At 33.6% G+C, this 118,775-nt stretch overlaps 6 protein-coding genes and 4 long non-coding RNA genes across 17 annotated transcripts in view; all 10 read left to right on the top strand.

The window, feature by feature from the left end:
• Positions 1-14,178: 14,178 nt before the first annotated feature.
• LOC124448964 (leucine-rich repeat-containing protein 18-like) lies at positions 14,179-16,453 on the top strand (the record flags this gene model as incomplete). The annotated part of the gene is made up of 5 exons (XM_046999908.1): positions 14,179-14,442; positions 14,577-14,870; positions 15,195-15,512; positions 15,606-15,958; positions 16,140-16,453. Coding segments are annotated over 3 exons (834 nt in total), but the record flags the coding sequence as incomplete, so codon positions are not given.
• Positions 16,454-17,745: 1,292 nt separating this feature from the next.
• Positions 17,746-18,675, top strand: LOC124448739. Its single transcript, XR_006949225.1, has 2 exons — positions 17,746-17,947; positions 18,437-18,675. It is a non-coding gene; the product is annotated as an uncharacterized LOC124448739 (long non-coding RNA).
• Positions 18,676-18,834: 159 nt separating this feature from the next.
• LOC124448726 (serine/threonine-protein kinase/endoribonuclease IRE1-like) lies at positions 18,835-20,438 on the top strand. Its single transcript, XM_046999692.1, has 2 exons — positions 18,835-19,135; positions 19,215-20,438. The coding sequence occupies exons 1-2, from the start codon at positions 19,001-19,003 to the stop codon at positions 19,872-19,874; spliced, it is 795 nt and encodes a 264-aa protein (XP_046855648.1). The 5' UTR covers positions 18,835-19,000; the 3' UTR covers positions 19,875-20,438.
• A 7,889-nt stretch (positions 20,439-28,327) lies between these two features.
• LOC124448722 (TNF receptor-associated factor 3-like) lies at positions 28,328-92,844 on the top strand. Of its 7 annotated transcripts, none has more exons than XM_046999685.1 (8): positions 75,216-75,926; positions 84,184-84,359; positions 84,792-84,843; positions 85,240-85,338; positions 85,407-85,571; positions 85,671-85,825; positions 86,395-87,070; positions 91,821-92,844. In XM_046999685.1, exons 7-8 carry the CDS (start codon positions 86,425-86,427, stop codon positions 92,063-92,065), a joined length of 891 nt encoding a protein of 296 aa, XP_046855641.1. In that variant the 5' UTR covers positions 75,216-75,926; positions 84,184-84,359; positions 84,792-84,843; positions 85,240-85,338; positions 85,407-85,571; positions 85,671-85,825; positions 86,395-86,424; the 3' UTR covers positions 92,066-92,844. The 7 variants fall into 7 exon arrangements, 6 of the variants coding, with proteins under 6 accessions (XP_046855639.1, XP_046855643.1, XP_046855641.1 ...); XM_046999684.1 differs by having other exon boundaries at positions 75,217-75,926; positions 84,179-84,359; XM_046999687.1 differs by lacking the exons at positions 75,216-75,926; positions 91,821-92,844 and adding an exon at positions 67,375-67,381 and having other exon boundaries at positions 84,176-84,359; positions 86,395-86,644.
• LOC124448740 lies at positions 46,252-47,756 on the top strand. 2 transcript variants are annotated; one of them, XR_006949226.1, is made up of 3 exons: positions 46,252-46,464; positions 46,540-46,752; positions 47,445-47,756. It is a non-coding gene; the product is annotated as an uncharacterized LOC124448740 (long non-coding RNA). The 2 variants fall into 2 exon arrangements; XR_006949227.1 differs by having other exon boundaries at positions 47,401-47,756.
• LOC124448719 (TNF receptor-associated factor 3-like) lies at positions 60,738-74,020 on the top strand. Its single transcript, XM_046999680.1, has 8 exons — positions 60,738-60,807; positions 65,619-65,800; positions 66,260-66,311; positions 66,745-66,843; positions 66,913-67,077; positions 67,177-67,332; positions 67,902-68,577; positions 71,269-74,020. Exons 2-8 carry the CDS (start codon positions 65,655-65,657, stop codon positions 71,511-71,513), a joined length of 1,539 nt encoding a protein of 512 aa, XP_046855636.1. The 5' UTR covers positions 60,738-60,807; positions 65,619-65,654; the 3' UTR covers positions 71,514-74,020.
• Positions 92,845-97,031: 4,187 nt separating the features above from the next.
• Positions 97,032-106,315, top strand: LOC124448721 (TNF receptor-associated factor 3-like). Its single transcript, XM_046999682.1, has 7 exons — positions 97,032-97,119; positions 98,043-98,202; positions 99,244-99,295; positions 100,737-100,835; positions 100,963-101,115; positions 103,512-104,187; positions 105,185-106,315. Exons 2-7 carry the CDS (start codon positions 98,057-98,059, stop codon positions 105,427-105,429), a joined length of 1,371 nt encoding a protein of 456 aa, XP_046855638.1. The 5' UTR covers positions 97,032-97,119; positions 98,043-98,056; the 3' UTR covers positions 105,430-106,315.
• A 3,965-nt stretch (positions 106,316-110,280) lies between these two features.
• LOC124448742 lies at positions 110,281-112,401 on the top strand. The gene is made up of 2 exons (XR_006949228.1): positions 110,281-111,522; positions 111,669-112,401. It is a non-coding gene; the product is annotated as an uncharacterized LOC124448742 (long non-coding RNA).
• Positions 112,402-112,540: 139 nt separating this feature from the next.
• LOC124448745 lies at positions 112,541-114,140 on the top strand. The gene is made up of 2 exons (XR_006949231.1): positions 112,541-112,597; positions 112,875-114,140. It is a non-coding gene; the product is annotated as an uncharacterized LOC124448745 (long non-coding RNA).
• A 1,977-nt stretch (positions 114,141-116,117) lies between these two features.
• The window catches only part of LOC124448720 (TNF receptor-associated factor 3-like), a 7,866-nt gene continuing 5,208 nt past the window's right edge, over positions 116,118-118,775 (top strand). Inside the window, exons 1-6 of the mRNA XM_046999681.1 lie at positions 116,118-116,193; positions 117,075-117,246; positions 117,708-117,759; positions 117,961-118,059; positions 118,126-118,290; positions 118,678-118,775. The exon at positions 118,678-118,775 is cut by the window's right edge and continues 58 nt beyond it. Coding sequence (XP_046855637.1) covers positions 117,101-117,246; positions 117,708-117,759; positions 117,961-118,059; positions 118,126-118,290; positions 118,678-118,775 — 560 coding nt within the window. The 5' untranslated portion in view covers positions 116,118-116,193; positions 117,075-117,100. The remainder of the gene's footprint in view (positions 116,194-117,074; positions 117,247-117,707; positions 117,760-117,960; positions 118,060-118,125; positions 118,291-118,677) is intronic.

The following is a 118,775-nucleotide window of genomic DNA, read 5'->3' as shown; positions in this document are numbered from 1 at the left end:
GTTCTTATATCAATGAATTCAATGTAGGGCAGTTTTCGTTTTCGTCGGGCAAGAATGTGTCAGCACCCCCAATTATTATTATGCCCATAATAGTAAGACTGAAGAGGGCATGTCATCGAACTAACAAATAAATAAAATTTAACCGTTGTCTATACAGTAATAGATACACGGGTATGACGTCATACGTGATAAAAACTAAAAGGTGGCCACAATCCGCCGGGGAGAGCGATCACTCTTTGTTTTTATCACAAATGACGTCTTATCCCTCTATCTATAACTCTAAAGACAACGATTAAATGTTATATATTTGTTTTGTATAATAAAATCAAAAAAATTCCCAAATTAAACGGTCAAACAGTTTGTTTTCTTGTACCCCAACACTTCGAACATTAAAAAGTCTTGATTTTTCACTTATGCTTACGTAATGTATAAGATTGAGAAATGCCATTGGCTAGATTAATCACGTTATAAAATGTAATTGGCTGACAAAATAAACAAGCAATGGCTTATCAATGTCGTTTAATTTTGTTATCGAAGTCGAAGTACAAATGAATGCTTGAAAACCGTGTTTTTTCTTGTTTTGCTCAAATACGTCCACTGTTTCAACTAGGCATTCTTAATTTCTTTGTTTTTCCATTCTCGGATAAATTCAGGTAAATATTCAAATAAGTTCGCCGCTCGTTTATCATTTGAAAACAAAAAATTTCCTGTGACGTCAATTTTGTGTGTCTGTCCTCTTACAGATCACAGCTATCGACCAATGAAATTGCTCAAATTCTTCAGGTTATTTTATAAATTACTATAAATTATTAGCGCGCGTGGTCGGCAAAGTCAGCATGATTTGACCACCACGATTGCAAAATAGAAAATATCAAAACTATTTATCCAAAAAAAATACTTTTTTAAAATTTTGCTTATTAAACCATCTGCACACTTCCGTGGTATGCGAATGCCAAAATAGCGACAGAAAAAGAAAACATTTCATGACTCCGTTAAGAAGCATAGCATTTTTTATCATTTAAAGTGTTCAGTAGTATGACTATTTTGTTTTCAACACAATACTTGAGTAGTGTTTCTACTACTAAGTTAAAATTTAAGTTATGTTTGTCCAGTCTTGTTTGTTCTTTAATTTATCGCTTACCAGACGAGGCAAAGAAGCCAATTCTTATCGAGTTTCACATCAATCTTGCATTATCATCAAGCTATACTCTCTTGATGTAAATTGAGTTTACCTCCGAAATTTGTTCGTATTGTTTTTGGAAAATCTGAAGGAAAAGTTAAAAACCGAACTGTGTTGAAATTGAATGCAGTGTCATGCAAAATTAATGAACATTGTGGTATATGCCTTATAATAAATATAGTTGAATTAAACTGCTTGCCTGCTCAAATTAGTTGACTGTGGACGATCATATTAATGAGATGCAAAGTTGGATTTATGCAAACAGTTTTATTAGTACCACTTTCTGTAAATGAAGTATTTATTGCTATAGTAAACAGAAAATAACGGTCCGGCAAAAAAATTTTCTGTGCCAATCAAATCACGCCATTTATCCGGAAGTCACTATGGTACACAAGTTTTTGCTTTGCATTCTGAAAGTATGATTTAGAATTAATAGAGCGATTGAAACGAGAAATTGCTGGCAAAACAACCTTCGATATTTTCTAAGAAAGCGACGGGTGCAATGAACGGTATTCTTCATTATGTCCGACTAACGCTGAGGATTGCGACTGACGCTCCGATTGACGGACAGGAAAGTAATTTAGCAAATGTCATCAAATTTTCGTAAAGGTCTTGGGTCTAGGACAACAGTATGTCGTAAAATATTTTTAAGTTGTCAGACCTTTTAGGACTTTATCGAAGAATTGTATGAAACAAGTTTTATTTATTTCTATATTTTCCTCCTGGATAATTTTTTCTATCATTTTAAATTATTTTTTGATACTAAAAATATACTGCAATGTATTTATTTAAATAAAAAATATAAATAAAAGAAAAAATATCCGTGGCGTTGTGACTAAAATTTTTTTGACTCTTAGTAACCCCCCAAATTAGAGTCGACCCCGCGTTGATTGTTTTTTGTTTTTGTTCACGCTTTAGGAAATTTTTTGTTTTTTTTCACCGTAAAATTGGAATTTAACTACAGGAGGATTCCCAAGTGCCGTCAAATATTGTTAAATTCCGCCAGCTGCTACAGCCAATCAGATTGCAATAAAAAGAGATTTTGCGTATCGTATAATTTTACTTGCTTGTCATATCTTTTTGTACAGATGGAATCAAGAGAAAAAAGAAATCTGTCTTACATTCGTTCAATATTTATTGTGGTTCAAAAGGAACTTGCTCACTTCTTAATCAAAAAGTGGAACTTTCGTTACAAATCACACCATGGAGAATGGGATGACACATGTAGAAGTGGCAAAAAATTTTTCAATTTAGAAGGTACAAGACGTACAAGGCTTTCTGAAAGAATAGCAATGAATTATCGCGATGGAAACACCAGTAAGTGGGACATTACAATATTGTTTGATGCCATACTTTTTTCAAATTCAATGGGAAAGCATCTTGATAAGAAAAACAAGGAATGCTTTAGATGAACGTCGTAGTGAAAGAAACAATTACATACATTCGAGTAAAGCGAATGCTCAGATGATGATTTTGATAAAATAGTCTGTATCGTTGAAAACTCGATTAAGCAATTGCGATTTCCTCTTGATGAAATCATTGAAATAAAGGCTGATTGAAGCAGTTTTAATTCATTTCAAGTTCTTCCTTCAAAATCTAATCATTTTTTCGTTGAACGCATTGAATTACGAAATAAAGTCATAAAAGATCTTGAAAAATTAACGAATTTTTACAATAATAAACTGACATATTTCTACATTTCTGGTAATCCTGGCAGTGGTAAATCTCAACTTGCAAGACAGGTTTGTGAAAAAATATCGTGTGATTGGAAAAATAGAACTACGTTTGTAATGACTCTCGATGGAAAGAATGAGGAATCTCTTTTAAAAACTCACTGTGAACTGTTAGGAATGACGATACATTATATGTATATTACACTAAGTATAAGATATCTGATCATAGTACTAGTCACATGATCTGGTAAGCACAACTTATTGTATGCTAATTTTACACTTACACACTCTTTATCTTCTGTTCTGCTCGACACCGCATGGTTTAGAACAACGCTATTTATGTAACTTAAACTATTAAATACATGTCGTTTTGTATCTGCTTCAACAATAAATTAACAGGTTATGGGCCCAGAACACTAGAACGTCTGGGTAGTATCGAAGATTTGGGTTTAAAGCAATGAAATTTTTCATATAAAACAAAGTGAGACTGAAGCGTGCAACAATATGGCGATGTCACCCGACTTTGTATTGAAAATGACAAAGCTGAATGGGACAAACTATCGCGACTGGGCATTTAACATGGGATAACACCTCGAAAGTTTAGATCTATTTGAAAACACCAATGGATCTGCAAAAAATCCTGCTGATGATGCTCCTGAAGCGGTGAAAAAGAAGTTCATATCTTCCGCGAAAAAGGCGTGGACTTACATTTGTTTGGCCGTCGAGCCTGAACAACAAATTCATGTCCGGGAAACGAAAACAGCCAAAGAGGCGTGGGATGCCCTAAAAGCCCAATTTGCACGAGAGTCAATTTTGCTGAAAATCAAGTTAAGGCAGCAATACTTTTTCTGCAAACTCCAGTCTGGAAGTAATATGTTCCAAAATATTAATCACATGCGTTCACTTCATGATCAAATGCAAGAGATGGGGATAAACATTAATGACAAGGAATTGGCGATGACCTTGTTGGCAAGTCTGCCTGATGAGTACAAACCTCTGATTACCGCATTAGATGCTGTTGGGGAGGATAGCTTAACGTTTGAAAAAGTCAAAGGCATGTTGTTGAATGATGTGGACAGAATTGGTGATGAAAAGAAGTATGAGGATGCCTATTCCGTTCAAAGAGATAGATTCAACAATGACAAGTCAATTCATGGAGAAGGGAAAGAACGAAGGGATTATAAGAAACAATTTCAAGGAGTTTGTCACAATTGCAAGAAAAAGGGACACTTTGCTAGAGACTGTCCAGAACGTTATAAAAGAGGGAATAAGCAACAACATGGTGATCAAGATAAGGGATCCGTCCATTGTGCAGAGAAAGACGAATCTGATCTTGATCAAGAAGCTTTAATTACATCCGACTATGGAGATAATGTCCACTGGATTGTAGACTCTGGTGCTACTCAGCACATGACATAACAAAAGAACTGTCTATATGATTATGTGGATTTCAAGAAACCATGCATTGTAAACCTAGGTGATGATCGAACCATATCAGCGAATGGAAAAGGATTATACAATATTTCGGCAGATAGCAATGATCGTACTGAAAATATTAGTCTTCGTGAGGTACTGTATCTTCCAGAATTAGGAAAAAATGATGATCGTCCAGGTTAATAAAGTCCTGAGAAGGACTGTTTTTGATGTTGTTGACTGACGTTTCGACAACCTTAGCGGTAGTCATCTTCAGAGTCAAATGAGGAGTAAACGTCAGGTTAGCCGTATTTGTTGTCTGGTTCTTACGTCATTGTATTGTGTGTACAGGAAATGTGCAGGAAATGTGTATTGTCCTTGTGGATTAGTGTGAAGTGAAATATTTTATTTTTAGTTGTGATGTGTGATTTAGGTGTGACGTTTTTAGTTGTAGTGTGTGGGTGTCAATTGTGTATTGTCATTGTGAATTAGTTTGAAGTGTAATGTTTTTAGTTGATCGTTTGTATTGTGAATAAGTCGTTTGTAAGGTGCCGGTAATTGCTGTGATCTGTTCAGGGGGGTTTGTTCCAAGTTGGTATACCAACTTTCTAATGTAAGCCGTTGTCTATAGTCAGTACTGTAAGTGATGCATTTTGCCGAGTCCCAGTCAATGTTGTGCTTTGTGATTCGGTGATGTTCGGCAATGTGATTAGTTTTGTCTTGTTTCTTAGTAGCTCGTTTGTGCTCAGTAAGTCTTATGTTTAAGTTCCTGCCAGTTTCCCGATATAGAGGCGTGGCAGTCGGAGCAGTTTATTTTGTAAACTGCACCTTGTCGTTCGTTGGGTTGTTCTTTGTCCTTTATGTTCGTTAGTACTTGTCGTAATGTTGTGATTGGTTTATGTGCGACACGTATGTTGTATGGTCGTAAGATACGCGAGATAGTCTCAGACGTACCTTTGATGTATGGTATCGTTGCTGTTGTCACTGAGTTGTTCGTTTCGTTGGGTTCGTTGGGTTTGTAAGTGTTGCGTTTGATAAAGTCAGAGTTATAGTTGTTTTGTCAAAACACGTTTGAGATAGTTGTTTTCGTTTCGTAGAGCGTGGTGAATCACATGATTTGTGCACGTCTTGTTAATGTTCTGATTGTGGTGGCTTTGTGTGATGTAGGGTTGTAAGATGATTGGTCTAGTAGTCGGTCAGTATGTGTTGGCTTGCGATAAACTGTTGTTCCTAGTTTTTGATTGTCATGTTTTACCAAACAGTCGAGAAAAGGAAGAGTTCCGTTTTCTTCGACATCTTTGCTAAATTGTATGTGGCTGTTCTATTTGTTGATGTGAGTATGGAAGTCATCAATCTCGTCTGCATGTAGTGCTGTGATTGTGTCATCTACGTAGCGAAACCAAAAAGGTAGTGCATGTTTGTAAGTCATGAGTGCCCGTTCCTCTATAGATATGCAATCTATACCTAACCCTAACCCTAACCCTAACCCTAACCCTAACCCTAACCCTAACCCTACACAGATCACAGCAATTACCGGCACCTTACAAACGACTTATTCACAATACAAACGATCAACTAAAAACATTACACTTCAAACTAATTCACAATGACAATACACAATTGACACCCACACACTACAACTAAAAACGTCACACCTAAATCACACATCACAACTAAAAATAAAATATTTCACTTCACACTAATCCACAAGGACAATACACATTTCCTGCACATTTCCTGTACACACAATACAATGACGTAAGAACCAGACAACAAATACGGCTAACCTGACGTTTACTCCTCATTTGACTCTGAAGATGACTACCGCTAAGGTTGTCGAGCGTCAGTCAACATCAAAACAGTCCTTCTCAGGACTTTATTAACCTGGACGATCATCATTTACAAACATATAACGATACTCCCGGGTTCAAACCATTTACTTTATTAGGAAAAAAGTTGTTATCTGTAAGAGCAATGACAAGATTGGGCGCCTTAGTAAAGTTTCAAGGAGATGAATGCTTAATCTCAAGAAATGGAAAGTTATTGGCAAAAGGTGAGATATATGGAAAATTATTTGTGTTAAAAACTATCGGTGATGAGCAAGTCAATGTTGCGAAGAAAATGTCTCAGGGAGAATTATTGTTTGGGCATTTGGGACATGATAACATTTCGAAACTTGCTAAAGGTAATATGGTTAAAGGAATGAATAATTTTCAAGAAGATGAAATCAAGTCTATGTGTGAATCATGTATTATGGGGAAACAACATAGGACTCCCTATCCAAAGGACGTCCCTCACCGAGCAGAGAAGTCATTCGAAATTGTTCACAGTGATGTGTGTGGTCCAATGGAGATACCATCTCGTGGAAAATTTTTATATTTTGTCACATTTATTGATGACCTTTCCAGATATACACAAGTATATTTCATCAAACAGAAAAACCAAGTCCTGGAAAAGTTCAAGGAATTTGTAAACTATGCTGAGAATTCTGGAAAGAAGGTGAATATCTTGCGCACTGACAATGGAGGTGAATACTGTTCTAAAGAATTCAATTCGTACTTGAAAGAAAAAGGCATAACACATCAAACCACTGTCCCCCACAATCCAGCACAAAACGGGGTGGCTGAACGGATGAACTGGACACTATTAGAAACCGCTCGATCGATGATAGCTCATGCAGACATTCCCACTGAGTTCTGGGCTGAGGCTGTGAGTACAGCAATCTATATATGAAACCGAAGTCCTACTACTGCTGTGAAAGAGGTAACACCATTTGAATGTTTCTTTGGTTATAAGCCAGATGTGTCAAGCATGAAGGTATTTGGTTGCTTAGCTTATGCCCATATTCCTAATATCAAACGGAAGAAATTAGACGCTAAATCGTCGAAATGCATATTTGTGGGTTACCCTGAAGGTACAAAAGGATTCAAATTGTACAATCCAGAAACAAAGTCATTCATCAAGGGCCGAGATGTAATTTTTGATGAATGGAAGTTTTACAACTTTGACAATAAAAATTCAAACACTGCTAATACATTTGATATACAGACACCATTTATGCAAAATGATGATGATAACGTGGAAAATGATGATCTTGCTGTAAGAGAAGATAATATTTTTCATCCTGAACCTAATAATCCAGTGGGAGAAACTTATGAAGAAACTTTTATGCAACAAGTTAAAAATCTGAATTCGCGAAGAGACCGAAGACCCCCTGTTAGATATCCCGATGAAGAGGTATATGTTGCAGATGATCTCACTGCAGATATTAATGAAACCAGGAACATTAATGAAGCATGGTCATATGATCAGAAAAAGGAAAGGATTGAAGCAACTGATGCTGAGTATATTTCACTGATGGAGAATAAAACGTGGGAGCTGGTAGCTTTACCCAGTGGAAAGAATGTAGTTGGAAGTAAATGGATTTTCAAAGTCAAGCGGAATGCTGATGGATCGATTGAGAAATTCAAAGCACGTCTGGTAGACCAAGGATACTCGCAAGCTGAGGGAGTTGATTTCCAGGAGGTATTCTCGCCTGTGATGCGCAACACTTCAATGAAGTCTTTACTTGCTCTGGCTAACTCTCTGGATTGGGAAGTTCTTCAGATGGACGTAAAGTCAGCGTTTCTACAAGGAGATCTTAATGAAGAGATTTACATGCGTCAGCCAGATGGGTATGTTGATAAAGGTAATCCTAATCATGTATGCAAACTGAGAAAGAGCTTGTATGGCATAAAACAAGCGGCTCGATGCTGGATTTCCTCAATAGACCATTACTTGAAGACAAGTGGGTACAAACAAGCCGATTCAGACCATTGTTTGTATATCAAATCGATCAAAGCAAAGGATGGAAGAATCAATTTTGTCATCCTGTCTATTCATGTAGATGATATTTTACTTTTCTCTAACAATATCGATATGTTAAATAAGGAAAAGTTATTAATTGGCAAACGATTTAAAGTTCAAGACTTGGGTGAAGTGAACTATGTTCTTGGCATGGTAGTTAAACGTGACCGAAAGTCAAGAAAGCTGACTATTAGCCAACCAAAATATCTTGAGGATATTCTCAATAGATTTCAAATGGAAAATTGTAAACCTGTCAGTACACAAATGGAAGCAGGAAAACAGTTTTGTGCATTACCCGAAGCTGAAAAATCCATTAATGTTCAAGAGTACCAAAAGATGATTGGATGCCTTACATATTTTTCTACTGCAACACGTCCCGATTTAGCAAGTGCAGTTGGAATTCTGGCAAGATACACGTCTAGACCTGGAATGGAACATTTCAAAAGAGTAAAAAGAGCTTCAAGATATATTAAAGGGACTATTAATCATGGTCTAGTATTTAAAGCTAATGAAAAAAAGCAAATGATCATTGGATATTATGATGCTGATTGGGAAAACGATTTGGATACCAGAAGATCAATATCTTGGTATGTGTTTCAAGTCAAAGGAAGCACCGTAAGTTGGTGTAGCAAATGGCAAACATGTATTGCAAGGTCCTCAACCGAAGCTGAATACGTCGCACTAAGTTTAGCTAAACAAGAAGTTGTATGGTTGAAGAAGCTCCTATAAGATGTGAATGTAAGATCAGAAAAATCATTGGTTATTTATTAAGATAACGAAGGAGCTATCGAACTATCAAAGAATGCCAAGTTTCATAATCGCACCAAACATATTGACATTGCATTTCACTTTATTTGAGAGAAAGTTGGGAATGGGTCAATTGATGTGAAGTACTGCCCTACAGATCAAATGTTAGCCGACATCATGAGCAAGAGTCTATCCAAGGAAAAATTTATAAAATTCAGAGAACAATTGGGAGTTTCTGAAATCAATTAACTTTAGTCTTGTTTAATAATGATATCCTCAAGTGGGAGTGTTAGGAATGACGATACATTATATGTATATTAAACTAAGTATAAGATATCTGATCATAGTACTAGTCACATGATCTGGTAAGCACTACTTATTGTATGCTAATTTTACACTTACACACACTTTATCTTCTGTTCTGCTCGACACCGCATGGTTTAGAACAACGCTATTTATGTAACTTAAACTATTAAATATATGTCGTTTTGTTTCTGCTTTAACAATAAAGTAACATGAACTTTGATACCGTTTATACTGTGACAAATTATGATTACAAAAATTAAACGTGAAAATTATTCCATCATAGACAAAGTGAAGAATTTGCAATCATTACTTTCCACTCGAATAACATTGTGGCAAAATTTGTTGATCATTGTAGACAACGTGGCACAGCTCAGCAAAATTTCTTCGTTAATTCCCCAAGTAGGTGATCCCATGTGGATAAACAGACAAATCATAGTAACCATCCAGAACACAGATACCGTACCTCAAGAAGATGAGTTTAACAAACATGTTTCTATCAAAAGTGGAATCAATGATAAGGAATGTTTTCAACTGTTGAAGCATTACACTATTGAAAATGCTGATGATCAATTGTTGAATGAAGTATCGCAAGCATTAGATATTCAACCGCTGGCATTGGCTGCTGCTTGTTATTATGCCAGTCGTGTAAACAGAGTAAACGCTTCATTTACTTGGAGTCAATATTTAGTGAAATTATCTTTGGGAGAACAAGAAGACATGGACGCAGGTTTTGTTGAGTTAAACACGGTATATTCCAAAAATATGTTAGAAGCTACACTTTCAGCTGTTAGACGAAATTCTAAAATATCTCCAATCTTTGCCAAGGTTATTAGCTTTTTCTCCATGATATCGTTTGGTCCTATACCACGTAATATCATTGGTCTTTTGTTAAGAATATTGATCCCAGCTTTTCTTTCAATGATATTTGTCTGCACTTACGTTTGTTGTGGTAAAAATTTTCACGATTATTATTGTACAGTTGCATAAGCAATTGCTTCTCGAAGTCGTTAAGACTTAGTTAAACTTTGCGATTATATTTTACCAATTTTGCTTCCCCAACTTTTTCAATCTTGTGTTTTTGCGCTTACCACAAGTGGAAATGTGTTGTTGAGAAAAAAATATGCTGTAGTTAAATGCCCTGGTTTATAACCACTGCAAAATTCACCTTCGTGCGGTGGGAAATAAGAGGTATAGTTTCCTGCGGTATTATGATATACAACTCCCTCTCTTATGTATATTGGGCAGTGAATGCCATGAGCCATACTCAGAGTATCAAAACAACCCTCTCCATGTTCACTTATGTGTCGTTTTTGTTTGTATCTGTGATTTTGAAACCAAATTTTCACTTGTGTTGGAGTCAGGCAAATCATTCTGGCAAGGTGTTTTCGTTCGGGCGCTGATAAATATCTTTGCTGACAAAATCTTCTTTCGAGTTCAAACGTCTGAGCCTTCGTGAAAAGGACGCGTCGTTTTCGTTTCTTCTGTTTTGCTTTTATGCTTTTGCGCCGGGTTTCTGAGTCAGAGTTTGACAATGTTCTGATGGCTTGTTGAGCATCTGCTGTAGCAAAGATATATGATTCCTTAATTTACAAAAGAAGTGAACAAATTATTTTAACTTCTTCTCGCTATCACATGAAAATCCATGCCTTCCTTTCAAAAGCTCATCAAATGTAATTACATTATAAGAATACTTTCTTTGCCAAAACTACATATGAGTACTCGAGTGGCTTATCACAAGGGCAAAAATTATTATTTCAACTTATTAACTTCCAAAAACTCGTTATGCTTAGCATTTATAAGTGACTAGAGGAATTTAATTGAGCAGTAAATTTGTAACCGCTTAGCTGTAGTCATTGATAATGACTTGTTTAAAGTCGTATCTCAAAACCCATTTCTGATGTCTGGCCTTACCTTTAAGGTTCGACTCCTTTCTGTAAAGGTCATTGTTCACCGAAGTTGTAGATTGTCTTGCTCCTAGTTTATCCAGCGAAGATCCTTTCGAAAGGGACTCCTTTGTGCGTTTTACATCGACTTTGGATTGGTCTTCCTTTCTTTGAGGCATGTTCAATATGTCTCGCACAGAGTAGGCTGTCTTTCCTGCAGATGCTTCCATTATTTGATTGATTAAAGTACAGATAAGTGATGTCTTTTTTCTTTTGAATGCTCTATATTCTTCAGTCGAAGATCTATATAGCTCCTTCCTGATTGAACGCCTAACGACACTGCATGAGACAAGTCTTGAAAACACAACACTTTATTTTTAAGCTGAGAAGATAAGGTAATTATTTAAAGAAGTAGTGGGACTTTGAGGCGTGTGTCATTTTGACACCTCGATAACTGACAATAAACATTTCATTGTCGACAACAGCAAATATGTCTTCTTTATAGTGTGCTCATTACAGCCACTCGGAAGTGCGAATTGATGGCTTTTAACAAACATGAAATGACTTAAAACCTGTGCCAATTTGAGTAGCTAAAAGGGTTCGTACTTGTCTTAATCTATGTGAAATTCTTTATTTGTCTTCCGGCTAGAAATCGGAGTGCCCCATTTACTAAATCATTAGGAATCGTTATTTTTAACGTGTTTTTTGTTTAAAATACATTACTGCAATAAGCAGTTTAATTAATTAAAGTTTAAAAATAAACAAGCCTTTCTATTAGCGTATAGTAAAAACAAATTTTCTGATTAAACGACAGTTTGTGGAGGATTTTACTGCCGGTCCTTGTACGTGTAACTTTTAAATCATTTTTGTGTCGTTAACTGGCGTTATTCATTTTTTGTTTAAATCTTCTTCATATCTTACCAGAATTCTTGCATTTATAATAGCAGACTTGTGAACCCACAAAGAGAGTGTAAATACCGGATGTATATGAATATGGTATTTGAAAAGGGTTTCTTTTAAAACCACCAGAGCTAATCCTGGATTAGTTTTGAGCTTTCAAAATACTTTCAAAGTGAAGTAATCCTTTGTGTAAGACGAATATTTTGCATAGTGTTGTGGCGTCAACGCGACGAAACTCTGGAAAAACTCTCAGATAGAAGACCTCAACATCTCTGAACTAAAATAGAAGTTCTCGTTGTTCTCTGTGTTAATGAAGAATCGTGCTATCTTAAACTGTATCCGCATTATCAGCAGAGTACTAACTTTTTTGTGTCTGTAAACTTGTCAACGTAGTTAGTGTCGATTTAAACTAACTTAAAATTTTATTTAGTTTTGCCCTAAGCTATTCTTTATGATAACATTTCATTTTTTAAATGCAAATTATGTTAAGCTTATTTTATGTAAGACATCGAAAGACGTGAGCGCATTATTAATGGTCAAAATGATATATTTGTGGTGTCAACCATTTGAATGGTGACAATCGTTTCTATGGTGACAATCTTACCAATAGAGACCACCGTTATCTGTGGTGACAATCATGTTATGGTTTAATGACAACCTGACTTATCTATGGTGACAACTACCATATTATTGACCTATTTAATCAATATTTCCAAATGGTTGTTAAGCTTAGTATTTAGATGGCAGTTTTGAATCTATTTCCACAAAATTTACGACTGCATAAATTTTATTGATTGTTTGATTGATTGATATTATTGATTAGAATCGAGATTACTCATCGGAACCCTACGTTGGGTGCCGTGTGTGTCCGGTCTGCCAGGCAGCGGATGTAAAATAGTGGCATAGGAAATGCGGAAGACTTCACGAAAATTACATAGTAATCATCTTTGTGTTTTGTACTTGTGTTTATTCCTAATGATATAAATCATTAAATAATATGATTAAATGTTATTTTGACGTGAATGGATCAGTTGATGTACGGTATCTTGTTTAAATTGATTTGTAATTAGTTTTAGTGTCTAAAGTATTATGTATTCTCGAAAGCACCTGTTCTGTTATCTGCGGCATTTAGTTACGATTTAACTTGAATACTGCCAAACTGTTGAAAAGAAACTATTTTTCAGGTACATATTGAAGCCATATCATTATTTTCCACACAGTGAAGATATTTTCTCATTTTAGTGACTTTAACATTATTAAAGTTCAAGTACAAAAAGTTCAAGTATAAAAAAGTATAAAAAAGTATAAAAAAGTATAAAAGTAATATAAAAGTAAAAAGTATAAAAAAGTTCAAGTACAACAGACCCTGCTGAAAAACCTTTACAGGTATTTGACCTCTTCAATAAGCTACAAAATTGCATCAAATATCAATAATAATGGTGTTGATTTCAAGGCTAGTGTCAGTATATTTGTAACCATTCCTAAGAGTAAGTCATTCTTCATTAAGAAATCATTACACCATCATTCATTTCATTGTAAAGCTATTTTTTCTACTTAAAACTTGCAAATATTTGGTTTTGCTTTGTATTGTAGTTAAGTTTATTGTTTGAGTAAAATTGTAGGTTAATTAACCCCCATATTTAGTGTATAAATGTATATGTGTTTACCTTAAATTACTTAGAAAATGAGAGTTTATTTGATGAATTGTTTAAAATGATACTAAAAACTAACGTATGTAAGTCTTATTATTAAAAACTGTATTTGCTATTCATCATGGTTCAAATTAACCTTTTGTATTTGTCTTATTCTTCTTCATCACAGATCTTATTACCAGTCAATTTTTTTGTACAACATTAACTACTCCATTATTGTTTTTCATATTTTCCCTAGAAGCAAACGGTTGTCATCAGTAAGGTGTCTTCAATATGGATGACTTTGAAGAAGACTTTCAATTCATCGATTATAATTTCCCACCAACATCCCCTACCATCAATAATATCGATGGTAAGGTGACATGTGACTTGACCAGCTATGATCCTTCTCCAGATTTTCCTGTGAACATTTATTCTCATCCTCAGTTGCAAGTTTTCAAGATTTTTACCAACTACATTACGATCCCCCATGAATTGGGCAAAATGGAAAACTTGGAACATTTGGTATTGTGTCGTTGTGAAAATGAAAATGAGGAAAGTCCTCCATATATCATTTCGAAATCTTTAGGTAATCTTAGCCAACTCAAGGTGTTGGATTTGCGCGAAACAATAATTTGGGAACTTTTCCTGCGCATTTAACCAGGTTGATTAATCTCGAGGAGCTGTGTATCAGTAATTGTCAACTTACTGGCCTTCCTGAGCTTTTTGCTTATTTACAAAATCTGGAAATTCTTGATATAAGTAATAATTTATTGAAACATCTACCATCATGCGTTACAAGACTTTCAAATCTACATAAACTTTATGTAAGCGACAGTAACTACAGGATATCTCAGAAGATATCAAGAAATTGAAAAAATTAGAGCAATTACAGCTTACAAAGAACAAACTTTCCACTCTTCCCAATGAACTTTTTGAGTTGATCAATTTGAAGAAGTTACATTTGAACAGCAATCTGTTGATGGCTTAACACGAGAATTTATTCAACCTTGTCAATTTGAGGCACTTGGTTCTTAATCAGAATAAATTAAAAACTCTACCAAGATCTATTGGCCAGTTAAAGGAGTTGCGATATCTTAATCTTCATGAGAATCTCTTGTCTTCCCTACCTCGAAACATAAAACACCTTAGACAAATGGAGACACTTTTATGTGACAATAATCCTTTACAAGTTCCACCAGTTGGTGTATGTAATCAAGGAATACAAAGTATCCGTAGTTATTATCACGCTATGGATAAAACTAAAGATATTCATTCAAAACGACTAAAGGTTAGTACATCATATAGCTACAGAGGATTGTGCCTTTTCGGCCATGTATTTTAATAGCTATCTATACCATGCATTTAAGTCTCTGGCAGCCAGCTCGCACATTCGGTCATGTTATGTATATTTCAGATCATTAACATTGTTCATTTGTTAAGAAATGTATTGTTTTTACTGTGAGTGAATATTTCCGTTGCACGACCAAACTCGCGGCCTGGCTACGTCACTTGTCTACGTCACTCTTGTATGAACTGGTGTCCAGATTGTGCTGTTTGACTGAAGTTTTCAAGTTCCAGTACATAATAACGTTTTTTATGTAACTGTATTTAGGTACTTATATTGGGACAGTCTATGGCGGGAAAAACATGTCTTGTAAAAATGTTGATGGAGGGTGAATCGACGCAGATAAATGAAGATGACAGAACATTTGGTGTCGTGTTTTACAATTGGAAACCTGAACCACTTGTGGACGAGTTGGAGTTGATGGTTATTGATTGCGCAGGACAGAAAGCTTATCAAATGACTCCTCAACTTTTACTCTCCGAAGATAAATTTAGATACGTTTATGAAACTCGTGAGAACTTTACCGTCATGGCTCATTTGTGAATATGAATTGCAGTTCATCTATAAAAATTCCGTCAGTAACAGGTTAAAGAAACCGAATGTGTATACGTACCTAGTCATCGCTACTATCCTCTCGACATAGTACGTTACTAATGTACATGTTGTTTTCAAATTTAGGAGCGTTATTTATCTTGGTGGTGAATTTATTTCGTTACGTTTTTGAAAATTCTGCAAATTATCACGAAGAAGTTGCACAATGGATATCTCTAGTTGCATCACGTGTTCCTAAAGCTAAAATCCTATTGGTTCCTACACACGTTGACCTATGTCGTAATGAAGAAGAGATCGATCTGAAATGTCGAAATATTGTGAAAAATTTGAAGAAACAACGCAAGGAAATGTTACGTGAAATAATAGAAAACGTTAAACGTAAACTGGAACATTGTGTTTCTTCTGATGAAGAGTCAAAAATTATGGAGCAACTTCAAGAGCAGAAAGATAAACTGCCTGTTTTGTCTTTACATTATAAGGTAAATATTTTATTTTACATTTTGCATGTTTTTGTTCTTACCGTTCAATTTGATATCATAGTTTAAACAGACAGAAAGAACGTAAACATTTTTTATTTGTCTTTTGCATCCTGGTAACTACTAACTAACACACACATAGTTTATTTCTTATGATGATTAAATTTCAAAGCATTTCTTCCAGGAAGAGCACGAGAACTTAGACGGCAATTTAGCCTTGGATGCCATTGCCATTAGCAACAAATCGCTGGCAGGCACCTTAAGGTTACGGCGTGAACTCGTGAGGATCGCTAGGGATAAAAATCTGTTCCCATATGTTGACATAACTCTTCCAGAATCATGGATGAACGTCGAGAAAGAGATCAAAGCCCTTCGCAGCACCCTTAAAGTGCCGTGTTTATCTTTTTCCGAGCTTCACGAGTTGTTAATCATTCGGAAAATTGAAGTTACAGAGTGTGAATTGCGATCCTGTGTTTCGTATTTTGACACCATTGGTGAGCTACAGTATTTTAAGGTGAGCTTAATATCTTGTATGTACAATGGTGTAGGAAAGAAGTAATTTTTGCCAGTACAACTGTGTATCAAAGGTGGTAAAGAGGAGCAATTATACATAGTAAATATAATAAAAAAGTCACTACTTTTACAACTGTAATTGATCCCTGACTATCTCCCACATCAACTGACGATCTATAAAAAAATATATTAATTTGCATGTTTTTTCCCCAATTTTCTTACGCTAGGACATCCAAGGTATGCAAAAAAATATTGTTTTGAATCCGTATTGGCTTGGATCCTTGCTCAAGAAAATATTTCGGCGCGATTTTAGTCTTAAGTACAACGAAAGCATTAGAATGATTGGTATTGTAAAGTTTATGTTTGATCACGACAAAATTGAATTGCTTCAAAATGCTGTTATGTCTTAGAAAATTTTAAGGTTTGTATCATGTTAACATCTATCTTGGTTTGTTGTTGTTTGTAATTTTATTAGTCTTACATAACACGTAATCAGTACCTACAATAGTTAATTATTAGTCGTAAATTAGTCTTTTTAATATAGTAACCTGGTATGAAAGAATTTTATATGCAGTGCGGTGTTTGAAATTAAATGAAGATATGATCTTCGCACTTGCTGGACAATTTAATCAATTGTCTCATCAATCTGAAAAATTCAGGTGACTCAACGGGATTTGAACCCATGACCTTTGCGGTGCCGGTGCAGTGCTCTGCCCAACTGAGCTATGAAGTCACACAGTGGAGAGCAGGTCTATTTTGTTGGGCTCATGTTTTCTCGTGAAAGGAGACTCTCCACTGTGTGTCTTCATAGCTCAGTTTATCAGAGCACTGCACCGTCACCGCAGAGGTCATGGGTTCGAGTCCCGTTGAGTCACCTGAATTTTTCAGGCTCATGAGACAATTGCTTAAATTGTCCAGGAAAGTGCGAAGATCATATCTTCATTTGATTTCAAACACCGCACTGCATATAACATTCTTTCATATGACGTTCCTTTCACGAGAAAACAAGAGCCCAACAAAATTGACGTGCTCTACTTTGTGTGACTTCATAGCTCAGTTGGTCAGAGCACTGCACCGGCACCGCAGAGGTCATGGGTTCGAATCCCGTTGAGTCACCTGAATTTTTCAGGTTCATGAGACAATTGCTTAAATTGTCCAGCAAAGTGCGAAGATTATATCTTCATTTAATAGTAACCTGGTCTTTACTAACAAAGTTTCCTGGTCTTTACTAACACTGTAACCTGATTTGTTTAGATGTTTGTGGTTGGAATTTTTGACGATGAAGATATCTTCAGTGAACTTTTGAAGTAATTAACATACTTTGGCTTTGCCTGCAAGATACCTACACCTGTCTACCATCTTTCGGATGCTCCCGAAGATGGACCATCTGGAGCATGTTATTTACTTCCGTGGTTCTTCAAAACAGAACGCAGAGGATCGTTTTATAAAATATGGCCACCAAAGCTCAAATCCTCGCAGGTAGGAAATTTACCTTCGTGTTTAACTAAATTACATTCACTTGAACTTTGTTATATCTCTAGTGGAAGTTCCAAGTAGTGGCTATGTGGCTATGCCACAAGCTCCAGTCATTGGCTCCAGTTTTATATAAACTGATGACCAGGTTTCTTTTATGACGCGGAAATGTGATAATGTTGCAAAACAATTATGTTAGGTTACAGGAACAATTTCCATGTTTTTAAAAGTGTTTTTATATGAACGAACTATCAAAGGAAATTAGTAATCTTTCTTTGAATGTAGATTTAAATTAGTTTTGATTGGCTAATTGCCTACAATGGATTGTTTGTACAATTAAAGAACTTATGATTTGTGTAATGGTTGTTGATAAGTTTTTCAAAAATGAGCCGGAGCTAATAATATCTTTTCCTGAATGGGAAAGTTTAAGCTATTTTGACGTATTTATTTCGTTTCTTTCACCTTTGAATGTAATATTTTATCTAATTTTTTTAGAATTAGTGTTACAAGAGTGGAAATACATTGATGAGTCAACGAAACATAGAGAATTGTTTTTAAAATTGATTGAATATGGACGCAATTCCAGTGACAAGGTTAAAGTGGTGGGCAATTTTCTCAAAAGAATTTTGCATTGGCAAAGGAAGTGATGCAACCCGTGTTTTTCTTGGACTGGGTAAGGATGGTTACGGTAAAGCAGTAAAACGAATACATCGAGATAGCTACAACCAGCTTGCGCTGCACGAAAAGAAAATTTTGAATGAATTCAACGCAAGAAAGTCGAAATATGTTGTGAATTATTCTTTCCTAGAGGAAGAGACTGGAACAGAATATGTATATTTGAAGTTAGACTTATGTGAAGAGTCATTGGAGAGTTTTGTCAAGTCTTCTACTTCACACGATCTTCAAAAAGCTCTTCCCGAAATTCTCTGACAAATTTTGCAAGGATTAGCTGATCTTCATAGCGGCCCAAATCCTATTCTTCATCGTGATTTAAAGCCCACCAATGTTCTTCGAGATTCACAAGGCAAATTTTTGATAGCTGATTTTGGCATTAGTCGAATGTTGAATAATGATTGTACGACATATGAAAGCAAGCCTAACACGGGAACTGAGTATTGGATTGCTCCTGAATCATATTGTGAAGATAAAGATACAGTCGATAAAGGACGGTACAAGAAAGAGTCTGATGTAATGGTAGGTGCAGGAATATAACCATTTGCACGACATGCATGTATAAAGTCAATTTGTAACATTACATTGTTATTCTTTTTAGAATGCAGGAATGGTAGCTTATTATATTGCAACAAAAGGAAAACACCCTTTTGGAACGAAACGGCTTAGATTGGACAATATGTTAAAAGGAAACCCTGTTGGTTTGGATGAAATCGAGGATGAAACACTAAAGGACCTTCTGTCGTGGATGTTAAATCGACAACCAGAAGACAGACCATCGGCTACCGTGGCGTTAAAACACCCATTTCTTATGTCGGATGACGAGAAATTTGACTTATTATGTAAAGTTGGAAATCTTCAGCAGATTAAGACAAATGATCCCCTGTGTAGTGTCGTTCAACAATTGAATAGTGAATCCGCAGATTGGAAAAGTAAAATAGACAGTGATGTTTATGATTATTTTAGAACGGACGTGGTGACTGAAAAAATATTTATATATGGCTCTTCATGGACAGAATGTTTAAGACTTATTCGAAATATTAACCAACATTGGAACGATCGACCACGGCCAAGACCACAACTAGAACAATTTTATAAGATTGGCGATCACAAGGCGTATATTCTCAAAAAATTCCCTAATCTCCCTGTTCGAGTGCATGCTATTGTGAGGTCCAATGAAGAAGAAGTGAAAAACAATCCAGATCTCAAGAACTTTTTCAATTTCAGTGAAAAGAAACCACATAAAATAAACAGTTTTTAAACAGTAAAAACAGTTTGTGAAAAGGCAAGTGAACAGGAAAGATACCGTGTAAAATAGAATTTACTCAAATTGGAAAAGACAAATTAATTTTTCACGTATATGATTATTTTGATTGTTGGCTTTCATTGACAGGTCGATTGATTGCGACCAGCACTCAAACCATCCATTTTATAAAGTTAATGATCCTAAGGAGTTCTTTTTGAAATCATAGTTTGGGTGCGTGTGGCTGTCTGATGTAATGACGAATTAAAAACAACCCAGAACTTAAGAGCTTGTTCAGTTTTTAATGAAAGCGAACTACAATGAAAAGTTTACTGACAGGAAAACAAGTAAGAAATCGACGATACGGTAGTTAAAGGTTTTATTTTATAGATGTAAAGTAGCAAAACACTTTTCACGACGTATTTGGATGATGCATAATCACATTTCTGCATCTAGCTCACATTATTGAATGATACAATATCTGATTATTTAAATTTTATTCTCAATTGCTTTTGTTTAAGACGTATGACATTTAAAGTCAACTTTATAAAATACATAATAAAACTCTTATACGATAGTAAATGGTATTTCTGTAGTTACAATATTACCAAGGTCCCGTTTATTAAAGTATTAAAAGGCAGTGATAATGGCCTATGCCAGAAGCACAATTAATTAGACTTAAGCTCTGAATTTAATAAACATTTATTGTCTGAAGAGACAGAACAAAGGCAATTAAAAAAACAAATGAAGCCTTTACAGCAAATGAAGATGTCGTGATGAGTGAATCTGGTATAGAACGCAGCTTAAAAGTCTGGTCCTGATGTTATGGGCTCTTGGGGGTTGCTTTTGCTGTAAACCTAAGAATCGTCTGTTGAGCAACTCCATAGGTAGAATTTAGGAGTGCTTTTTTGTTTTACTATTTCAAATTAATTACGTAGCTAATCAATACAAATTAGTTGAATTAAATAACATTTTTCATGTGATCAACAGAATTTCTTATAATGAACTCTTTAATATTTTAATTAGTTTTAATTTGATTTATTTAATGAATATTGAATATACAGGTAAGGTTAACTACCTCTCTCTGTATCACCTGTTTTCTAAAAACTCTCACACACCCACATTCATTGAATAAAGTTTAAAAATAGTCTTATAACTGCTGGAAGACCTTGTATTCACTCCACTGATTGCTTGATTTGAAGTATTTTACCAAAAATCTTATATCATAGATTGATGGGGAAATGAGTTTGCATTGACTAGTAAGATCAAGACTTTTGTGTTGCACACATTGAGGGTTAGAGTTTTTGTGAGTTTTTAGAATACTGGTGTATAACTTTCTCGACAACTTCACGAACATATAGTGGATGGTGAATTGAAAGAATAACTTAATGCCTAAGGTTTACGGGAGGCCACGGCGTTTCAGCACTTATTTGGCATCTGTTTCAACTTTGTCTATTCCCGAGGCAAAATATAACCTGTAAGAATTTGTAAATTTCGAGTTTATAACATTTTCATTCGTAAAATTTCATAAATACAAAAACTCCAACGTATTTGAATTAGGCCATCTATTAAAATAATATTGGGCCATCCAAAGACGGAATTCATTAAAGTTTATATGACCAATTACCATATTCTCACCAAAGATAGGGCGTGAAAAAAACAAATCAAATGATGTAGTATCAATGGAAAATTTTTGAAATTTAAGAAATAATTGGGTCCAAACATGCAAAAAGTGAAGAATTTTTGAAATCATCAGTTTTTAAGACAGCAATTCCAACATCACTATTTTATAAAACATTACGACTTTTTTCGTTAACTACAATGAACGCTTGTGTAGCCGATTGGTAATTGTTAGAGTCAAGACAACGCAATCTATGATGTGGGATCGACGCTTGACCCTGTCATCGATATTCAAGTTCTACAAACTTTGTCATATTCTTTTCTTGTACGATATATTTATGATTATTATAGACAACAAATACATTAAAGACCATTACGTCATACGTGTATGGTTATGAAACCTTACGCGCGCTTTTTCATAGTGTAATGTTGATTCCATAGAATTTTTTCTAACAAAAGAACATATGATTGCGTTATCTAATTTGAAGAAGAATAGAGATATTTATCAAAAATTTTGCTCCATGGAATGGTTTCCCACGTTCGCTTACAAACAAATTGATCAACATCTACACAAAACTTCTTAAACTACCGTGAACACATCATACGACCTGTTTTTTGCATCCATCTTTTTTAATCGATGATAAAGGTTGTAGAATTGTTGAAAGTTGCATGCGCAAGATTTATATGTTAATTTTATCATCTTAGATCCCAGATCATTTGCTAGGTATCCGCACATTAATGTCACATGAAAGCACTCAGTAATAATTGTGTGACAGTTTTAGTTTAAAGTTTTGTACGAATAGCATCATTTAGCTTTTGTTAACTTTTTTAACTTTGCAGACAGCACATACTACAATAACAAAGGAACGTAGTAAACTACTAAGTAATAAAGAACAAGCTACAGCTTTCACCAGCAATTTAAACATAACGTTACTAACATTAAAAACAACATGATTCATGTAATTCATAATAGTGCAAGAGATTTTTCATGAAGGCAGACATTTTTGCCTCCTAATCTAGAGTCTCCTGCTTTTATTTAAGTATGCTTTTAGAAATGTTCTTGTTTTACAGTAAGTTGCAACATATGATTGCACAACCGTGTTTTACTATTGCTGCAAGGATTGGTTGGCAATGGTAACAAGTCTTCATCAATTTTCACAAGACTATGAATTATTTTGTACTCGTTTACATAACACACGGCATTCTTTTTTAAATGTCATACAGTCGCACAGCAAGTATAAATCGGACTGAATCGGAGACGTGTGAACTTAGTTTGTAAGCATTTATAACTCATGCAACGGTACACAAACCACCTGCTGGACCACTAAAGGACCACTGGGAAAGAAACAAACGTACATCATAATCCCATTTACTCCCAAAATCGAAGAGAAGTGTCAATAAACAAATATGAACATTTTCAGAGCAAAATTTAATTAAATTAAATTGAACATACTTATCTTAAACATAAGAATAAGCCATAAATGCCTTTTCTATTACAATGTACAATTGAGATGCTTACGTCAGAACTTACTTAAAAACTTCAACTATAATATGGGCATTTTTGACTCAAGAACAGTGTTGGAAAACGAACCCAAAGACTAAATTGAATCGCTCCTAAAAGATGTGTTTGACATTTTTGGTAAATTATAGCTGTTTGAAATAAATTAAACAGATCAAAGATTTATTAAATTATTTAAAAAAATTTATCTTCCAAAGATTGTCAAACGGTCAAAAAGGGTTCATGGTCACGTCGTTCACTTTATCGGGAGCACGTACTCTAAACAACTTCTTTTACAAAATGAATTCTGTCTTTAGTTTATATGATTGTATATAACATGAAGTACAACTTTAGTCCCTTACCAAGGACACTGTTTTTTTAGACTTTACCGAAAAAAATCCCTAATGACAAAACCTAAATGGTATAAACCAAGACCGAACATAATCTCACGAGAACTTGGAGAATACTAAACAGGAAAAAAACACTAGGGATTTTAGCCGTAATTTCGCGCCCCGGAGGAACCCTTATAAACAATTAACTTTACATACCTTTAAAGCGATTCAAAGAGCCAAAAAAAGTAAAATAGAAAGATTAAAATGCACTTTCAAGGTTGAAAATATGGTCTTGAAGGTATATCGACATTTTTGTAAAATTCTCCATTTTTTACCGAACATGGAATTTGCTACTGTTTACCTACACACAAATCTATCATCGAACTTAACAATTTTCTACTTTGATCGAGAAAATTGTTTTTGATAGGAATTTCGTAAAACCTGTGCTTTTTAACATCTAATCCATACCCAAGTCGTATCTAGCGCAACTCAAGCGTCCCTATTTTGCATCATTTCATTCAGTGCTTTGCGCAATGGTGTCACTAACACTTAAAATTTTAGAACCAGCGCTTGCTTCATGACATGGATTAGATGAAAGTACTTCAAGTATTTTATAGAGCCGAACGACGTTCTCTTGTGCAAACACTCATTTTAGAAAAATAAAGTCAATATCAAAAAACAATATCAACAGTGATCACCTGAAGAAGCACACATTGAGTTTGGTTACCGAGGGACTGGGGATAGTTTAACCAAACAAATGCTGGCGCTTGATTTACGTTATGCTTTATTTTGACGTTTATCACATACTTGACTTTGACAGCAACTGGATTGGTGAACATGGAAACCTTAGTTACTATTAAGTAAAATATGTGACAACGTCTGCGACCTGTCTTCATACTACCATTAAAGAAAACAAACAAGGTACTTTTATTAAAACTATGTTTTTTTTTAGGTTTTTATGAAGACATTCCACACACCTTTACCTGGTGTACTAATCGTTTATGCTCGCTTGCACTGTGGCAAAAAGTATTGAAATTCCAAGGAATGAAATCTTCTTTAAAAGTAGACAACATACCACTTTTCACATTTACAGTACTTACTGAAACGCCGCCTCTAATCTGTAAATGTCTTAACAAACAAAATACTTTTAAGTTTCAATTTGTCGAAATAAAATTTACCGACAGAAGAATTGGAAGTTTCTTCAGAAAATTTTTATTTAGTCATTTCTCTCCAAAGTAGGGTTTGTCCTTTAAATTAATAAAGGTGGCTAACTACTAGGACTGCATGCTTTTACCGTACTAAGGGAGAGATATTTTTTCTATCCAGAAAAACCACCATCTTTCCTTTGTCTTTAAAAGTTCTTGCTCGCTAGATCCAGTCTTCTAGGGTCTTCCTACAGATGCTATTTCCATCCTCTACGCTAAGGTACCATTTGTACCCATTAACCCCAAGTAGAAGTTTCTTTCCTTTGGGCAAACTTTATCCGTCTACATGTGATGTAGACGGATTGATGGACAAAACATGTCTCGTCTTTTCTAACGTCATATACTGTCCCATCCTTGATCATTGGTCGAGGATATTATTCAAGTATATACTGTCCATTCTTGATAAGACTTTCTATACAATAAGATAATAGAAGATAATGTCAGTTCACAATGTACTACCAGTAAAATTAATGACAAAAACTACTAACGTAAAAAGTACTTACATTTAGGATTTTTCAAGCTTCACGCAGCTCCTGAAATGTAAAATTTCTACCAAAAGTACAGAATCTACAGCTGCATAGCACAAATTGTTAATTTTTATGTGTAACTCAGCCTAAAAGGAATGATGAACAAAAGACACATCGATGCATATCCACCGTCGACAATAATCACTTTCTTTATAGTTATGCAAGTCTATCATCGTGGTGAATATAAACCACAAACATCGTTGTTTGACAACCTTATTTGATGACGATTTTGTCTTTAACAGAGAAATGTTCATGTCTAAAATCAAGAATGGAACGAAAATTAGTTTCTAAATCTAAGATCTCATACTTTACATGAATAAAGATCACAGTGTCGCTCACATTTACCACTTCAATGGAAGAAAGATACTCTGTTAAAACCAACATTTATCACACACAACTCAATGAAATTGGTTTCCATAAACTCAAGGAGATATTTCACAAAAAATGGTTTTGACTTCTTTTATCTTTTCTTTCTGCACGTACGGTTGAACAGACTCTGTGAAATTTCAATACATGACCACCATTTAAATCCTGCTGGTGCCTAAATACTGTTCCTGTTCAAGAAGTTAAATTAAATTTCAAGGACAGAAAAGCTTTCATGTTCATAACTTAGATATGCAATATATGAACGTATAGCATGCAATACTTTATGCACCCATGGGCTTAGCAATAGCATATAATGATTGGTATTGAAATAATCACAAAAGGTCAATTTATAAAGGTCTTATTTTTTTCTACATCCTGTAAAATTAGCTTTATAATTAGCATTCATTGTATTATAAATATTTCAGTGCTACTTCTCATTTTCGTATATTCTGTCCTGAGGGGTATTTTGTATATTCAGGAGGATAGATCTGTTGGTATTCTGGCCCTTCCTATCATCTGTCACAACAGTATGAGCTGGGAGTGGAGGACTGGCAGTACTAATGGAACTGAGTTAAATAGGGAATCGGTTAAAATAGCTCTTCTCCCTGAGACTTCGTGCATCACCAACATCCCAAAGAATATCATCTCAGGCAACATCTTAGCGCTATTATAGACTACACCAAGTACATTTCAATGAAAAAACTTATAATGATCACTGGTTATGTTATGAGATCACTAGGTAATCTAGTAAATCTACGAAAGAGATCAAGAAGAATATATGACTTAATTTTGAATGAGATCTTGACGGTCGGCAAATACAAGTTGCATTGACGTATGGGTAAAGCATAAACAAAGTCTACGACGGAAAAAGTCAAAATTCGGTAACCTTCACACCTCGTTAAAGCTGTCTGAAGACAAGAACATCACGGTTTTGAGTTTACATTTGGGAATTTTACCTGCAAAATATTGGCTTATAAAGGGAGGAAGAGAATAAAAGAGAATATACGGAAGTGCGTCGTGTCCAAAAGATGCCAGGAATAACGTTACGTAATCCAGAGACTCCTGATTTACCAGAATGCAGACTGAGAGTGATAGACAAAGCAGTACCACTTGACGTGAAGATGAAGAGAAAATCCTTGACAAATCACTTTCAAAAAAGTCAGTCGGGCACAACTGACTACAGTCCTGGACTACGATCAAGTTATGTTATTCAAGCGATACTTTTATATCATCTGCGTCTCGCGGGCAAAACTAGAACGTTGAGTGGGGTGTGTGTCAGTGTAAATATTCAAGTATTCAGCTCTGCCCAACCGATTTCTTCTGAAAGCAATTGTACTTTTGCTACATGGGAGGCTGTTACTTTCAGCCCTGCTTGCAATAAAATGGTAAGTGGAAAATATGGGGATGGTGCAGAACCCAAACCAGGGGAATCTGGCTTACTGTCAGCTAACAAATCCAGACGATTAAAGCGCGTGAAAGTTTGATACTAAACTCCCAATGATTTATCTGATTTTCTAGTCGATGTATAGAAAACTTAGATGTCAATGATATCTTATAAACCCCGATGATAATATCGACATTTTATATATGATGACTTTTTGAGGAAAATGGTGATCTGGCAAGCAAGTTCAGTCTGTAAAACTCATTCACTGCATCCACGATGTACATAAATGTATTAATATACCCACACAATAGTTTGTATTCAGTCAGAATTATTTTATTTGGATAAGAATAAAACTCGTCTCTGATAAATATCTAGCCGATGTAAGCTTGGACGTTTATCAAAATATCTTTAAAAATTGAGATAAATCTTCAGGCTTTCTTAATTCTTCACAGAAATATTTGAATTTACCATATAAATATAATATTTTTATTCCAAGAAATTGCCCGTACGGTATCAATTTTTGAAATTAGACCTTGTTATTCACTAAAGTTACTCTTATATAAAGTTGTGCTAATCTAATGTATTAGGTATGTCAAAAACCATGCGTTGTTCATGTGTTCTTCACATGGTTGTTCATATGCTTGTTCACGTGCCGAAAATCATATGACATTTAAAATACCATTCGTTCATACGTTTACATCATTCATTCATACGCTCGTGGTGGGAGCGTTGTTGGTGAGTATGAAAATACAAATGAGAGCAGCAAGGATTGCGTTTGTTTTTTTAAAGGCTTCTCTCAACGATCTTTTACAGTCAGTTAAATGATCTCGTGTCATTACAAAGTGGTCGACTGAACAAACGAGGATATAAACATTATTTAAACGACGTCAAAATATAAACAATATATAAACCACTTGCCTTGAAGGTGAGAAATGTTTTTATCTTCAGTTATGCTTACTTTGCTTGAATTATATAATGATTACAATCTCAAATTCGATAAAGTTGGAATAGCATCAGTATTACCACTGCAAAAAAGTATTTTACACTCCGTATAAAGTAAACATTCTAAACGTTTTGTCTAGTCTTACATACTACCACATATTCTACTGATTATGATATATGTAATATATAACACTCGTTGAAATGCTCAGAATAAAATGCTGTTTACTTTATACGGAGTGTCAATATTTGTGCTTTACCAAAATATCAGGGCTTTTTTATGAGTCTATTCTCTGAAACACGATAAACTTCACGAACGATTATTCATGAATACGAGCATGGCTTATATAGTATAAAATACGCAATGGTTAGGGATCCGATCCGACATCTGATGTTTATTTTTCACTGTTATACTTCCGACAATCCTTCATGTACAATCTTGTAAAAATTACAATTTGTAGAGCTTATGAAGACGAATGCCAAAATCATGTCAAATGTGAGGGCTAACCGGGTTCGAATTACGGCCAGCCATGTCATTTATATAATCTGTCGAATGAGATAAATATGTTTTCTTTCTTATAATGATTTAATTTTTCATCTTTTTACAAACCAAAGCAACAACAGCGTTCTCACGCTATGGATTCAAAATTTATATGTAGTCATTGTCATCACCTCCTTGTCAATCCTTTACAGACCTCGTGTGGACACTTGTTTTGTAAATCTTGTATCGACATCTTGCTTGGGTTAGATAAGCATAAATTCTTAAGTTAACTTTTTCTCCAAATCATCTTTGAAAAGATATGAGATTTAAAGATGGTACTTGTCATATTTACACTTTCAAAGATACCATGATTGCAATATCCTATCACTTATCTCAATGTTGTATAATATATCTGAATGTTGTATCCTGTTTGGGCTCTATGGGAACATTTATTGAACATAATTCCTGAAGAAATGCTGTTAGAATATTATTGAAATAAATAGAGATTCCCATATATGTATCTCTCTGTTGTATCTTATATTTCAATGTTGTATCACATATCCCAATGTTGTATCAAATATCTCAATGTTGTATCAAATATCTCAATGTAATGTAATATTAATCCTGACACAGTTTATATGCGCATGAAAAACATGTGACTTGGATGAGATTTGAACTCGCACCTTCTGGATACTAGATATAGCTATGTTATTCTCTGATGATGGCTTTGGAATAAATATCTCAATACTGTAACACATTTCTTATTGTTGTAACACATATGTCAATGCAAGAAGATAATTTTTAACCCTTAAGAGGTTGTAGCATATCTTGTACCAAATTAAACTAAAACCAGCTAAGGAGAAAGTTTGCTACATTAAGGGTTTTTATCCTAAATTTCTTCCTGTTTTATTGTGCATAACTACATTTCAATTTCTATATAATATTTTGCAAATCATATGCTGCAAAATTCTTGATATCATTTTAGTTTAAGTAGTGCCTCAAAATTGTTATTTGGGTTTTTTGATGTGATAGTTAGAAAGTAAAAACAGTTGCCTAATCTTGCTCAAAATAACAACTGATTTTAAAGGGAGGTAAATTTGTCAGACATGCATGAATGAATTTTTCTCCCTTTTCCTCTAGGCACCAACTGTGGAACAGGTTACCCCATTGTTTGTAATTCACCATTTTTTTAACAGTTTTTATATTCCTTTGATCTGTAGTGGTCCTGATCCAAAATGTCCCGAAGATCAGGAAAAGGTGAGCAAGAATGAGGTAGGTGGAAATATTTCAAAGTTTTAACAGTTCAATCTACTAGGTGGCTGAAATTCACCATTTTTCCTGTTGCTTGTAAATACATATTTCAAATGGAATTTAATAGTTACAGTTGATTATAACATATTGAGGATTAATTTCGTGCACAAAGATGTAATTCATTACTATGAAATGTACTCTTTTCAATGTAGTTTTTCTTGCATGTTTTTTTTTAAGAAAAATAAGTAAGATTTGTACCAAATTTACATTGATGATTTATTGTTTTATTGAACTTCTTATTCAAACTTAAATTGTGGTGAAGTAACTTTATCTTGTTGCATTCTTGTGACCTAAAAAATAAATTTCTTCAAACTTAAATAGGTTTTCCCAGATGCTTTCACCAAGCGTGAAATGAAAAAGATTCAATTACATTGTCTCTCTGAACAGTGTAAATGGTTTGGTACCTACGAAGAGTTGGAAGTGAGTTGAATTGAGAAATTTATTTAAAAAAGTTTGGCATTTTTACTTATTAAGTTTCTTTTTTGTCAGGGTCATTCTCAAGTTTGTGAGCATGCGCTCATCAGCTGCGTACATAAACAGTGTAACATTCAGTTAACTCGCTCTCTCCTTGGTGAACATTTGAAGAATGAATGTGAATATTGAAAAATAAAATGTGAATATTGTGGTAAAGATGTCCCGTATGCTTCACTTAAGGTATGTAGAATATTTGTCCATTGATCACGGGAACACAGCAAGATGAGATAAATAGTTTGTGTCTTAATGTGTATCTTATTATACATCTGTATACTGATTATTGTTGTTACTTGACAAAAAGAATCAACTCCTTTTTACCGCCTTTTAAGAAATTAGATTGAACTTTATATCCACCAAACAGTCGTTACCTTGTATTATTTTTTTGCCATGTAGGATCATAAAGAAAATGTGTGTGAAAATGCACTCGTCACTTGTAAATATTGCAATCAAATGATACCCAGGAAGAATATTGAGCACCATGAAAGTACAATTTGTGATGAAGTGCCCACTGAATGTGAATTTCAAGCTATTGGATGCAGTCATGACAAAGTAAGAATATTTGAACTATTTTACAATTTCATGTCTGCAACGATGAAACGTACCTGCAAAATTCTTTGACCAAAATTTAAATTTTATTGAAAGTTCCAAAGAATATAACATTAACATTTCATGAAATTGACATTGTTTTTAACAAATCATTTATGTTTGCTCAATATATTAAAACGTTTTCTATTGAAGCCTGACCCTCTTCCGTTTTTCGAGGTTGAAATTTCTGTTTGTTTTTTTTTTCTGCGATACTTTGTGCTGCAAAGCTATATTAGCAATAACCCCCGAGATGTTTAACTAAATTTATAGTCTACTACAAACAGTTCAAAATTGTCCACTTTTCCTCATACAACTTTTATATAACCATCTGATCATAATGGCGTCCAAAAGCTTTACGTGTCAGAAAGTAGGTTAGTATCGGTTCATTAGGTTGTCCATTTGGAAGCAGTGTTTTTTCGTGTATTCTCCACCTATTTTGATGATTAAACGTTTTGAAGGAAATGGTACTTGACATCGTTATCGTGTTTAGATTGAAGTAACTGGCAGCTAAATATTTTGTTAAAAGAATATGTTTTCATTGCTATTTTTATTTTTCCTTCGCAGACATTAAAACGAAAGGAGATCCAACAACATATGAAGGACAATCTAATTGATCACGTGTTCGCCTTGTTACGATATGTTAAAGCATTTCTTACCTTGTTAAGTAACTATGTACCACGCCCAGAGTTTACCACTGCTGTTCAAGACTTGGGTGACCGAATCACAGCTGTTCGTTCTAATCTCTCAGAAAAATTTTTTATGCTAGTAGGAAAACTTACCGGCCTGGAAAGGAAGATCGAGAGTCTAGAAAGGAGAATTGAGAGTCTTGAGAATCGTGGTGAGCAAAATCGAATAGCTTCCCTTGAGAGTCAAGTTACTACAATTTCCGCAATTATACAATGGATGTGGGAGCGTTTGGATGAGAGGGGTGACTTACCGGAAGAACTCCATGATGCGCGCGCACTTTGATCTATTGGCCCAAGCTCTTCTACAATTAGTCCAGTAAACGAAGGATGTTTTGTATGGTGAAGTTAGACAAAAATAATAGACAAAATAGTTTCTCGCCTAAAATAAGGCTGACAAAGAATTTTTTCGCGTGAAATCTCTTTATTTTTGTCAGTTTAGTGTACACATTCACTTAAACTTCTTAAATTTTATCAAAACTTTTCTTATAATTTGACCTTAGGAAAATCCAAGATCGCTGCCATCGAACAAATCAAAGATGGTCCTCGTTCAATATTTGTAAGCTAAGAAACTGTAAGGAAGTACAATTTTTGTTTTGAAACTGCCTTCACAGTTCTATCTGATTATTTGAAAAGGCTCGAAGGAGTGGTAACCTTACTCATTCTTACGGGACAAAGACCAGAATTGGACTTCTGCTATTCTGTTTCATTGCGAGAAAGATCCACACAGCACCATGCTTGCACTTGATGTTAGGTGCGTTGACAATGGAACCTAGCAGAATTTGAAGTTGGCGGAAGTTTCTCCGGAAGTAAAAACCCCGTGTAAAATGCGACTTTAGTCTGGAACTTCTGTACACATGCGGATGCTAAACTTGATAATGGTGTACAACCATACATATCAAGTAGGGATTTCTCGTCATGAACACTGTACAAGAATTTTTAAGGGTTGCAAACTTCTTCAGCACAGCCACCTCAACAATGCCATGTGGTGGGGACGTAGTGTCAAAGCAACTGATGGCAAGTTGGGTAGTTATGCATGCAGTTTTTCTCGTCATTTTCACGTTATCTCGCTAAATGTGAGACAACTTTAAGACATCTGTATCTTTGGATAATTAGAGGTATGGCAGGCCATTCAGTTAGTGAGTACAAATTTTTTCAAAAACCTAAGACGAAAGTCAAAACTAAGTCAACAAAGCTATTAAGTCAAAACCCTAGCGTCTGCAGTTGATATAAAAACTGCTACTGGAAGCTTCAATATGTACTTGCGGCCAATTAGTGTCAGAGAGAACTCTCTCTTCCTGAACTATTGGAGCATGAGTTGTGTCCTTTTCCTACATCCTTATATATAAACAGCTTGCGTATGCTGTTGAAGATGCAGATTATACAATTTGCCTTGAAGCGTCTCACTTTGCATTGCATAATTAACCAACAGCTGTCGTAGCCAAAGATACTTATGTCTTCCTGTTGTTGGTTCAACATTGGGATCTCTCTAGTAGTGACCTCTAAATGAAAAGGGAAAGGACGAGACTGACTGTATGTACATCTCCCCTAAAGAAGAAACTTGATCTAATCCATTCAAAAAAGTTTTCTTTTCTTACATGCCATCAGTTGCTGTGATACTACTTCTCCACCATTTCACATTGTCAATGCGACTGTGCTGAAGAAGTTTGCAACCCTTAAAGATTCTTGCACAGTATTCATGAGTGCTTCTTCTTCATAACCAGAAATCGCTAAAGCCTAAGACAAGTCCTACTTGATATGTATGGTTGTAGCTACAACATTATCAAGTCTATCAGCACGTGTACAGAAGCTCCAGATTAAAGTCACAACTTCTATAGGGTTTATGCCCCTGGAGAAGCTTCTGTCAACCTCCGATGCCGCTAGGTTCTATTGCTACCGCACCTACCATCAAGTGCAAGCTTGGCAGAAGTTGGATCTTCCTCTCAATGCATGGGGATGGCAGAAGTCTAATTTTGGTCTTTTTCTTATAAGAATGAGCAAGGAGACCGCTACATCAGGCATTTTCAATATAATCAGATAGAAGTGTGATGGCAGTTTCATAGCAAAAGGTGTTGTACTTGCTGCAAGAATGAGTTGAACTGTACAACTGCCTGTGGGCAGCTCAAAAGAATCATGTGTCTAAATAACCTGCAAGAGGAACAAAGGAAAGAAAATGGCGATGACGACATAGTTTTCTTAGTTTACAACACTTACACATAGTGAACGCGGACCATCAATGACTTGTCCAACGGCAGCCATCTCAGTCGTCAATATTCCTACGGTCATCATTTTATAGGGTTCCCATGGATAGAATCAGGGGGGGGGTTATAAATGCTTTGACTATCGCTAATAAACATATTCTGGGTGAGAAAACTTCGATATCATTTTTGTCTAACCTCTGTCATTTGTTTACTGGACTAAATAGCGCGGTAACTAAGACCTGTATATAATCACTTTGGCAAATTTCAATTCAATCACAACGGTACGACTTTTCACTATATTCAGTCGGTAGTTTTGAAGAGTGTTCATATTTCTTAAGGATTTACTTAGCGAAAATCCTTTATGTCATCAGGTCTTTGAGATAGATAGTAACAGATGACGTATTGCGTATGGTTCCAAAATGAACATTCGTGAAATATTATTTTCGTAAAATACTCTGACTAATGAACATATTATCACTGAATTGGAGCTGGACAAATTTGTACATATCATAATTGATTTTGTTGTGTCAAAAATTGTAAATACGCAAGAATATTAAATATACTTGCGTAACTAAACCATAAGCCTTGAAGCCTAGTTCTCATTCATCGCAAAACGTCTGCGATATAAAGCTTTTACGACGTCAACGAGCGCTTACGATTAACGAGAACAGATTAAAAAGTGTGTTCCCGATTTTTTGTGTTAGTCGCCGAATATCGGAGCTGCCATCGCAAAAAACAAAACAGTTTGTTTCTTGCGATCGTCGCCGATCAATGCCGAGTATTTCTTGCTTAAAGAATCTTTTAGAACAAGAATCTGTTGAGTTGGGCGACTTTGGCGACAACTATTATTATAAAAAATTGAATCTGCACAGAAATTATCAACTGTAGATTGAAATGAGCCATTTTTTCTTTTGTATGAATCATTGAACTAAAATACATGGAACGCTACCTGAAGCAAATATTTGAAGCCAAGTCTTACACCCAGACACGCGTGCTTAGTGTTTCGAGATTCTGTCGCGGAGTGAAAATTATTTGGCTACACACGCGTGTCTCGGTGTAAAATTTGACTTCAAAAAATTATTAGGCTTTTCTATTGCAGGTAGCGCTCCATGTATTTTAGTTCAATGGGATGAATATCAAAGTGCGTTGACTAATATATCATCGCCCGATTGAGAACGTCTAGTGAACTGGCCATTACCGACAATCGGCGATAAAAATCGCCGATACTAGCGACGCTTTTCGATAAATGAGAACTAGGTCTTACCATGCAGTCAATACTTCAGTGTATTTCGTAATTTTCATTGACAAATTAGCGAATCCTCATTCGGTGGCTATTTGTTATTGTGCGATGATCGATGATGGTTGAATATCTTTGTAAATTAGTAATACAATGCTTTGTAATGATATTTTATTTTGTATTTTTGCATATTTCATTTTGTAAGATAAAATAATAAAAAAGCCTCTTAAAAACACTAGAACCGGTTGCTTTTATTAATCTTTAGAAAGCGGTGGATCCAGGAAGAATTTTTTCGGTGGGTGCTTGTCTTAGTGATTACCTAAAGTTCAGTTGTTCAATTATTTATCAATTTATTCATTTTTGTAAACGCCTACCATAGTTTTTAAATTAAAAATAACTATCATTTACTTTAAATAAAGTATAACGATATACAGTCTATGTAAAGGCTTTTTCCATGAAAAGTAGAATAAAATTTAACTTATTTTTGCAATTTGCACCCCTCTATGCACCCCTGTTGACCATTACCTACAGGGGTGAGTACCGCTGTGAAGGCCTTTCCTATAGATCCATCACTGTTATAAAGATGGAAAATGTTTTCAATTTCCTAATTATTGTAGATTGTACTGTTGCTAGTTAATAATTCATAATCGTTTATAACTCAGGGTTTATGACCAAAAAACAATCCTTGCATGCTCTATGGAATTGCTGCCCAATTGGAATTGGAACTGTAATTTTTTAAAAATCGATAAGGTGGGGAGCAATGCTATCTCTACCATATACACCGTGATTAATGTTTTGTAGCTATATTCGTTGTTATTCAGGGTCAGGATTTATGAGTGAGGCTACTCTTGTATTATCAACCGTGAACTTTCCACAAGTACGACTTGTGCTTGGGAAATCTAGAAAATTTGACATGAATTCATGAAACTTCCAGCAGAATCAATGTCATTTAAAGTGTGTAAATGTTGTAAAAGCGAATAATTTGTATTTATCGCTATCGCCATTCTTATTTGATAGATACTTGTGATATCTAGGTTAAAAGCAAACACGACACAATAAAACACAACAAATGTTGATTCCATTGTTAGCTACATAAAATTATTCACCTTTCTTACCTGCTCCCATTTCATTTGTTTCCTTAATGGTATTCATCAGTGACTCTCAAAACCGCCTCTCACCGTAGATTACCTCTAAGAGTAAATGTGCGATCAGTGGCTTTCTTGTATCGGAAGATGTGTGGTGTATACGGTTTTGACCATGTCTTGTTAAAACGATCGTACTTCATGACGTCACCCCAACATGGACGCTTGACTTTAAATTTTACCACGACATTTATTGTACTTGCAGGAATATTTACCCTCTTTCCATCACCACTTACTTCTTCTGTGACTTTTTGTCCCTTTAAATAATAGGTTACGATCATCTTTGAGATCCAGGCTCCTTCGGAGTAATATTTAATGGTTTTTCTGGGCAATTGTTCTTTGCTTTCATCACCGATAACTGCTTGTTTTTCACTTTGATGTAGTGTACTCAATAATATGTTCGCATCTCTATTCTTTACATGCTTTGCCAGTTTTTCGAAAATGTGCATGGAAGGTTTTTTAATGGCGGCTTGCACCCACTAATGGCAAGATGTTTACCGATGAAGCAATAATTTATTTAGTTTTTATAGAGCCAAAAAGAATAATAATAGTTCGGATGCGTCGCCTTCAATCGTTGGTGATGTTGCCGATGAATCACCATTGACTAAAGCTTTAGTGGCCGCACATCGCCACCTCCTACTATTCTTAATACTGCTCTTATCAAACCAAGGAATAGGGCATGGAAGGCGAAATCCTTTAGAGTGATTCTTTTCCTAGTCAACTATTTTTCTTGTGAGATCAGCGCACAAAGACCATATTGCTCCAACAGCAACTCCTTGTTCCATTCCCATTCCAATATATTGACTAAAGGAAACTGCATCTGACAAAGCTGCTTTTCCACTGCTGACTATTCCTGCTGCGATGCCAATTGACGCACCCCCAATCATCAGGCGTCCAATGCCACCTACTTCGGATTTTTTAAATTATTTCTTCACGTCAATTTGAAAGATAACTGATTTTTTACTTGTGGTTTCATCCCAAGATTGCGAGCCAGCATTTGTAAAAAGTCCCCCGAAAATTGCTCCAAATGCTACAAAACCTGGTGCTTCAAGATCACCTGTTAAAACAGGACAAGTAAACCATGCCAGCGATGATCAATTTACATGCTTCATTGATCATACCATGCTTTAGTTATGTCTATAGATTTTTTACGGATTCGGCATTCGGACGCCGATAAAATACATACGCCATCATGTAAGGTAGTGACATTCGTTACCGTTCTTATCGCGATATTGTAAGTACAGTGCAAATAACTATGTTATCAACTATCTGAAGCTGATAAAGGAATACAAGCCTAATTTGAGTTTGAGCTTGAAATACGGTTGTAAAAGGTCTTAACAGACAAATTAACTCTAGTGAAGATCGTTGGAAATGATATAATCGTGTTTCCATACTCAATGTATATTATAGGGTGGGGTGATTTGCTGTCAAGGCCCGTTTACACGATCCAAGCAACAAACAGTTTATTGGTGGTTTGTGCTGCTATATTACAGACATTCCTCAGGGCTGATTGAATGGCACTCAATTGTAGATCAGCCTTCTAGCTGCACTGTTTAATTTCCCCCAAATTTTGGTGATTACTAATTGCTCATCCCAGCTTGTTCAGACAACGTTGATTGATAATTGAGGCCAGCTTCTTGTTGACGATTGGTGAAGTTTTTTCCGTTTCGTCAAGTGTTTGCGAATACTCTTCCTGTAGCTGTTTTACTGCTAGTTGTTCTGTTTCAGAAATGCACTTGGTCGCAGTTTCTTCGTTTTTTGCCAACAAGACTTCGCAATCTGAGTCATGCCCTGATTCTGAGATCAGTGGCGGATCAAGGGTTACTCAAAATAACTTATTGCAGCACATTTTGGCATATATTTACATTTCTAAGCCATTTGAACTATCCATTGGTGACATTATATTCTTTAGAAATTCAAAACCAATAGTGTTTTTCTAAAAGTACTTTGAATTTAAAATTAAGGAGCTGTAATTTATTTTGACTAACGCTGGATCCACTACTGCAAGACTAAAGCACCTGCTTTACTCTTACGAGTAGATTCTACTGTGCGATTGTGATGTTTGCTGCATTAACCTGAGTGATTCACTCATTGCTGTCATTGCTTCCCTCATCCTACAAAGGTGGTTGCTATAGCTACATTCAAATGCCATCAATTGATGTGACTTGCAATTCTTCGCTTTCTTCAATGATATTATTTGTTCATGGTGTTCAGTGCTGCTTCATCTCCGACATCATCTTTTGTCGTATACTCTATACTTGTAGAAACCATAATTCAAAAATTTTTAAGATGTAAAGGCAGGGCTGTGGAAGCAGCGGGTGTACAAAACTATACCGTTTCCGTTACGTGTGAACACCTAATCTAAGAGTTTCATTACAGTTAGGCAAACCTTTTCCCAGCTAGAAATGAGTCGTGACCGTGGTAAATATGGTCATCCAAAATTTGTAAAGCTCAGGTAAATATAACTCAAATAAATTGAAAGCCGCCATACAGTTCGAAACGGTATATAACTCTACTGGTAGAGTTTTGTACCGATATCATGTGAACATAGTCTAAATATTGATGAGGGATGTTTAGTCTAAACGCCCCTAATGAATATATTGATGAGGTATATTTAGAACTAAATATCTCTCATCCCTATGATTCAACAGTAAACGTCCCAGAGATAACAAATGATCCCGAGGCAACCATGTTATTATTATAGATAGCATTTGTCTGAAATATAATCGCAAATATTTGTGATGGCTGTTTTGAATTGTTTTCTTGTGTGCGGAGTGAACTCTCGCTGAAAAAACTAAACATGAGATATATTGAGTAAGCTCAAAATGATATTATTTATATTGAAAAAAACATCTGATCGAAGTTCGACTTCAGGAATAATAGCAGTTTACTTGGTAAACTGTGGCGGGTATAACTCAAAATATTTTATAGGAGCAGAATTATTGGAAATTACCATGAAATTAGTGTATTGAAAAATTCTATATATTTTGTTTAAAATCCTAACCAGTGGATTTGATTTGAAATAGTTTGAAATAAAAAATTCTCCAATACTTCGTGAGTAAAGACATGTAACTTTGATAGTTATATCCATAAAATTAACAATATAAACTCTACTCTTCGAGTCTTCGTATCGTTAATTGGCTGTTGTTTAAGAGTAAACTCACCCCCAATCGTCGCATTTACTGTTGAAACGTCAATAATTTTAGGAATTTGCAACCTCCAAATAGACAAGCATGAGTTTTAAAAGAATTAGAGTCTTCTTAGGTATAAAAATCTTTATAAATTGAAAATTTAAATTGCATAGCCTGCATTACTATTAGATAGCTATATTTGTTTATGAAAAAGACAAAGGACCGGTTGCACGAAGCATGGATAGCGTTGCCCGTTGATAGCAAAGGGTTAAAAAACTTCTTGTAAAGGAAAAATATAAGATTTGAACTAAGCAATTACTGTAATCTCAAAAATTGCTTCTAAGATTCCAAGTTTAAAAAGTTTACCATCCAATGAATAACGCTTATCAAGCTTCGTGCAACTGGCCCCAGAACTCCACGAGCGCTCAAGCCTATTTGTGACGATGAATTGAAGGTTAAAATCATGTTTTCTATTTTATACCTTCTTATTTTGATAGTGCTTGCTCACGTTATATCACCAAATGCATTAATCACAGTACGAGGTTTGGAAGTAATATTTCGTTTGTTTTTAATACATGAACTGTGTTCTTCATAAAACTTTTCATGTGGTAATCAGCGGGTAGTATGAAATGCTATTGAAAGAATAATAGCAACATGATCCAAAACCGTTGAGAAACTACCAAAATGTACTCTTTGCATACCTATTTCGAAGGGAAAAAGCCATATAAGCTAGTTACAGTATCGCGTCGCGCGTGTAGGTGCACGTACCACGAGTGTAGATCCTACGCAAATACTTGATGTATCCTCTCGATTTCTCGAAATAATGCTTTATATACACGACATTTGATGGCATTTGATAAAGGTAAGCCCAAGCTTTTGAAATTTAATCGTAGAAACAACAGACACGATAACTTCCTACATTTTGCTTGAATTCTGCATGCCTATCACACGTATTCTGAATTCGCCCTTAACTATGCTCATTTCAAACGATTCTGAGCGAGTACGTGCTTAACTATTTAAAAATGTCAGTTATGGAATTATGTGGTGATATGGTGATTTGAAAGTGAAATTTCGCGAAAGTCTTGGGAGAATGATAAGCAAAGCTCAATATAAATTAATCTACAATTTGTAGCCGTTTTATGGTAAACACGTGCATTGCTATAAAAAGTGAGACTCCTACGTGCTTGGGCAGATTTTTCATACTTGTGTTGCGTATTCATCAGAGCATTTTTGGATTATTTGACATTTCACTTTATTTCGTAAAGGTACAGTCTAAATTTTGAAGCAATACTATGACTACCAGTGATAATGGTTACATAGGCAGTGTAATAATCACTAGCAAGAGATTTGGCAAAGCATGGTTTCTAAAAAAGGCAACTGTAATAGTCATTTTTAAATAACATTTGAGAAAAACGACGAGTTTTTTAAGAGCAAACATGTTTCGACATCAGAATGTCATCTTCATTGTAGAATAGTTAGTGTTAAGTATTATGATACAATATATATAGGAAGTTATAGTAGGGATAAATTATTCATTAAAATTTTATGACATAAAGATATCCTATCGTAAAGTAAATATAGTGTTGTAATAATGAACTTGAACATTGAAATAAAGATCAGTTTTGTTGACGTGAAGAGCTTCTGTGATTATGAGAAAGAAAGTTAATTGATCTATGTCGATGATTTTAAAGCAGAGGGTGAAAATGTGTGATCTATTTTCACTTGATTTTGGTATGAGAAATACTTAACTTGCGTGCGTGGAAACTCTCCTGAAAGATTTCATTGGTAGTTATATCCCTGTACCCCGCGATTTATTTTTCAAACTCCCGGTGATAATTCCATATTCTACAAGCAAGCGAAATTGACGGCTAACCTTAACCCTGACCTTTCAACTTATAGTGCAGGGCTATTGCCGACATATTGATCAAATTGGATTAATAGTTAGGGGACTATTACATCATGCAAGTTGTCAGCAAATAGACATACAATAAACTCACAAATAAACGCATGCGTAAATCAAACTTTTTGGCACGTTTTGCCGTGCTAACTTGGCAGAATGCAATTACATGGGAATTTTCATCCCGCCTAAGCGAGTAACTCGGTAAGCAATAAACGTGATCCCGGCAAGGTGGAACAACTCGCCTTGTATGTAGTCACAATGTCAAAATATATGTAATGTAATATATGTCAGTATATAATTGTTATGGTTGTTAATTATTTGTTCGATATTGTTCATGCAGCTGTAGCTGAGTTTGAAGGTGTTGCGGTTGAATATTTTCCTGAGTTTATGGTCTATGGGGAAGTGTTTGTCGATTAATGAAAGGAATTTGTGGCCAATGCTCGTGTAGACGTTTTTGCTAAATGGAGGGTTGTACCAAAGTATATTTTGTCGAAGTCAGTTTTTCCGTTTGGCAGTAGCGTCTGAGTCGAATTTTAATGTGTATCGGTATCTGTTTTCGTCGAGTGATTTTTGGTATGGTGCAGTTATTTGGTCAAATGATGCTTTGTCGGATGATAGGGATGATAGACGTTTGTTGATGGCAACGGGTATGTTCTTCGTTATGGTTGGTGGATGGTTGCTTTCGCTGTGGACGTATTGCAGAGAAGTGTTGGGTTTTGTGTAAGGTCGATATGAAAAATTGTTAAGATTGAAGGTGATGTCAAGGAAGTCAATTATTTTTTTCTTTGCTTCAATAGTCATGCGTAGTCCATTGTTGTTGAAGATGCGGCATGTTCTCTGTTTCTCGTGGTGTGGTGTTTGAAATGGCAAGTCCGTCGTCTCGATAAAGTATCAATGTCCGTTTACAAGTCCGTCGTCTCGACAAGTATCAATGTATGTTTACAACTTGTATACACTCTAAAAAAATTGTTCTTTTTATTTTAAATGTTGTGAAAGATTTTACCAATGTCATCATTGTCATAATAAAGATAATTTTTGCAATAAAAAAGTAAATCCAAAAGAAATTTCCTGGATAATGTGTAATTATTGCGGATTTGAGCAAGGATTTCAACAGCACTGTATCAAGTGTAAGAAAAAGTTGGCTGACTATTTTTGTGGCGAATGTAATGTTTACGATGATTATTCGAAAGATCCTTATCATTGTGTAAAATGTGGTATTTGTAGAATTGACTTACATAGATCATTTCGTTTTGATACTTGTGCAATGTGCTTCAAAAAGGAAAAAGGAAAAAATCAATATCATATATACAAAAAAGATAGTGTACACGATCAATGTATGATATGTTTGGAAGATACATTAATTGGATTTGGAATGTTAAAATGTGGAGACAAATTACATTTTGATTGTTTGAGACAATTATTATTAAATGGATTTTCTAGTTGTCCGATATGTAGAGTTGATTTATTAACACCAACTCTCTTCCCATCAATTAAACGAGCATCTTTAAGAGCCGTGTCTGGTACAATCTGATACTATCCTCAATAAAATACAAAAACATGAATTTTTTTATTATATGAAGTATTATATGAAGTATTTACAAATTGATATATATAAGGGAATTTTAAGACATTTTTGGTTGAGTTCTTTTAATTGATCAAGTAATTTTTTCTTTCTCTCAAATAGATAAATTAAAAAATTTGCTTCTTCCTCATTTTTACATATGATATTTCCCTTTATAAGTGAATAAAACTGCCTGTTAACACAATTTTGTTCAGTGCTTAAAAATAACATATTACAAGAGACAAGAGTATTCAGGATTTTTAGCGATTTCGTTGTTGTGTTCTTCAACCATTCATTAACATTATGAGGAAGACTTGTAAATATTAGATTAAGATGCGCAAATACTTGATCTTGATTCACAGTATTATTAGAAGTTGCAAATTCTTGATCTTGGTTCATTTGTTCAGGAGGAGGAGATGTATTTCCTTGATTTTGATTCACAACATTATTATTATTAGGAGGAGTTGTAAACCCCCGATCTTGACTAAATTCAACGTCTTCAAGTTCTCTTAAAATAGTGCGCGGTGTGGGGATATCGTAATTTAAGAAAGAAATCGTGCTTGGTGACATCATACTTGTAGTTGAGATTGGAGACATGATATTCATAAGAGTTGTATTTTTTTTAGTAGGAGAATTTTTTGATGAATATACATTATTAATTATGGATAAAGGAGATGATTTTTGAATATTATCATGATAAGTTTTCAAACGAGTTTTACCATCACTTCTTTCTGCTGTATCTTCATCCATTGGTTGTGGAGAATCTGATGATGATGATGCACGATTTTGATTTTCGATGAAGCTTGTCTCAGAATTTGTCTCGGTATTTGTCTCAGTATTTGTCCAATTTGGTATTGGTGTTTGTAGAGAAACATATTCATTATTCTCTTGAAATTGATTTTCTTCTTGATTTTCATTTGTTTTTAAATTTTTTTCTTTTCATTTATTTCTCTTTATAAAATGGACAAAACGATTTTTGTTTCTTCTATCTTTCAAATAGGGTAAAACATTTTCATATGACACGTTTGATGCCATTTTTTCTTTATAATAAAGAAATTTTTAACGAGTACGCTCTTATATACTACTCGATTTTTATATAAAAATTATATTTCCTTTCATTTCATCTATTTATAGTATGATTACCCTTGGTTGAACTTGCTACATACCCTTGGTTGAACTTGCTACATACCCTTGGTTGTACTTGGTACAATCTGATACTATTTTTTGGTTAAATTTAGAATATAACCTTGACTTTTTAATTTGATTGGCATTACTGAGTGTCTAGAAGTTACTAATTAGGATGCTTTGCATTTTTTTGACGTCAATGAATAATTACTACATGTTTTTATTACTATAAATGGTGATTATATGCATGATAACCTTCAACGCTCTTTATTTGCATGCTTAGATTTATTTTTGGTTTCTAATACAAAATTTGTAAGAAATTTATTTTTTTGCAGAAAAATTATTTATTGCCTATATATAAAAGACTCGTTGTTTGAAATTGTATGCATTGAAGAACTAACTTGTCATATATTTGTTAAGTTTTATAAAAAGGAATCACAAGGATCAACTGCAAACACATCAGACAATTCTAGTGCAAATACATCAGAAAATTTAAGTCCAAACACATTAAATTGGCTCAAAAGAAAATTTTATTATATAGATGATGATGATGATGTAAACATCGAACTTAGCGAAAATTATAAAAAATTCGCGAGTTAACAAAACAAATACTTGACGTGCAGAGTGAATTAGAAGAATTGAAAGAGAAGCAAGCGCGAAATGAAGCAAAAACTAATGAATATTCAAAAGAAATTCAAGGTTTACAAGATGAATGCAATTGTTTAAGCAGTTCTTTAACTGAATATGAAAAAATAAAAGAAAATACTCAAGTAAAGTTAATATTAGCACAAGCTAAGTTGGATGAAGAACTTCAAAGTGAGTGAAGTGAGTGTGATAACAAAAAACGATGATAGACAAAGTGAAATATAGTTCATATAAAATTTAATATAATTCATCGAAAATTTTGTTTAAATGATTAACATGCAGTTGTTTTTCATCTTCTGATATATTTACATATAAAAAAATAAATTCTAAATAATCTTTTCATTTTCTAATTATATTTTCCTTTTTCTTCTTCTTTTTTTTTCTTTAGTTCATTTAATTTCATTTCGTGTTCCAATTGTCTTTTTCTTGATTTGGTGGCTTCTTCAAATTTAATTGTTTCTTTTTCAATGAAGTCTATCATTTCATCGCAAACTTCTTTTGTTACGTGATTGTATATTTTAATTTTTTTTTATTCTGTTGTTTAACTTTTGCTTGATGTCTTCTGTATCGTAATATTCTTTCTTTTTGGCATTTTCCCATTTTCTTTGTTTGATTTCACCGTTTGTTTCTCACTGCTTTCGCGATGTATGTGTTGCAAGTGAACGAGATGAAATAGATACTTGAATTTTATAGATAATATTTTTTGCGCAAACATAACCTTGTGACCTCATAAACATACTGTTTTTGCATTTACTTGTTTTGCATATGTTAAAACTTGCGATTTTTGTTATAACACAAACTGCATTGAGTATTCAATGCATTAACGTTGTGAAATAAAAAATTTTTCCATCTAGTTTTTTTAATAACACTTATATTTTCAATTTTGTTAGTTAGTAGTATCAGATTCCATCATCACCTATAAGATAATTGAAGATAATTGTTTAATGGATATGATGACAGCAAACGGGTTTTTTTGAGATATTATTAGTGTTGTCTAAAATTTACACATTTCTGTTTTGAATTTATTAATAAAAAAAAATTGTTTCTATGTATTAAAACTTGCGGTTTTTTGTCACAATACAAAATACATTGATTGTTAGTAGTTGAAGGTTAAGGTGTGTGTTGTAACTCGAGTATCGCAATGAATTCAACGCCAAACTGTAAATTTCTCTACAATATAATAAATGATAAGGTGGCTAAATGTGAACATCGCATCGATACCCACATGCGCGTTGAATTAAAAAATCAAAATTACGACCAATCTCAAGTTCATCAATATTTTCTGATGTGTAAAGATGATATCAAACAAATCAAAGAATTGCAAAAAGAATGCAAAGTTATACAGTAAATGTTAGAATTTTACTAAATTTAATACAAATCTTATATTTAAAATTTGTTGAAGATAATAGCTTAATAAATGTGATGACAGCAATGGAAGATAATTGTTTAATAAATGTGATGACAGCAAACGGATTTTGTTTGAGATATTATTAGTGTTCTCAAGTTTATGCAATTCTGTTTTGAATTTAGGTGTGATTCTATGTATTAAAACATGCGATTTTTGTCATAACACAAATCGCTTTGATTATTAAACACATTAAAGGGGTGAAAACAATTTTTTGCATCTTTGTTTAATGCAAAATACAAATTTTTGATTTTGTTGAAGTCAGTGTCAGATTGTACCAATCACAGGTATTGAAGATAATTGCTTAATAGATGTGATGACAGCAAACGGATTTTGTTTGAGATATTATTAGTATTCTCTCGAGTTTATGCAATTCTGTTTTGAATTTAGGTGTGATTCTGTGTATTAAAACTTGTGATTTTTGTCATAGCACAAATCGCTTTGATTATTAAATACATTAAAGAGGTGAAAACAATTTTTGTATCTTACTTTAATACAAAACGCTCATTTTTGACTCTGTTAAAGTCAGTCTCAGATTGTACCAGTCAAAAATGTTTAATTGATATTTAATTGATATGATGACAGTAAATGGGCTTTGTTTGTGTTCTCGAATGTTCAAGGGCAACTAGCAAACCAAGGCACTGTGTATTGAGATGTAGATACTAACGTTCAACGTGAAACGGAAACAAAGGGTAGTTTGTTGTAACGAGAGTATTTAAGAACGCGTAAATATCACAATTTCATCAAAGTTGCTTAAGCTCTGTTGAAGTTATTTTGTTGAAAAGGAAATTGGTTGGAATGAATCTTGTTGGAAATCGTTGACCAATCGCTATTTGTTGAGGAAAAACTTGTACAGGTAAGAATTTAGTATTAGTTGCTTTTATTTACGAGCTAATTTTTTAATATCACAATTTCATTAACGTTTCTCTAGTTACGCTGAAATATGTTTATTGGCGACTCTTCCAAAATACTATTCCAAAAAATATGCGTTGTTTGAAATTAAGGAAAGAATTTAATACTATTTCCTTTTATTTACGAGCTATTTTTTTAATATCACAATTTCATTAACGCTTCTCCACTTACGCTAAAGTCTGTTTATTGGAGACTCTTCCAAATACTATTCTAAAGACTGTTTGAAATAAAGGTAAGAAATTAATACTTTTGTATCTTATATACAAAGTATGATTTTAAATATGTTAGAAAAATGATTGCAACTTATGTCATGTAAAAAATTATAGATCATCACACGATATGGGTCATTTGAAAGAGTATTTGTATCATACTGATAAAAATTTTTTGGAGGGTGGGAATTTATTATAAATTTTATTGTAAAGACGTATATCAATTACCCGCAGAATTTTTAGTATGGATGCAAAAACAATTTATGATAAAAGTTAGACAATATGAAAAGAACTTTTATGATATTAAAGAAATTGATAAAGTGTTAAATATTTTTATTTGCACACTCCAAAAAATCAGGCTACGGGTTTTTAAAAAGTACAAGAGATTTTTATGTTAATTTTTTGCTAAGAAACAGTTATGGTTTATTTCAAAAAAAATAGAGTTATGAGCATATGTAAAGAACTCTGCAAAAGTAAATTTCAGAACTGTCAAAAGTGCAATTATCTTGTAAGGCTTAAGTTAACCTTAGCAAAATTAATTCTGGATTATATTGACGCTGATTTTTTTCATTTTATTCGTGAAAGATACAAAGAAAAGATTATTTTCAAATTAATGACAAATTTTTATTAAAAATATTGCAAAAAGGAAATATGGCTTGTACTTTATTAAGCCCCAACGGATTGTTGAATAAAGTTTATATGCATTTAAAAAAAGATGGTGATGATGATATTGAAGAAGAATAAGAAGAAGAATATGACAATGATATTGAAGAATTAGATGAAGAGTATGACTATGACACTTTTTTATTAGTAATTTTTTGGAAATTGATTAATGGAAAGAAGTTATATCAAAAGTCATGTGCTGTTTTAGATCATAATGTATATATTTTTAGTCGTGTTGGACATATTGGTGGACATAGTTGTAACTTTTATTATAATCAATATAAACCCAGAGTTGATATTAACTCTAACTATGCAATGTATATAAATAAATATGCTATCAAATATCAATTGTTTCATTTTTAAATGGGTTTTTATTTTTTATTGTTCTTATTAGTATGTTTTTGCAGGTAACATAGTGAAAAAAAAATGATTATATTGATACCCTTTTTTGTGGATTTTTCCCGTTACATAAGCTCTAAAGAATTAACGGTTATTATAAAATGTATTTTTATAGTTCAATGATATAGATTTTTTACCTATTCAAGTATTTGCCATTTTATTGAAGGAATATCCTGGACACCCATTGTTATACCCGTTGCATATTGTATGCAGTTATTTATTAAAATTGAAAAAAGCACCATCAAAAATGAAAATTCTGAAATTAAGCCAACTGTAGAAGATTTAATTTATTTTAAATCTTTTTCAAATGACGAAAATTATTTCACTTTATTTCACTTTATTTATTTATTTCACTTTATTTAAATTCTTCAATATGGAAACGATATTGAAACCGCAACGTCTCGACTTGGATCCAAATTTGCCGTCAGCCGCGAAAGAGTGGAAACATTGGCTCCGAACGTTCAACAACTTCATTCAAGAATGCGGCGATAAAGCCCCAAACAAACACCGTACTCTCATCAATTATGTCTCTCATAACGTTTACGATTACATCGAAGATTGTCAGGACTTCGACTCGTCTATTGAAGCACTAAACAATCTGTATATCAAGCCTCCGAATGAAATATTTGCACGTCATCTACTTGGTACAAGGCGCCAAAAGCCTGGTGAGTCGCTTACAGAGTTCCTACAGGAAGTTAAAAAGTTAAGCAAGGATTGTAACGTCAGAAGTATGACTGCAGAACAATATCGGGAGGAATTAGTCCGTTACTCATTTATTAAAGGTCTTCTATCACCACTAATCCGCCAACGACTTCTGGAGAACAGGCAACTCGAATTGAAGACGGCGTTTGATCAGGCCAACGCGTTAGACTTAGCCCAGAAAAACTCTGAAGCCTATGCTCCAACCGAAAACTCGGCAGCTTCTATTTCTACTGAAAGTGGGGGTGAGTATCCTTTACCAAGTGATAACCATGTGTCAGCAGCAGTCAAACCCCAAAGAAAGTGTTATTTCTGTGGCGGCCCTATTCACAATAGAAAGGAGTGCCCTGCACGCAGTTGTGTCTGCAACAATTGTGGTAAAACTGGCCATTACGATAAAGTTTGCCAGTCTCAGGCTGTAAAAGGGACTAAGACTACAGCATCAATAAGATCTGCCTCACTCTGCTCCATAAGTGCCGCCTGTCCGAAGAGCCTTATGCAAGCCTCATCCACCAAAGTCAGTGTCAACAGTACTGTTCTTACTGCCCTTGTTGACTCTGGGAGTTCAGATAGCTACATCAACGACAAGGTAGCTAACCAGCTCAACCTCAAATTACTCAAGTCAGATGACAGTTTGTCTATGGCTCTCACATCACTTAAAGCCAAAGTTCTTGGCCATTGCTTTGTTGACATCAAACTAGGCCACCAGTGTTATTCATCTGTACATCTAGGGGTACTGAAGGATCTCTGTAGTGATATCATTCTTTGCCAGGACTTTCGAAGGGAACATAAAAGTGTTGTCATTGAGTTTGGTGGGGAAAAGCCCGAACTTGAAGTACCCAACGGGGTACCTGTATGTGTTCTTGCAGCAGCATCTATTGAGGAACCATCCCTCTTCGCGAACCTCCTCCCCCAATGTAAGCCTATCGCAAGCAAGTCGCGGAAATTCAGCTGGGAGGACCAGGAATTTATCAAACAAGAAATTAACCACCTACTCGTTGAAGGCATAATCGAACATAGCACCTCGCCCTGGAGGGCTCAAGTCATCGTATCAAAGGACCCACTAAAACGACACAAGAAGCGGCTTTGCATTGATTATTCTCAAACCGTCAACCTCTACACGGAGCTCGATGCATACCCGTTACCCCGTATCGACAACATGGTCAACAACCTAGCTTCATATAGAGTCTTCTTAACGCTCGACTTAAGGAGTGCCTATCACCAGGTACCGATCAAGAAAGCCGACCGAAAATTTACCGATTTTGAGGCCAATGGTAAGCTTTACCAGTTCTGTCGCACTCCCCTTTGGAGTAACCAACGGCGTCGCAGTTTTCCAAAGAGTGATGGACAAGTTCGTAGAAGAGGAGGGCCTGAAAGATACATTTCCTTACCTTGATACTATAACTGTTGCAGGCTACGATCAGTTCGGGCATGACGAAAATGTGAGGAAATTCAGAGAAGCTGTAAAGCGCCGAAACCTCACTCTGAATGAAAACAAGACAGTAGAGTCCAAGTCTTCTATCAATCTACTTGGCTACTGTATAGGGAATGGTGTCATCGCCCCAGATCAGGAAAGGCTTCGTCCACTTAAAAGCTTCCCTCCTCCCGAAAATTCCAAATCCTTGAAAAGAGTTATCGGTATGTTTGCATACTACGCAAAATGGACACCAAACTATTCTGACAAAGTACAGCCGCTACTACAAGCAACCTCATTTCCACTTGATGGCGATGCCCTGAATGCATTCACAATGCTGAAGGAGGAGCTGCAGAAAGCATCATTACACTCTATTGACGAGAGCTTCCCCTTCGTTGTAGAGACTGATGCTTCAGAAGCTGCCCTGTCTGCTACACTAAACCAAAGAGGCAGCCCGGTAGCGTTTATGTTTAAGACCCTCCAAGGGAATGAGTTCCACTATCCTGCAGTAGAGAAGGAAGCAGTGGCCATAATTGAAGCTGTTAGGAAGTGGCAACATTTTCTTGCAGGCAGACATTTTACACTCAAAACCGATCAGCAGTCAGCCGCCTTTATGTTTGACAACCGAAGACGCACCAAAGTAAAGAACAATAAAATCCAGGAATGGAGGCTAGAACTAGCCTCTTTTAGCTACACCATAAAATACCGGCCCGGTAAGGATAACGCTGCTCCCGACTCATTTACCCGGGCTTTTACAGCTTCCATACCTGCAGCTAGCCTTACTGAGCTACACGCTGCTCAATGGCACCCAGGTGTCACTCGATTGTTACATTTCATCAGATCGAAAAACCTCCCTTACTCTACAGAAGAAGTTAAGAAGGTGTGTTCTAGTTATAGGGTCTGTGCTGAGCTCAAGCCCCAATTTTACAAACCACTACAAAGAGTACTCATCAAGGCTACCCGACCTATGGAGCGACTCAGCGTGGACTTTAAAGGTCCACTACCTACGACTAGTTATAATCCCTATATGCTAACAGTCGTGGATGAGTATTCACGCTTCCCTTTCGCTTTCGCCTTCCCAAACATGAGTTCATCAAACGTTATCAGATGCTTGGATCAGTTATTCACTCTGTGTAGGACGCCAGGCTTCATCCATTCAGACCGAGTTGCCTCATTCATGTCCAGGAACTTAAAGAATACTTCTCTCAGAGAGGCATTGCCACGAGCCGAACTACATCCTACCACCCGTTAGGCAATGGCCAAGTAGAACGCTATAACGGTATAGTGTGGAAAGCTATTCGCTTATCTCTCAAGTCAGCAAGCCTGCCGGACAATAAATGGGAAATTGTACTCCCTGACGTGCTTTATTCAGCAAGGTCTCTTCTCTCCACTGTCACCAACTCAACTCCACAGGAGAGGTTTTTTGGCTTCCAACGCCGTTGGACACATGGTACTTCACTTCTCACCTGGTTACAGTCCCCGGACCGGTTCTGCTCCGCCGGTATGTTAGAACAAGCAAGAATGATCCACTTGTTGACCAGGTAGAGTTGAAGGAAGCTAGCCCTACTTATGCCCATATTAAACATTTGGACGGCAGAGAATCAACGGTATCACTGAGAGATCTGGCACCATGGCCTAGAGCTCATAATCACACCATCCCTGCCACCATGCCGCCTATTGTAGAGGGAAAGGACCAGACACATGTTCCGGCTGAGCATAGGGCAGTTGAGAAGGAGAGTATTTCAACTGAATTGGGACAGCAACATACCCTCTGAGGCGCTCAGTGCGTGTCGTAAAACGACCAACCCGTTATGGTTTTGAAGACGAATAAACTCTAAACTTTGAACTCATAAGTGTTATTATCAGTTCTGTTTAAGGTACGGAGAATGTTGTATTATTGTTTTATTGGTATTGGTCTCTCTGTGCCACTATTTGCGGTACTTCAGACTAGCGGTACTCATATATATATATATAATCCGCCATATTACTGTTTTGTAGTATTTTAAGTTGTGTTTTAAAGTTAAATAAAGCCAGAGAATGGTAAATTACAACAATAGGTATTTGTAAACTTCGTCTTTTACCAGTTGTATTTTTTGCATTAGAATTTAAATACATCTCCATGATTTTATTATTTTTAATCTATGAGATTTGCATTCCTTTTCTTTTCAACACAGGTGAAATAGATCTTAATTCATGTTTTTTGAGATTTAATGTTTTTGTATTAGATATTAAATAATTTACTAAATCAAAATAGGTAAAATTAAATTTCTTCCCATTTATTTTCAAATCTTTTTTGATGATACCATGATTATTGAAAAATATTGAAATTAATTTTTGATGTTGTGCTTTTGAACCCCTCGTTATTATTGGTGTTTTAAAGGGAGTACCCCCACCATCTATATTTAAAGTATCGCCATCATCCATTATATCATCTGTATCTACAACGTCCTCGTTTTCAGCTTATCTCAAATCACTCGCTTTATTTAAAAAATTAAATAAATTTCCTTTTATTTCTTTTTTTTCTCTTTTTTTTTATATATCATATGCTTTTATTACTTCATGTCTTTTTGTATTATTAGTTATCCCATTAATCAAATCATCTTCTTCACGTCTTCTCTTCAATTCTACTAATAATGTATTTATTTTACTTGTGTCAACAAGACCAAATGTCTCAACACTATCATTTACCATTACTTTTAATTTTGTTATAAGCAACTTCTAATAAGTACCCTGTTTGAACATCTTCACATAATAAATGTTTTATATCGTCACTACGTTTTTGTTTTAAGCTTCTTAATAACAATTTTTTATGATATGGACTTATTTCTTCATGTAAAATTATTTTATCATTTAAAATATTTTTTAAAATAAAAATCAACTTTTGAAATATCTTTTTATTTTTAATTAATTTTATTCTACTTTCTAGTCTAGAGCTAATAAATAATTTTAAACTTGGAATAATGTCATTTTTTTCACTTTTTTTCTGTTGTTTTGAAAACTCAACTAATTTTACAAGTGCTCTTAAAACCTCTTCATTTAAAATATTTTCTTCATCATCATCTTCATCCTCATATACATTATCATCATCATCATCATCAAAATCATAATCATTATCACCAGAATCAAATTTTTCTCAATCAAAATTATTTTTTCTTTAACTAAATTTTCTTTTTCTTTATCAATTTCGTCCACATTTTCTTTATTATCTTCATTTTTCATATCATACTTTCCCTCTTCATTTACATTTTTTTGTCATCCATTATAAGTAATTAAGATTTATTACTGAATCAATGTATACAATTTGTTTTTTTAATGGAAATAATATCAATTACTTTTATATTTTTTCTTTTTAAATTTTTTTTCTTTCTCTTTAATTTATATAATAATTTTTTTTGTTCTTCTCATGTTGAATACACAACAATAATAAAAAAGTTAAAATCGATATTCAAAATATATAGGAATTTTATATCCATAATTCATTTGATTTCTAAATTCTCCAAAAAATATCATCATATATGCTTCAGTTGTTCCATTTTTTAAATTAATATCAAACCCAAAATCACAGGTATTTTTCCCGATAAAACTTCGGTAAAACTATCTTGATTAGGAGATGAATCAAATCCGATATATCCACATTCAGACTTAAATCGGGAATAATCAAAATTCATTTTTTCATTTTTTTTGTTTAAAATTTTCTTTAAATTCGAATATGCGTCTTTTCGATCCCGATACTCGTGTGTTACTGCACAATTAGTACGTGCACAACAACAACAGAAATTCAATAATTTATATAAGTGACAATTGAGTTGATATTAACCATTAAATATTGCTGTTTCTTGGAAAACTATAAAAACTCTTGATGGTAGACCCCCTGTGAAAACATCATAACAGTTAATTACTTTGGATCCAATAGGAAGAATTTTTGTAACAACTCTCATATTGATTACAAAATAATTACACTCTTTATTTTCTTGTATCAGTTTATTATTTATGGCTCTATTCAATTGCTCTAACCCTTCTTCTTCTTCGTTCTTCTCATCATTGTCATCATTGACATTCGTTGGAAAAGGAGGACAATGATAATCAAGCACTGAAAGAAAAAGTTATTATATATTCTTTCCCTTTCATCATTTCCATATTTTTTATAAATTTCTACAAAATCATATTTCTTTCCTATATTTTCCTTTAAAATTTCATTCATAATTTCACTATGATAAACAATGCAATCATATATTGAAATATCCAATATATTAGAAAACTCTTTAAACATATAAATAGCTTCAATATCATTATCATTTTCAATGTCATTACCATTTTCAATATTCATTTTTCTTTTTTTTCTTGCCACGGTTTTGGCATTTCTCTTTTACTTTTTTTTTCGTAACTTCCCTTCCTTTGTATTGTTTTTTGTTCTCTTCTTTAATTTTTTAAAATCACGAGAAGATGCACAAATTGTTGCAATTTTTGTGATATAGTTTTTAAATCGTCATCTTTTTTTAAATACACTTTGTAAAATTCATCCGCCCAATCAATCATTAAAATATCATTTAAATCACTTGGATTGAAACATTTATCCCACTCTTTGTTATTATCATCAAAACAAATAGTTACACTTTCATCCTCAGTACAAGATGATTTTTGTGTTTTTAAAACTAATTTACCTGAGTCACGTTCCAAGATAACACGCTTTCATTACATGAAAACAAAACTTTATGCAAATCTTCACCTTCATCTTTATTAGCAATTTTATTCAACACACTTACTAATTTTTCACATGCTTGCAAATTCATTTTCAATTCATCTTTACAACACAACCCATCATTTTATGGAGAGTAAACAGATTTTGAAAAAAAGATAGCTTGCTAAAACGATTATAACTGCATACTTTATTTTTAAGGATTGCTTTTCCATTAGTATAACTTTGTATAACTGTTACCGAATCTCTAAAAATGTTGTTTGAAATGTTGTTTGAAATGTTGTGTTGTTTGAAAGTATATGAAATCAAATGATACAAAACATGAAAAGTAAAATGAATATATACCTAACAAAAAATGAACAATTTTTTATTTTTACAAAAAACTCAACAAATTTTTTTACAAAATTATCAACAAATGATTTTGTTTAATCCTATTCTTTTTTTGTTATATTAATAAAAGCTTTCGTAAAAAAATATAATTCTTTACTAATAATTTTTTCTATATATTTTTGTTCATTTGTATAAATATTATAATCTATAAAATATAATTTATGTTTTAAAATAAAATTATAAATTTTTTTTGATCAGTAATTGTCAATTCGTTATTCTTTGATAAAGAGTGAACAATATAATTTTAGAAAAATTTTCTTAAAAGATTTTTATCATATGGAAATAAATAAAGTCCATTAAGATAACAATGAATTAAGTCATTTCCATTCATCACCGCCACCAATACCGATACTTTCTTCCGACAAATACGTATTTTTCATTAATTTCTGTACCTCGAGAATCTTCTTTTCTTGGTATTTTATCTTTTTCATAAATTTCTCTTCAATAGTATAACAATTTTAACAAATATACAATGATATAATTATTGAAAAAATAATAATGTCACAAGAAGTGTTATAAGGAATTTATCTGCGAGCACAACCATCAAATAAAATCTTTAATTCCTTGATATTTTCTTCCAATATCTTTATCTTCCCGTTCAAAATATTGACTTTTATTGAATGTATTTCATTCAATTTAAGACGATTACAACCAGATATAAGTAATAGACAAAAGTAGGAATCATCCGTTTCTCTGTCCTTATTGTTAAACATTATCTTTACATATACAACAAAAATTAAAATAATAAAAAATAATAAATAATATAACCATAATAAAATTAAAAAAAGCGTCAAAATCCTCATCATAATTATTTTCCATTTTCCTTCAATAATTTTTTTCTTCTTCTATCAATTTCTCTAATTCAATAATTTTTTCTTCTTGATCTTTTATGATAATATCTTGATCTTTTATCTTGTGGTTAAGAGTTTCAATCTCTACATTCAATTTTCAACATCTAATTTTAAAGAAAGTAAAATACGGTCCTTATAAAATTTTTGTTTCTTCATCATCAATTGACTCAATAGCTATAATTTTTTTATAAGGAAATTTTTTCCAAATAAACTCTTGATAAAAATTGTCATATTCCAAAACTTCGATTCTTGCTTTTTATGCTAGATTTAAAGTTATTAATAAAAAATCATTTTCTTTTTGTACTTTTTTTAATCTTGAGACTAAAAAATGATCTTGTTCTCTAACCTTTCCACATTTTTCTTCATCATGTTCATAGTCTTATATATAACGCAATTTTTTTCTTAAAATTTTATTTTCATTTTGAATATCTTTTTCTTCAAGTTTTTTTAACAACATTTCATTTATATCAATCAATTCACTTTTTTCACAAAAAGCTATATTTATTATTTTCGTTTCTTCAGTAGTTAGTAATAATGTTTCTTCTCTTTCCACAAATTCTTTATTCTTTTCTTCAACAATTTAAAGTCTTTCTTCGAAATCCTTTATCTTTTGTTCTGTGATATTTTTTCCAACATGTAATTTGTGACTTTATCTTGATTACTATAATTTTCAATTGATATTGGAGCCATGAATTTTTTATCTTTTTCTCTTTCTTTAACAGCTTAAAAGTATTCATCAAAAAAGTATTGATTAGTCTCACATGACAAATCAAAAAATCTATTCATAAAATGTAGAAAATTCTCACCAAAACTCTCTCCATTATCCATATTTAAAACATCTTTATGTCTAATAATTCCTTCACTGTATTTACACCATGCCTTTTTTGTTTACAAATCCAAGCATTCTCTTTATATATAGCAGTAGTATCGTCTATAGATTGCATACATATTTTAAAATAATCATATTTTTCATCATTTTTAAGATAAATTCTATACAAATATTCGTTGCATAAAACAATATCTACAAGTAAAAAGTTCTAATCCATTTTTGTTCATGTCTTCATTTCTCCGTCGATCTTTATATGTGGAATCAGAAAAACAAAAGGGTAGATAAATTTGATTTTTTCATTTTTCCCGAGTGTATTCACGTACATTTGAGAATAACTTCCAAAAGTATTAGAGTATTTTAAACACTCACCATGCGATGTTTTTATATTATTATATAAATCAGAAGAAACTAACAAATCGTTTAACAAATCAATATATCCATGAATTAATGAAAATAAAGTAACTTGGTTTTCTAACACATATGTTTTTAAATTATTTTTTCTAACTCTTTCTTATTCCTCGTAAGCATTGTTTATTCTTTTCAAGGTTTTAGGAGGGATGGATGCCATTGATACCTTTATATACAATGTACAATCCAAAACTTAATGCAACAACACTATTGATAAGATTGAATAGTAAATTTCACAACAAATGTTTATAACAGCAACCATCCCTATAAATAAACACATTGTTATTCGCAATTTTCCTTAAAAACAAATCGTGTTCATTTTCTTCATATTAATTTAAATTGAAAAGCACCTCTTCGTTTTTTTCTTCATTAAAGCTTGGAGTATTTCTTAAGTCGTTGTACAATTGTTCATTCTTCAAAATACATCCAATAATCTGAATATATTTATGAATAGAGAAAGTCAACTTCTCATTGCAGACCATCATATCTTTTAAAAAATCTTTCGTTTTTTTCAGGTATTTTTTCCATTCAGAAAGATATGCTTGTGCTCTTTTTAAATTTTTTTTCCATATTAAGTCAATAGAGTTAAGAGAAACAGCAAAAAGAAACACACTTATATATAAAATAAAATGGGTAAAAATGAAATAGATAAAATTTATGAATTTTTAACTTAATTTAATTGTAGTAAGTGTATATATATACCTAATTTTTACCAAATAATTATAAATATGTTAGTGAATTATCTTTCAATGAATTTATTATCAACCATATAAATCATACTGAATAGAAAAAAAATAAAAAAAAATTTAAAATAGAATTTAAAAATAGAAAAAGAAAAAGCACTTTATATTATTACAAAATTATATAAAGCCTGTAGTATAAAATTTGAAATCATAAGTATATTTGTCATATGAACACATACACCATTATTAAATGAAGTTGCTATCAAGTATCATACAGAATTTTGTTGTAAAGAAAATAAAGAATTAAAGAAAAAAGTTGAAGAAGAAATTAAATTTATCGAAGAAGAAAAATAAAAAATAAAAAATAAAAAAATATGCAAGAAAGAACTTAAAGAAATTAAGAATATAAAAACCTATTTAAAACATCATGTAATTTTTTAAGAAAAGAAAACTCTTCAACAAATCAATATGTCATATAATCCCATCAGTAAACTATACAGCAAAATTGTTTTATTAATATTGTTGTCATTGCAGGTTATGTTATGATTACGAACATTATTTCAAAACACCAACTACAGCAGAGAGTATTGATTATCATGTAAGCGTTTACTGTAAAGACAAAGAAGATTTAAAAAAAAAATTGAAGAGGAAGTTAAATTAGTAAAAGAAGAAGAAGAAAAAAGGATAAAAAAGGATTGTCAAAAAGGAACTTAAAGAAATAAAAGAAAAGAAAAACACAATATTGTATGCTTTTTTATAAGAAATTTAATTTTTTGAAGAAAAATGGATGAAAATAACAGTATTGCAAATGAAAGATATAGAAAATTATTTGATAAATATTGTTTTTATTGTAAAGAATGTTGAAGATATCAAATGGAAGCGTTATATAGCGCTTCATTACCAAAAAATCCAACAAATTGTGTTTTTCATCATTTATATATTTGTTGTAAAGAAAAGGAAGAATTAAAAATTGAAGAAAAAAGAGAAAGTATAAAAAAGGGAAAAAATAAAAGTTTTTGTAAAAAAAACACACATTATTATAATTTTGCTTTTTTATAAGTAATTTCATTTATTTTTTTATATTTACAAAAATGGATAAAAATAAATTTATTTTAAAAAATGAAAGATTTCGAAAGATGTTTTATAAATATTGTTTCATTATAAAAAATGTCAAAGATCTCAAAAGCTTTTATATAACGCATCATTACCAGTATACCCATCAGATGTAATTTTTCATTATTCATATCATTGCTGTAAAGAAAAGAAATAATTACGAAAAAAATTGAAAAAGAACTTGATTTTATTCATAAAGAAATAAACTATACAGCAGTAAGTTATGTTATTAACAAAAACTCAAATTAGAATGTATTAATTTTCATTCCAAATTTTGTTATATTACAGAAAGAAAATACTGGAAAAAAAGAAACAAGAAATAAAAGAAAATAATAAAAAAATGGATGCATATTTTAAAATAAGATCAAAACTACTAGATTTATATTCATATACAAAAAGAAAAAACTTTTTACTTCAAAAAGAAATAAAAGAGGTAAATGATATGCTGACAAAATGGGAGCAAGAAAATGTTACATTGTATAAGAAATTAATGGATGAAATTAATACATTAGAAAATAAATTAAAATGATATATTACCTGATGAAATTAATATATTAGAATATAAAGATAAAAATGATAAAACTGAAAAATCAACATTAGTTTCACCTAGTGGATTATTTGGTAAATCAAATGCTAAAAAATAATTTGATTTACCTAGTAAGGAAGAAAAACAATCAGCATTTGGCAAGCTAAGGAATTATTTGTTAGATATAATGCTGAAAAAAATTTAATGAATATAATGAGGAAAAACGGCCACTACTTGGTGAACCTAGTGGATTATTTTAAAACAACTTTCTTTGATATATCTATTTAAGTTGTAAAAACATGTAATAAATTGTTTTTTCTTGTTTAAAATTGTTTTACAATTTTTTACATTTTTTTTCTTTTTTTTACCTCTTTGAATTTATTTTTTTCAATTTTTTTCAACTTTTTCCAAGTTTTTACAATAAATTTCATTTGTTTACAAATTTCTCTACATTTATTCACTTTCATATCTAATTTTTTTTGGTATGTAGATTGTCAAAACATGAAATTCTTGGACGACTACGCATAGTGTTGTGGGAATATTGTTCCCACTATAAGGAGTTTCTAACGTTCAGTTAAAAGAATTGTAATGGTGTCAAGCCATTTGGTAAAAGCGTGAAATGTACGATGCCACCATAGAAACGCGGCACATATGACAAATATTACTATATATTCCAAGTGTAGAATGTTTTGAAGTTTGTTTTTAAAACTGGTTGTTCCTCACCAAAATATTTACAATCGATTCTGATGATAAAAAGACATGGTTGATGTGCATGATATGTGGATAATATCTAATACGTAGAATCGGAGATGTTTTCAAACAAAGCTTGTGAAGTCATCGACAGGTTTATCTTTTGAGGCATTTCTCGAGAAGAGATGGATGCTGTCAACACTTCACTGACTTCAGTTTACGTGCTAAGTAGACTATATAAAATTATTGGCTTCTATGGTATGCAATAAAGAGGAATGGATATATGATATTGTTTAAAATAGAACCACGTGTTCAACATTTGAAGTTCTTAATTATTTCTTTGTTCGGTTTCCAGAGGGGTCTTCCCTATGGTATTTGGGATTCCCCCACCTTCTAACACGGCATGCATGAATGGGTGTTCCTATTCCTGAAGCAAGGTAGCTTGAATCCTGAGTAACATCTGACGAATAATCTCGACTTTATATTGTTTTCAAGTATGTCGAATCATTTATGAGTTACATGTAAAAAAAAGTTAGTTGGTTTCGCTGATATGCCCTGTTAATAAATATGGAGATGATTTCAGACAATATTGTCGTTTGTGTTTGGGGCTTCCCCCAAAATCGAACATGATTCCCCAGTGCATTTCATTTTCAAAGAAGAAGAACGGCAACTTGATGTTTTGTGCTCCAACAGTTGTTCCAGCTAATAGCAGTCAACGTAAGTGATCAATAGATTTTTAATCATTTTAATTTTAATTTGTTGTGACTTGATTTGAGCGTTATTTGAACAGCTCAAGTCCTATATACTCTTGCATATTAATCGTCTCCAAAATTTGAAATCGAATAGAATTATTGAAATGGAGTTTCATGAAATGATATTAGCGGTTTGAAAAATAATTATTTTCATCATGTTTCGAATTATTCTCACCATTTTGAACTCATGTTTATAGATAGCATTTATTCGACATATGACTATAGGCAGGCCAATAAATCACTTAGCTAGCTAACTTTATGGAACGACTTATCTGCGAAGTGATTAAACATCATTTTACGTTGGTGGTTTTCTTATTATATTTAGTGCTTTGAACATTACACGCTGTGGTTTGAACATTATATGTGGTGCATTGAGCCTTATACGCAGTGTTTTAAATCCAACAGTCAGTTTTAGAGTGCCACATCGAATAAAATTTTACCATAGAGGAAATCTCCATAATTCTATCAGTGTCAGAAAGCACTGTTTATCGTCGAATGAGATAATACGGTCTGAGTAAAATGGAATTTCGATGTTTTGTACAAACAGGGACATCTTTATAAGTATTTGGAAACTGATTTCATGACTTTTGACAGCTATTGAGAAGCTTACGTGCTAAGTATATTATATGAAATTAATGGACTTCTATGGTCTGCAATAATTAGGAAAAGGTATACAATATTGCTTAAAATAGAACCATGTGTTTAATATTAGGAAGTTTTATCATTTATTTGTTCGGTTCCAGAGGGGTTTTCCCATGGTACTTGGGATTCTCCCACCTTCAAATATAGCATGCAAAAATGGCTGTTGCTATTCCTAAAGCGAGATAGAGGCAGTATTAACAATTTGGCTTCCTTAAGAAGTAGCTTGTATGAGAATTCATGGGCTTTTATGCAATGAAATGATTATGATAAGACAGTTTGTTAGCACACATATCCCTGGAAATTTGATCATGTTGTGAGCATTTGATGATTACGTTTTCGTTGTTAATTATGTGCGTTTTGGGTTTTCCCCAAAATTGCACAGGATTCCCCTTTATCATTTCATTTTTAAAAGAGGAAGAGCAGCAACTTGATCTTTTATGCTCCAACAGTTGATCTAGTTAACAGGAGTCTACGTAAGTGATCAATAGGTTTTTAATCATTGTAATATTAATGTTAACTTGTTGGTACTTGATGTGGGCGTTATTCGCACAATTCAAGTCCTATGTACTCTTGCATCTATAACGTCTCCAAAATTTTGAAACCGAATAGAATTATTGACATCAATTAATATTCTTGTTCGTCTTAATTTTCGGTGAGTTGGGAACTGCAGCTAAATGCACTATTAACTTTGAATTTGCACGTTGTTTTGTTGTCATTTTCAGTAAAATTTGTGCGTTTAGTTGCTGAACACGAAAATTTTGATCTCCCGCAGAGAAATGATTAACATATGTCTGTCGCAGATTTCAAGTCGGAGTTTTATGAAATGATATTAGTGGTTTTAAAAAAGATTATTTTCATCATGCTTCGAAATATTCTCACCATTTTTTATCTCATGTTTCTAGATAGCATTTATTCGACATATGACCATAGGCGGCCCAATAAATCACTTAGCTAGCTAAATCTATCGAACGCCATAGCTGTCAAGTGATGATTTGAGATGCTTTTAAAGTCGTATGGCGAAGCGGGGTGGTTGGAGGAGTTACTGGGAAAAATAATATTTGAAAACAAAAGACATTTAAAATCTCTGCTGATTATTTTGCGTTTTTCCTCATGCCATTTTTTTGTAAGATCCTTCGTCATAATTTCATGTTTGCATTAATTTCACAATTTTAAAAAGTCGTCACAACTTTAGCAGAGGCTTTACCCTTTTACTTGGAGAAGCAGTATGATGGACGTAGGAAGATTAATGATTGGCGGGGGGGCTCATATTCATACATTAATGTCACAATCTATTAAAACACAATGGATTTCTAAAACACTTAACTCTGTATATCATAATTATATGAATATGAGCTTCCCCCCACAATTATCTTTCTTCCTCAGGGCCTTTTTCAAAATTTTGTAGTGGGAGTGATTGACAAAAGTGGATCTAGTGTAATACAAGTAATATAAAATTTATAGGATATTCATTCTAAACATATTGAAAATATTACTTATTCTCATTGTTGTCTTATTCCATATAACACAAACACAACAAACAACATTGACTTAAAAAGCTCTAGAATATGTTTTACAATAAAAGTTTTATTGTTATGAGGGTTGCTTACAGAACTTCTTAGTAAAATCCCTTTCCATATATGAGCTGACAGTTGTCAAATTCAGTCTTCTGTGTTTAGCGAGCATTAATTCCTGAACCGTTGATCGTAATGAGCAGTTGGAACACCGTTCCAGTGTATTAAATTCTGTCAACTAATGTCATCTCTGAAGTGGCTTTTTCTAGGTTAGAAAAAAGCATGTTGTATGTTGCTACAGTTCTTTGAACAGTTATGCTATGAGGCGATACAATAAGCTAAAAAGAATTCTGTAACTGGTGGCTTGCTCACCCTGAGCATAGAACTGAGCCGAAGACCATAATCTTGGCGGGATATTTTATCTGCAGTTTTCATTGAATCAAAATTTTCAAACACTGTATTTAGAAATTTTTCTTTGTCAGTTACATTACATGACGCTATTAAGCGAAGACATGCATCAACAAACTCAACTGCTGTGTTGGCTCCTGTTATGCTGAAGTTGTGTTTCATAACTTCATTTGGCTAATCATTGACTCGAGACTAAAACAAAAAAAGGGAAAAATTTATTTATATACGAACATATGTCTATCCTCGGAAGATGAATTTTAATAGTTAGTGCTATTTCTTAATATTCTTCGTCCAATTTTCCAACTTCAACGTTAAGTGAATTACTCCAATTTAGATAGTTCTCTGAAGATTCTACAATTTCTAGTCGAATTGTTTCTTTTGCTAACCGGAATGTTGCCACCAGCGAATGAGCTGTTTTTCTTTGAGGAAATCCATGACTTTGATCATCTTCCTCAAAACGTATTTGAAGGGAAAAAGGGCTGGTGTAGCGAATAAAACAAACGAAGACAATTTTTCGTCCTGTTATTTGGCATCAACGGACCCATCGACCTGAATTGCAAAACGACTCGGATCGCGGTAGTGCAAGTGGGTAGCTTGAAGCTGAAAACAAGAAAATCCTATTCAACCTTCGGTATGATCTAAATTTTTCTTCTGCATGAAATTAGGCTAATGGTCGTGATGGCCAAGACCAGGCTGTAGATGTGAGCAGTTGGCTGTCATTATATACATCAACAACCATGTGTGTAAGAGTCTGAAGGATATTGGAGTCATAACTATTCAATGTTCGTAACCAAGAAGGAGATGAATCTTTTTCGGTCCATTGGGTTGAAACCGTTTTCATCTTTACTGCGGCAGCGTGAGGAGTCCAATGCAAATGGTGTACGATATCTTGCAATTTCTTTTGGCCATCACAACGGACGCCATGGGCAAGATACACTTGACCGTTTGTTGCAAATCGTCTCTCCTCTTTCTCAAATTCAGCTAAAACAAGACATTTCACGAAGGTTTGAGTTCTTTGTTCATTTGCACATTGTCGTTTCTCTTTGTAAAAAGAAAGAACGTTAGGTCCTACCTTTTTCACGATAGAGCTTACAATCAACGAATATTCACGGTACATATATTCCTGGCCACTATCGGTGAACTTATGGGATGTCTTCAACCTCTCTTTTTTTTATTCTTCAAGATAATGATTTTGATTGTATTCATTCGCTAAATCTAAGTCTTTTCAACTGCTTACCAATGCTGAGGTTTCAACTCTACTGGTGTGAATTTCAATGTTGATGTTGTTTTCAATGTTGATGTTGTTTTCAATGTCCGGATTCAATTCATCATGACTGTTGTCAGAGACTCTAAAGCTGCTGTCTTTTTCTCGTTGATGTTGATCAAGTGCATGCAGCAACGTTTTTGTCATCTCTGTTGTTTTGGGGGGAAAATAAAGTAATTTTTTGCTTTTACCTGCCTCTTTTTGAAAGTTCTTTTTGTTTTCAGCTCTTCGCTTCGAAGCGTTAGGCATTCTTTTTATTATTCATGTAGGTAGACTACATTTTGCCAGTACATGTTTCTTATAGTTCGCTGCACAATACACAATCACTGGTATATATAAAGACTGGATAACCCAACCAATTCTGAGGCCAAGATAATTTTGAAGCCAACTTTTGACAGCGGCAGCCATATTGGACTATCCACTTCAAGTATATATTTTATAAAGAATTTTTATCGTATCTTAAAACATTTCTATTACAGTCTTGTCATCAGAATAATTCATTTCCCCAAGAGTACAACATATGATCCAAATTAAATGCGAGAGTAGCAGTTTGTTATATAAAAAGTATATAACGCACTGAAAAAGTGGTACTTCAATATGGCTGCCGCCTGGCTTCAAGTCAAGCACTAAGATTCGTTATCCAGTCTTTATACACATCACTAAACATAATGCGTGAAGAAAAATAGAAATTTATGTAATGTGGTGTAAAGGGATTGTAGACGACGGCTACAGTGATCCGTTTTTTTTAGTATAAAATGAAGTGTATTGCTAACATAGAATAAAAGTAATTTTTTTCACATATTTCTTAACTTTTTATTGTTTTGTAAAGGAAAAAGGCCCTGATCTTCCGAATACAGTTTTATAAATGCTTCGTGCATCTGTTCATTTTTAGATTACATTGAGAACTCTAAGTGATTTATAAAATCGAAATTTGCTGTCTCTCTTGTATAGAATAGACAGAACTTTTTTTCTGTCACATGAGTGAGGATGCCTGGAACCAAGATTCGTGACGAAGATCGTAAAAATATTGATGCAAAGTTTTTCTGCACCTATTGCCATTTCCTCCTCGTCAATCCAATGCAGAAAAAATGTGGACATCTGTTTTGTCAATCTTGTATTGATATCATTTTTGGGTATCGTAACTTGATTTTAATTTTTGTCTAAATCATTAGCAAAAAGGATGTGAATAGTTAGAAATGATTGACCCGTGTCGTGTATCAGACATTAAAATTCATTTGCCAATTTACGTAATCAAATACAGTCATACTCCAATCTCCTATTTTACAGTACGGTACTTATCTCCGTGTGGTTCATTCACCCGAGTTGTACCTTGGTCTTCACACCAATATTTCTTCATGCAATATTCAAATAAAACAATGTTAATGAGCCATCTTTGTTTCTGTGCATTGAAAATTAGAGATTAATAACAACTACACTTTGAAGTTGTGAATTTAAATTATCATTGAGATTAAGTGAATGCCCTACACCACAAATGAAGATCTTGGTTCTCTTGATAAAGACATGTTACTGTTGGCGTTGTCATATATGCTAATTAAAGAACTTAGCAAAACATTTTCATGTTTAATCTGTAGAAGTCCTGATCCAAAATGTCCTGAAGACCAAGAAAAATTGATCAAGAATGAGGTGAGTGAAAGCATCCTATAGTTTTGACAAAAGCCTAAACTATATATAACTGAAGCGTTGTGTATGGCAATTTTTGTATGTCAAAGGTAAATTCTAAATTTATGTGACCCCTTTGGTGATAGACAGGAAATCTGCTCGCTAGGTAAAAGCCAGTGGTGAATCGATTTCAAAAAAGTAGGCAAGCAGTTTGCTGAGACGACCACAAACAACCATTTTCTTCAATGCTTGTAACTTTCGAAAATTGATATTTTCACAACATCAACGTATAAGGAATATAAGGAATACGTCCACGCAGTATGGGTTAAATGTTTACATTCAATGACTACTGTTTAATTTGTCGCTTATACTAATCTGTACAATAAAGTGGAAGTTACCCTTTCCCAGCTGCAATTGCATTAGTTACGTCGATCTTAAATTCCGTGAAACTATTTAGGTTTTCCCAGATGCTTTCACAAAGCGTGAGTTAAATAGGATTAAATTACATTGTCCCTCCAAGAAGTGCCAATGGTCTGGCATCTACGAAAAATTGGAAGTGAGTTGGACTGAGAAAATTATTAAGAAAGCGTAGTTTTGTTGCTCACTAAATCTTGTTTTTTGTCAGGGTCATTATGAAGTTTGTGAGCATGCGCTCATCAGCTGTATACATAAAAAATGTAACATTCAGTTACCTCCCTCTCTTCTTTGCGAACATTTGAGGAATGATTGTGAATATCGAAACGTGAAATGTGAATATTGTGGTAAAGATGTCCCAAATGCTTCACTAAAGGTACACGGAATATTTGTGCTTAGATGATACAACTATCAAGAAATATGACGAATTTCATTTACTAAATTATCATTGCTTTGGATTTCCTTTAATGTATAGGATCACGTGGATAAAGTCTGTGAAAATGCACCAGTTCCATGTAAATATTGTAAGAAGAAGATACCAAAGAAAGATATTGAAAACCATGAAAAGACGACTTGTGATGAAGTGCCAACTGAATGTGAATTTCAAGCCATTGGATGTAACTATGACAAAGTAAGAATATTTTAACTATTTTTCAAATTAATGTGGCCAAAGATAAAATGCCACTGAAAAAATCGTCAAATTACAGCAAGACATGTAATGTTTAATTTTCATTTGAGCTTTTTTTTTAACAAAAAATTGAGATGCATGATGTTAGTGTACGAAAATTGTGGATCAGAAGTAGAATGTCCCATCATTTACATCTGGTTTATATATAAAGTACCCTTTCTCAAGACTTTGAATTGAAATGTAAACATTCGTAGTGGCAAAAACTTTTCTCTTAAAAAAAGTAATTGCAACGCATCAAGCAAATCGAGAATTGGAGTACGAAAATGAAAATGACATCATACCCCTTAAGTTAGTAGCTATATAACAGATCCATTTGTTGTCTTAATTACAGAAAAGTTTTTAATTTCTCTCACAAGTTTGATTTGAGTATGTTCATAAAATGGTACTTAAAATTTTCATCTTACATAGAAACTCTGTTACGTACTGTAGTTACTGTATTTAACTTTAAAACTCTTATAAATACTACAGACAGCAGTGTATGTGTAGCCATTAGTTTTCTCTTTCGTTCGCAGACTTTAAAACGGAAGGAGATCCGACAACATATGAACTACAATTTAATTGATCATATCAGCGCCTTGTTACGATATGTTATGGCATTTGTTACACAGTTAAGTAACTATGTACCACGTCCAGAGTTTACTACTGCTATTCAAAACATGGCTGACCAAGTTACTGCTGTTAGTACCAATCTTTCAGAAAAATTTGTGATGTTAGTAGGTAAACTTACAGGTCTTGAAAGGAGGATTGAGAGCATCGAGAGTCGTGGTGGTAACGATAGTAACCCCCTGATGTCATCAGACGTTTCCTCGATGCGTGATAGAATCTCGACTCTCGAGCGGCAATTACAAGATATTTCCTCAACTATACTACGATTTCGTGAGCGTTTAGATCAAATTGACGAATCACTGGCGAGAAACACGGTTAAGATTACGGACCTGGAGGCACAACGTGGTTCCCGTGTACTGGGATCTAATCACTCCATACACAGCTACAATGGCATATTACTGTGGAAAGTAGATAACTTCAGCAAGAAGAGACAGGACGCCATTAATGGTATCAAAACAGCCTTGTATAGTCCACCATTCTATAGTTCTCGATATGGATATAAGATGTGCGCTAAGATCTGTATGAATGGTGATGACCCTAAACAGGAAACACATTTATCCTTGTTCTTTGTTGTCATGAAAGGTAAAGACATCTTTATTTTTTTCTGCCGTAAAATTATCAAGTCGAGGATGTGTTAGCGTTATATCCAAGGTTTGATTTTGGTGTAAATATTAGGGGATTAATTTAAAGGAAGATGCGTTTAGATGTGATTCTTTCTAAATGCCTTCTAAGGACGTTTGTCTTTTCATAACATTGACTTTCAGGAAAACATGTGATCTATATCACGCATTCACAGTCTGTGTGTTTCATAGAGATATTAAACTTTGATTGCTGATGCATATACATACGTAGTGCATAGTTGGTCATTATAAGTAATTCAACATGGGGAACAGGGGGTATAAGATATATTGATTGTATTACGAAATTGTGTTTTTTGGCAGTTCATATTTGCCAATGTCTTGTTTCCAAATTTAGTCTATTAACATTTATAAACAAGAGAAAAAAACAGAGATAATTTGAGCAAATATCTCAGTAAATTTAATGCAAAGTCGTGAAGTTATCCACCAATAACAGTTTGTGTAAAATGGTCACTTGGCCAATTTCTTGCCAAAAATATTGTGCTATGTTAACATCTAGCTCAATGAACTTGAATCATTTTATTAAAATGGAACACTTTTTACTGTTTGACCTGACTACTTCATTTAAACGTTAACGTTTTGATATGCAGAGTTCAATAAAACTCCAATCAATAAAATATGAATATGAGGAAGTTTTTGTTGCTTTTGATTCCCTTATGTTCTAAAATTCAGTGACCTTATTGAATTGTAATACACAATCATTGAATTTTGCAATAAAAAAGTAATAATTTACAACTTTAGATTGCTGATTGTTGAGACATATCAGCTCTTACACAAGAGACATAATACTTCAATTACCCATTTAACTAAAAATTCATTAATTTATTACAAACTAATCGAAAAAATCTTTACAGTAAACAGACAGAACCAATGCATACTCCTCATAGAACCAATGCATACTAATCCGCGATAGATCATTCAAAAATATTAAGCGTAATTGCTATGGTTTTATCTGCACTGAGAGACGGTAGCTCTATACGACAATTTCAATAAGCTAGTCATTTTTAAATTAAGAAGGAATTTTAACCACTGTTGCATTCCAGACCACATAAGAAATGCCGTTCATTCTTTCATTTACGTGTCATGGAGGCTGTTTTAATTAAGTTAACCAATCCCATCCTCTGCCAACAAAAGGTTTATGTCTTTAATTTTACCCTGTTTTGAGCGTCATCTCCCCTTGTGGAGAAGACGTACACTCTTTCTTGGCATTATAAATATCGGTAGATTATAAATTTTTATTTAGCAGACGTTGACACCTGAGGAGTAGTCTGCCGAAATGCATCGTGTCGTTTAATTTAGAACTATTGTATTAGTGCTCATCACTTAAAACAGTTCTTTTAAGAACTATCAACTTATTATATTACTTTTAGCATTCATTATGGTGTTTGCTATCTTTAGAACTATTTTCAGATTTGTCACCACGACAAAGTCACTATCTTATTAGTCTTATTAATCTTTTTATCCATATCAAACGTGTTTTGGTCTTGTTTATGATGATGGAACTAAAGGCGATGGCCGTCTATCCATAGTTCAAGGTCTCTTGTAAAACTGTTATATGCACAAAAACTATTAAATTTTACTAGAAGAGATGTTTCAAATCATAACTAGATTTTTAACTATGCCATTGGTTGTGAATTTCTAAAGACAAAATTCTTCCCAAAGGATAGTCAGCTGTAAATTATTGTTTTCCATTTAACATTAACAAAGTTCTCTGGCACGACACCTCGGTATAAGATGTGAGAGGGCTTTTCCCTTTTAAAAATAATACGGCAATGTTTGCACGTCATGTTTACAAAGAGTGCTGATATTGCATTTTGCAGTCATTAAAAAACGAACACGTTCATGTTTATTCGTAATTAATTAAACACAAACCTATACTTTTACCTATGCTGATGAAATAAATGATCTCGAATTATAACAGTAGGCTGAATTTTTTTGGCAAACGCCAAGCAGTACGATTTTATTCATAAAACTCCCATGGGACTTGAGTTCGCTGAATTTGTTGCTGGGCTATATCGTAATTGCCTATTGATGAGAGAGCTATTTCAGTTGAGTAATTTTTTTTAAATCCCAAACTGATTTTATCCAAAGTAATATTGAACGATCATATGTTGTCATACATGTGAAGCTTTTCGATTTTTGACAAAATTGTTTGATAAGTATGTGAAAACATGCTGTGCAAATGTTTGTTGGACCTTCATTTTAAAGAGAGAATTTTTGCGATCTGCTTAAATTTGTTTACTAAATTAAAGAGCATATCAGGATAGCATCTGTTAATGTTACAATTAATCAAATTTTGGTAAGATATGAAAAATAGTCATTAAATTTATCTTTAATTTGCAATGGATCTTGTAAAGGTTTATCATTTTCATCAGGGAACGGAACGCCATCAATGCTTGTATTTTTGGAGTTTGTTTTTCGGGAGAATGTGTGCTAAAACCAAATCTTCTTTTTTCAACTAACTTTAAGCATTCATTATGATCAATATAATGGCTTGTTTAGTGCTTAATGAGAGATGAGATAATTATTTAAACGGTAGATGTATGGGACCTTGAGGAAGGACATTTACGAAGACGGAATTCTAGCAAAACGTTAATCTTAAAAATCTTATATAATTGTATATTATTTTTCCTAGGTGATTACGATGCACTACAAACATGGCCTTTCCAAAAGAAGATCACAATGATGTTAATCGATCAAGGAAATGGTGATCACATGATTGATGCTTTTCATTCAGATCCTCAAAGTTCATCATTTCAACGACCAAAGTCAGATATGAATATTGCCTCCGGATCACCTTTCTTCATGCCATTGGAGAGTTTAAAAAATCGTCAGTATATCAAAGATGATACTCTTTTTATTAAGCTAATCGTTAATTAACAGGTCAGAATTTTGTCTTCTCATATTTTATGCAAGTTTTGGGATGTCAAAATTGCCATCTATAATACCACCTATATGAAGTCTATTTGCTTGGAAAAGTTTAAAGAAGTTTTTGCGCATGCTGCAGCTGTTATTCACGGTACATGAACTACATTTATCCAACAGATATCTTATTTGTCGTGCCGTTCAGCGAACATGTTATAATTTAGAGTCTCAATAGACCTCGAGGAAAAGTACGTCTATAATTACGTAATTAGATGAAGGATAGATATTTTTTTGGTTCTCTTAAGCCCGCCGCACACTGGAAAACTTTTTGTGCGTACTTTTTATTCGAGACAAGTTGTATCGACAAAAGCGCACGCGCACAACTGGCAAAACAAAATGGCTGATTTATTGAACATCTAGACGAATTGATAAACAACAAAGAATTCTCTAACGACGAAGAAGAATTGCTACTGTTTTTGTTGTGACGACAATGCTTCACACAAACAAAGGCAGCAAATCGTGACAAATGCTAATGTTTAGCCAGTGTGCGGTGGGTCTTAGATCAAGGTTGAAGATTAAAACTTACTTGAAAAGAATTGATTTTTGTTTGAGGTATTTGGGGTGTAATAGATCGTTTAAGATGGTGCATGGATCATTTGGGATGCAATGGACGATGTTTGTTTCAGTACATTGCTGTGCTAATGGGGTGTAAAATTGCAGTATCTTGTACCTCACCGTGCTTGGTTTTACATTCATAATCAATTTCTGTACTCTGTAAGTGTAGAGAAATTGAGATATTGCAATCTATTTTTTCAGTTGTGCTTTATTTGACAATGGATCTTTCAAAATCTTACAGCACTACTTATCAAAGGTTTCCTTTTGTTCAAGTTTTCAATAAGCTATTAGCTACTGCAAGAGATCAACTGAACAGTCTTTTGTTGAAGGACTTCAGCAAAGTTATAATATACCGGAAAAATATTTTAAGCTCATTTCAGCTAACGCTTTCAAAGCTCAGTGAGATCTTTTTCATTTTGGCTCAGATTTTGGTCGTTTTGTGGTCGCAGAACAATTTTCAAAGTTTGAGAAAGTCGAGAGGTGTTTTTATCAGTGCTCACGTTAAACAATTTTTCATTGGCTAATCTTGATTTCAAACCATTGATGCGTATTGTGGTAAATAGGATAGTGATGTTTCCAAATGGAAATTGAGGATTTTTCCAAAACTACAATACATATGATAGGTTTTTATCAAATGCTGGTGTTGTTTGGTTAAACGACGTTGATAGCTACCACACGTTTCTCTTTCATTGAATGTTTTGTTCTTGCTTTCAAACACTATACTAGCTAACTATCAGGAAGAGCCTCTATCATCTCTGACATGTTAGTGGACTAGAATTGTTCGGCAGTAATTCTGTTTTTAGGTAATGATGGTTTGTGTTTTGTTTATTATGGCTGCACCGATCTGTTGCATATACTTCATATTGGTGGTATTAGGCATATATATTACATCTGTATATGTTTACATAAATTTGTTACCAAAATTTATACTTTACTTGATACAAGTTACTCTTAAACCATTATCATGAGCCAAGTTTGCAAACCCAACACTAGTGTGGACCTCATCATAACAGCCACTCAAGTAAAACTTGAAAAATTGTTTTCTTCAAAATATGCAGTTATTCCATTAGGAATTTCATTACTAAAATATTTTTTCTTTTCGTAAATGTAGTCGAAAGATTGAGAGTATATATCAAAAAATTTATCATTACAAAATATCGCCAAAATCTATGTAAGGTTTTTTGTGTGCCCTTATAAATTCCACAACCTTGCATCACTAAACAATGCATGTCGGAATTCCTTCGTTTTATAAAAATTGTAACTTGTATCATTTACTGTGGGAAAGCGACGCATCATCATTTATGTCAAATATAATTGCAATATTTAAATGGTATTTTTAATGAACCGTTTGCTAATTGTTTCTACACATTTAAAATATTTCATGAATTGCTATAAATTTACTAACATTTCTTCTTTGGTAATTTAATGCGCGGTTTTGTTAATCAAATTAAATCTGCTAATCTTTTCGTTTGCTTTCATTGTGTTGCATGACTTCACATAAATTTTTGTTGGCTATCGCTTCATAAAAATCATACCCGTGAATTTAGAGAACCGGTATTTTTTCTCAACCAGCTTTGCTATCTTTGTCAATATACCAGATTTTAAAGCAATAGATTTGTTGGGAAAAAAATTTCACTGCTTAGAAAGCAATTATCAAATTTTCTTAATATTTCAAAATATTTTCAACAATAGTGTAGGTCAATAGTAAACAGTTTCATCAACGATGTTCCTTCTAAACTGTATCATCAAGGTGCTGACTTTTCGTCAATTATAAAACTTAATTTCAGTTGTTGTAAATTAATTTTAATTTTGTTCTGAATATATTTGATGTTGTTATAGAAGTCAATTAATAAATAATAAATAATTCTGTTTTTTTTTATTTAATAAATGTTTTATTTAATAAATGTTCACTTTTTGTGTAATGGCCGAATTATAGTATAGCGTATAAACATTAAATACCACTCAGCAGAATATCTTTCATTTTCTGAACGAACAGAAACGCTGAGCCGGCGAAATGGCTGCGAGCAGTCTTATTTGTTATACAGGTCCATAAGTTGCACACCACAGAAAAGCTCAACGTATATTGCAGATCGAGTCAGCTAAACATTAATAATGGTAGCTGCATAAAGTGTAAAGTTGCAAAACTGGAAGCAAACAAAGTTGGTTTTCAAAAGGTTTGTGTTTAATTCCTTACGCATTTGCTCATTTTCCTTCTAAACGCAGCAAACTTACATTCCACTGTGAGGACTCTGTACGAGGTTATGTTGTAACCAAAATTAATTTTCAAGAACGCGCTCGCTGTTCGTACGATTCGAATTTATATCACATGGTCTCTGTGCAGATATATCACCAAACAAATCTTATCGACAGGCTGCATTGGAAAACAGAAATATTTCAAATATATTTTTTTGCTCCTCCACCGAATTCACCTCCGTATGATTAGATGCTGACACATGATTCAGGCTCTCAATGATTGAGATCATGTTACGAACAAAAACTCCAAGTTAGTCAAATACAAACCTGGTTCTACCCGTCTGCACCTCAAATCTTTCATAATATTTCAAAACTATAGACGTGTATTCAGTAACTTACATACAACAGTGCGTCAATGAAAGGTATATATTCATATATTCACCTCTGCCCTGCTGATTTCTTTTGTTTGCGATGTTAATTTCAAAAGAAGTCAGCAGGGCAGAGCTGAATGTATGAATATTTACCTCCCCCCTTCTCAACTAGTGTTCTAGTTTCTCCCTTGTCTGTAAATAAGTTATACCTGCAAAATTGTGTATTTGCAAAATTTAACTTTTTTGTAAAAAAACAGGCGAAATTAGTTCAAAAACTTTTGCAATTATTTTAACTTTGTAGTTATAACGACAGGTAGAAGTTATCTTCTACTTTATCATACTATATAAAATGAAATTCTTGGACGACTACGCATAGTGTAGTAGGAATATTTGTCTCACTGTAAGGAGTTTCTGACGTTCAGTTAAAGGAATTATAATGGTGTTTTCCGCTGAGGCTCATTAGAGACCTCTTGGGCTCAAACGCGGCACATTTGACAAATATTCTGTTATATTCTCGAGTGTTAAAGGTTTTGAAGTCTGTTTTTAAAAATGGTTGACCCTCACCAAAATATCTATAATCGAGTCTGATGACAAAAAGGCTTGGTTGATGTGCCTGATATGTGCATGATATCTAATACGAAGAATTGGAGATGTTTTCGAACAAAGCTTGTGAAGTCATCGACGGGTTTACGTTTTGAGGCATTTCTCGAGAAGAGATGGATGCTGTCAACACTTCACTGACTTCAGTTAACGTGCTAAGTAGATTATATGAAATTAGTGGCTTCTATGGTCTGCAATAACGAGGAATGGATATATGATATTGTTTATAATAGAACCATGTGTTCAACATTAGAAGTTCTTAATTATTTATTTTTCGGTTTCCAGAGGGGTTTTCCCTATGGTATTTGGGATTCCCCCACCTTCTAACACGGCATGCATGAATGGGTGTTCCTACTCCTGAAGCAAGGTAGCTTGAATCCTCAGTAACATCTGACGAATAATCTCGACTTTAAAATGTTTTCAAGTATGTCGAATCATTTATGAGTTACATGTAAAAAAAAAGTTAGTTGGTTTCGCTGATATGCCCTGTTAATAAATACGGAGATAATTTCAGACAATATTGTCGTTTGTGTTTGGGGCTTCCCCCGAAATCGAACAGGATTCCCCAGTGCATTTCATTTTGCAAAGAAGAAGAACGGCAACTTGATGTTTTGTGCTCCAACAGTTGTTCCAGCTAATAGCAGTCAACGTAAGTGATCAATAGATTTTTAATCATTTTAATTTTAATTTGTTGTGACTTGATGTGAGCGTTATTCGCACAATTCAAATCCTATGTACTCTCGCATCTATAACGTATAAGTTTGATCTCCGGAGAGACATCAAGATTGATTTGGGAGCTTTAGTAAGAGTACGACTACGACAACTAGTACAAAGTTAGACCGTGTGAGGGAATGGCACGAGGAAGTTTGTTGTCGTTGTCGCTTCGTCAAAATTTAGTTGTAGCTATGAACAACAGAACGAGCCTTTTTAGTATGGAAAACACCGACGTTTGCAAAGCAGCTTCTGCTCCATTTGTCGATAACTATTTCAAGTAATCGGTTATACTGATTTTGCGAGAACATAGGACTCTTTAGAGTGAAAAATGTTCACTATTTTAAATTTTATGTACGATATATTTATGCTATTTTATTGTTTGTTTACCGTTCACTTTGCGTACAAAATTTATGAAAGTCTTCAACGTCATATTTTCTTTTTTAATGTACATATGCGCTCAAAAAAGGTTCTAAAGTAAAGCCTGGATGCTCGAAAATAGTACTGTAAAATTATTTCTTACATAATGAAAAAATATACCTACATTCTTGGCTTAAAAAGACATCGTAGTCTCCACGACGAATTTTTAACAAAACATCGTACTCAGATTAATGACGGCTACCATTAAGTTCTATAATAGCTGGAGCGGCTATCTCAAGCGCGGCCTTAGATATCTGATGTCGCCAAAAAAATGGCGGATTTCGTCCTTTGCCGCTGAGATTTACCAAAATTGACTGCTTTTCCAAAAATTTCACAATTTCCCACTCCCTCCCGAGGAAAGAGTGAGGAAAATGTATGTGTGCATTTGGGATTCGGCAAGCAATTTTTTGATGAGAATCAAAGTAAAAACCTTAAATTCATAACAGCGAGTCAACTGTGGTTGTCAGTTATCTGCTCCTACGAGGATGCATTTATAACTATCAACGAAAGAGCTATATGTCGGCTACACATGTATGAATGCAGATGTGCGTCGTTTTCTTACCAGCGTCAAACTTGTTTGATCGATTAAACTCTTTAGTCTACACAAAAAAGTATATCATAGTTCATGTCCACGGTTCACGAGAGGAGAAGTTAGCTTATTTGTTATCATTGCTATTTTGCTACTTTTCATGCAATGGGCAATGGCTTTTTTTCGCCACAATTGTAGGATTTTTACTTGTTTTCTTTAAAAAAGTAAATATTAAATCTCTGGATATTTACGGATTTTCTGTAATTGAGTTTCATATTAAATTTCAAAAAGACTCAAGTCTGCATAGGTTTGGTAAATGAAAACAAACAATATTGTATAGAAATTATTTTAAGTAACCTTTTTGTGATGTTCTGAAGTGCAACTGCATCAAATACTTGTAAAGTTGTAGCACATTTTGATTTTGCTGTATTGATATATGAATTGGGCAAATGAAAATAATCATCAAAACACTTATGCTTCCAATGGTGTTTATAATTCAATTGTAGTTTTAATACTTCTACCCTTCTTTTTCACTTTGTTTTGTTTTTCCTATATTTGCAATATAAGTGCACAATTTGAATGATTAACACAGTTTTCACCTCAATAATAAATTTCATAAGCAGTTGATAGTGCGTTTTGTTCTCTGAGTATCCACATCTGGTGTTTTGTTCATACAAGAATGATGAAGTGCAAGTAGATATGTTATAGCAAGGCAATAAAATCAAATGAATTAAGTACCTTTAGTGTACTTTTATGCTAGAAGCTTAAAACCTTTTTAGAAATTATAAAGTTAGTGAACTATATAACCTCTATATCATCAATCTCATGAAAAGAAATAAGAAGCCAAAAATTTGTAGAGAAGCTTTGAAAAATGAAAAAACATTTCTTTAAAAAAAGCAGTAATGATGCATATGATAAATCTCCATTCTGTACTCTAATAGGTAAATAAGCTCAAACTGTTTCTTAAAACAAAAACTGTAATAATGAAGAAACATACAGTAAAGTAACTTTAAAAGTTTCATCACTGAATCTTGAATGCTTCCGTATAGTGCATTAGATATTAGTAACATTTAAACAACACTCAAATAAAATATTTTGATAAAGATATGACACGATTTAAACATTAAGTTATATAAAACCCAATGTCTTATACAGTTTGAAGCTTCACATCTGCATCGAGTCATCATCAATCTCAATACAAATGTTTACACAAACTTTATAGCCTTCCCATTTTATATGTTTGTGAATTGACATTTCATTAAGCATCAAAACACACACAAACTTCTTGCCATCATTCTTTGGTTCATGAACTTTAACTTCAAAGCATTCAAGGCATCCTTAGTGAATCCATAGTCGCCATCCATTGAATGTGACCATGATCAAATTAAATAACTCTGGATAGGGAAGAGAATAAAGCAATATCATTTCTTTAAGAATCTGCTTGGTCAATAACATCTTCTAGTCATCTTTACTCCTTGATCTTCTCTGCATGTTGTCAGCAAATAGAACATAACAAGCTCTGCTCCAAATCAGGGGTACTGTTGGGGCTTATCATTTCTTTTTGATACTTAATCACAGAGCAAAATGTGCGCAGGAACCTTTTTTGCTTTAAGGAAACTATTTTGCAAATAGATGGGTAAATTTACGATTTCATGCATTAACAAATGACAGAAAAGTAAAACATGAAAACATCAGTATATTTTGCGTTCAAGTCAGTCTTAAAAAATGCGATCTTTATATGTATTTTATGGCTTTTAAAGTGCATGTATAATTCTTTTCCATCGTTGACGGACTTACAAAACAAGCAACTATCTCACCTGTGAGAAGCGATATGTTCCTTTTGTGGAAACTACGACATTCAAAAATTGAATGATTGAAGTGTTAGCATTATAAAAGAAATTCCAAAAAAGATATCGTCACAAAATATGGAACTGACGATATCCATATTCTGTGATTCCGTGTTTGTTTTTGAAATATTCTTTATAATTTACTATAGACACCAGGAGGAGGTCAAGAATATTATTTTTCTGCAAAACGATCATTTCAGCGGGAATACGTCCGTCGGCCGCTATTTTTTTGGCGACCTCGCCCCAGTACAATTAGCTGCTCCAGTTATTTTCGAACTCAATGACGGCTACGTGTTGTTGTTGTCGCAACAATGTTTTCACGCCAAAGTGACGTAGTTCGTACTCGTAATCGTACTCGTAGTCCGTACTCGTAGTCTTTACTAAAGCTCTCTATTAACATATGTCTGTCACAGATTTCAAGTCGGAGTTTTGTGAAATGATATTGGCTGTTTGAAAAAAGATTATTTTCACCATGTTTCGAAATATTATCACCATTTTTGAATTCATGTTTACAGATAGCATTTATCCGACAAATGACCATAGGCGGCCCAATAAATCATTTAGCTACTTAAGTTTATGGAACGTCATAACAGTAAAACTTTTGGAAATAAGAAATATTTTTAGAGTGAGTGTTGTGCTACCTAAAGGCACTTCTGTAATAACTTGTCCACGAAAATGTCGACAGCCGTGTTTGGATCAGGCCATCCAAAGACGAAATATGAAACGTGAAACTTTCGAGCATGTTTGAAAACGATTTCTTCCTAAAAGTAACTTGAAGTGTATTCTTGGAAGAGCATAAATGAGCGTATATCTAGATTTGTGATTTTTCTAAGACTTTAAAATTACTAACCTCTACATTTTATTTTTTTGATTTTATTATTTACTAAAATTGAAGCTTCGTTTCCTCAGGAAAATTTAGCTTTCATATTTCTTCTTACCAAGGACTACCGTCTTGTTTTTATTTTATAAAACAATTACTTAATGTTTTCAAGTGTTTGGACATGGCCTGATCAAAACACTTGGGAATGTTGCTCCAGCTGAAAAAAAGCATCGCTATCGGCTCGTGTTTTGCGCGCATTTCTTAACTCTCGCGTATTTAGATCAAGCCATCTAAACTCGAAAATCATTTGAGTAGCGTTGTACCAAAAAAACTGAACAGTAGGGAAACTGTCACTAAAGACATTTGCGCGCATAATGAGTAAAAGCCTATTGTAGGATAGATAATTTGACTTCCAATGGTTCATGAATAAAATGGTTCATCAATAGCTTGTTCGTAAAAATGACAAAGCCAAAAAGCATTTGAAAGACATTGAGTTAAGATAGGGCGCAAGTTGTTCAAGCTTACAAAATTTCCAGGAAACTTGGCCAAAGCGTACACGAATGCTACAAGTCCAATTTGTGGATTATTTGCCTTTTCCCTCATGCCTTTTTTGTAAAATCCTTCATCAATTTTTCATGTTTGCATTAATTTCACAATTTTAAAAAGTCATCACAATTTTAGCAGGGGCTTTGTCCTTTTACTTGGAGAAGCGGTATGATGAGCATAGGAAGATTAATGATTGGTTGGTTGGAGAGCTCATATTCATATCTTCATGTCACAATCTTTTGAAACACAATGGATTTCAAAATACTTAACTCTGTATATCATGAATATATGAACATAAACTCCCCCCCCCCAATTATTGATCTTCCTCGGGGCCTTTTTTAAGACATTTTCAGGGGTGTGTGTGGGGGTTGACAAAAGGGATTTAGTGTAATACAAGTAATATAAGATGTATAGGAATATTCATACTAAACATATTGAAAATATTAATTAGTCTCATTGTTGTCTTATTCCATATAACACAAACACAACAAACAACATTGACTTAAAAAGCTCTAGAACTAACGAGCTGACAATGTTTTACAATAAAAATTTCATTGTTGTGAGGGTTGCTTAAAAAACTTCTTACTAAAATCCCTTTCCATGTACGAGTGGCAAATTCATTCTTATGTGTTTAGCGAACATTAAATTCTAAACAGCAAGCCGTGGATCGTAATGAGCACTCGGAACACCGTTCCAGTGAATTAATTATCTGTCATCTAATGTCAACTCTGAGGTGGCTGTTCGTAGGTTAGAAAAAAGCATGTTGCATGTTGAGACAGTTCTTTCAATAGTCATGCTGTGAGACGATACAATAAGCTGACAAGAATTCTGTAACTGGTGGCTTGCTAGCCCTGAGCATAGAACTGAACCGGACACCATAATCTTGGCGGGATATTTTATCTGCAGTTTTCATTGAATCAAAATTTTCAAACACTGTATTTAGAAATTTTTCTTTGTCAGTTACATTACATGACGCTAGTAAGCGAAGGCATGCATCAACAAACTCAAGTACACTGTTGGCTGCTGTTATGCTGAAGATGTGTTTCATAACTTCATTTTGCTCATCATTGATTCGAGACTAAAACACAAAAAAAGGGAAAAGTTTATTTATATCCGAATATGTGTCTATCCTCGGAAGATGAAGTTTAATAGTTAGTGCTATTTCCTAATATTCTTCGTTCAATTTTCCAACTTGAACGTTAAATAAATTATTCACATTTAGATAGTTCTCTGAAGATTCTACAATTTCTAGTCTAATTGTTTCTTTTGCTCACCGGAATGTCGCCACCGGCGAATGAGCTGTTTTTCTTTGAGGAAATCCATGACTTTGAACATCTTCTTCATCATCATCTTCATCTGAATGTAGTCTTCCAAGCTTCTCTTCTTGATTGCCTATATAGTTTTCGGTAAACGTTTAAGAATATAGCCATAGATTTACAGTAGTCAAGACAATTTACATATTTCGGCCAAAACGAGTAAGGTTTAGCTTTTAGTAGACTAAATTTCTGCAAAGCCGCATGTTTGTACCTTAAAACGTCGGAAAGGATGATGTGCTAATTCTGACATTCCTTTTTGATATACCAAAAAATGGAGCAGATGTTGATCATCAGAGCTGTAAGCCATGGCTGAAGAGTTGAGGGATGCCATGTCTTGAGAAATCCTTTTGCCTTGTCCTTCTCTTTCTTATCGTAGGCTGCTGCTGGGGAATCAACGATTTTCTTCCAATGTAGACGACAACAATCAAGATTGCTTAGGCCTGCCTCACATTGCTGTATTAAATGTTGCGCGAATCGTACATCGTGGTGTGCAGAAAATGATTTTATGTTTAAAAAAATTGCTTTAAGTTCTTTGGTTCGCTAACCAGACGAACGTTGCTGCATCAACTAATTTGGGTTTCCAAATCATTAACTATGGAGCAGATCCGATCAAGTCTTCCATGGCTTAATCGGATCTGTTGCGCGCACACTAGAAGTTAAATGCTTGATGGCCAACATATACTTCTATTTGAGCCTATAAACCTGATTTTCGACGGTATTTGCGGACTTACCATCTTGAGTTAGACCGGAATGTTCGCCTTAATATTTGTATCATTGAATCCAAGCTATTTTAATGAAGAAACTACAGCATCTAACACACCTTCTGCACCATGTTTCTCGACTTGTTTAACACACACCAAAACGTGTTTGGAGGGAAAAAGGGCTCAGGTAGCATTAAAACAAACGAAGACAAATTTTTCGTCCAGTTGTTTGGCATCAACAGACCCATCGACCCGAATCGCAAAACGACAGCAAGTTAGAAGTTTCCCTTTCAACTTTTCTCGTTCGAGGTCGCCCTCAATATGAAGCATTTCAGAGCAGTGATTAGGATCACGGTAGTGCAAGTGGGTAGCTTGAAGCTGAAAACAAGAAAATCCTATTCCACCTTCGGAAGTATTACTGTATGATCTAAATTTTTGTTCAGCCTGAAAATAGGCTAATGATGATGATGGCAAAGACCAAGCAGTAGGTGTGAGCAGTTGGCTGTCATTATAGACATCAACAGCCATGTGTGTAAGTGTCTGAATGATTATGGAATCATTAATATTCAATGTTCGTAACCAAGGGTGAGATAAATCTTTTTCGGTCCATTAGATTGAAATCATTTTCATCTTTATTGCGGCAGCGTGAAGAGCCCCATACAAATGTTCTACGATATCTTGCAATTTCTTTTGGCCATCATAACGGACGCCATGTGCAAGATACACTTGGCCGTTTGTTGCAAATTATCTCGCCTATTTCTCAAATTCAGCAAAAACAATACATTTCACGAAGGTTTGAGCTCTTTCTTCATTTGCCATTGTCGTTTCTCTTTGTAAAGAGAAAGAACGTTAGGTCCTGCCTTTTTTACGATAGAGCTTACAATAACCGAATATTCACGGTACAGATATACTTGGTCACTATCGGTGCACTCATGGGATGTCTCTAACCTCTCTTTTGTGTATTCTTCAAGATAATGATTTTGATTGTATTCATTCGCTAAATCTAAGTCTATTCCAGTCCTTACCATTGCGGAGGTTTCAACTCTTCTAGTGTGAATTTCAATGTTTATGTTGTTTTCAATGTCCGGATTTAATTCCTCATACCTGTTGTCAGAGACTCTAAAGCTTCTGTCTTTTTCTCGTTGATGTTGATCAAGTGCATGCAGCAACGTTTTTGTCATCTCTGTTGTTTTGGGGGAAAAATAAAGTAATTTTTTGCTTTTACTTGCCTCTTTTTGAAAGCCTTTTTTGTTTTCAGCTCTTCGCTTCGAAGCGTAAGGCATTCTTTTTACTATTCATGTAGGTAGACAACATTTTGCTAGTACATGTTTCTTATAGTTCGCTGCACAATACACAATCACTGGTATATATAAAGACTGGATAACCCAACCAATTCTGAGGCCAAGAAAATTTTGAAGCCAACTTTTGACAGCGGCAGCCATATTGGACTATCCACTTCAAGTATATATTTTATAATGTATTTTTATCGTATCTTAAAACATTTCTATTACAGTCTTGTCATCAGAATAATTCTTTTTTCCAAGAGTAAAACATATGATCCAAAATAAATGCGAGAGTAGCAGTTTGTTGTAGAAAAGGTATATAACGCACTGAAAAAGTGGTACTCCAATATGGCCGCCGCCTGGCTTCAAGTCAAGCACTAAGATTCGTTAGCCAGTCTTTATACAGATCAGTAAGCATTATGCGTGAAAAAAATAGAAACTTAATCCATGTGAGCGATATACTTCCTTTTATACTAATAAAACGGATCGGTGTAGCCGTCGTCTATATTCCCTTTACGCCATATTACATAAAAGTAATTTATTTCACATATTTCTTAACTTTTCATTGTTTTTTAAAGGAAAATGTCTTCTCCCAGCTATACAATTAAAAAAGGCCCTGATCTTCCGAATACAGTTTTATTGATGCTTCGTGCATCTGTTCATTTTTAGATTTTATTGAGAACTCTGAGTGATTTTTAAAATCGAAACTTATCGTCTCTCTTGTATAGAATAGACAGAACTTTTTTCTGCCACATGAGTGAGAATGCCTGGAACCAAGATTCGTGATGAAGATCGTAAAAATATTGATCCAAAGTTTTTCTGCACCTACTGCTATCTCCTCCTCGTCAATCCAATGCAGACAAAATGTGGACATTTGTTTTGTCAATCTTGTATTGATATCATTCTTGGGTATCGTAACTTGAAGTAACTTTTTGTCCAAATCACTAGCAAAAAGGCTGTGAATAGTTAGGAATGATTGCCACGTGTCGTGTATCAGACATTAAAATTAATTTGCCAATTTACGTAATCAAATACAGTAATACTCCAATCTCCTAACTTAAAGTACGGTACTTATCTCCGTGCGGTTCATTCACCCGAGTCGTACCTTGGTCTTCGCGTTAAAATTATTTCATGCAATTAGCAAATAAAACAATGTTAATGAACCATCCTTGTTTCTTTGCATTGAACATTAGAGAGCACTAACAACTACATTGAAATTGTGAATTTAAGTTTCCCCACAAAGGAAGATGTTGGTTCTCTTGATAAAGACATGTTACTGTTGGTGTTGACATATTTGCTAATTAAAGAACTTAGCACAACTTTTTCATGTTTAATCTGTAGAAGTCCTGATTCAAAATGTCCAGAAGACGAAGAAAAATTGAGCAGGAATGAGGTGGGTGAAAATATTTTAGAGTTTTGACAGAAGCTTAAACTATATATAACTGAAGCGCTGTAAATTCTAAATTTATGTGACCCTTTGGTGATAGACAGGAAATCTGCTCGCTAGGTAAACGCCAGTGGTAAATCGATTTCAAAAAAGTAGGCAAGAAGTTTGCTGAGACGACCACGAGCAACCGCTTTTTTCAATGCTTGTAACTTTCAAAAATTGATCTTTTCACAACATCAACGTATAAGGAATACGTCCACACAGTATGGGTTAAATGTTTGGATTCAATGACTACTGTTTCATCTGTTTCTTATACTAATCTGCATACTGAAGTGGAAGTTACCCTTTCCCATTTGCAAATGAATTAGTTACGTCGATCTTAAATTCCGTAAAACTATTTAGGTTTTCCCAGATGCTTTCACAAAGCGTGAGTTAAATAGGATTAAATTACATTGTCCCTCAGAGAAGTGCCAATGGTTTGGCATCTACGAAAAACTGGAAGTGAGTTGGACTGAGAAAATTATTAAGAAAGCGTAGTTTTGTTGCTTACTAAATCTTCTTTTTGTCAGGGTCATTATCAAGTTTGTGAGCATGCACTGATCAACTGTATACATAAACAATGTAACATTCAGTTACCTCGCTCTCTTCTTGGTGAACATTTGCAGAATGATTGTGAATATCGAAACGTGAAATGCGAATATTGTGGTAAAGATGTCCCACATGCTTCACTTAAGGTACACGGAATATGTGTGCTTAGATAATACAACTCTCTAGAAATATGACGAATTTCATTCACTAAATTGTCATTGCTTTGGATTTCTTTTAATGTAAAGGATCACATGAAAAAAGTCTGTGAAAATGCACCAGTAGTTTGTAAATATTGCAAGAAGAAGATACCAAGAAAGATATTGAAAACCATGAAAAAACGACTTGTGATGAAGTGCCAACTGAATGTGAATTTCAAGCTATTGGATGTAACTATGATAAAGTAAGAATATCTAAACTGTTTTTCAAATTAATGTGGCCAAAGATAAAATGCAGCTGAAAAACTCGTCAACTTACAGCGAAACATGTAATGTATAATTTTCATTTGAGCTTTGTTTTTAACAAAAAATTGAGATGCATGATGTTAGTGTACGAAAATTGTGGATCAGAAGTAGAATGTCCCATCATTTCCATCTGGTTTGTATATGAGGTACCCTTTCTCAAGACTTTGAATTGAAATGTAAACATTCGTAGTGGCAAAAACTTTTCTCTTAAAAAAAGTAATTGCATCGCATCAAGCAAACCGAGAATTGGAGTACGAAAATCAAAATGACATCATACCCCTCAAGTTAGTAGCTGTATGACAGATCCATTTGTTGTCTTAATTACACAAGAGTTTGTAATTTGTCTCACAAGTTTGACTTGAGTATGTTCATAAAATGGTACTTAAAGTTTTCATCTTACGTAGAAACTCTGTTACGTACTGTAGTTACTGCATTTAACTTTAAAACTCTTATAAATACTACAAACAACAGTGAATGTGTAGACATTAGTTTTCTCTTTCTTTGGCAGACTTTAAAACGAAAGGAGATCCGACAACATATGAACGACAATGTAATTGATCATGTGAGCCTCTTGTTACGATATGTTATGGCATTTGTTACACAGTTAAGTAACTATGTACCACGTCCAGAGTTTACTACTGCTATTCAAAACATGGCTGACCAAGTTACTGCTGTTCGTGCGAATCTTTCAGAAAAATTTGTGATGTTAGTAGGTAAACTTACAGGTCTTGAAAGGAGGATTGAGAGCATCGAGAGTCGTGGTGGTAACGATAGTAACCCCCAGTTGTCCTCAGATGTTTCCTCTATGCGTGATAGAATCTCGACTCTCGAGCGGCAATTACGAGATAATTCCTCAACTATACTACGATTTCGTGAGCGTTTAGATCAAATTGACGAATCACTCGCGAGAAACACGGTGAAGATTACGGACCTGGAGGCGCAACGTGGCTCCCGTGTAGTGGGGTCAAATCAGGCCATACACAGCTACAATGGTACGTTACTGTGGAAAATAGATAACTTCAATCGAAAGAGACAGGACGCCATTAATGGTATCAAAACAGCCTTGTACAGTCCACCATTCTACAGCTCTCAATATGGTTACAAGATGTGTGCTAAGATCTATATGAATGGTGATGGTTTTGGAAAGGGAACTCATTTATCTTTGTTCTTTGTTGTCATGAAAGGTAAAGAAATCTTCATTTTTTTCTGCCTTAAAATTAGCAGGTCATGGATGTGCTCGAGTTGTATCTAAGGACGTTTGTCTTTTCATACTATTGACTTTCAGGAAACATGTGATCTATGTCACGCATTCAGAGTCTGTGTGTTTCATAGAAATATTAAACATTGATTGCTGATGCATATACATACGTAGTGCATGGTGGGCCATTATGAGTAATTTAACACGGGGAACAGGAGGCACAAGATATATAGATTGTATTACCAAATTGTGTTTTTTGGCAATTCTTAATTGCCAATGTCTTGTTTCGAAAATTAGTCTATTAACATTTATAACAAAGAGAAACAAACTGAGATCATTTTGAGCAAATATCTCAGTAAATTTAATGAAAAATCGTGAAATCATCCACCAATAACAGTTTGTGTAAAATGGTCACTTGGTCAATTTCTGCATTTTATTGCCAAAAATATTGTGCTATGTTAACATCTAGCTCAATGAACTTGAATCATGTTGTTAAAATGGAACACTTTTTACTGGTTGACCTGACTACTTCATTTGAACGTGAACTTTTGATATGCAGAGTTCAATAAAACTCCAATCAATAAAATATGAATATGAGGAAGTTTTTGTTACTTTCAGTTCATTTATGATCTATAATTCAGTGACCTTATTGAATCTCTATTCACAATAATTTACAATTACAGTTTGCTGATTGTTGAGACATATCAGCTCGTACACAAGACACATAATATTTCAATTACCCATTTAACTGAAAGTTCATTTATTTATTTCAAACTAGTCCGAAAAATCTTTACAGTAAACAGATAGAACCAATGCATAGTCCTCATAGAACCAATGCATACTACTCCGTGATTGATCATTCCACAAATATTAAGCGTAATTGCTATGATTTTATTTGCACTGCGAAAGGGTGAGCTTTATACGAGAATTTCAATAAGCTAGTCATTTTTAAATTAAGAAGGAATTTAAACTGTTGCATTCCATTTGTGATCTGGAGTGGAGCGCCCATGACCATGAATCATATTGTCAGTTAGCGTTTTTGGATGTTCTTGTCCATAAACGCAATGGTCAATTCCTTACAAGCATTCATCACAAGGCAACTTTTACGGGTTTGTACACACGCTTTGACTCTTTTTCTTCACACAGAGAAACGATTTCTTTAGTAAAGTGTTTAATAAAGCGAACGCTTAGACTGTCATCAAAGGAGTTTATTGAGGGTGATCTCAACTCATTGAAAAAGATATTTCTCTCAAATTGATATCCGAAAAAAATGCTTGATAAACTTTTCTCATCCACAAAAAATGAGCAGAACGGGCTTTTTGGACCAGACAAGTGCCCTGTGTTTATCAAACTTCTATATATGGGTAAGGCTTCTGATAATATAGAAAGGAAAACTAAAAATATTACAGAGAATTTGTTTATTACGAGCAATGTTATCTTTATATTTTCGAGAAGAACTATTCTACCACCCACCCCAAAAGAATCTCTACCGGCACAACTTTTAAGCAATGTAATTTACGAATGTAATTATGAATGTAATTATGAATGTAATTTTCGCTATGTAGGTAGAACGTCTCTAAGGTTGGGTGATAGGATTAAACAGCACGTAACAACTTCAATCAGAAATGAAACGGTGCACTTAAGACAACAACCAAAACGTGATTGTAACAAAAGTAATTTAGTTTCATGTGACTCCGCGATAGGTAAACATCTCTTGAATAACTCTCATTGTGCTGATTCTTATTCAGACGACAATTTTTGAATCACTAAAAGATGCCGTTCATTCGTTCAGTTACGCGTCATGGAGGCTGTTTTAATTAAGTTAACCAATCCCGTCGTTCTGCCGACAAAGGATTATTTTTTTAATTTATCCCTGTTTTGAGCGTCATCTCCCCTTTTGGAGATGACGTACTCTCTTTCTTGGCATTATAAATATCGGTAGATTGTAAAATTTCATTTAGCAGACGTTGACATCTAGGGAGTGGTATGCCGAAATACATCGTGTCGTTTAATTTAGAACTATTAAATTAGTGCTCATTACTTAAAACAGTTCTATTAAGAACTATCAACTTTATATTACTTTTACCATTCACTATGGTATTTGCTATCTTTAGAACTATTTTCAGATTTGTCACCACGACAAAGTCTCTATTTTATTAGTGTTATTAATCTTTTTATCCATATCAAACGTGTTTTCGTCGTTCATGTTGATGGAACTAAAGGCGATGGCCGTCTATCCATTCTTCAAGGTCTCTTGTAAAACTGTTATATACACAAAAACTATTAAATTTTGCTAGAAGAGATGTTTCAAATCATAATTAGATTTTAACTATGCCATTGGTTGTGAATTTCTAAAGACAAAATTCTTCCCAAAGGATGATCAGCTGTAAATTGTTGTTCTCCATTTAACATTAACAAAGTTCTCTGACAAGACACCTCAGTATAAGATGTGAGAGGGCTTTTTCACCTTTAAAAATAATAAGACAAGGTTTCACGTCATGTTTCCAAAAAATTCTGATATTGCATTTTGCAGTCATTAAAAAAGGCACTTGTGCATGTTTATTCTTAATTCATTGTACACAAACTATACATTTAAATATGCTGATGAAATAAATGATCTCAAATTATAACACTCGGCTGAATTTTTTTTGAAAACGCAAGCAGTACGATTTTATTCATAAAACTCCCATGAGAGTTGAGTTCGCTGAATTTGTTGCTGGGCTATATCGTAATTGCCTATTGATGAGAGAGCTATTTCAGTTGAGTAATTGTTTTTAAGTCCCAAACTGATTTTATCCTAAGTATTAAAGTTCTCTGGCAAGACACCTTAGTATAAGATGTGAGTGGGCTTTTTCTCCTTTAAAAATAACAAGACAAGGTTTGCACGTCATGTTAACAAAAAGTGCTGATATTACATTTTGCAGTCATTAAAAAACTCACTCGTGCATGTTTATTCTTAATTAATTCTACACAAACAAATACTTTTACCTATAAAGTAAACGGTTTGAACCCAGGTGTATCATTACATGTTTGTAGATGTATATCGTCCAGGTTAGTATAGTCCTGAGAAGGACTGTTTTTGTTGTTGTTGACTGACGTTTCAACAACCTTGGCGGTTGTCATCTTCAGAGTCAAATGAGTAGTAAACGTTAGGTTAGCCGTATTTGTTACCTGGCTCCTACGTCATTGTATTGTGTGTACCGGAAATGTGTGGGTATCTTACGACCATAAGACATACGTGTCGCACATAAACCAATCACGTTATGACAAGTACTAACAAACATAAAGGACATAGAACAACCCAACGAACGACAAGGTGCAGTTTACAAAACAAACTGCTTCGACTGCCACGCCTTCTATATCAGGGAAACTTGCAGGAACTTAAACATAAGACTTACTGAAAACAAACAAGCTACAAAGAAACAAGACAAAACTAATCACATTGCCGAACATCACCAAATCACAAAGCACAACATTGACTGGGACTCGGCAAAATGCATTACTTACAGTACTGACTATAGACAACGGCTTACGTTAGAAAGTTGGTATACCAACTTGGAACAAACCCCAATGAACAGATCACAGCAATTACCGGCACCTTACAAACGACGTATTCACAATACAAACAAACGATCAACTAAAAACATTACACTTCACATTAATTCACAATGGCAATACACAATTGACATCCACACATTACAACTAATAACATCACACTTAAATCACACATCACAACTAAGAACATTACACTTCACACTAATTCACAATGACAATACACAATTGACACCCATACATTTCCTGTACACACAATACAATGTTGTAAAAACCAGATAACAAATACGGCTAACCTGACGTTTACTTCTCATTTGACTCTGAAGATGGCTAAGGTTGTAGAAACGTCAGTCAACAACAACAAAAACAGTCCTTCTCAGAACTATACTAACCTGGACGATCTACATCTACAAACATATGACTTTTACCTATGCTAATGAGATAAATGATCTCGAATTGTAACACTCGGCTGAATTTTTTTGCAAACGCCAAACAGTACGATTTTATTCATAAAACTCCCAGGTAACTTGAGTTCATAAAACTCCCAGGTGAATGCAGTTCACACTACATATGCTGCTTGGCTATATCGTAATTACCTATTGATGAGAGAGCTATTTCAGTTGAGTAATTGTTTTCAAATCCCAAACTGATTTTATCCAAAGCAATATTGAGCGATTATATGTTGTCATACATGTGAAGCTTTTAGATTTTTGACAAAATTGTTTGATAAATATGTGAAAGCATGCTGTGACAATGTTTTTTGGACCTCCATTTCAAAGAGAGAATTTTTGTGATCTGCTTAAATTTATTTACTAAATTAAAGAGCATATCAGGATAGCATCTGTTAATGTTACAATCAATCAAATTTCGGTAAGATATGAAAAATAGCCATTCAATTTATCTTCAATTTGCGATGGATCTTGTAAAGGTTTTTTCATTTTCATCAGGGAACGGCACGGCATCAAGGCTTGTATTTTTGAAGATTGTTGGTCGGGAGGATGTTTTCTTAAACCAAATCTTCTTCTTTCAATTAACTTTAAGCATTCATTATGATAAATATAATGGCTTGTTTAGTTCTTAATGAGAGATGAGATAGTTATTTCAACGGTAGATGTATGGGACATGTAAACGGTAGTTGCATGTTATCTTAAAAATCTTCTATAATTGTATATTATTTTTCCTAGGTGATTACGATGCTCTACAAACATGGCCATTTCAAAAAAAAATCACAATGATGTTAATGGATCAAGGAAATGGTGATCACATGATTGATGCTTTTCATTCAGATCCCCAAAGTTCTTCATTTCAGCGACCAAAGTCCGATATGAATATCGCCTCTGGATCTCCACTCTTCATGCCTTTAGAGAGTTTAAAAAATCGTCAGTATATTAAAGATGATACTCTGTTTATTAAGCTTATCGTTGACTAAACAGGTCGGAATTTTGTCATCCCAACTTAACATGTATGTTTTAGGGATGTCAAAATTCCAATCGATAATACCACCTATATGAAGTCTATTTGAAGATGTTTTTGCGCATGCTGCAGCTGTTATTCACAAAACATGAAATACAGTTATCCAATAGATGTCTTATTTGTCGTGCCGTTCAGCGAACATGTTATAATTAAGAGTCTCAAGACTTCAAGGAAAAGTACGTTTATAATTACGTGATTAGATGAAGGATAGATATTTGGTTTGGTTCTCTTAAGCCCGCCGCACACTGGCAAACTTTTTGTGCGTACTTTTTATTTCAGACAATTTGGATCGACAAGAGCGCACGCGCACAACTGGCAAAACAAAATGGCTGATTTATTGAACATCTTGAACGAATTGATAAACAACGATGATTTCTCTGAAGACGAAGAAGAAATGATACTGTTTTTGTTGTGACGACGATGCTTCACACAAATAAAGGCAACAAATCGTGAGAAATTCTAATGTTTTGCCAGGGTGCGGCAGGTTTTAGATTAAGGTTGATGGTTAAAACTTACTTGAAATGAGTTGATCTTTGTTTGAGGTATTTGGGGTATAATAGATTGTTTAAGATGGTATATGGATCGTTTGGGATGCAATGAACCATGTCTGTTTCAGTACATTGCTGTGCTAATGGGGTGTAAAATTGCAGTATCTTCTACCTCATCCTGTTTGGCTTTACATTCATAATAAATTTCTGTACGCTATAAGTGGTTAGTATGAGATATTGCAATCTATTTTTTCAGTTGTGCTTTATTTGACAATGGATCTTTCAAAATCTTACAGCGTTACTTATCATAGGTTTCCTTTTGTTGAAGTTTTCAATAAGCTATTAGCTGCTGCAAGAGATCAACTGAACAGTCTTTTGTTGAAGGACTTTAGCAAAGTTATAAAATACCAGAAAAATCATTTAACCTCTTTTCACCTAACGTTTTTTTAAGCTCAGTGAGTTCTTTTTCATTTTAGCTAAGATTTTGGTCGTTTTGTGGTCTCAGAACAATTTGCAATGTTTGAGAAAGTCGAAAGGTGTTTTTATCGGTGCTTACGTTAAACAATTTTTCATTGGTTAATCTTGATTTCAAACCATTGATGCGTATTGTGGTAAATAGGATATTGATGTTTCCAAATGGAAATTGAGGATTTTTCCAAAACTACAATACACATGATAGGTTTTTATCAAATGCTGGTGTTGATTGGTTAAACGACGTTGATACCTACCACACATTTCTCTTTCATTGAATGTTTTGTTCTTGCTTTCAAACACTAGACTAGCTAACTCAGGAAGAGCTTCTATCATCTCTGACATGTTAGTGGACTAGAATTGTGCGGCAGTAAATCGGTTGTTAGGTAATGATGGTTTGTGTTTTGTTTATTATGGCTGCACCGATTTGTTGTATATACTTCATATTGGTGGTATTAGGCATATATATTACATCTGTATATGTTTACATAAATTTGTTGCTTAAATTTATAATTTACTTGATACAAGTTACTCTTAAGCCATTATCATGAGCCAAGTTTGCAAACCCAACGCTAGTGTGGACCTAATCATAACAGCCACTCAAGTAAAACTTGAAAATTTGTTTTCTTGAAAATATGCAGTTATTCCATTTGGAATTTCATAACTAAAATGTTTTTTCTTTTCGCAAATGTAAGTGAAAGATTGAGCGTATATATCAAAAAATTTATCATTACAAAATATCGCCAAAATTTAGTTAAGGTTTTGTGTGCCCTTATAAGCCCTACAACTTTGCATCACTCAAACAATGCATGTCGGAATTCCTTCGTTTTGTGAAAATTGTAACTTGTATCATTTATTGTGGGAAAGAGATGCATCATCATTTATGTCATATATAGATGCAATATTTAAATGTTATTTTTAATGTGCCGTTTGCTATTTGATTCTACACATTTAAAATATTTCATGAATTGCTATAAATTGGCTAACATTTTTTCTTTGGTAATTTATTGCGCGGTTTTCTCGATCAAATAAAATCTGCTAATCTTTTTTTTTGTTTGCATTGTGTTGCATGAGTTCACATTAATTTTTGTGGCCTATTGCTTCATAAAAATCATACCCGTTAATTTAGAGAACCGGTATTTTTCTCAAGCAGTTTTGCGATCTTTGTCAATATATCAGATTTTAAAGCAATAGATTTGTTGGGTAAAACTTTTATTGCTTAGAAAGCAATTATCAAATTTTTTAAGGTTTTAAAATATTTTCAACAATATTGTAGGTCAATAGCAAACAGTACATTAATGTAATTTATTTTATCAACGATTTTCTTTCTAAACTGCATCACTAAGTTGCGGAATTTTCGTCAATTATAAAACTTAGTTTCAGTTGTTGTAATTAATTTCAGTTGTTGTAACTTAATTTCATTTTTGTTCTGAATGTATTTGATGTTTTTATAGAATTCAAGTATGAAATAATAAATAATTCTGTTTGTTTTTGTTTTTTTATTTAATAAATGTTTAAGTTGCAGGAATTTTCTTAATGTAGCCAACCTAAGCCTAGCTGGAAGGACTGTTTGTGAAATGAAAGTTTTCAACAAGACTTAGGTTTAAAAACCTTGCATGTACACTTGGGATACTATTAATCTAATTCGGGACGAATGTCCTGAAACTGAGACCCCCTTAAAGTGGCATTGTCGACATATCTTTACTTCTATTGAAACAAAACACTCTTGTCACAAAGCTTGGATGAGGAAAATGTGATAAAACAAATTGTTGAAGATATGATAATTATCTCAAAAAATTGTTATCACTCAAATTTCAAAATGACAATAATTTCATCTTTAAAATTTGTAAAATGAATTACTTTAATATGATGTAAACACGGGATATAAAGCACGGAGATATTTATGCCAGAAGTTGACCGTCGATCGGCTTTCCGAGCGCATTACTTCGTTTCTTCCGAGCACAGGAGCACTCATCCCATATAAGGTCAACAGTACATCGCATCATTCACAAGAGGCACGTTAATTAAATTAAAGAAAGCTGTAAACATGGAAAAGCGCTAAACTTTTTATCACTTCACTAGACTTGCCTTGAAATATTTTTTCCAAGCTAATTTGCAACATATGCTACAACACGAAATCATTTTAATATGCAGTACATGAAATTGTGGACCTAAGGGGGCGGAGCAGCATTCCTCCGTGCAATAGTAACTTCTAGTACTAAATTATCCTGGCGTACTAATCTCTAAATCACTGACATAGGCTTATCCATTGTAAAAATATCAACTTATTCTTGTTTTTGCTAAATTCTTAGTTAGATAAATTACGAGATCATGGTTGATATAGGATTTATCGCTGAAATACATATATTTGCTTGGTACCAGCTATCCATGTCCGGACAAAAAAAATAATTTTTTTGTGGTCTCAAATAAAAGACTTGGGCCACGCAGGCCGTTTGTATGTACTTTGAGAGGCGAGCATGAATATTTTGATTTTTTCTTAGGTAACTATCCAAGTACAAATTTCAGCCATTAATTTAAATGTGAATGATAAATATTTACATTATCAAGAAATTTATACTTATACTGGCACTTCTATCATTTCAAATGTTGTTATGCATTTGGGTTTTCCTTTTAAGAAACTTTGCTATCTGTTCGTTGAATGACACGAGAAACTGCAAGTTTCAACACGACTTACGTTGGGTTTAGACTAGTTCAGTATCTTTGATGAGATTTTCCGAAGTCAAGGTAACTGTAAGTTTGCATATCATTGCTCATTAAATCTATCGTTTCCATATGAATTATAATATAACGCAATGAAACACGTGCACTGATAGGTCTAGAACTGTGTTTTCATTAGCCTGTGCAAAACACATCTGAGCTCAATCAATCAAATCAATCAAAACAATCATTCAGTCAATGAGAATTTTCAAATCGATCATGAATACATTATAGCGGAAAAATTAAAATGTTTGTTTGTTTCGCATCATTGTTAATTCATAAAAAAATAAAGGATGTTTTGAACACGAAAGTGTTTGCGCTGGCTTATGCAAACCTCAGAGACGTTTGTGAGAACTCTCGAGCAGGTGCAACCCTCGAACTTTGGTCTCGGGCTTCCACTGATCGGCTCTCGAGTTCTCCCAAAGTCTCCTCGGTTTGCATAAGTCTGTGCAAACACAGTAAACATCTCTTATTTCTTCTTAAGTATTGGGCCTGTTTCAAACGTCGTATTTTGCACGTGTCGAATAAAATAGCTTGGATTAAGTGCATGAAATTCGACGTATTAAACAATTATATTCGACTGCTTTAATTGAGGTCGACCTTAACTTTAAACTCGATCGGTTTGTCGCATTATGCGACGAAAGTGCGACGTCGCTTCAAACGCTGAATTTTGCATGTGTCGAATACAATTTGGCTCGCGCGTTTTACTCACAACAAAGTCTGGAACGAGATAAAGCGAAGACGTCGTGTAATAGTTGCTTTTGACACATGCAAAATTCGACGTTTGAAACAGTCCAAGTTGTGACAGATATTGATTTTCATTAGGGCTTTTTGATTGACTAAAATAGACTAAAGTTTGTTACGATGAGCTCGAATAGCATTTTTCTTCGTTTGTCACTGAAAAATTGTTGCCTGTTGATTGCTGCCCCAGTGAATATAAATTATAATGTCAATATACATGCGAATACTATTCAATATATAAATATTTTCCGACAAATTGTCAAGTTAAAGAGGGTTAGTTTTTTGAGAGCAGTGATAAATTAGATACCGTAATAACATTTCAGTTTTTGTGCTTACGTTGCGTATTCTAATTTATGCAATAATTTCTTACAATACCTAACATATCGTGAGATATTGGATCATGTGACGTGCATATGAAGAAAATATTTTTAGTACGATATCCTCGTGGGTTTTCCCCTAAAATTACTAGGGACTCCCCTTAATCTACAAGAGTCGTCCATTGCTTAGTCATGGTTATATGCTTAGCTTAGACTCTTTGCTAGAATCAAGAATGGATGTCTTTTTTTGCTGAGAATTTTCTCGGTTCTTTAGCGTAAGTTATCGAAAAATTTTAAATAATGGTAAATATGAGTAGATTTGTTTTGAAAAGTAAACGATGCTCTACAGCATATAATTAAAATTAATGCAGTTGGCGCTATATAATAATTACAATTCTATACAACTGAGTAAGCTCCATGATTAAATTCAACTACTTTTCAACTACAAAATATTCATTCTTCTGTACGATATTTCATTCAGCGCATGGTTTTCCTTAAGCATGGCAGTGGGTTTTCCCAAAAATAATTAGGGATTCCCCATATATCTGCAACAGCCATCTTGTTCAGTACAACATATATGGCTTTATGCTAAAGTTATGTCCAAAAGGGCTTAGAGATTACGTTGAGGTCATCTAACGTAAGCATTCAATGCATTTGTAAAAATGGTTATGTTTATTTGTTTGACGATGAAACTTAAGATGAACCTTATTTGCAGTTATTTTCAAGTTCTATGTTTACGTCAACGGAATCATGACAGTTTACACATCACAGCTTCTTGTGTAAATTTAAGAAATTGTATGCTTTTTTGCCTGCTTGAGTAAATTGATTGAATAGCTGGTTGTCATCGTTGGTGTTACTGTGTTACGTTAGGTTCATTTCCTTCATTGCCTTGCTCGCTCGTTTATGTCTTTACCAATGTCTGCTCGATCTGTGTTCATAAGAAGCAATTTAATTCGTTTAAAGGATTATTATGACAGCTTTAAGTTAAATAGATGACTTGCTTTGTTTACGTTTTGCTGGCAGCTCAACCAAATTTGCCTGCCCTCAAACTCATCTATATTGTTATGTAATCTCACGCTCTTATCTGCAGTACAATCGAATCAAAATTTTGGCTGGAATTATACCCTCACTGATCTTAAGACTTTTATTCGTTGCTTATCCATAAACTGAATTTTTCAAAATGTTGCTTTACTCTTAGAATTGTCTTCGACAATGCCAGGAATGAAGATCCGCGAGGATGATCGCAAAGAAATTGACCCAAGGTTTAAATGTGTTAGCTGTCATTTAATCGTTGTCGATCCAATGCAGTCCAAGTGTGGCCATATGTTTTGTAAAGCTTGTATGGTAGACCTCCTTATGTAAGACAATTTGTTGTTTATCAACGTTTTATGAAATTTATTGTCTCTTTTAGACGTATAGCTTGCCAGCTGGCTATAGTTTACTGTTGACTGTTAAGCCACGCATATATATTTTTTGGAATTCACTCAATACAATTTTTGACGGAAGTGGGGCCTGTAAACGTAATTGATCCTTCTCTGTTTAGCACCAATGAGAATTGCCTGCATGTATTGAGGGCTTAGACCTTGTGGAATCCTAATTGTAATTACATGAAATATTTATCAAAACTCCTACTTTTGATGTCAATATATTGAACTTGTAAACAAAGGTTTGCTATTGGCTACTATGATGGAAAGAAAAGGATAACATCAGCAACATCAGTATCAATTTTCTTATAATGTCTTGTTTTCTAACTTGTATAGAATTAGCGCATTTTATTATTTGCAACAATTGTGTACTGCAGATTAACTTAAGTGCCACAGTAAATTTTAATTGATAAACTGTTTAACAAAAAAACCCCACTATTTTAAACAAAAGAATATATAGTACAACTAGCAACAACACTTTGCCACCAAGCTTTCAACTCTTTTTGTTTTATGTCGGATTACAATAAACGCAATGTCTAATGTCTTCAACAAGTGACAAACAAGTTTGTTGTGAGCATTTACTCTTGATTGCACAATTTCTTGCCTTACTAAGTTTAAAGGGCGGAATAAAAACGGCACATGTAATAAGGAAGGAAAAACATTCTTAGTCTCTTCATGTCTAATATAGTGACTTCTATTTTTTACTGATTGGGAGTGTTACCATGTGATGTCATGACACCAGTTCGTCAAAACGTATGTGATATTTGTTACATTATGCATAGTAGCAATCACATATTCTAACTTGATATAATTTAAGAGTGCGCGTATCCACGTTGGTATGGAGTAAATTTTTTGAAACTCTAAATTCATTTTTATGTGTGATTTTTTAGGCAGTGTTCTAAAAATCGTTCAAATTACTCCTCGATATAAATATATAAAGCATTACAAGTTTTTATATATTCGTTTAATCTGTAGAGAACCTGATCCAAAATGTCCTGAAGATCAAGAAACATTAAGCAGAAATGATGTAAGTGAAAACTTTCCAGAATTTTCACAGGCGCAACCTCGGGCAAGTACACAAGGGCCAAGTGCGACATTTCCCATTTAATAGGAAATATCTGAGCAGTTAAACGAAGTTTTAGCTTAAGAGTCAGTCAGTGGCTTCCCCAGCATGTATGTCCTGTAAGAAAAAAATTTTTTATATATTTTCATAAATGGAGAAAGTATGGCGGCTGTTAAACGAAGACACGTGACGAGTGAATGACGTTCGACAAAGTTTCGTTGAGTTAAAAGGTATGTTGAAAGATTTTGTTTAATATATCGCAGATTCTGGTAATTTATTCACAGTATTATAGTTTGGATGTTTTTGTTTCAGCTGAAACATCATTCTATTAAAAATGCTATCGACGACATTCATATTTGACATTTTAACTACCGTACACATATGGGGAAAGTGAGACACTCACCATTTGAGTAATGATCATACGATAACATGTATCTAGCGTCCCTTATTTTGTGATTTTGTGTGCATGTTGTTAAATTTAACTAATTATTTGATCAATAAATATTATTCTTGTAAACACGTTATTTTTTTGCTTAAATATTGACTACCCTATAATAGAATAGGAAGCTATTTGAATTTTGAAATATGTTTGATTTTTAGCAAAATGAAGGTGATGGCCCAATGACAAGCATCTATGATTACTGCTCTGCTAAAAACATATTGAAAGGAAGATAGAAGAAGTTGAATTAACAAACTACTAATGATGTTATTCGCATGATGCCTAGATGAAAAATTAAAGAAGAGCAATGAAAAGATATTGCAAGACCATTTGACTGCAAAAGAAAATAATAAATATGATTGGATCTTCCCTGTCTGCTGTGAGAGATAGAAAGAACATGAAGCTGGATGAATTGTTTGTGTGAAATATAATGCTTACGATCACAAGGATTGAAAATTAGACAAGATTTTTTATGGTGTGTGTTTGGATTCCACCCCTGGTTTTGTTACTTTGTTACTTTCAAATATTTTGATCGATTATGTTCAACTCAATTTTTCTGTACCTTAATATAAAAAAAATCATTGAATTATTGATAAAAATTAATTTGATAATTTTTTTGAGGTGTTTTATAAAATTTTACTTTTTCAGTGCTGTATTACCTATTGAAACAAAGTTCCTGTCTAAGTGTCTCACTATGTCCCTGAATCTATGGAAAGTGAGACACATCGACTAGTCTGATATAATTGAAAAATAAAACTCTCTGTAAAATTTAAAAATAAAAATTTTGAACATTGTCTATATGAGAAGAACCTTAAGATTTATTAAACGTGTCGCACTCAGCCCCAGACTACAACAACTCAAACTTAGCTTAATTTTGTTGTCATTACCCTAACTATATCATACGTCCTGCATTTTCTCAACGTTTTGAAATTGTATCAATTTTTTATTTCTTTTTTCCTATGTCAGTTTTTCCCTGATGCTTTCACGAAACGTGAATTGAAAAAGATTCGTTTACATTGTCCTTCTGATCAGTGCAAATGGTTTGGCACCTACAAAGAATTGGAAGTGAGTTCTCAAAAAAACTGTTTATTAGCTAACTACAGCTTCTTTTATCATGTAGTAAAGTAAGATTTATGAGCCTTTGTCGCGCACAGGGTAACGATGTTGACTTTTATTTTTCTTTAACCTATAGTGGCATTTAGAAAATTGTGAATATGCACAAGTTCCTTGTAATTATTGTAAAGAAAGCATACCAAAGAAAGATATTATGAATCATAAGAATAAGATTTGTGATGAAGTGCCGACCGAATGTGAATTTCAGGCCATTGGGTGCAATCACGATAAGGTAAGATCAATTTTTGCTTAAACATACTTAAACGTACTTACAACTTTTAAAACAAACGTTTCCAAAGCCCTATAAAACTTTTAAATACAAAACGCGTTTCGTAGATTGGCGTATTTCAATTTTTATTCCAGTTTTTGAAGAAGGAAACAAGCAGCTTGGTTTAATTGTGATATGATTTAATTTGTGTAACTAATATAATTAAATTGCGAATAATTTAATTTGTGTTGTCATAATTATTATTATTATTTTATTTAAACACCTACGTATGGCCCTAAAATATAAGTAACTGCCAAATTTTGTTAATTACAAACAACATCACAGCATGTCGTATACAAGCATCAGAGTCATTTTAGTTACCCTGCATAAGTCCTGCATTCATTTTCTTTAATATAGACTTTAAAAACTAACTCTTGTTTAAGAATTAGTTTCGATAATTCACCGATCGTTTTCCGTAAGCCCCAGTTGAGGGCTTCAATTGTCGCGATACCAATTATCATCGTTACGCCGCTTCTACAACTCAAACGCTAATTGCCTGTATTTTCCGAGTTTTTTTTTAACCTTTTCTCGTCATAAGATTTTGTTGCTGTGGGCAAGCCATATCACATATCCAGATATATTTCACCTCTTTAATTTCTAGGATTAAGTCACGTCTTCTTGATTGTAGTTCTTTAAAGTTAAAACAAAAATCTCATAAATCCCACTGTTCCTTGGGTCTAACCCTCTTTGTACCACACTATGTCCGTTCCTATCAGCTTATTTTCTTTTACCCATTTGATTGCAAATAGCTTTAGTGCTCTATTGAGTCCACTCAGAGTTTGCTAAGACTTTGCATCCTGCATCCAGATGTTCTAGAGTCTCGTTGTGCTCTTGGTATATTTTGCATTTACCATCCTCCATCAAGGGTAGCTTTCCATGATCTCGTTTTAGACTTTCATTAAACGTAACAAAGAACATCTGGAGTGCCGAATATGTTCTTATTATTTAACTTACTTACAAAGATTATTTCATCATATTATAACCAAAATTTTGTCAGTCGATGCAACGTAATTATATCAGATGAAAGAATTTTGCCAACATGATTTGTGTCGAGCAATAAACTTGACAGTAGATGGTTGTATCAACTATCAAATGACCAACGTTTTTACCTGGTTTGATTTGGTATAATATGTTTGTTAGCAAATGAGACAATTAATAATGTACATTGACGCACTACTTAATGTCTAAAAACATTAAAATATTGAATAAACTGAAATAAAATTGCAAGATCATAAACAGGGGCGGATTATCCAGTAGGCGAAGCAGGCTGAAGCCTACAGGCCCAGCTTTCAGGAGGCCCGTTTTATTTAGACGTAATTATAGGACTTGGACGTTTTTGCTATTCTGGGCTAGCTAAATGTGTTTAATGTATATCAGTCATGCTGCTAAAAACCTTGCGAGTCATTGAATGTAGAGAAAAATGGCTTTCGTTCCATCTTCTTTTCAAATACACAATGGTCAGAACTTATGAAGTATTGGCTTTTCCCACTTCCCTGACCATGTCCATAATTTTCGAAATTTCGTTTGAACTTTAAAATGAACTTTTCCCATTTTTTTTACCCTATGGGGTTACAAACAGGAAATACAAAAGCAAATCAAAATTGAATTTAGTGGGAGGAATTGAGCCCACAACTTTGTCTTAGCCTACAGGCCACGTAATTAGTAGTCCACCACTGATCATAAAGCTTTACAATGCAAGTATGTGCACGTGAGAGTGAATTCGAGATGGAAAGTTTGTCGAAATTGTTTTGCAAGTTGTGACTACTCAGGGGGAGTGGATTAGAAGTTCATGCAGTTGTGACGTAATCTGGCTCGCTAAGTGCGTGAAAATTATTCCAATTACTTAAAATAACCATAATAACGTCAATAAAATTGATTAATTTATACAACCATCTTGTATCAATTGTAGATCTTGATATTAATCATTATTTGATTATTTATATAGTTATATTACATCGGCAGACGAGATTTTGGTTTAATATAATATTATAAAGTAAATAATTCAAAGTTCGGCGCCCCATAAGTTTAATGTCATGATGATATTTTTATATTTAATTCAAGTCGACACTGGCAAACTACCTGTAGACTAATGGTTAAATTATCAATATCATATAAACACAAATTTTAAAAAACTGAGAACTACACCAACTTCTACACACCCTTAATGTGCACCTCTGATTTCCATTAGATTTATTTCAATATGTGAAAGAACAAGATTTATCAATGGCACACGAATTCTTTGCTATAACTAGTCTAAATTACTGTAAAATAGCATCGTATCGCCGTTTTTTTTAAATCGAATGATTGTTTTTTTTTGTTGAAAGAACACGATACCATTACTTCTATTCTTTCTTTCACAGACTTTAAAACGAAAGGAGATCCGACAACATATGAATGACAATCTAATTGATCATGTGAGCGCCTTGTTACGATATGTTATGGCATTTGTTACACAGTTGAATAACTACGTACCACGTCCAGAGTTTACTACTGCTATTCAAAACATGGCTGACCAAGTTACTGCTGTTCGTGCCAATCTTTCAGAAAAATTTGTGATGCTAGTAGGTAAACTTACAGGTCTTGAAAGGAGGATTGAGAGCATCGAGAGTCGTGGTGGTAACGATAGTAACCCTCAGATGTCCTCAGACGTTTCCTCGATGCGTGATAGAATCTCGACTCTCGAACGGCAATTACGAGATAATTCCTCAACTATACTACGATTTCGTGAGCGTTTAGATCAAATTGATGAATCACTTGCTCGAAACACGGTGAAGATTACGGATCTCGAAGCGCGACCTGGCGCTCGTGCACTGGGATCTAATCAGGCCATACACAGCTACAATGGTACCTTACTTTGGAAAATAGATAAGTTCAGCAAGAAGAGACAGGACGCTATTAATGGTATCAAAACAGCCTTGTACAGTCCACCATTTTACAGTTCTCAATATGGTTACAAGATGTGTGCTAAGATCTATATGAATGGCGATATTTTTGGAAATGAAGCTCATTTATCCTTGTTCTTTGTTGTCATGAAAGGTACGACCGTTTTTATTATTTTTGCTTTTTATATCATCAAAAATGGTCACAAGTTAACAGCGCCATAGCTGATATAACTGTTAAAACGACATTCCCTTTGTCTATATTAAAAAAAAAACTCTATGTCTTGTTTTTTCCTAAGTATTCACCATAATACATACTCTATAATTTTTATTATTCACTTGGTGGTCAGACTCAAAATTGTTACAGTGATTCTAAGATATCTACTAGTAAGCTTTAAAACTTCAGAGAAAACTTTTTAAAATGATGGAAATGTAGAAAAAGGGTAAGTAAAGGAATAAATAAAGGTATTATAGGAACAATAGTTATCTATTGTTGAAAGTTAAAGTATTTGATAATTCTAATGGTATTAATGGATTCTGACAGCAGTCAGCAGATTTGAACGTTCTTGCTCAACATCTTTTTATCTCCAATTGATTATTGTAATTTTGTTGTTTTTAAATTGGTTATAAGACGAATTTCCCATCCATGTTTAGGTGCATGTGTACTGCACAGGAAATTTGAAATGAATTAATGGATTTCTCTTATTTTAAATCTTTTAGAGATATTTTACTTAATTAACTATGCAAAAACATTACTGTGACATCATCACATTGCATAATAGTATTTCATAAATTTTTCGTGTCATAAAAACATTTGATTTGCATGTGCAACATTTTAATAAATAAATGAGTACATGAATATATGCATAAATGCCCTAGTTAGATATTTCACAGCACATTATCGACAAAATGACAAATCCTAATTATGTCTTGTTATTTCATAGTGATATTTTTTTGCATAATTAATAAAGTTAAATATTTCTAGAAAGAAGTGAAATAATTAAATCTACTGAAGACGTCCTTAACTTATTTTAAATAGTCTTTGCAATGTAATCATAAATTTGTGTAGTAAAATTTGGTTTTATTAGAATTTTAAGTACTGAATACAACAAACTTATTTGTTTACATGTTATACATATACATGGTATTTTAAGGTGATTACGATGCACTACAAACATGGCCATTTCAAAAGAAGATCACAATGATGTTAATGGATCAAGGAAATGGAGATCACATGATTGATGCTTTTCATTCAGATCCTCAAAGTTCCTCATTTCAGCGACCAAAGTCTGATATGAATATCGCTTCCGGATCTCCACTCTTCATGCCATTGGAATGTTTGAAAAATCGGCAGTATATCAAAGATGATACGATGTTTATTAAGCTCTTCGTTGATTGACAAGTCAGAATTTTGTCATCTCAACTTGCGATGCAAGTTTGGGATGTCAAAATTCTGATCTATAATACCACCTATATGAAGTCTATTTGCTTGGAAAAGTTTAAAGAAGTTTTTGCGCATGCTGCAGCTGTTATTCACGATACATGAACTACATTTATCCAACAGATGTCTTATTTGTCTTGCCGTTCAGCGAACATGTTATTATTAAGAGTCTCAATAGACCTCAAGGAAAAGTACGTCTATAATTACGTGATTAGATGAAGGATAGATATTTGGTTCATTTAAGCCCGCCGCACATTGGCAAACTTGTTGTGCGTACTTGTTATTCGCGACAAGTTGGATCGACAAAAGCGCACGCGCACAACTGGCAAAACAAAATGGCTGAATTATTGAACATCTTGAACGAATTGATAAACAACGACGATTTCTCTGATGACGCAATATTTCGTAAATATCGTAAATAACGATAATGATATATTTCGTAAATATCGTAAATATTCCTGAATATGGAAAACGCATTGTAATTGTTTCTGTCATTCTGTGTGGTTTATGGACTGGTATTTGTGACTGACTGGGACAATGGAAGCTTTGTGTTTGAATAATAACACTGGTCAACAGCAAATTTGGTGTTTCAGTTTTGTAAACTGATTTTGGACAATTTTGATGTGCTGAATCCAAAAATAACACTGTTTTTGCTGGATCAGGTCGACATTTTAAGCTATCGTTAATTTTCTATTTTTTAACTTTTCAACACCCGAGAAAGGTACAACAGAAGTATTAACCATTTACCGTTTGAAGTTCTATTACCTGAACATATTTAATTTTTTTAGCACTAGCAATACAAAGAAGAAAGCATTTGAATAAACAATTTTTGATTGAATTTTAATTAGGGAGTCTAAGTTTGATCGTGACTAAAACACCACACGAGTACATACGAATACATACGAGTACATACGAGTGACATACGAGTACATACAAGTACATACGACTGACATACGAGTACATACGAGTGACATGCGAGTACATACGAGCCATACAAAGTGATAATTATTTCATGTTATTAAAAGCAGACGAAAAGTTGCAGAAGGTAAGTCTTACGTATTGGTTAGGTATCCATCTGTCCAGATGTTCTGTGATGAAATGTAGATTGTAAATTTTTTATCTGTGTTTTCAAAGTCAAATTATTTCATTACTGCGCGATTAAAACTGTTCGCAGGACATAGATATAATTGTGCCGAATTTTTTTATACAGACTTTAAATTTCATGGAGACAACGTACAAAAATTTCATTTTTATTATATTCAGGTATACAATGGCGACTCGAAGAATGTGTGTAAATAAGCCAGATGTTTTTTGCTATGTTTGTGGTGAATACACACTTTCACCAATCGCAATACTGTCACCACCTTTATCAAGCGTGTTTACTATGCATATTTTGGCATGAAGCTCGGCGATCAAGACAAACGTTGTGCACCTCACATGGTTTGCAAAAGATGCACAGAGCATCTCCGTCAATGGAGCAAAGGCACGCGAAAGTCCATGAACTTTGGCATCCCCATGATTTGGCGAGAGCCTTCAAATCATACAACCGATTGCTACTTTTGTGCTATCAATGTCATGGGAATTAACAAAAAAAATCGCACAACACTGGAGTATCCCAATCTACCGTCAGCTATGCGCCCTACTCCTTATAGTGAAGAAATTCCCGTACTTGTATTTGAAGATACAAGTATTGAAGAAAGCAGTAGTAGCCAGGATGAAACTCAAAGCATTGCCACTACCGATGATGCATCCTTTCCCGATGACAATGATGAGCAGCCAAAACTGTTTTCCCAAAACGAACTAAACGATCTTGTTCGCGATTTAAATTTGCCAAAAGACTCTGCCGAACTTCTTGCATCTCGTTTAAAGGACAAGAACATGCTAAATGGTAAAGTTAAGGTAAGTTTCTTCCGTACCAGGCACCAGGAGTTTTTAAGATATTTTGCTCAAGAAAAAGAGTTAGTCTATTGCAATGACATAGTAGAGCTACTGAAACATCTCGGAGTACCTGAATATAAATCAGAGGAGTGGCGACTTTTTATTGACAGAAGCAAAAGGTCTTTGAAATGTGTGTTGTTACACAATGGAAATCAATTTGCATCTGTGCCATTGGCACATTCGACAACATTAAAAGAACAGCATGAAGCAATTAAGTACGTCCTAGAAAAAATTTCTTATGACCAACATAAATGGCTGATTTGCGTTGACTTAAAAATGGTCAACTTCTTGCTTGGTCAACAGTCTGGATTTACCAAATACCCATGCTTTTTATGCCTCTGGGATAGTAGAGATTGTACTCATCATTACGTGAAAAAAGAATGGCCAGTACGTGAAGAGCTTGAAATTTGTAGAGCAAAAAATGTGATAAACAAGCCTCTAGTTGACAGGGGACGCATTTTATTTCCTCCACTGCACATAAAGCTCGGTTTGATGAAGCAATTCACAAAAGCTTTGGATAAAGATGGACGGTGTTTTCAGTTTCTGTGTAAAACCTTCCCCAATTTGTCAACTGAAAAATTAAAAGCTGGTATTTTTTTAACGGTCCTCAAGTTAGGCAGCTTATCAAAAACTCTCCCGCGTTTGAGGAGACCATGAATCCTGTGGAGCAACAAGCGTGGAATTGCTTTGTTCAGGTCGTGATGAATTTCCTAGGCAACACAAAAGCAGAGAACTATAAAGATCTAGTAGCCAACATGTTAGTTGTCTGTAGGAGCCTTGGCTGCAATATGAGCATAAAATGCACTACCTGTACTCGCACATGGACTGCTTTCCCGAAAATCTTGGCTCTTTAAGCGATGAGCAAGGAGAGCGCTTTCACCAGGACTTAAGAGAAATGGAATCACGCTACCAGGGAAGGTGGGACATGGTGATGATGGCGGACTACTGTTGGAATATAAAAAGAGATGTGGAAGCACCAAAACATTCGCGACAATCAAAAAAACAAAAATTTAGACCGTAATAATGCAAACATTAAGTTTTCATTTTTAGTTACATGTACTGTACAAGAAGTGTATATATTCTTTGTTAGAATACTGCAATTTTATAATAAAAACTGACATTTTGTTTTGAAACATCATTAGTAAATCTTGAAAACATTGTTTTAAAAAAATATAACTAAAGTCGCATAATTTTAAATTCAAATTTGTAAAAAAATTTGACCTCCTAGAGCAAAATGAATGTTATTTCTAGATTTAGCATAGCAAAAATACAGTAAATCAGTCAAAAAATATCAGACACCTTTTAAAAAGTTTTTTTTTGTTGATCAGTGTAATTGACATTTTAGAAAATCCTGTAATTTTAATTGTGCATAGCTTGCATATGTTCATCGATAAATTTAAATAAAATTCCAATGGAAACGAAGCAATTGTTTAAATGCGAATAAAAAGATTATTTTCGAATACGTCAAATATTGCGATTAGTTACGGTCACTAGTTATGCAGCATTTGACTTGTTTTCATAACACATTATGGATAATATATATAGGTGATGTGCAGTCATTCGTTTGGGAGGGAGAGAACAATGGAATTTTCGCTATGTTCAATGACATCTGCACTGTAAATAAGGAAAATCCTTTAATAAAATCACCCAACATAGACACCATAAATAGCAAAATTCAGTGCGATGAGGAACGACCGATATTTTATTACTCATACTAGTGTATGCTTTAAATGGCACGTTACAAGAGGAAGTTTTGAGGTTTGATAGTATTTTAATAGGTATTTTAATAGTTCTGTAGAAGAGATCAAGTATAAAGAACGAAAGGAAATGTTTCATCACTTATATTTGGAGCACAGCAGATCACAAAAATAATGTGCATTTATGTGAAGCCACTAAAGCCTGTGGTACATCTAAAAAGCTTAGAAAACGACCGAAAAGGGTGGAGAAATCAATAAAGGCTAGGTTAGTGGAGCTCAGCAAAGTGTTTAAGTCTTAAATATGAATTTGTTGTTCATAGTTTTATTTGCTCGGGCTTTGTCCAGTCTATATGTGTCGTCATAATTCAGCAAATAATATGTTTTTGCTGCATATGATTTCCTCTGGTTTTCCCCAAAAATATCTTGGGATTCCCCATCTCCACATTTTAGTTATAAAAGAGTGGATATTTTTGATATTGGTGATTGTTATTAAAAGATTCAAGAGTATAGCGTCAACTTGAGGGTCTTAGCTAGAATTGAAATTTTCGTCTTTCACTATCACTTTTGGTTGTAATGTATGTATTCAATTATTTTTGATTACGGTGATGTTGATTTTGTGTTATTGATAAGACTTTAGGTGAGCCGCGAGGATTATTTGCACAAGTGAAATTGTATGTTTAAATAGAAGTCGCTATCCTGAACTGTGGGTGTATGTGTTACTGTGAAGATACTCTATGTATTGTCGTTATTTTCCTGCATTTTTTTCAAATATTGTAAATGTTGTTAGTTTCAACTTGTAAGCTCAAATATTTATCTTTTGCATGCTGATATTTTATTGATATTATATATTATTCTAATAGTCAGAAATTTATTGGATAATATCGGGGAGTACGCAGATAAGTAACGAAACTTATGATGAGCATAGCAGCTTTTGCTTATGGGTATTCATGGCGAAAGCTTGAAACTTTTTTACTAGACTGCCGAAAGCAATTATTTTAAGGAACAGTCAATTATGAAAGTTTCGTGCTTTCTTTGTTTCAATTGATACTTTTTATAAATAGTGAGTACACAACCGAAGATTCATCTTGCTTGCATATTATAAGCACTTAATTTTATTTTTAGAATTATCATTCTCAGGACAATTGTGAATTAAGCTTCAAGGGTAAAATAGACGTTTCTTGGAGTATCGGCTATCGAAGTGTTTTGATTTTGTTTTGTGTTTCATTTATCAAAGCTCATAATATTTTACTTTAACAAATGAATTCGTTGCTTGGATGTTTTGATTACTTGACGGTTCGTTCCATCGATTAGGGGAACCCCCGGTCTCTCTCTCCCAGAGTATGGCATTTGCTTTATGATTCTAGACATGTTTTAAATATTTTTGGCAATAATTAATCTTGCAACTATATCTTATATCCATTCATTGATTTTCTCAAAAAAATTTTTTATTTTCATGTCATTTTCATCAAGCAACCAGAGCAATTTTGCATCAGTTAGATAAATGCTAGTCAACTAGATGATAAGGGATTAATGGTTTATTTTAAACTAGATAAAATTGATTCAAATCAACAATGCCAGGAACCAAGATTCGAGATGAAGATAGGAAAAATATCCACTCTAAGTATATATGTACTTACTGTCGTCTTCTTCTTGTCAATCCAATGCAGACATCGTGTGGACATTTGTTTTGTCAATCTTGTATCGAGAATCTTCTTGAGAAAGGAAATTTTTGTCTGATCTTATGTTTGGAAGTAGTGTCTTGATAAAATTGTAGATTAAATTAACCAATGAGGTGTATAGTAATTATATTATGTGTGCTTTCATTTGTCTCATTGTGGCTTCATATATTCCAACTTTTTTTCATTATCTAGACATTATCTAGATCCCATTGTGGTGCCTACGTTAAAAATGTCGTTCATTTTTTACTTCAATTATGCTTTTCAAATAAATCCATATAAACCGATATTTTTGTAGCTCTATATATATTTTTCATATGGTTGTTTAAGCAAAATTAATCCCCTAAAAATTGTAACAAGTTTTCATATTTGATCAATCTGCAGACGTCCTAATCCAAAATGTACTGAAGATGAAAAACATTTGAACAAAAACAATGTAAGTAAAATGTTTCAATGGAATAGGACAAAGTTTTGATAAACACTGTTCCACATTGCTGTTATCAGTCGGCTTCAAATTGTTTGAAAAGAAAAACTTCATTGAATTCATGAACACGATGGAAACCTATGCAAGTTCAACATCCGTTTCGTTTACTAAAATACAGCTAAATTAAAAAAGCTTGAATTTCTATGAACTTATACAGATTTTTCCAAATGCTGTCATAAAGCACGAGTTGAACTGTATTCTTTTACATTGTCCCAATGAAAAGTGCAAATGGCTTGGCCCCTATCAAGAATTGAAGGTAAGTTGCGCTGAGAAATTTTCAAAAAAGTACTGTTTTCTATCTTTTCTGTTTTTAGTGTCCTTTTCTAGTTAACGAGAATCTGTTTTTCATGTGCGTCTTCAATATAAATGTTACTGCTATTTATTATTTTTTGGAACGAAAAGGGTCACATAGGAAGTACATGCGAAAATGCTGCCGTGCTCTGTGCATATTGCAAAGATAGAATTCGAAGAAAGGATATTGAATACCACCTGAACAAATTTTGCCGCAAAATTCACGTGAGAATATTTAGACTAATTTATGAAAAGTTCAACCTCAACTATCGATCTGTCAACGTTTTAGAGAGTTTTGTAAATGAAGTGTGTAGATAATAAATTTCCCTGTATGGTTTCCTTTTAACATTAGTTTGTTACCTTGGCTATATCTTTTCTTTTTGTTTTTTTAAAACAAAAAATGATAATTGTTGAGTATAGACATGACGTAATAGTACGTGTGAGATATGAAAATCTTAAAAGTTACTAGCTTACAAGAAAAAATGAAAAATATGTTAAAAATGTTGCATTAATAATTCTGCATCGTAATTCTACATAAAAGAAACTTGCACTTTAGCGATTTTTGTATGAAGACGAGTATCAGAGTTGAACAATATCAACATCTGGATATTCTGAACACCAATGTAGGTACAAGTAATGGTATTGAATGATACAGTTGTACTGTTTACGGATGTCATAATGGTCTTAGCACTGAGCGCAATCGTCTGATCAAACAAATGTAATTTTTTGTCTGAATTTTGCAATTTAAGCGATGTCACTAGATGGTGAAGCTTTCAAAGAGGTTTGACCTAATCAGTTAAAAGCATGTTTATTTTGTTAATTTGGAAACAGACATTATCCTTGAGAGACGGAATTTTTCGTAAAATGAAACTGTAGTTAGAATATATTTGCTGAAGATCAATGTTTATCGGTGATAAATAATTTCCTAAATATTTTCATTAAAAAAATATTCTTTCTTTATCTTTGTCTTTCACAGAATTCAATAGAAGAAGATGCACCAGAGCATATGGATGACAGGATGGAGAGCCTTGAGGGTCGCGGTAATAGCAATAGTAAACTGTGAATACGTCCAGTTGTCCATAGAAGTTTCCTTGATTGCGATAAAATTGCAATTTTCGAGAAACGAGAGAGAATTTAGCCACTATACAACGGTTTTGCAAGTGATTATATTAGATTGACAAATCAGTTAATGGTCAAAAAGGCCTTTTTAGATAGAATAAAGTACAAGCATCTAATACACATATGTTTTATAATTCCAAGTTGATGATGTTAATGATAAAGGAAATGGTGATTACGTGATTGATGCTTTTCATTTAGATTTCCAAAGATCCTCATTTAGCGACCAACGTCAGATATGAATATCGCTTCTCAATCACCTCTCTTCGTTCCATTGGAAAATGTAAGATATCGTCAGTATATTAAAGATGATCCACTGTTTATTAAGCTGATTGATGATTGAAAAGGTTGGAAATTGGCTCTTTTCCATACTTTGTGCTTTATACATTGTCGTCAGTCGAACGTTGGTTAGGGGCATGGTGACAATATTTATATATTCTGTCATTGCCTGGCTAATTTCTTTTGAAAGTGATTTCACTTTAAAATGACATCAGTCTGGCTTAACAGAATATGTGAAACGTCCCCTTACAATTAACATTCGATTGACGCCAGTGTCTGTATAGTGCATGGTATTTGAAGTGGAAAAATTGCGACTTTGTGAAGAGTAATTCTGTTTTTTAGTCCTGGTTCAAACGTCGAATTTACATGGACCAAACGCATTAAAACAAAAGATAATAAGGAAGTTTGTCTCATTTTCTTTTGTTTTTAATGGGTTTGGTGCATGTAAAGTTCGACGTTTAAAACAGACTTAAGTAGTTGAAATACTGAGTTTTGTGCGTAAGCTCGAAGTGACTGTGTAAATGTACATTGTGGTGATTATAGGCTTGTGATGTTTCCAAACGGAAATTGATGTTTTTCTTTAAACTGCAATACATATGACGAGTGTTTGTGTGTTTGTGTCAAATGCCGGCGAAGTTTGGTTAAATGATGTATGTAGCTACGACATTTATCTTATTTTCTTAGTGTTTTCTTCATTATTCTTGTTTTATGAAAGTACTACTCAGTCAACAGTGCTTCAAATTACCAATGGTATGTTTGTCGACTGTAACAGTGTAGCATCAATGCTTTTGTTAGGTGATGATGGTTTGTGTTTGTGCATAATTCACTTTTAAAATGCCTGCTAAGACATTTAATGTGTGACATTTAGAGTGCGTTATGGCATTATTCGATGATAAGAATGATTTCTCTTTATAGTGACAGATTTGTTGAGTAAAAGTTTTTATTGTTGAATAAGAAGTATATATATCAAATTTTGTTAAGGCTTCAAAATGTTTTTAAGAATAGTGAAATTCAATAGCATTCGGGTAAATTGATTAATGCTAGCAATTTTTTTCAATGAACGATATTTTTTGGAACTGCATCATCAAGGTAGTAATTATTCTTCAATTATAAAATATTTTTGTAACTTAATATATCCTTTTTGTTCAATATATATTTTATGTTGAATCAATAAAAGCATACCAAATACTTTTGTTTGCATATTTGTATTTGACCAATATTTGAGTTACAGGATATTTTTAAATAAACATGAAATGATTTTGTTATGATCAAGGCCTTACCCAAGCACTGTACAAATGATCCATGCTCCAAGCCATTCTACCGAACGCAAAAAGTTACTTTTCCATATTAGAAACAGTGAAGTAAAAATTCTGAACACAATTTTTCATGTTATATTCGTTTGTCTATCAAAAGATAAATTAAGGCTCAAAGTGGGAAAATGTTTAAATTTTTGACCAAAAGTTCAAGTTTGACGTTTGAACATTGTATATTTTTCAATAAAACTTGAAAACATGGAGAATAAAATGACCATTTTATATCCCTACATGGAATGCATAATATTCCATATATTGCTCTTTATAGCCAAGTAAAACTCACCGCCAACGCATTAAGGATTAATGTGTTAGCAGTTCACATGTAATATATTCACAGGGAGACAATCTTTCAGAGTATGTTTAGTTTAAATTTTACGCACGTTTTTAGAAATCGTCCGAAAATCAAGGCTCAAGTAAGTAAAACGAGTCTGTTGCTTAAAAATTTGCAAAGAAAATTCAACGATGAAAAATTCTTATAAACTTTTTGAAATTAACACCCAATTACAACATTTTCATACTCTAACTTTCCCCGGACAGGCTATGGCTCTGAAGACTTTACCACGAAGGCTGTATTATTCCCTATCATGACAGCCCATGCACACACACTGTATATGAAAAGGTGGTCTAGAACGTACATAACTTTCCACTATTTGCCAGCTCTTATCATAAATCTTCCCGAAGTTAGACTATGCATTATGCAATTATAAATTGTTTCGGTTTAGTTTAGTACTGGTATCTATTGCCGACTGGGACTCTGGAAGCTTTGAGCTTGAATATTACTAACATCTGAGAAAATGCCGCAATTTTAGTTGTCTAATTATAGCTTGCTTATGTTGAAGGACAAACCTCAAAAAATAAATTATTTGATGTTGATAATGAGCTATTGCGTTATGGAAATTTCAAGATTACTTTCAAATAGTTTCATCAAATCATGTCAAATATCACTATCAAGTGTGCCACGTATAAATCATAGTGCACACCTTATTTTTATGAAGTATCAATAGTATAGATTGTGTGATGTTACTCTCTTGGGAGTGAGAGAACAATGGAATTTTTGCCATCATCTGCATTATATATAAGGAAAAAGGGAAAATGCTGTGATAAGATCATCCAACATGGCGCCATGACATAGATTGCATACGAAGAAAACATAAACAGCAAGAAGAGCAAATTTACTGCTACGGGAGGTGCTGTGACATATTCTTGACGTGAAACCATTTTCTTTAGATTTATTAAACAATGTTGCACGCCCTCGTCGGCTGATGCCAACAATGACACTGATAAAATATTCTTTTGTATTATAGCACTAACATGGCTGAATTGCAAGTCAAGAATATTGTATATTACTCAGACTAGTTACCATGCATAGGAGGATTTAAATTTTGAGAGGCATTTATGATAGTTTTATAGAATAGATCAAGTATAAGGGACAAAAGGAAAATGTTTCATCGGTTTATATGGGAGCATGCACAAACAAAAAAGATACGCATATGTGCTAGTTGTAGACGTTTTGTACATATCAAAAATCATTAATGTCAGTGGTAGATGTAAAAATCAGTAAAACGTCTCAAAATGGTGAAGAAATCAATTAAGGTAAGGATAGTTTAATCAGTGTGAATATGTTTCAAACATGAATTCGTGATTTCTCTATACTCTATATGTCCACATACGTAGATAAAACTGCAACTTAGTAAATTGTACACCTTAAGCCTGATAACACATGTCGAAACGTTTAAACTAAATAATGCTTACTTCATTGATATTGTAAATATGTGGGGAACCCCCGAAAATTCTCTTCCGCTAAATTATATAAAACGTTCGCAACATAAAACTTTGTGCAAATGTTAAAGGACGCAGTAGAGTCAACGCATACAGTTTTTGATGTATCAAAAAAATAAATGGGATTTGAGATGGTAAAGATATAAATGGTGAGCAAAAAATGATTTAAACAAGTGCGTATTGCAGCATGTGAAAGTAAGGATGGCTTCAGAACTTATCCTTTTGTTTTAATCTAATGAAAACGGGCTGCAGTCTTTAGTGGTAAAATATCATTTTACTAGAACGGCTGCTCCTGAAAATTCTGATGGTTTTTTAAGAGAAAATGCGTTTTATATATAAATTATGGTGTTTTCATAAATAGCAATCGAGTAATTCTGCTGATGTGCAAAATCTTAATATAATTTCCGCTTGGACAATTCGTTTTTACCTGTAGTCATAAATTTGTTAAGGTTATTTTCACATTGGTAAAGGAAGAAGTCATTAAATTTCGTTTAATTTAGATAAAAATAAACGAGACAATGAGCAAAAATTTCTTTATGATTTTACAAATAGTGCAAGATCGATTAGTGTGCCTGCTTTAATTCATGTACAGCGGATGTTTACATTTTTAGCGGGGATTTCCCAGCTTTGTACAAGTTTGACAGCCCGATATTGGTCTTAAATTTTCTGAGCTTCAACTTTCTGATGAAACCCAGACGTGAATTATTGTTTGTTGTTGAAGACAGCTCAAACATAAAGAGTTTGAAATGTTTCCGAACAAATTTTTAATTATATAATGTGTATTACGTTGCTTGTTATTTTACCTAACCGTTCAATACAGTTTCAAAATATTGTAAAATTTAGTTTGGGACCTTGGAAAATGCGATTGCGTCTACTAAATAGAGGTGACTGTGCAATAAAGATCCCATACATACTATTTATATTATGTGGTATTGGACAATGCCACATAATCTCTTAACATGTGTAACCTCGTAAGGTTCGACTACAGTTACTAGTGATAATGATTGTAATGATTTATTCATAACTGCAGTGTAAAGATATTTGACGTTGTTCAAGATGCCTGGTATAAAGATCCGTAATAAAAACCTACAAAAAATTGACGCAAGACTTATATGTACTTACTGTCACTTGCTTCTTGTCAATCCAATGCAAACAATGTGTGGACATTTGTTTTGTAAATCTTGTATCGATATTGTTCTTGGGTAAGGAAACTTTTTTCTAAATGATAAGCAAGAGTTGTATTTTGTTAGAAACTGTTGCGTTCCTTGGAATAGGAACAACAACTTATTTAATTGTTGAAGTTAACTAAAAAACGTGTTTAAGTGACACATAAGAGTTCATCGAAACACAGGACATGAGACACGGGCGACGACATTGACAAACTCGTATAAGTAACACAATTTTGCGTCACATATCTCTATGTGGAGCATTTATCCTGATGTGTTGGCACATATCCCTATGTAGTGTCACATATCCCGATGTGGTGTCATATATCTCTATGTAGCGTCACATATCCCTATGTAAGACATTTATCCTGATGTTGTGTCACATATCACTATGTGGAACATTTATCCTGATGTGGTGTCACATACCCCCATCGGTATCGCATACCCTGATTCATATTCATTGTATTTTCAAAGTTTTTTATTCATTCAATCCGTAGATCTCCAGATCCAAAATGTCCAGAAGATGAAGAAAAATTAATAAAAACTGACGTAAGTGAAAAAATATTCCAATAAAATTTTGGCAAGAAATTTCATTTAGCACTTATATTTCAAATTCATTGTTATTTTGCAAGGTTTTGCACAAAAACTTTACTGGGCTTTGTTTCTTTACTCACAAAACACATTTTAAATATTTTAATATATTACTAATATATGTTTATGACTTGACGAATTTCTATGAAACCTATCTAGGTTTTCCCGGACAATTTTGCAAAGCGTGAGTTGAAAAGTATTCGTTTATTTTGTCCCTCTGAACAGTGCAAATGGTTTGGTGCCTACGATGAATTGGAAGTGAGTTTGGACTGCGAAAATTATTATAAAAGTATCCCTTTGGTCCTCATAATGTTTCTTCTTCAGGGTCATTCTCAAGTTTGTGAGCATGCGCTCATCAGCTGTATACACAAACAATGTAACGTTCAGTTACCTCGCTCTCTTCTTGATGAACATTTGAAGAATGATTGTGAATATCGAAATGTGAAATGTGAATATTGTGGTAAAGATGTTCCGTATGGCTCACTTAAGGTATTTGGAATAATTTAAAAGAACACAGTGAAATGTGATGAATAGCCTAACCAATGGCTCTAAGTAAATAGCAATAACCAAAGCAGAAAATTTCAACCTTATTTTTACAGAAATTAAGAACCAGCTTATTAATTAAGACATTTACTAAATATCTGGATTCAGGATACATGAAGTTCTGATACTCGAACATCATTCTCTCTAAGTAGATGGAGCCAACTCTCTTCAACACTTTGCAAAAAAATTGAGCTGCTCACCAACACTTGATGGACAAACTTTTTTGTCCGCCGTTCTAGTCTTAGCCTATCAGATGGGTTAACCCTTCTTTACTATCGTTCAAGAAATTCAACATCTAAATGCTGTTGATTTGTATTGTCTTTTAACATATAGGACCACATAGATAATATATGTGAATATGCTCCTGTGGTTTGCGGATATTGCAATCAAAAGATACCAAGGAACAATATAGAAAAACACGAAAGTACGAT

This window comes from Xenia sp. Carnegie-2017, unplaced genomic scaffold (assembly GCF_021976095.1).
Source record: "Xenia sp. Carnegie-2017 unplaced genomic scaffold, XeniaSp_v1 HiC_scaffold_23, whole genome shotgun sequence".
Lineage (NCBI taxonomy): Eukaryota > Metazoa > Cnidaria > Anthozoa > Malacalcyonacea > Xeniidae > Xenia > Xenia sp. Carnegie-2017.
Note: the sequence above shows the minus strand (reverse complement) of the source record. Positions and strands in the feature narration are given on the sequence as shown.

Bases quoted from the DNA above. Each gene is read 5' to 3' on its own strand.
- LOC124448726 (XM_046999692.1), top strand. From the start codon at position 19,001: ATGTTGAATAATGATTGTACGACATATGAAAGCAAGCCTAACACGGGA. The intron at 19,136-19,214 runs GTAGGTGCAGGA...TATTCTTTTTAG, and splicing joins AGAAAGAGTCTGATGTAATG to AATGCAGGAATGGTAGCTTA.
- LOC124448719 (XM_046999680.1), top strand. From the start codon at position 65,655: ATGCCTGGAACCAAGATTCGTGACGAAGATCGTAAAAATATTGATGCA. The intron at 67,333-67,901 runs GTAAGAATATTT...TTTCGTTCGCAG, and splicing joins TTGGATGTAACTATGACAAA to ACTTTAAAACGGAAGGAGAT. The intron at 68,578-71,268 runs GTAAAGACATCT...TATTTTTCCTAG, and splicing joins GTTCTTTGTTGTCATGAAAG to GTGATTACGATGCACTACAA.
- LOC124448721 (XM_046999682.1), top strand. From the start codon at position 98,057: ATGCCAGGAATGAAGATCCGCGAGGATGATCGCAAAGAAATTGACCCA. The intron at 99,296-100,736 runs GTAAGTGAAAAC...TTCCTATGTCAG, and splicing joins AAACATTAAGCAGAAATGAT to TTTTTCCCTGATGCTTTCAC. The intron at 104,188-105,184 runs GTACGACCGTTT...TGGTATTTTAAG, and splicing joins GTTCTTTGTTGTCATGAAAG to GTGATTACGATGCACTACAA.
- LOC124448722 (XM_046999683.1), top strand. From the start codon at position 30,444: ATGATACCCAGGAAGAATATTGAGCACCATGAAAGTACAATTTGTGAT. The intron at 30,543-86,394 runs GTAAGAATATTT...TTTCTTTGGCAG, and splicing joins TTGGATGCAGTCATGACAAA to ACTTTAAAACGAAAGGAGAT. The intron at 87,071-91,820 runs GTAAAGAAATCT...TATTTTTCCTAG, and splicing joins GTTCTTTGTTGTCATGAAAG to GTGATTACGATGCTCTACAA.